Source organism: Pinus tabuliformis, chromosome 9, assembly GCF_031772625.1.
Source record: "Pinus tabuliformis cultivar Carrire ecotype Pingquan chromosome 9, CPIR1, whole genome shotgun sequence".
Lineage (NCBI taxonomy): Eukaryota > Viridiplantae > Streptophyta > Pinopsida > Pinales > Pinaceae > Pinus > Pinus tabuliformis.
In genome coordinates this window covers 468,748,382-468,892,560 of record NC_142307.1, presented here as the reverse complement: position 1 = coordinate 468,892,560, position 144,179 = coordinate 468,748,382, and the positions used below count along the sequence as shown (strand labels likewise).

General features: G+C 37.9%; 1 protein-coding gene across 1 annotated transcript; it reads right to left on the bottom strand.

Annotated features, from left to right (window-relative positions):
• Positions 1-2,559: 2,559 nt before the first annotated feature.
• Positions 2,560-3,555, bottom strand: LOC149149219 (putative receptor protein kinase ZmPK1). The gene has a single exon (XM_089442417.1). The coding sequence runs from the start codon at positions 3,553-3,555 to the stop codon at positions 2,560-2,562; it is 996 nt and encodes a 331-aa protein (XP_089298543.1).
• Between the last annotated feature and the right edge of the window lie 140,624 nt (positions 3,556-144,179).

Genomic DNA, 144,179 nt, shown 5'->3' with positions numbered 1-144,179 from the left:
CAAAGATATACCCTATGGAATTTAGGGTTTGTGAATGGTCTTAAAATCAATTTTAAATGAGTGAACTTGGAACTTTTGCTATAATTGATTTTTTATGAAGAATTAGAAAGCGAAATTTTGATCATATTGAGAAAACATGTTAAGGTACCTTTGGTAAAAATTTCACATGTTGGTTCATTACATTTTCATAGATATGCCCTGTGGAATTTAGAATTTGTGAATTGTCCTAAAATCAAATTCAAGATTTAGTTTGACATTTTCACTATAATTTTTATTTTATTTTATCGTAGGACACTTCAGACCATGAAATTTTTAGAGTTTTGAGGAGACATACTAAAGTGGTTCATATAAAAATTTAAAAATCAGATATAAATAATTGGACATGTCCCATGCTTATAAGTTCACCCTTGAGAAGAGGCCAAAAATCAACATGTTTTAGGAAATTTTTTGTGCAAACAAAGAAATTCGTGTCTCTTGCTAAGTTGGTGCTTAGCAATGGGGTTTGGTGTCTCCAATAGATGTTTTCTATGAATATCTAGAAGGGTAGGTTGGTGCCTACCAATGTTTGTATTAGTGGGGATTGGTGACTCTTGTAGGTTGGCGTCGACAGATAACAATAGGTTGGTTCCTAAAAAGAATTATAAAAAGAAGTTTTGTCTCGAAAGTGTTTCCATGTAAACATTTTGTCCCATGTTATATAGATTATATATCTAATATGTGATTGTTTTCAAATGGTTAATGAATGTTTAAAGAAGTACACTATCCGTTATATTGATTCACCCCCTATCCCCCTCTTGGTATTTAAGCGTGTGCTCAATAATTGGTATCAAAACATGTTTCTTCATAAAGATTTTAACCACTCGAAGGTACATCTCAGAAGAATGCCTTGTTATTCAAGAAAGTTTATCCACAAAAAAAGCTCTAATGGTAAAAACTATGATTTCTAGAGTATAAGAATCTAGACTTATCTAATGGCTCTTAGCTTTGAAATTCGATAGTATTTTCTAACTAGTTATAAAGCTCCAATAACTCCACTAATAGATCAAGCTAAAAAGGAGTCTAGTGAACATAATGCAAAAGCCATGAATTTTATCTTGTGTGGTCTATTACAATCAAATTTTGTCCAGGTGTCGCATCGTGAATTATCAAGAGAAATTTGGGACAAACTTCAAAATATATATGAAGGAAATAACAAGGTTAAAAAGGCAAAGCTCCAAACTTATAGATGTAGTTCGAGAGTTTGAAAATGAAAGAAGAAGAAAATTTTGCAACCTATCTCCTTCATGTAGACAAAATTTTCAATGCCATCAAAGGGCTAGGTGAAAAGGTTGAAGAAGCGATGATTGTGTAAAAGGTGTTAATGTCAATCCCCTTAATTTTTGATTCCAAAGTTTTATCTTTTGAAGAAATGAAGGATCTTGATAAATTGGAAATGAATGAATTGCATGGGATTCTCACAACATATGAAATGAGGACCAGAAAAAGAAGCCATCAAAGCGAGAAGTGTCCTACAAAGCTTCAAAGAAGACGAAAAATATAGAGCATGAATCAAACCAGAGCTCTAACACTAAAAGAGATGTAGAGGAAGCACATTTTGTATGAAAACTCAAAAAAGGATATAGTAAATACAAAGGTAAGTTTCCATTTAAATGCCTTAACTATGTGAAAGTAAGACATTTTGTGGGTAATTTTTGATATTAAAAAGATGAAAGTAGGATGATGAAGAAGACCATAATGTAAAGAAGAAAAGAAAACATCATCAACAAAAAAAGCCACAAAAAGGACAAGCATGAAAAGAAGAAGAACTCTTATAAGAAAAATGCTGAGAATAGGTTAGTGACTCATTTTAAGAGAGCAATGACAACATTTTTTTATAGTGATAGAAAATAAAATTTCGTCATTGCAATAAAAACAAAAACTAATCTCTTGGGACAAAGGAAAATAAAAGATGGATTTTGAAGAAGAGAAAAATGCTAAAATAGACGGGGAGGAATATTTTAAAGAAGAAACCATTGTGTTTTAAGTGAAATAAAGAAATTTAAGAAAAATAATTTGAAACAAAAGTGAAATATGAAGAGGAGGATTGTGATGCAAAAACAATGATGTCAAAAAGCCTTGAATAAATAGAAAAGACTATTACTAGCCTAAAGATTAAGATTCAACTCGAAGAGGAAAAAATAATGGAATAAGTGGTGGAAATCCCACTAAAGGAAAAGGGAGAAAATTGTGAAAATATGGTAGATGAAATTGTTTCCTTAAGAAGACTATTAGCCTAAAGATTAAGATTCAACTGGAAGAGGAAAAAAGAATGGAATAAGTGGTGGGAATCCCACTAAAGGAAAAGGGAGAAAATTGTGAAAATATGGTAGATGAAATTGTTTCCTTAAGAAAAGAACTGGAGAAAACAAATGCTCAGTTGAATAGAAGCTTGAAGTTTGAAGAGACTGCTGAAACTGCTAAAGCAATGTGAGATAGATCGAAGTCAGGATAATTTGTATGTGTAAGATGAAGAAACTTTGTACTGGATGCACCATGCCCAATCAGTTGTTGATTGCGCTGTTAACCTTGGAACCAATCGCCGGAAATTTTCATCTGAAAACCCGGTGGACATGTACAACTGGGCTTTGGAGTGTATATGCACAGACCGTACTTTCCACATAAGCCATGAACTCCGCATTGACCAAAGACCTCCATCCAAACAATGCTCCATGTACCTGTCTCTTCCACCAAAGTGTATAGCCTCAGCTTTCGATCAACGTCCAGAGTTAATCTTCTCTTAAGGACTTCACCATAATCTGACACCTCAATGTTAAACCCATCGTTTGACCTGAAATCACCGGCGCTATTCAACCTCGCTTGGACATATAATGTGATTTGGCTGCCAAAAGGCCCATAGTTGTCCTTCAATCCTGATCTGACGTCGTAAATGAGTCGAAGAATGTTGTAGCTATCAAAGTAGAGACGATAGTAGCCTGGTTTAAACGTGCCCCTTCCCAATCTGGATATTAACTGCATATTATTCCTGAGGGGCTGCAGTGGAAGAAGAGTATCGGTTGGATACTGGAAGCTTTCCCACACATGATCTCCCGAAAAGCCACGTAATACCAGATTTCCCGTTTCTAAAAGGGCAGCCTCCTTTACATTGGAGTTACTGCCGGTGTTGGTGCTCCACACAACTGATCCGTCTGCATCCGACAGAAGGAGGTTTCCATCTTTTCTCAGAAGAAGACGGGAATCTCTTCCGTTTACGGGTTGATCTCTGTTTGCCACCCAGGCAACTGTTCGGTCGAGTGTTTGAGTATACCAGATGGCAAAAACATAAGCATTGTCACCCACTCTGTAAAATCCAGCAGAAAACATTTCATGGGGAGAAACCAAGCAAGTTGTGTTCTGTTGAGGAGTGAGTGAAGAACCGAGCTTCAGCACATCTTTTTTAATGTTGCACTGATTGTTGGAAATGTAAATTCCAGAAACATGGCTGCAGGCGAACAGAAACATCAAACATGTTAGCTGAGCAGAGAAGAAGCGGCAGTGGAATCCCAGCTCTGCTTCCATTGCGGCCAGAGATATTAATCAAATCCGGAAATCCTCTTTGTCCATCCCCACCCAGGAGTAACAGAGTAATGGTGTCCCGTGTCAAGTTGCAGACAAACGTGGCGGGAGAGTTTTGGATTACTTATGGCGCATAAAAAAGAATATGTAGAGCGAGAAGTCATCTATTTTTAACAACGCAGGTGGTTTAGTGTTGACTAAAGATGGGTTTGAAATTTTGAAAGTGAAATTGTGATTTTTTTCAGGTGGTTTATCCTGACTTCGATCTATCTATTACGCTGATACTGCTGAAGAAAAAATCATATAAATAATAAAACCACCATAGAAAATAGCAGTTTTACATACAAACATTGTTGTATTCATTCATACTGGTCAACATTCAATTTATATGAAGTGTAATGGCAAAACCTTAGATTTTAATTTTTTCTGAGTTTATATCAAAATATTGCAAGCACTAACCTACTCCAAGTGGTCTCATGTATGCATGTTGTGTATAAACTTGAGACTTATCTGCAAGCCTGCAAATATTATAAAATAGAGCATATTGCATAATTAGAGATAAAAGAACAAAACAATTCAAACAAAACCTAAAATATGTTGTCACACAAATCAAATTATTAGAAAAAAGACATTGACAATCTAGAAGTAGGGGTTTTAAACCCCATGTTGTTGTGTACAAAAAATCGAAACAAAACATTTGCATTATGCAGATAATTTGATGTAAATGAGCAATGTTGTATTTAAGCTCATAGTTTTGTAAAAATATCTACTCCTTTGATATTTTCTACATGACCACTTCTGGTCTCAAAAAGATAACCTATCATATTTGGGATTAATTAGCTAAATAAGAACCTAATTACCCCATAAAAGTGATAGGGCCACATAAAGCTAATTTTGATATTCAATCATATCATATAATATTAAAGTCACATATAATAGTAGCATGCAATTCACATTTGGGCACATTTCAAGAGGTATTAGAGAAAAATTGGATCTATATGACACAAAAAGATCTTGGTGATGCAAAGGGCATATTTTTCTATTTGAGATTCAGATTGAGGCAATGCTATTTATTAGAAACTAAACTCACAAGCACATCCAATGAGCACTTTCTCGTACTTTTTGAAGATCAAGGAGATGCAGTCACCACAATTTACCAATCAAAAATGGATCAATAACATTGTCCAGTGATGTACACTATTTCTGTACCTTGTCTTCAACAGGGGATAACATTCAGTTGGAGTTTCTAATTAAGGTGACATTTGTTTCTTGGAAAGTACAATTACAAGGCATTAAAATGAATGATCTTATAGCTTAAGAGTGTATTTCATGAAGTAGGATCAAAGTTACAAGTTCTGAATGTTGTTCCTATTTTAGTTCCCAACCCCTACGAGAAAGTAAAAGTCATGAGAACTTTCAATTGCCATAAGAAAACAAGTGTCAATTTTTCTTGTTAAAAGAAGATGTTTAACACACAAATTCTTAGCTTTAGATTTTCATTGAGAGGGGAAATCAATTGAATGCAAGCTATATTTATTTTTAAAAAGAAGGCTTGATTGGGAAAAAATGTTGAAAAGGAACAAGGCAATATTCAAGTTGATTAAAAATCCCTTGGTAATATTTTTTAATGTATGTGATAGATTATGTATTACATACAATACAAAAGATGAATATGCTAAGGAAATAGAGACATGATTGACTCTAGATGAAGTTTCTGAAGAATAGACATCTTCCAGCTATGCAAAATTAGCTACTTGAGCTTCTCTTTATCGTACCTCACACCTGATGAATCTCCATGTGAATAGTATTTACAAGAGGCAAAGAAAATCTCCCAAAATCTCTTCAATGAACTTGTTCCCCATTATGATGGACATCGAGGATTTAAACAAGGCAAATAAGATCTCCAAACGATGAACGATGAACGGTGATTCAAGATCTGCGGTGCCCTGCGGTTCTACGGTGATTCAAGATCTGCGGTTCTACGGTGATTCAAGACCGGTTCTTCGGTGAGATCTGCGGTGATACCAGTGAGATCAAGACCGGTTCTTCAGTGAGATCAAGACCAGTGATACGGTGATTCAAGACCAGTTCTTCGGTGAGATCATATTTACTTTCATACCTTTATTTTTAATCTGCGGTTCTCCGTTTGGATCTGCGGTTCTTCGGTGATCTGCGGTGATACCAATGCCCTATGGTTCTACGGTGATTCAAGACCGGTTCTACGGTGATTCAAGATTTGCGGTGCCCTGCGGTTCTACGGTGATTCAAGATCTGCGGTTCTACGGTGATTCAAGACGTCCACATTAACCCTTATGATCTGCGGTTCTTCGGTGAATTCTTTGTTCAGAATCTAGATCTAGATCTAAATGATCTGCAGTTCTTCGGTGATCTGCGGTTCTTCGGTCAAGATCTAGATCTAATCTTATCTTCTGTCTTATTTGTCTGCGGCTGGGTTCTACAAGCAAGTAAAATATGGCTCCGAGCTTCGCAAAAATAACTGGTGGCTCATCTGCCTCTGGAGGGCAATCTCCTGCCCATATCGTGAGTGAAGCCCCAACTCCCACTATCCAAGTGGTCCAGGACTCACTCGATGAAGCTTTGAAGTTCTCCGAAAGTGCCCTAATTTGCCGGTTCAATGGTTTTTGGCCGCGGCTGATAGCACTTCACAATTGGATCTCGGAGGTATGGAAGCCTATCATTTCTGATGAAATTAATATCTACCCCTGTGCTAGAGGTTTCTTTATAGTAGATTTCGAAAATCCTGAAAGCAGACAATGTATTCTAGATTCCGGCCCTTGGTTTTGGGAAAAATCAGGCCTATTCATGAAGCCATGGAACCCATCATTCGATCCCTCTACAGCAGTGATAACCTCAGCACCAGTTTGGGTGAGATTGCCAAGCCTACCCTTGCATCTCTGGAATCTCTCCTCGCTAAAAGCCATCGGAAATACAATTGGGAAATTTTACTGCAGGTGCCCAGAAACAGAGGAATATGCCAGAACCACCTATGCACGCATCTGTGTGGAAATGGATTTCAGCACCGGATTCCCAGCTGAAATAAACCTAACAAGTAAAGACTATGTGTGGAACCAGAAGCTTGATTATGAAAGTGTCCTCTTCAGATGTCGATCATGCTTTGAGACGGGGCATCTAGCCAAAAATTGCCCAAAAGCCTCTGAGAAAAATTTTGCTAGAAAAAACCACCACAGATCTACATGGTGGGAAGGAGCACAAAAAGAACACTACACTGTCATCAAAGAAGAAGAATATTCTGGAGAAAATGAGTCACAAGAAATCAAGGAAGAAGGAAACAACTCTCAAAACAAGCAAGGAGAAAGCCCGCCCCAACAAATCAACAGTTATGAGGATTTGAATACCGCGGAAAATAAATCTTCATTTAACAGCAAAGCAGATCTCCTAAACCAAACTTCTTCTCCGGCTATTTTCAAAAGAACGAACACAATAGATCGCGAAGCTAAGACACCAATGTCCCAAGAACCAGAAGAGATGAAGGAGATGCAAGACAAAGGAAGTTGGAAGACCGTAGAGAAAAGAAAGAAAGCTACAACACCAATCTCGCCAAGAAAGACGAGGAGCCAGACAAGTAAAAATTAAGAAAATTGTAGGTCCGATAGACCAATTTGGTCTCAGTGGACGTTAACCATCATCATCATCATCATCATCATCATAATGATCCTCCTAGTAAGAATCATGTATTGAGGATTTAAACAAGGCAAAGAAGATCTCCAAACGATGAACCTGTTCCTCTTTATAATGATCCTCCTAGTAAGAATCATGTATTGGTTGAAGGGGACCAAAAATTATTAAGGAATGTCATAAGCAAGTGGAAAAAGAGCTTTTTGCATGAATCTTCTCAATTGGAAATGTCTTTTCCTATACATCCTATTTGGATGGCATACCCAATTACTCAATTCCCAATACCCAATCTCTTGGTTGAGCTAGACTTCAACCATTGTGAACTTGTTGAACATCTTCAATGGAGTATAATCAGTGAGTTCATTCCATCAAATATATTTATCAACACTTATATCAAATTAGGAAAAAGGAAAAAGCATAGGAAGTAATTAATTCTACAAGAAAATACCGTTGGTTGAATGCATGCTAGCAGAATAGTTCTCTGGAGTGATCTTGGTCAAGTCTTGTTCACTTGAAAATGGAAGACTCTACAATCCATGAGCTTGTAAGTATATCCTGTGAGGGTTCGCCTGAGGTGTCACAAGAATGGAGGGAATGAATTGGGATCCTTTCACCCTGCCCTTTCACTGCACGATCGCCCTTGAGTTAGACCAATAATTTGGCCTCTGCCATCCATCCGGAACAAGTGCAGGGAGGAAATTTCTTTGGCAGCCCCTCCTTCGGCCCTGATAAGGCGAATGTGAATGTGAGGCACAACTACACATTTTTGTAGGTTTCCGTCGAGTTAGACCAAAAATTTGGCCTCTGCGATCCATCCAAAACAAGCGCAGGGAGCGAATTTCTTTGGCAGCCCCTCCTTCGGCCCTAATAAGGCGAATGTGAATGTGAAGCCAAATGCACATTTCCATAGGTTTCGATTTTTTCCAAAGGAATACTTTATTGGAGTGAGCGGTGTGGCAATGAACCAAAATAAACTAGCAATTAAATCAGATACTTATCATAATCAATTTCAATGGAAGGACGAGGATGAAAACAAATATATTCCATTGGTTGGGATGAGAAGTCTCAACCCCACAAAGAAAAACCCTTTTCGCCTAATGAGTGGAGGGAAAAATAAAAGGAAACCGAAATGTTAAAGCTCCACCAAATTAATAAATGCGTGAGGGAAAAATAAAATGAAACTCAAATGTTCATGAACAGTTGAGAAGAGGCTTAAAGGATTACAATTTTTTAGTCTCTAGCTCTTGATTTTCCCCTCTCAAATCCTCTTGATTGTTCCCTCTCAAAACCTGACCAAGTCAGGGACTTCCATGTACCACCCAACCATAGATTGGTTTAACCAAAACTTTCTTTCATCCAATCACCCCCGTACTATATTCCAAGAATGAATGTGGGATCTCATGGGATAAACCAATCCATAAACAACCAAGGGAAGCCAGAGGTTAAACCACCTCCACCCTCACCATACTCTGATCTCACCTAAACCAGTCTCGAGATCACAAAACTAAAACAAGCTTGGATGCCTCAAAATTCCTTCACCATCCCTTAAGGAATTTTCATGTGCCCACCCACTTGTTAAGGGATTCTTGGAGAAAACCATCTCCACCCCCAACCCTTGGTATTTTCTTGAGACCACCTCACCCAGATCTAAAACCTTTCGGTAATCTAAAGCTCAACCAAGAAAGAATCCCACCACGCCATGGTTATATAAAAATGGAAAGGCAAGAATAAAACCACTGTCAAAACTTGGAAAAACCCATGCTAATGACAAAAAATGAACCAAATACACACATGCACATACCATTCATTCCAAAACCAGCTAGGAAATCATACATGAAACCTATTACCTGAAAGTATTCCCACTAAAGTTGCTTGATCCAACGTTTCCTTGCTTGATCCTTCCTTTCCTTGTCCTTCTTTTGCTTTCCTTGTAGTTCCTTTGCTTGCTTGTTTTTCTTCTCCTCTTAGTGCTCTTCTCCTCTCTCAAACTAATTCCAAACGAAAACTAACAAAAATCCCCAAACTGATGCTTTGATCTCTTTTTATTATTGATGCCTCTAATTTCTTGATTTTCCTTAATTTCCTTGAATTTCCTCCTCACATGAAACTTGCGAATTTTCACCTCCCTTTTCTCCTATTTTCCTTTATTTTCATAAATAAAGTATTGATAATGAATTTTTTCCTTTTCAAAGCCTTTTCCATTGCCTTTTCCAATTTCCCCTTAGCCATAATACACAACAAGTGATGCCCAGTGGGAAGTTTTTCCCAACATTGAGCTTTGAATAAGTGTCCCATGACCTTGGTCTTATTTTTCCTTTATTAACTTTATTACATGAAATTTTAACCCATGGCTCTTACATTCCCATAACCCATAACTAAAACACCCACAAGCACAATTTTGCTCTTTAATAATTATAGATAGTAGGAATTAATTGAGCATACGCTGCAGTCAAAACAGAATCTGGATTTAGCTTAACAAGTTCCATGATAGGGACTTCTCTTATCCTTCCAACCCTTCTTCTCACCTCAACTAACACACATGGGCTTCCACTTATCAATGGCACATCATGCTGGCCAAAATAGGCTTTCAACATCTCACACACAACCTTGAAAATGCTTGTTGTAGGCATTGCAAAATATTTTTCCAATGCTCCTGTAAGCGTACAAAATATTTTCCCAGTGCTCCTATAGGTTTTGTGAAATATTTTTCCAGCACTTCCAAAACTCTCTCTTTTCATATTCTAGGAAGCCGAACTGACTTGAACTCACTCCCAATTGAATGTACAAGACCTTGAGTTTCTCCTCAACACTACACACAACCTCATATGCCCTCCTTCATGGGTATTTACCATTCTAACTCGCACTTACCAAGTAGAAACAAATCTGCGGGGTTCTGGACAACATACTAACAAAATAGGGTACTCTAGTTTTCTCCATGCACATGCACTCTATGACCATAATAACACAAAAATTACTATAGGTGTGGTTACTCACTCTAACATCAAGGGAATACATAGCTAAACTAACACATCATATTTCAGTCAACAAGGCTTGACTGCATCTGAACAATGGTTCTCTTTTTTTACTCATGGGTTCCACATCACAAAACCGACACACCCACTAATCTCCAGAATACATGGGAACTTTATTCCTCAAGATTTAAGTTAATATTGTTAGAAAATTATATATTACAGAGCAATGATACTCATAAAATATTGCAAAAACACAAACACATAAAATACATAAAACAAGAGAGACACAGATATACGTGGTTCACCTAATTTGGGCTACATCCACGAAGAAATAGCCAGTCCTTCACTTTATATTATCCAACAAAATGAAGAGATACAACCTACAAAAAATCTGTTGTAATTTTGTCTTCTCTCACATAGTCTCCTCTCTCTTTTTCGCTCAAAATACACATATATACACCAAAATACAATTCCCTCATATATAGCAAGGGGTTTCCTTCTAGGGAAAAAACCCTAAATTAAACATAACTCCTACTGTCAAATTATCTTCCTAATGAATGGCTCAGATTGACTATGAAATTACAATATTTTACAAGTTAATTTTACATCTATTTTCAACTTTAGGGGCGCTACCCTTTAACCCTGCCAAGGGGGGGGGGGGGGGGGGGTTGCTCATAAAATTGTCGTCGCCCCCCTGTACCCCCAAGACGAAGATTAAACATGTGACGATTCCACCCCATTAGGAACTAGGGTCCAACATGATGATACCTCTAAATAAAGAAGATAATGAGGCTCCACACCCAACTATCTCCCACTTAGAGACTGATTATAACAACTCCACCGCTGCTTCATTTGTTGGACAATGTTTCCAATTTGGAACTAGTTGTTTCTCATCTTTATCATCATACTTGAAGACCAATCGAAATAGAGAATAATCTCAATTTCTCCCTGGTTACAACTTTTGTTTACATATTTGCAGGATTCTATCTAGTGTGTATCTTTTTGAGCTTCAACTGTCCATCTTCCAACACTAGCCGTACAAAATGGTACTTGAGTTGTATATGTTTAGTCTTGGAATGAAATGTTGAGTTCTTTTAAAGATGAATGGCACAATGGCTCTCACTATATAACCTGCCCATCTCTTGCTTCTTACCCAATTCATCCCTAAACCTTTGCAACCAAATAATTTCTTTACTAGCCTCTGTAGCAGCAACATACTCTACTTCCGTCATTGAAAGTAAAACAACACTTTGCATTTTTGAAACCCAAATGATATTTGTTGCACCTACAACAAACACATGCCCTGTGGTGCTCCTCTTGTTATCCCTATCACCTGCCATATTTTCATCAACATATCCCTGAAGAGAAATGTTCAAACCATAAAAGCATAATGCTTGATTTGTGGTACCTCTCAAATACCTAAGAATTCACTTCATTTCCATCCAATGTTATTTTCCTGGATTGTTCATGTGCCTTCATACAACTCCCATTGCATGTGAAATATCAGGCCTTGTGCAGACCATTGCATACATTAAGCTTCTGACTATTGATGCATATGGAACTTTAGACATATAATTCATCTCTTCTTGAGTCTTGGGACACATCTCCTTACATATTTTTAAATGGCTAGCCAAAGGTGTACTAACTGGTTTTTCATTTTGCATATTAAATCTTTCCAGCACCTTTTTGATGTACTCACTCCGAGACAATGTTAATTTGTGATTTTTCCTATCTCTAGTTATTATCATGCCAAGGATTTGTTTTGTAGCACCCAAATCTTTCATTGCAAATTAATTTTCCAATTTTCCTCTGAGCACATTTATTTCTTGCATGTTAGGACCTTTAACAACCATGTCATCTACATACAATAATAATATAATATAGTTGTCATCATTTTTCCTTTTGAGATAAACACAAAGATCAGAGTGACATCTAGTATAACCTTGTTTAGACATAAACCTGTCAAATTTTAGATACCACTACCTTGGATCCTATTTTAAGCCATACAAACTCTTCTTCAACCTGCACACTAGTTTTTACTTCCCTTTGACCATACCTTTCTTCTGTGCAAACCCCTTCACCATAAGTCTAGATTTATACATTTTTCTACCTCCATATTCTTCCTTCAACCTGTAAACCCATTTATTCTGCAATGTTTTTTTACCTATAATGAACTTGAATAAGTCCCAAGTCTGGTTATGTACAAAGGAGTCCATCTCTTCTTTCATGATGAGGTCCCACTTCTTCCTAGTTTCTACTTGCATTGCTTCTTCATAACATTTCAGTTCACCAATATCAGACAACAATACATAATATAATGTAGGAGAGTATTGTTCAGGGGGTCTACTTATCCTGGTAGATCTTCTAACACTACTTTCAGGTGTTTGAGGTTCTTGTTGTTGTTGTGATTGTTGATCATTATGATTTTCGGGCACCTTTACATTTTCTGAGATCTCATCAAGAACTGTGTATTCTCTGTTTTCTTTTTCATGTTTCTTTTCCTACATCTAATCCTTATACAAGACATTTTCCTCGAATATGACATCTCTACTCCTAATGATTTTTTGATTTTCATAATCATATAAGCGATAACCAAAATCATTAAGACCATCCAATAAAGGTACATTTCTTTGATTTTTCCTCAATCTTTCTTTTATTTTCTTTATTAATGTGGCCAAAGGCTTCACAACCGAAATTATTTAAAAATGAGTAGTTTACCTTTTTCCCTGTCCATGCCTCTGGAATACCACCATCCAAGGAACTTAAAGGCCGTCTATTTATTAAATAAACAATAGCATCTAAAACATCCACCCAAATTTTTAAAGGCAATCATGCATGTAATCTCATGCACCTTGCATGCTCCATGATTGTCCTTTTCATCCTTTCTGACACACCATTTTCCCGTGGTGTTCCTGGAATTGTCTTCTCTCTACAAATTCCATGCTATGAATAATACTTATCAAACTATTTGCTGCAATATTCACCTCCATTGTCTGATGTGAGACACTTCAACTTCTTTCCTATCTCATTCTCCACCAAAGCTTTCCATTTCTTGAAAGTATCAAATACATCAGATTTATTTCGATTACAATAAATCTAGGTTTTTCTGGTTACATCATCAATCAAAGTAACATAATAACGAGATCCACCGAGAGATGATACCTGAGAAAGTCCCCATAAATTTGTATGCACAAGCTCTAATTTTCCTCTCTTATTTTCTTTACAACCTCTAATAAATCTAACTCTCTTCTATTTTCCATAAACACAATTCTCACAGAAATCCAAATCAACATGCTTCAAACTTGGAAATATATTTCTTGAGTGAAGAATTTGCATCCCCTTCTCACTCATGTGCTTGAGCCTATGATGCCACAATGTTGTATCTTCTCTTGTGGAGGTTAAAGCATTAACAAAATTAGAAATCCCATTGCATAAATACAATGTACCAACCTTTTCTCCTTTTGCTATTACCAAGGATCCTTTAGTGACCTTCCAGGTTTTGTCTGTAAAAGCAGTTACACATCATTCACCACCTAACTGCCCTATTGAAATTATATTTTTCTTTAGATCTGGTACATTCCTTAGCTATTTCAATAGACATTGGTTTCCATTCTGTTGTTTTATAAAAGCCTTACCCATTCCAATGATTTTACAGGGTTTATCATCATCCAGACGAACCTGTCCAAAATATTCTTGAACATAATCATGAATATGTTTCCTATCAGGTGTGGCATGGAATGAGGCCCTTGAATCTACCACCTAGGTATCAATAATATTTTCTAATGAAAGAATCAAATCATCTTGCGACACATCACATGTTACATGCGCTTCATGATTGTTCTCTTGTTGTGCGTCTCCTTCTTTTCCCTTCTGAGACTTACATTCTTTCTTCAAGTGTCCTTTCTTCCCGCATTTCCAGCACACTATACCCAATATGGACTTGGATCTACCTTTCCTTAACTTACTATGATATCCTAGGCTCTTTCCTCTTTCCATTTTTCTTCCCCTAGTCTCTGTAGTCAAAGCATTACCTGATGTCTCATTGGAGCTTTTCCATCACATTTCCTCGCTAAGGATGGCATTGACAACATCATCAAACTTTAAAGTACTATATCTAGAGACAAGGTTACTAATGGCCATAACTAAACCATTCCAACTTTCTGGCAATGAGCACAGAGCCCTAACTTCATCATCAAAATTTACCCCTACAAAATTTAATGGATTGGTAACCGTATTAAATTCATTTAAATGATCACCAACATATCCACCTTCTAACATATTCATATTAAATAAGCACTTCATAAGGAATACCTTGTTTGAGGATGAGGGTTTTTCATATAGTTTGGAAAATGTCGTCATTAAATCCTTTGTTATCATTTCCTTTGAAATATTAAAGGCTACCAATGTCGCTAGGCACAACTGTATTGTTCCAAGTGCCTTTTTTTCAAGAAACTCCCATTTTGTGTATGTCATACTTGTTGGCTTGTTTGTTTTTCTGCTCAATTTCAGGTACAGATCTTTCTGATAAAAATAATCTTCCCTCTACATCTTCCACAGCTGGTAGTTTTGGTCGTTAAATTTCTCGACCCTAAGCCTACCATCTTCTGCCGATACTCCCAGTCGAACTAGGAACCCTTCTCTTGTGCAATTTTGTTGGTCAAATAAACCTTCGGCGTTTATACCAGTTGTTAGAAAATTATATATTACAGAGAAATGAAGCACAAAAAATATTGTAGAAACACAAACACAGAAAATGCATAAAATAAGAGAGACATAGATATACATGATTCACACAATTTGGGCTATGTCCACGAGAAATAGCCAATCTTTCCTTTTATATTATCCAACAAAATGAAGAGATACAACCTACAACAGATCTTTTGTAATTTTCTCTTCTCTCTCACACAATCTCCTTTCTTGTTCTCGCTCAGAATACACATATATACAACCACAATACAATTCCCTCATATATAGCGAGGGGTTTCCTTCTAGGGAAGAAAACCTTAAATTAAACATAACTTCTACCGTCACATCATCTGCCTATTGAATGGCTCAGATTGACTACGAAATTACAATATTTTACAAGGAAATTTTGCATCTATTTTTGGCTTTGGGGATGTTGCCCCTAAACCCCCACCGGGGGGGGCTCATAAAATTGTCGCCGCCCCCCCTGGACCCCCCTGAAGGCGATGAAATGGATGACGTTTCTGCCTCGTTAGGAACTGGGGTCCAACGCAGTGATACCTCTGAATAAAGAAGATAATAAGGCTCCATACCCAACAAACACAACAAGAATCAATACACCAAGGGACACCACACCACGATGGAGGCTTCAACGTGTAGGTTCTCAATACAACTCAATGGAAGTAAGAATAAAACTTCAAAGATAAGCCATGCACATGAATCAAACTATGATTCAACACAATCCACAAGTAGACAATTTTTTTTTTCCACGACCCTGGTGTCTGGGATAGAATCTTAAATCTTTGATGCTACCAAACCAAGAATCACAATGAAACTACTTTTCACAGTGGAATATAAACATCAATAAATATACTAGTGCACAAAATATAGACAATGTTTTACAATTTTTAATCGAACTTCGTTATATTAATCAAACTAAATAATAGAATGTTCTAGGGTTCCTGTACCAGGGATAATGGCCCTCATACATCCACTAGTACAATAATACAAAACTGGGGCTTGGTGCTAATCCATGAAAAACTAATCTACCGTCAACAAGATACTATGACCATCTGGTCGTCACATGCTCTCTCAACTACTCTCGGTCATACCCTGTACCTTTCTAGTCCTTCGATTCCCGATATACAACACTGCCTCTATCAACAATCCAAGTCCATATGACTACTGAACCCTGAATATCCAATATGCTCACTAGTTGTGCCTTAGTCCATGAAGGGCACAACAAATCGAGACTCTTACACAACTATCCAGTGTTGCTCCGCAGGTGATCTAGGACTTCAGCCCACTATGGTATTCCCGTGCTGCTCCAATGAAGATGTTATGAAACCAGCTCAAGAAAAGATAGATCAACGCCTTAGAATTCAGCCTCTTCGAGGGGGCAACCTCCTTTACATTACATAAATGAACAATTCTTGGATGATACAAATGACAAAACCTCCTTTCTATATATAGGAGTCTAAGGAGTCACAATATAATCCAGCCGACCTAACAATAATAATATAAAGCCACAAAAATAACAATAGAGGGATTCTATGGGGCACAGAAATAACAATATGGGGGTAATAGGGGCACAACAATATAAATAAGGGGTATAACTACAATAGTAATGGGGTAATCACTAGTATTATAGGGACCCAACATGCCCCTCTCCTTCAAAAAAGTGTTGTCCTCAATGCTTGAGTAGTTCTGGATACTTCTGCATAAAATTCTCATCCTCCCATGTGGAATCTTCAGCGGATAAGTTCTTCCACTTGATAAGATACTCTGAAATTGATCGATTTCGTAGCTGTCGAGTTCTTGTTTCTGTGACTGCTTCCGGTTCCAATATAATTTTTCCTTCCTCGTCAAGTTCTGGCAATATTGTTTGAATTGGGAGCTTGTCACCTATAACCTTCTTTAAACATGAAACATGGAAAACTGGGTGCAATCGAGAAGCTGCAGGAAGCTCCAATTTGTATGCCATAGTACCAATCTTTTGCAACACCTTGTACGGACCATAATACTTTGGTGATAATTTATTATCCTTCTTAGCTTGCTTTAGGGACATTTGCTTATATGGTTGTAGCCGTAGGAATACCCAATCACCTACATCAAAACTTCTTTCACTGCGATGTTGATCTGCCTGTTGTTTCATTCTATTTTGTGCCAACACGAGGTTATCCTTTAAGAGTTGGAGGACTTGTTGTTGATGTTCGATGTGATGTTCCACTGCCTGAACCTTAGAATTTTCTCTTAAATATGATGTGATGGATGGTGGTTGATACCCATAAAGTGCCATAAATGGGGTCATTTTTGTTGTTGTATGGAAGGAAGTGTTATACAACCATTCAGCCAGAGGCAACCATTTGACCCATTGTGTCTGTTTATCAGATACAAAGCAACGAAGATATCCTTCCAAACATTTGTTTACTATCTCAGTTTGCCCATCAGATTGAGGATGATAAGATGAGCTATGAGCTAACTGAGTACCAAGACAAGAAAATAATTCTGTCCAAAAATTTCCAGTGAAAATGGGATCTCTGTCACTTACAATAATCTTTGGGTTTCCATGTAGCTTTTGAACTGTTTCCATAAATGCAGTAGAAACTGTACTGGCTTTAAATGGATGTGATAATGCACAAAAGTGTGCATACTTGGTAAGTCTGTCAACTACCACCATGATGACACTCTTTCCCTCAGACTTGGGTAAACCTGTGATAAAATCCATTGAAACCTCCTCCCAACGTTGGCTTGGAATGGATAAAGGTTGTAATAGACCCGGTGTCTTAATTGTTTCAACTTTATTTTGCTGGCAAACCAAACATTCCGCCACAAACTTTTGAATATCTGATTTAAGGCCATCCCAAAAAAATTCCTTCTTAACCCTGTGGTAAGTTTTTAAAAATCCTGAGTGCCCTCCTAAGGGAGAAGTGTGCAATTCCATAAGAATCTTTTGTTTTAGCTGGGAATTCTTACAGAGGTATAAGCGATCTTTGTACCATAACGAATCATTTTGCCAGCTAAATGTATCAGAAGTACTGGAATCTTGTTGTAGCTTTCGAATAAGTGCCCACACTTCTTCGTCATTCTTCCATTCCTCCCTTGCTTCGTTTATCCAATCTGGTTGGATAATAGAAATGGCACACAACAATGCTTCCACATCCTCATCCTTTCTTGAGAGTGCATCTGCCACCACATTTTGCTTCCCTTTTTTGTAGATGATTTCAAAGTCATAACCCAACATCTTTGTGACCCACTTTTGTTGCTCTTCAGAGGATAATCTTTGTTCTAAAAAGTATTTAAGGCTATCATGATCCGTTTTTACCTTGAAGTGTCTTCCCATTAGGTAGGGTCGCCATTTCTTAAGTGCATGGAGTATTGCCAACATTTCCTTCTCATAAATAGCTTTGCTTAAAAACTTTCCCTTGATTGGACGACTTTCAAAAGCAATGGGTCTTTCATCTTGCATTAGAACAGCACCAATTCCATTTCCTGAAGCATCACATTCCACAATAAAGGTTTTTGTGAAGTCCGGTGTAGCTAAGACCGGTGCTTGGCACATTGCCTCTTTAAGATGTTCAAAGGCCTTTGTTGCTTTCGGAGTCCATGAAAATGAATCTTTCTTCAATAATGTTGTTAGAGGTGCTGCTATTCTCCCATAATTCTTAACAAACTTGCGATAATACCCTGTCAACCCAAGAAATCCTCGCAGATGCTTTATGGATGTGGGGATTTTCCATTCCTTAATGGCTTTAATTTTGCTAGGGTCTACCTTAACTCCTTCATGAGATACAATATGACCCAAATATTCCACCTCCTGGACTCCAAAGAAACATTTGGATCTTTTTGCATATAATTGTTTCTCCTCCAATAGTTGTAGCACCCTGTCAACATGTTCAACATGATCCTTCCAAGACTTGCTGTAGATTAGTATATCATCAAAAAATACTAACACAAATTTTCTAAGGAATGGTTTGAAAATTGAATTCATCAAACCTTGAAATGTTGAAGGTGCATTGGTAAGGCCAAAAGGCATGACCAAAAATTCATAATGACCCTCATGAGTTCTAAATGCCGTTTTCGGAATGTCTTCAATCTTCATTCTGATTTGATGATATCCCGAACGAAGATCCAACTTGGTGAAGTAAATTGATCCATGCAATTCATCCAGTAATTCATCAATAACAGGAATGGGGAACTTATCTTTAATAGTGAGCTTGTTGAGCTCCCTATAATCTGGACACATGCGCCATGATCCATCCTTCTTGTGCACCAATACTACTGGAGCTGAGAAAGAACTTTGACTCGGTTGAATTATACCAGCCTCTAGCATTTCTGCAACCATACGTTCAATTTCACTTTTTTGGACATAGGGATATCTGTACGGCCTGATGTTTGGAGGAACACTTCCTGGAATCAGATGAATAGCATGATCATGATCACGCATAGGTGGGAGACCCTTGGGAGTCTCAAATACCTTGGAATGATTGTCCAGGACTTTTTGGAGATCTGGAGAAATAGATGATTCCAATGTGGAAACATCTAGCGAACATAATTGTGCAATTACACCTCTTTGCTCCTTTTTTAGAAGCTTTGTCATACCATTAGAGCTGATTATCTTTCCTGGTTTCCCTGCAATACCCCTTAATTCAACTTCCTTTCCTTCCGTAGAAAATTTGATGAAAAGTTCTTGAAAATTAAAAGCTATTGTACCCAAGGATTGTAGCCATTGGACTCCTAGTACAACATCAGCACCTCCCATTGGAATGGAAAGCATTGGGCTAGTCAATACATATTCTCCCATGGATAGCTTGATATTATGGCACTTTCCAGAGCAATTTATTGTTCCTCCATTTGCAATCATCACTTGACACTCTGGTGCTGGATATAGGAAGCAATTCAATTCTTTTGCTACCCTACAATGAATAAAATTGTGGGTGCTTCCTGAATCAATCAACACTATTACCTTTTTCTTCTTGATTTGTCCTTCTATCTTGATGGTTTGAGGAGTGGTAATTCCCGCCAATGCATTACAAGATATGGTCGGATTTATTTGTTCTTCATCTAGGCTTTGTTCCTGGAGTATATCTTCTTCTTTTGACCTTTCTTGCTCCTTTTCTTCTTCCTCTTCACAATCTATGTAGAATAATTTCTTCTCAGCACACTTATGACCTTTAGTGTATTTGCTATCACAACTGTAACAAAGCCCTTTTGCTCTTTTTTCTTCCAATTGTTGTGGTGTCAACCTTATAGGTTGTGGAAGACTAGGGGCAACAACACTTCCGTCTTTATAGTTGTGAGTGGTATGCTTCCTGGTTGCCATAATTTTGCTTTCCATTTTTCTTGCTAACCTGAATGCCTTCTCTAATGAATCAGGTTCCCAAAGGCGAACATCATGTTGGATATTATCCTTTAAAGACCCTATGAACACATCAATCCTATGCTCCTCTGGAATATCTTTTACCCTTATGTTCAATTTTTGGAACTCCTCAATGTGCTCCATTACTGAACCCTTTTGTTTGAGACTTATCAATTGGCTAAAAAAAGTGTTGCTTTTTGTATCTTCATAATGTGCTATCAATTCTTCCGTAAAAATTGCCCAAGTGATAAATTTTTTACGAGAGCAAAGCCATTGATACCATACAAACTGATTTGGTTCCAAATATACAGTTGCCATACGTACCTTTTGTGCGTTTTGCACATTATTGAGATCGAAGAATTGCTCCATCTGTAATATCCATGTGGCGGGATCCTTGCCATCAAACTTCCTCATATCGATTTTTGGAATATGGTGATTCTTCGATCCAACATTAGCGTCTATGGAATCATGATTAACATTTCTTTTGTTCTCATCATGAGTTTCCTTTACTACCTTTTCACCATTAGTGACCCTTTCTTGTAGCAACTTCTTCAATTCTTCCATGTCTGTCTTCAAATCTATCTTCAAATCTGCCATGTCTCTCTTCAAATCTGTCTTCGAATCATCCATCTTAGCTTCCATGCCCTTTATCTTAGATTCCACGCCATTTATCTTAGATTCCACGCCACTTATCTTAGCTTCTGTTAGCTTTTGTGAGCGTGACATTTGTTGCACTTGTTCTTGTAATTTTGATATATCATGTAGCATTTCTTCCTCTTCTTCATGAGTCATGCTAGAGCTTTCAGGTTCCTTACTAGGTGTTTGCATTTTCTTTCCTCGGGGCATCAGTTACTGATAATAATGCTTTACTATGCCCTTTGAATTCCGTTAAACCAAGCTTACACAAAAATTTAAAAAAAAACTACACACCTTTTTTCACTTTATAGAACCCTGATATTGAATCTGATGTATCTCTGTAATTTTAGATCATCCAGTTCTGAAATTGCTACCTGTAGTAGCCTTCTACGTCCTCTTTCCAATGCCACAAGTCTGAGCCAAATTGGATTCTCCAAGGAAGAGTTATGTGAAATCTCCCACAGTGACTTGCTTTTAGACTTGTTCAGTAGAGCGAACTTGTACGACGTGCCACGAGTCACTATTTCAACCTTTGAATCTGAAACACACACACAAGAAACTACAGTCCGTCCTCTTTCTGTATCTTCTTACGAAATTTCAATCTGATCCCCAGAGAGAAAGTTATGACGATTTTCCCCAGGTCACCTGTTTTGAATGTAATTCAGGAGTTTGCAAAAAGACCAACTTCCTCAGATCATATCTCCGCAAATATCGCGCGAAAAGCTCTAAAATTTGGACCCAAGGTTCAGCGCGATTTCTTCTCAAATGGGTTTTTTCCTGAGACTTCTGAAACGTCACAGAAAAAAAGTTATAGCAAAAATGCCACGATGACCTGTTTGGAGCAGCGAAACCCTAGAATCCAAAGCTCTGATACCAAATGTTATGAAACCAGCTCAAGAAAAGATAGAAAAGATAGATCAACGCCTTAGAATTCAGCCTCTTCGAGGGGGCAACCTCCTTTACATTACATAAATGAACAATTCTTGGATGATACAAATGACAAAACCTCCTTTCTATATATAGGAGTCTAAGGAGTCACAATATAATCCAGCTGACCTAACAATAATAATATAAAGCCACAAAAATAACAATAAAGGGATTCTATGGGGCACAGAAATAACAATATGGGGGTAATAGGGGCACAACAATATAAATAAGGGGTATAACTTCAATAGTAATGGGGTAATCACTAGTATTATAAGGACCCAACAGAAGACCAACATAGGGCACAAAGGGTTGCCACCTATCACTACAAGATGTCTATCTCCCATAATGAACACGAGCTAGGAGGAATTCCTGTCATCTGTTGTAGATTTCCTTCTCCACACACAAGTCTAGGGCTGCAAAAATTGCTCCTCATTGATTGCACCCATGAGCTCAACAACTTCCACTCTAGCAACCACCTAAGTCCATGAAGATGGTGCACACCAGGCTCCAACTTGGGCATTATCATGTTGTCCTCCAACAGACCATAAATGCCCAATCCACTATCCACACTTGGTCCACTCTCACGCTGCCCTCCAATAGACCACGAGTGACCAATCCTTGTTGTAGCATCTACTCCTGGTTAGGGCATCCAACCACCTAGGAAACCATTCCTCTTCACTGCTAATAGAATTCCAAATTGTCCTCTCCTAGGACATCATACACTAGCATCAAGTCAACCTTAACACATCAATAGAATACACATCTAGCCCTGTGCAGCTTCTACGTCACTCTGCTGCAATATGCTACATGCTCAAGCCTCACTCGCACTGCCTGCACTCACACCTTCCTGCACTATCATTCCTGCACTTGTGTTTCCCACACTCGAGCTTCCTTCACTCGCACTTCCTTTATTGATGTGTAGACTATGAAAGATGCTTCTTGGATGTATTAAATCACTCGCCTCGACCTTATATTTATACAAAATACAAGGGCTCCATCAAATCACATGTGTGGGCTTGAAAACTTGTCACAAGGTCTCTAAAAACCTAGCCGACCTTGACCAAACCCACATATTAACTTCAAAAATTAATATCTTCATTTCTACAACTCAAATTTTAACAATTTTTGTTACGTCTAGTTTGTATCAGCATCCTCTATCATCTCCATCCATCACATGTAGAAACGTCATCATTGTTTTAGCCCAAACATTGATGGGTACGAAACCTTAAGCTTGGGTTTCATGCCCACAAGGCCACTTGTAGAGTTCCTTCCTCCAAACCCTTGATCCTCACAGCTTGAAGTACCTCCCAAGCTATCAAAAATCAACACTCCCTCTTAGCGAGGGAGGTACTTCCAATACTAGAAAGTAACCATCATCATCCGACAACACTAGCCCATCTAGCGTCCATCACTATGGCATACTCGGTAGAATGAAAACAATAATGTCGGTAGTGTCTCTGCCTCATCTTATATGAACCTTAAGATCCCAAATGTCCATAGGGCTACTCCCTCTAAGGTTAGACTCCCTCTGAGCCCACACAATCTGCACTGACTCAGTTCTGCAAGCACTCATCCTCCTAGATCAAATACCACTTGTACAAATCCCTCGAATCTCAGATATGCAACATCACGATCCAATAAGGATTCTAGTTTTAGGTAAAATTGACTCAGGGTTAGAGTCAAGTTTGACCGAGTTAAACAATGGTGATTTTGGGGCATGTGGTATTATGTACCCATGGTATTACATGTAATGGAGCCTATAAAAGGTTGGGAGGACTTCATTGTAATGTAGGACAGGGAGGTGAGTGGTGAAGGCTCACTTGGTCGGGTTGGCCAGGGTTTTGGCCAAGGATAATGAAATTTCATTATGGTGGGTTTCCCCAGAGTTGGGGTTTTTCCCTGGGAAAATATTTTGTGCACTGTGTATGTTTTATTATTGTTGTTGTGTTTATTAATTTCTCTCTCGGTAAATAAGTTAATATCTCCGGTAATTTTTCTTCATTTGGTATCAGAGCCAAATGTTGGCTTCAGAGGGACACTTTTGTTGCCAAGGGTTTTATTGGCCTGGTGAATGAAGGGGATATGATTTGCTGCACTGATGCATTGGATCTAGATCTAGAACGTAATGGTTAGAAGAGCTGGAAAATGTATCCAATCACTAAGAAAAAGGTTAGCATGAACAATGGCAGCGTTCAAATAGGGAGGAAACTGAAGCCTCAATAGTGCATAGTTCAGAAAGAGTGATGAAAGGAGTCGCTACGTGGTAAGAGAGAGGGAAGTTGTTGCTCACACCAAACAACAACTCAGAGTCAAAGAATGAACTGAGTAATCATGCTCATTAGTTAATGAGGGCCAGCGAGAAAAGATCTAGAACTGTTGAAGCTATGGCACAAGCATGGATCTGCATATGGTTCATGGAGGCATATCAGGTTCTTGTGGACGCCCTGGCGGAGAGAAATGCTTTAGAGATCCTTGTCCAGATCTGCAAAATTGTGGAGAAGCAGATGCAATAGGCGCGATAGGAACACGAGTTCGTGAAAGGGATTGAGAGCCTTGTGAGAGATTAGGGATCAGGCTTGATCAAGGAGTGTCGTTCATGAGTCACGTTTGATTCGCAAGCGTAGGCTCTATCAGTTAGCTATCCAATGTTAATCATATTGCAACTTGTATGATAAGAGTGTGGTGTGAGTTATGTAAGTTCTTTATTGTGGACACTGACCATGTGGCTTGGAGCGTGCAACTTGATATCATCAGGCAAGTTGAATTTCCATCATTATGAAGGGAGTTGTCTTGTGAACAACAAATGGGTGAAAAAAAGATTCGCCAATTTCCATTGTTTTCTAAAAGTGATTCACCCAAATTTTGTAGTATAAAATTATGTTATCCTAAAAATCGCCAAAAACTTATAGAGACTATATAAAGTCATTAGAAATTTGGATATCTTTAAAAAAATATCACCAAACATTTTACAGTGTTCATATTAGGGACTCGTAAGATTTGCCAAGGTTTATAAACTTTAAGATAAATTTCCATCCTTAAAATCTTCCCTGAATATGAGTAATCTAGCGGAATTACATATTCTTAAACATTAATATACTAAATACAAAAGCCGAGGAAATCATAAAAATGCTAATTTTGTTCTATGTGAACTGAACTGAACTAGAAAATTCACTCGAACGGTTTATAGAATAAATTAAAGCTTCAATGAATAAATTAACCTGAAAGTTTATTTCGCTTTACCTTTAATATATCAAAATAATTAATTACTTAATTACATGTTGAAAAAATGTGAAAAATGATTGACAAATTTCATGGATGAATACTTCAAATCACTTGCCATTCTTTTCTATCACATAATTCAAAATGATATGATGACAAAAATGGGATACACTTACAATTATTGGTGTTGAAAAAAAAAGTTTTAAAAATAATTTAAATGCTGTATCCCAAAACACGATGTTATAAGATCCTCTTTTTACTTGGAAATTTTAGAAATTGAAAACCAACCAATTAATTTTACGAGTTGTCTTTAGTGAGAATTTTTATGTACAATCAAAGTGCTTTAGGGGTGTTTCAGGGTGTTGAATCCATATCGACACTAAAAAAAACCAGTTTAAATAACACAAATCAAAATTTCATGTCAAAATTTTCCACCAAATTCCGGCACGGGAAAAGCCAAAAATCACACTAAAAACAACTCCCTAATCTTATACTGTAATTAATTTTTTTTTATTTGCCAACAATAACCTTTTACAAACCCATTTGCGAAGACGTTTCAGATACCCATGTTAGAGCCTAACCAAGTCCAAGTGAAACATTTAGGTGGAAAACTGAAACATTAAAGCACAATGGTCTTGGAATTCAAACGCATGCCTATTCTCCTAGCCAAGTTACTGGCGGCCTATTCACCTTGCAACCCTTCGCGCTCCAAAAAAACAATTGTAGGCGACGAATATTTGTTGCACAATCAATCGGGGCCTTGATTTAAAAAAAAAAACCCTCATTCACTCGAGGTTGAAATGGATATGCCTATCGACGATTTATAAATATATTTTTATTAATTATCATATTACAAAATTATAATTATAAATAATTTGTCATTAATTATTATATTATAAAATTATAATTTATAAATGAAATAAAAATATTTTTAACATTTTAAAATTTAAATAACTTTAATTTAATAATTTTATCTCTTTAATGTGTTATCAAATTAACTTCTAAGAACTCTCTGTTGCACATTTAAAAAAAATATTAATTAAAAGTTATAAAAGAAACATTCACTATAATTATGAAGTAGAGTGGTAGAAGTGAAGTTATGTTTATACTTAGCATGTGAGAAAGAAACTTCTAATATAATTATGGAGAGGTGGAAGATAAGTGATTAAAAGCTAATGAATAACTATTTAAATAGGATGATTAATTTAACATTTTATTAATATAGTTTTTATTAATTAAATAGTATTATAATATAAATATATAAATTTATTTTGGGGATGAGATGAGGTTCGTTAGGGTTTTCTAGGTGTTTATGACTACCATGTAGTGGTTTCTGGGTGTGGTTTAAGCGTTTTTTCATATGTTTCTTTGTCGTTTTATGATCTATGTTCTTTCTTGGTGGTCTATTTTTGTTTTTTCACAGTCTTCACACTATTTATCTTGGTCCATTTTTCTCTCTATGGGATTTTGTCATTATCTGGCTCTTGTTCCCTCTCTGGTCTATGGGTGGTTCCATCTTGTGGGTATTTCAGCTGACAACTCATTGATTTGGCCCTAAACATGGAGGTGGGGGAGGGAAGGGCTATATTTCCCATATATTCCTCCACCTTTTTCGGAATCTTAAGTTTCTAGGGCTTAGGGATCCTTGGTTGTGTCTATTCCATTCCACTCAGTGTTGTTCATAGATGTTTGGTAGGTGTGCCGCCATCTATTTCATATCATCCACAAATTCCCTCTTTGTTGGATCCCATATTTCACAATAGGGTTGGGGTTTTATCTTCTATTGGGGTTTCAGGTATATGCTTTTTTCCTCTAGCTTCAGATGCTTTTCAAGGTTTTCATGCTAACCCTTGGTGTTTTGGCTTTTAGTCATCACCATTATCTTCTTTCATTCATCCCATCCTTGTTGGTCTTGGTGTTGGTCCATTTTTCTCAGCCGCCCTTGCCACTTCATCCCAGGGTCAAACACATTGTGAGGGTTTTCCTTTCTAAGGGGTTTTTTAAAGAGTTCAAAACCCTTCCATTCCTCCAAATATTCCCTATGGCGATAATGTTCTAAAAGTTCTGGTTTCTCAAGCTTGGGTGAACATATATCATTTTCTGGGTAAGGAGGCTAGGGTCTCTCGTCAGACGACGTCGATTTGGTTAGAGGAGGGCCTCTCCAAAAAATAAGGTGGCCCTTCTCATGGAAAAAGGAAGAGACATTTTGTCAAGAAAATAGATAATCTTTAGATGGCCTCAGTGCTAGGCTTGGATATGAATTCAATAGGATAAATATTTCAGTCACAAGTCTCTGGTGGTAAGGATTAGCGGCCGTAAATTTAGCCTACCTTTTCTTAATGAAGGGGTGGAATCCTTGGTGTGGGCTTAGAAAAATCATCTGATCACTGTTTGGGCCCTCGCAAAGGGTTAGGTCCATTTGATTTTCTAAGATGAAGCAAATGCTAAGTTAATTGAAGATAAGGTGATTAAGCATGACTCCTCCCTAGCCATTTTAAAGAAATGGACTCCCCATTTTGATGCTAGGTAGGAGAAGACCAATGTGATATTGGTATGGGTCTGTATTCCTGGTCTCCTAGCACATGTGTGGCATGATTTTTTTTTTTGGCTTGTTGGTAATCAATTGGGGTCCTAGTTGGAGCATAACACATATTATATTTCTTCTGGCAATACCTCAATGGCCTGTATTTTGGTTAGTGTGAATATAAGAATGGGGATTACTGGAGTGATGGACCTTGGTGAAGGGATGGATCCAATCCTTCTGGATTATCAGGGCATCCCATTCCAATGCCAACGATGTCATCAACAAGGCCATAGTGCAAAGGAGTGTGTCCCTCCTATGAATAAGAAAGTTCATCAGCCATCGAGTGCTCAAGTTGGGGATGCATTGGGCTTAGCTTCGTATTATATAACATCATCTCCTCTAGTTTCATGTTTTGTTTCGCTCGATGTTGTTTTAAAGTAACACTCATTCTTTCTAGTTTTTGAAGGATCGCGACCCGAGTCTATCCCTCTAGCCCCCCTTCTTCTCGATGATGAAGGTATTGTATTGAGTCCTTACTTTTGTCTTTCAAATTCATGGTATACTGATGTTGTTTCTTTTATTCCTCTTTATATTCTCGACAATTCTTGTCCTCAAAGGATGCTTGTTCTATTGTATCTTCCTTTCTACCTTTGAATCTTCCTTCTCGTTTGGTCCTTGCTTTGTGTCCTTTCACAATCTCCTTGGGTGACCTAACCTCCCCGTCTTCTTCATCCTCATTTGGCTCTTCGAAAAGACCCACTTTTGCTGATGTGATCTATAATTTGTGTTCCCATCTTTTGATTCCCTAGAGGGGTGGTATCTCGTGGGGTTTGGGGTAACTCTCCATTTTGGGTTTCCTTTCTATTACGTGATAGAAATCTAAATTTGAGCTTGTCATTGGTAAACAATAGTCCATTCAAGGGGCCCTTGGATTAAGCACAACCCCAATTGCTTCTCCTTAATGAACATAATTTCTTTTAACTGTAGGGGACTAGCCCATCCCTAAAACACACAAGCTTTGAAAAGTCTTGTGGAAATTTCCTCATCGAATATCATTTTCCTCCAATAGAACCTCAGTAAGGGTGAGTCTATTTCGTCCTGTCTTGAAATTTTATTGAAGGGTTGGTATTTCTCGACTGTGGATGCTTCACAGGCTTGGGGGGTCTTGTCGTGGTTTGGGTTCCACAAAGAGTGTTTGTTGCAAGCCTTTGTAGCTTAGAATTGATCATGGGTTTGGAAATCTTCCCCTTAGTTTTGGGGCAGTCTATTTCTCTTGTTAGTATATATGTTCCTTCACAAAATCGCCTTGAATTCAAGGATGCTAATCTTAATAAATACATCTTCCATTGGAATAATGTGATCATGAGAGGGGATCTTAATTTCTCCGTGGGTCCTGTTGAATCGTGGGGTCATCAAGCCCGTCTTGACTCAAGCGGATTTCTTCAGAAGTCGGCTTGCTCGAAGCCTTCATGTAGATGTTGAGCCTTCAAATATTTCCATGTCATGGAGGAATAGATGATCTAAGGATGGATGGGTTGGAAAGTGTATTAATAGGTTTCTTATAGAAAATTATTTGTTGGAATCTCTTCCTCTGGTTTGTTAGTGGGTTGGTGAGGGTGGCATGTCAGACCACTCTCTTATTTTCCTAGATATTATGGGTTTCCCTGAATAGCTGACCAATCCTTTTAAATTAAACTCTTCCTGGTTAGTTGATGAAGATTTTATCTCTCTCGTCAAGTCAATTGGATCCCATATTCTTCTTTGTTGGAGGTCTCAACTGTTGTTTAGTTTGAATCAAATTTAAAAAGGACTAAACAAATGATGAAGGAGTGGGCAAAGAGGAAAAAGATGTTGGGGGTTCAAGAACTTGAAAAGATTGAAAAGGAGATGGAAGTTATCTCTGCAATGGATGAGGAGTGATTTTCTTCCCCAGATTATATTTCCATTCATCGGTTCCTTGAAATTAGAAGGATAAGTCTTTTAAAATATAGAGAGGAGGAATGGCGGTTGAAAAGTAGATCTATTTGGATCAAGAGTGGGGATGAAAACAAAAAATTTTCAAGGAATTTGCAAATGGGTTGAAAATAATGAGCACCATATGGAGTCTTCAGGATGACCAAGTAATTACTAAAGTTATAGTTGTCAAACTAATGTCCATCCTTTCAATATATATTTCTCTTGAACAATTCACTTTTCTTGGAGACCTGCATAACCTTAAATAAAAAAAATTGAAAGGTGCCATTATAAAAATTGATTTATTAGAAGCTTACGATAGGGTGAATTGGATTTACATAAGGCTTGTACTTCGTCATTCATTCTTTGGTCTTGACTTCATTAACTTGGTTATGTCTTTTATACAATCTGTCACATTTGTTGTATTGATAAATGGTGCTTCCTCTCCCTTTTCCAAAGCTCAGCAAGGTTTGTGACAGTGATATCCATTATATCCTCTTCTATTTATTTTAGTGGTGGAAGGACTGAGTTGTCTAATTAGTGGTGCAAAGAGGAGAGGGTCCTTCAAGGGTTTTCTTATTGCCAAAAATTTGGCTATCACTCATCTGCTTTTCATGGATGATATCTTGATATTCTCCAGTGGGGATGTTCATGACTCTTCAGTGTTAGTTGATATATTATCTCTCTTTGGATGTGCCATAGGAATATCCATAATTGTACAAAAATAATCTATTTCATATCATAACCTTTATAAGTTGGAACACCACCACTTATCCAGTGTCCTCACATATCTTGCGAGGCCGATGGATTTGGGTCTAAAGTATTTGGGCTTTCATCTTATTAAGCCAAATTGTTATGTTAAGGAATATTGGGATTGACTTGTGGCGAAAGCGGATAGTCATCTAAATCATTGGAGCTATAGGTGGCTATCTAGAGCATGTTGTCTAGTGCTTATCAAATCAGTATTGGAAGCTATCCCAATATATTGAGATTATCTAGCCTAGATCCCTAAGTGCAACTTGGAAAATATCAGGAAACTCTTTTCATTTTTTCTTTGGTCCAAAAAGAGTGAAAAAAATATTGTCGTGGGTTAAATGGGAGTTGATTTCCAAGTGTAAATAGTTGGGTGGGTAGCGCCTTAAAAATCTCTTTCTATTCTTCAAAGCTCTTTCCACCAAATGTGGTCAGAGGTTGTTATCCATTGATAGCCTGTGGACTTCTGTGGTTAAAAAAAATTATTGTGCCTTCTTCTATGAAATATTGGCTCAAGAGTCCCATTAAACTTTACTAAACCATGATCCAACATATTCATAATCTGGCGGGTTGTTCTTAACACTTTTGACATCATCGGAAATGGGCTTTCTTGGTGGGTTGGAAGTGGTGATATGATTCTTTTGGGATATGATCCTTAGCTGGATTGTGATTTGAGATATATGTAGAAATTAGGCTGTAGATTTGCAACTGCTCATGAAGTTTTAATCAAAATTAGAAGACACAAATATACACTACTGCTCTACAGACGCTATTTCATAATTTAGAACAAAAATTTCAGACATGCAAGAAGGAAATAACACACATGCAACAAGTATTTTTATCTCGGGAAAGAAATCTTCTAAAATCCGAATTCCTCTTGCATTAATCGAATGAAATAGAGATGTATTAAAATTTCTTTTCTCGACTCAACTCACCTTGCAAGTGCACAACCTATCTCTCTGCTCACTGAAGGCCTTTAACCCAGACTTAGTCAAAATTTACCTTAGCTTGAGCTCCTATTTACTTGTGATGTTCCTTGAGGAATTAGCCTCTATTATTTAGGAAATTCCTCTAATTTAATTGCACAATTCCTTAGGCTGATCTCCGGACTGCATCCAATACCTGTACACTGAAGACTAGTCTACAATTGATGTTACAATTCGTTGGAATCTCGAACTCAGTTGAGTAAATCGAATTTTCTGCATGTAATAACTATTTTGGTTTGATTGATTAGTTAACTAGATGATCGCTGAGTTTGACTAAAGTCCCACTGCTTAACTGACCTTCCACTAGTTCCTCCAACAATTCGAACTAGTTTAACTGAAAAAAACTTCAGATAACTGACCTTGATTGCTACAAATTAGAAATCACACATGCACAATTGAACTCTAACTCCTCCAACTCAAATTTATTGAGTAAAATGGGTGACACAAGCTATGTCACAAAAGTTAACATCATCCAAGTTGTTTGCTGATGTGGAAATTCAAATTTTCTCAATTTAATCAAGGAAAATCAAATTGAGAATTTCTTGTTGCATTTTTCAACACTCCCTCTCAGTAAGAAAGGGATTATCAACCACCCCTATCCTACACTTTTGGAACTCTAACTTCCCTCTTGACAAGGCCTTTGTCAAAATAACAACATCTTGTTCCTTTGTCGAAATGTACTGCAACTACATTATCCGCATCTACACACAGTCCCATAAGTGGTGATACCATATATCTATATTCTTGGATCGATCGTGGAAAACAAGATTTTTAGAGAGCTTGATGCAACTATGATTATCACAGTAGACCATAGTTGGATCCATAATCTAACCAAACAATCCAACACATATCTTTCTCATCTAGATTGCCTCGCATGCTACTTGACTGACAACCATGTATTCTGCTTTTGCCGATTTGAGTGCCACAAATCTTAGCTTCCTGTTGTACCAAGAAACCACTATGGACACAACACTGAAAATTACACTTGATGTACTCTTTAGGTCCGATGGAATCCCCACCCAATATACATATGTGAAGCCACATAGATTCACTCCCTCTGTCCATATGTACCATAGTCCAAACTGTGTAGTTCCTCTGAGGTACTGTAGAACATTCTTAGCTGCCCTCCAAAACAATTTGGTTGGCCTAACCATAGCTTGGCTCAGCTAGTTGACTGCATAGCACATATCTGGTCGTGTGTTCAAAAGATACATTAATGAACCCACCAACTACCGGTAAACAGTAGCATCCACTTCCTCACCTAAAGTGGCATCCTCTTTCCTCCAATTAGTCGCTAGAGGTGTCTCCACGGGGTTGCAATTGTCCATGCGAAACCTTTGAAGTATCTCGTTGGCATACTTTCCCTGAGATACAAATAAATCCCCATCACCTTGTCATACTTCCAATTCGAGGAAGTAGTACATGAGACCCATGTGCTTCATTTTAAACTCTCTTGCAAGGATGTACTTGAAAGATCTAATCAACTTCTCATCACCAGTTAAAATCAAGTCATCAACATATAAGACAATAATAAAAAATTTACCTTCTACCAAGATATGATAAAGGTTTGCTTCTGCTTCACTTTTGGTGAAGTCCAAATCAATGAGATAGCTACCGATCCTAGTGTACCAAGCACGAGGTGCTTGCTTGAGACCGTAAAAATATCACTTGAATTTGCATACATGCGACTCTAGATCAAAAGTATTGAAGCTTTATGGTTTCTTGATATACACCTCCTCCACAATAACTCCATTGAGGAATGTTGTTTTCACATCCATCTAGTGGATCTTCCACCCCATCTATGTATCCAGAGAAAGAATTGACCTAGTGGATGTGTACCTTTCTACAGGAGCAAAGGTATCCTCATAGTCAATCCTCTCAACTTGAGAGTAACCCTTGGCCATAAATATGGGCTTGTACTTTTCTATGCTTCTGTCTGCTACATGCTTTACCTTGAAGATCCATCTCGAACCCACAAATGATTTATCTGCTGATCTTGGGACCACTTCCCAAACACCGTTCTTTACAATGGATTCATATTCCTCCACCATTGCATCAACCCATACAGGTTTCTCTACTGCTTCCTCGAAAGAGGATGGCTCAGTCTCTACAAGCTTAGTCATTAGAACCATGTAGCTAGTGTACCAATTTGGTGACCTTATTTGACTGCGATGATTTGAAGGAGCGCCCACATTCTCCCTTGCATCCTGCACAAGTATCTAAGCTTCCTTGGTCCTTTTCCTGCCTTCTCTTAATGGTTATACTTGAGTGGTTGTCTCCACTCTATACTCCTCAATTTGTGGCTTCTCCATAACTTCTTGAGGCTTCTCCTTTGGAACTAAAATCTCCTCTTCTAGTGGGATCTGAAGCTCCCTCTAAAGAGAGCACCACATGGCTTTATCTTCATCAAATTTTACATCTCTTTGCATAGAATCATTTTGAGGGATGGTAGGTACACATGGTAGTTGTGGGGAGTTTCAATGTAACTCACAAATACCCCCAATTCTACAGTCGGCTCTAGCTTCTTCCTTGATTATTTAGAGACATGATAGTAATCAAAGGCTCCAAAAATCTTGAAGTGCGACACATCTGACTTTCTACCCGAGAAAGCCTACTCTGGTGTAATCATGCCAAGAATCTAATGAGGACTTCGGTTATGCAAATATATTGTTGTGTTACATGCCTCAACCCACAAATTTAGAGGTAGGCCATTGATGAGCCTCATCATTGGGTAGTTATATGGGCCTTAATTCACCTCCTAGCTTAGTCAAACCAACTTTTCTCACAACTTATTACATGTTTTTTATTATATTTTGTTTATGAGATGAGTTAGAGTTGGATATTATGCCTAGTGGACTAATATGCATTGAATGTAGGATTGAAGGAGAAAATCAAGGAATTTTGGCAAATATTAAGGTTAAAACTCAAATGGGACAAGGGAGAGGGATTGTAGGAGGTAAATCATCCTCATTTACTTCTCCCCCATTCAAATATTCCTCCATCCATCACACCAACTCAGAGTGCAAGTAGCCAAGTCATGAGGATTAGAAGGCAGTCGAGCAAGTGAGAGACAAAGAGCTAGTTTATCTCGAGTTTGGGAGCCGAGCCTCCCTAATTTTAAGGAAGTCGTTGGGGACTTCAGTTGTATAAGTAGAGAGGATTAGAGACTCATAAGGATTCGAATTTTTATTGTAAAACTCTAAGCTATTTTCGAGCTCCAAACTTGTGAAAGTTTTAGTGATGTAATTTTTTTATTTTGGTAATAAGAATGAGTTTTGTTTTGAGCCAGCACTGAGTTAACTCAGAGGGCTGAAGCTCTTGGGTTAGGGCCCAACCCTAGAATCCAAGGCTCCTCTTTCTTGTATCTGTATGTTTAGATTAGTCTCATAGCTTCATTGTTAATTTGCCTTTAGATGTGTTTTCATTGCAAGTAGTGTAGATTGGATTGGTTGTTTATTAGTTTTCTTCCATTTGTGCCTTACTTCAGTAGCAGGTTAGTAGGGATAAAAGGAGTACCACAAGGTTGTCAGTGGGTGTCTTGGCCTCATTTCCTCCCTTTGGGATCATGATTTGAGGAAGGGACCTTTATGCAGCCCCAAAAACACAGATTTCTATTTCTTGCATAAGCTTTAGAGTTTACTGTATTTAAGTTAGCATTTGATCAGTTTTGCAAAGTAGGATTTCATTGCCATCTCTTCTATATTCACTCTTGCAGTAGATCTCATCCATGCTTTCATTCCTTTCAACAACTTTCCTCATGCATAATGTAGGCAGTTAGTTCATTAATTCTGTTTTTCTAGCTTATGGGAATGCTTCTTGTTTACATAGCTTTTTGGGAATTATACATGTTTTATGCAGAGCAGGTGCTTCAGGAGTAGACAAAGACTTCATAGCCAAAAACCACCTTCCACTTCATCCACCATAGTCATTCCTTGTTTTCACCATTGCCTTCACTAGTTTTCATCATTTTACATAGAAATTCTTCCAAGCACATTGAGTGAATCCAACCATCCTCTATCTTTGTTGTTGACTTCTGAGTGATCTTATACCTTTCCTCACTTCATTCCACCCATCTACCACCTTCCCTAAGCCTTCCATCACCTCCAACACCTTCCATTTTTCTCTCGGCTATATCCTGTAGGTTTACAGGGAATCCTATAGGTTTCTAGTACATCCTGTAGGTTTTCCTGAAATGGCTTGTTTTGAGGCCAAATTGAGGGAAAACCTCTAGGAAGTCACCAAAAGCCTCCAAAGGGTTGTCCACACCATCCAACCATCTCCTAACCCTTCCATCCATCCTCCAACATCCTTAATTCACCTACCACATCACCAAAAGAGATTAGTTTGCATACTTGATTTTGCATGAAAAGACAAAAAGACAAAAAGACAAAAACCGATTTATTTTAGTCCCTTTACTTGCATATTAGTGATGTTTGGTGCCTCTTACTTCCATGCTTAGATAGTAGCATTGGGTTCATGTTAATTTAGCGTTATTGCAAAGCATTGTTTTTTGGTAGTTAATTAGGAAATGGTGTGATTTAGCATTGAATTTCAACCTTTTCCATTATTGCAGTAGAGTAGCTCTCCCTTAGAGCGGATTTCCCTTCCTTCCATCAAGAAACCAAGCTTCTTCTGACTCCATAGAAGTTTGGCTTGAAAACCCCAGTGGTCTCTCGCCAGCTGAACTGTGACAAAAGGCAGAACCATCACTTTTACTTGTGTATACAACACTGTCACCTCCAAGTTTGTATGAACCCCGAGTTGATAAAGTAAAGCTGGTAGCCCAGGAGTTGCAGCATTCTTGTTGCAATACTGGTGCTCATCACTTTTTGGTGCCATTTCTGGGGAGGTGTCCGAGTAATATGTGATTACTGCTTTCTTTCTTCTATTTCTTGTCTCTAATATTATGCCATTAGTTTATTTCTGCCAAATTAATTTAGTTGCTTCCTTTTTCATTCTAAACTTTCTACTTTCCTTTCAATTTTGCAAGTAGTTTTTCATTCAGTTAGTAGTTTTCATTTAATCAACAATTTCAATTCTTCAAAGTACTTTCCAAGTTTGAAAAAAAACACAAAACCAACCTAGAAACATTTCTTTTCATGCCTCGTAGGAATAGTGATAACTTAGGGAAAGTTTTGCCAACTACTGCCATTGCATCAAACAACCAACCTTCTCTCTTCTTCGGTGGATGTGAATTGGAGGAACCCTTAAGTGAGAAACCTGACATATTTGAAGAACCTACAGGGAAAGAAGAAGAAGAAGAACCCATTCCTACTAAACGAATGGCTGAAAACAGAAATGACAGAAGGAATAGAGAGAGAGTTGAGGGTGCCTTCCCCATCAGGGAAACCAATGGGGAATAATCCCCTCTTCCCTACCTCATTTCCATGGCTTGACCACAGAAGACCCTGACACTTTCCTATTTGAGTTTGTTGTTATATGTCGAACCTATGACTATACAGATGATGAGTAGAAGTTAAAAATATTTCCATCTACCCTCAAGGATGCAACATTGCACTGGTTCATGAGTTTACCTAGGGATAACATCACAACTTGGGCTCCTTTAACAACAAGTATCAAGACTATTGTCGATCAAAGGATACTAAAGAGGAAATTTTTAGGATGACCATAGTTAATGATGAATCCCTAAAGGATTACGAAGAAAGATTCCATCTTAGTTACAAAAGGGCCAGGTGCACACTTAACCCTGAGTCACTAAATCTAGTCCTGCTTAGGGGAGTAAGGGATGATTGTTTGGATACCCTACACTTGTTAGCAGGAGGAGATATCTACCAATTACCCTATGAGGATATCAAGACTGTCTTTAGAAACCATTCTAAGGTAGCTAGGAAAAAGGGTAGGGGTAATAAAGCTATGGTCAATACATCCTCTTCCAACTCATCCATCAAGGGTGAAATTTGAAACATGTTGGAAGATTTCAAGAGTGAGATGTTGCAAACCCTTTCCTTGCAAACAGACACTATGCACATTAAGAGAAAGCAGGAGGAAGCGTAGAGAGCCTTGGCCATTTTTTGTCCTAGATGCACCAGGAGGCATCCTAGGAATGAATGTCCATTGAATTCTATTGAAATTTGCTCAGTCTGTGAAGAAAACCACTCCACAGACAAGTGCCCTTCTTTGCCTGGACTCAAATCTGTATATCAAGGATCTGTAGGGGTCACTAAGCAACTCTGCTACATAAACCAAAGGAGACCTCATGGGACTAGACCATACCAACAGGGCATGCAAGGGTCATCCCATGCATATTATAACCCCAACCAGACCACAACCATACCTTCTTGCGGACCCCCTGCTCATCCTTCTTGGTCTACACCTCCTCCTTGGTCCTTTGCATCTCAATATCACTCCCAGCCAAGCAGTCAGTCATTTCAACCACATGCTCCACCACAACCTCAGTGGAATGCATCGCCCCAGAGGTGGAGGCCCCAATACAACAATGCTCTAGCTTTATTGCCTCCACCACCTACCCAACCACAACTGTTACACTCTTCTCCACCTAAGCAACCCCAGATGCATACCCAACCTAATCCAAACCCGAACAACAGACAGGCTCAACAAGTATACAATAGAGAGACATCATATCTAGCTTATGCTGTGGAAATCCAGGAGATTAACCTGAGATCTGAGAGAGTTCTCTCGGATAACCAACTGCCACCTCCACCTAGGGAGGTTGAGGAAGAAAGAGAGGAAAGAATTCTTAAAGTGAATCTATCCTTTCCTGAGAGATTAACCCAACCATTCCAGCCTACCCGAGAAGAGACTGAACTTATGGGAGGATTAAAAAATCTATGTGTAAAGATTCCACTTCTCCAAGCAATAAAAGATGTTCCTATTTACAATAAGTTGATTAAGGAGAAGTGCTTCAAGCATCCAGGGAGGCAAAGAAGAGATGCCCCTACCATTAATGTCATTGGACAAACGTAATGCTGGGGCAGGTAATCTGTCCAAAGTATTTGGACCCTGGAAGCCCTGTAGTAGATGTGCACATCAATGGCACCATTGTCCCACACACTTTGATTGATCTTGGGGCTGCCATTAATGTGATGACCAAGGACACCATGCTCAAGCTCAACCTCCAAGGTTCATTGAGGAAGACCACAATAGTTCTGCAACTTGCAGATTGCTCCATAGTGACCCCTGAGGGGATTGTGGAGGATGTGATGGTCTCCATTGACTCTTGGGAGTACCCTGTAGATTTCCTAGTTCTCCAGCCTAAGGCTAAGCTTACTAGTTACCCTCTCATCCTTGGGAGACCCTGGTTGGCCACTACCGATGCTTACATTAGCTACAGAGCTGGGAATATGACCATTAAGAATGGGCATATGTCCAAGCAGTTAGTCCTATACCCTCCTACTCATCCATCTCTAGAGCATGATTTACCTTTATGGTTGGAGGAGGAAGAAGATGAAGTTTATTCCACCCAACTTTATACTTTAGAAACAACCATGGGAGGAGGACAACAGGATGAAGATGATTTGATTGAACACCTACTCCAAAGTCCAACTCCCAGTACATTTCCCTTAGAAGATGTAGTAAAGGAAACCTAGAAAAATCATCCAATTGACCTATGCTTGGCCGATTCCAACCCCTTCCACGTCAAAACCATAGAATTTGGCCCTGAGAGAACCTTGAAAATAAATCCATCTATTTCTTCTCTCCAAGAAGAGAATTTATGCAACATGCTAAAGAAACATCTAGATGCCTTCACTTGGAGTTACAAAGAAATGAAGGGAGTACACCCCTTAGTGTGTACTCACGGCATATACATCAAATAATGTTGCAAGCCAGTTTAGCAGCCCCAAAGGAGGATGAATCTAGCTCTTAAAGATATAGCCAAAGAAGAACTGCAAAAACTGCTAGATGCAGGATTCATTTACCCTGTCTTCAACAGTGAGTGGGTCTCTCCTTTGGTGTTAGTTCCAAAGAAAAATGGTAAGTGGAGGATTTGTGTTGATTATAGGGAGTTGAACAAGGCCACAAAGAAGGACTATTTTCCTCTACCTTTCATTGACCAAGTGCTAGATGGCTTGGTAGGGAAAAAGTTTTTCTCTTTCCTAGATGGATTCAACGGGTACAACCAAATCTGAATCAGCTCGGAAGACTAGGATAAAACCACCTTCACTCATCCTTGGGGTACTTTTTCATATAGGGTTCTTCCTTTCGGCCTATGCAATGCTCCTGCCACTTTCCAAAGAGCAGTCCTGAGTATTTTTGCTGAGTTAGTCCATGATGCGGTAGAAATTTATATGGACAATTTTACACCTTATGGTTGTGATTTTCAAGAGGCTCTATCCAACCTAGGCAAAGTACTGCACAAATGCATTGAAATGAACCTATCTCTCAGTCCCAAAAAATGTGAATTCTTGATGACTGCAAGGACCGTGCTAGGTCATTCAATATCTCAACAAGGACTGCAGGTGGACCCAAACAAAATAGCTATCATCCAAAGGGTCCCACCTCCTCAAAAGCAGAGAGATGTCAGAAGTTTCCTAGGGTTAGCTGGATACTATTGAAGGTTCATAAAGGACTTCAACAAGCTGGCCTCTCCTTTATTTGGGTTGCTGGCCAAGGACTCTGAGTTTATATGGTCAAAAAGTTGTCAAGAGGCCTTAGACACCCTAAAGAACAAGTTAACCACTGCACCAATTCTCCGAGGCCCAAATTGGGCCCTTCCTTTTCATATTCATGTTGATGCCTCACACAAAGCCATAGGAGCAACCCTAGGTCAGATAGATGAAAAATTTCCTTATGCTATCTACTTTATCAGTAAGAATCTGTCAAAGGCTGAACTAAATTACATAGTGACTGAAAAGGAACTCTTGGCTGTTGTGCATTCATTGAACAAATTTAGGCATTATATTAGAGGCTATTAAACATTTGTGCATACTAACCATGCTGTAATCAAATATTTAATGAATAAACCAGATGTGAATGCTCGGATTAAAAGATGGTTACTGTTATTACAACAGTTTGATCTAACTATTGTTGATAAGTCTGGTAAGGAAAATGTTGTTGCAGACTTTTTTTCCATATTAAATTTGCCTGCAGGTGAAGAAGGAATGGTTGATGACCAATTACCGGATGAGCACTTATTTGCTATTTCAGTTCTCTCTCCATGGTTTGCTGATATAACAAACTATTTGGTATCTGCACAGTTCCCACCGAACTTGTCCTCCAAAGAGAAAAGCAAGATAGTGAGGAAGAGTACCCCCTTCACTTGGATTGGGGGCAATCTCTTCAAACTTGGCCCAGATCAAATCTTGAGAAGGTGTGTCAGGGAGGAGGAAGTCTTTGACATCCTTCTGACCTATCATGATGGGCCTTGTGGAGGTCACTTTGTAGCAAAGAGGACAACATTCAAAGTGTTACAAGTAGGCTATTATTGGCCCACTCTTCATCAAGATGTGAAAAGATATACTAGTCAGTGTGATTGGTGCCAAAGGATGGGAAGGCCTACTCCAAGAGATGAAATGCCTCTACAGCCTCAGGTGACTTTCGAGCCATTTGACAAGTGGGGCATGGACTTCATTGGACCTATTGACCCTCCTTCCAAACAAAAGCAGTACATCATTGTGTGCACTGACTATCTGACTAAGTGGGCTGAAACCAAGGAAATTAAGGCAACAACAGAAGAGAAGGTAGCTGAGTTCCTAAGGGAGAATGTATTTTACAAATTTGGGTACCCTAGAGAGCTGGTCACAGACCAAGGTAGCCAGTTTACCTCCAACATGATTGAAGACTTGCTCAGCCAGCACAAGATCAAGCATAGAACCTCCACTCCCTATCATCCACAAGCTAATGGACAAGTGGAGGTGACCAATAGAGCGTTGGAGGGCATCTTGACCAAAGTGGTAAGTAGCAACAGGAAGGATTGGGTAGATAGACTAGTTGAGGCCACCTGGGCCTATAATACCACCTAGAAGACCACCACTGGATTCACACCCTATGAGTTGGTCTATGGGAAAAAGGCCCTACTATCCATTGAATTTGAGTATAACACATTAAAGATGGCAGCCCAACTATATCTAGATCTCAGCGGTGCACGAAAAGAGAGATTGCTCTAGTTGAATGGTTTGGATGAGTTTAGAATGAAGGGCCTACATACAGAGGTAATTCAACTTCAGAGGAAGATCTGGCATGATAAGAACATCAAGGAAAAACAATTTCAAGAAGGGGACTTGGCTTTGTTATATGATTCTAGGTATAAAGACTTCAAGGGCAAGTTAAGGACAAGATGGCTAGGACCTTATGTTGTAGAAAGATGCCATGATAATGGTTCAATATAGATCAGAACCATAGATGAAGAGGCCATTCCTTTACTTGTTAATGGACACCGATTGAAAATTTACAAGAGACCATTGTCAAAACAAGAGTTCATTGATGATATCAATAAAACAGTGATGGTACACTAGTAGAAAATGATGAAATTAGTGACTAGGTGACTAAAAAAGTTAGTCACTGCAATTATTTCAAGTGAATTACTACTAAATTTGAGCAATTTTAAGTGACCAAACTAAAAATGACTAATTTAGTCCAGGGATAAAATATATGACTAGATAATAAGTGACCAAACTAAAAGTGACTAACTTAAATGACTAATTTAGTCTAGGACTAAAATATATGACTCGATAATAAGTGATAAAATTAATAATGATTAACTTAAATGACTACTATAGTCCAAGAATAAAAATATTACCAAATAACAAGTACAACAAGTATATGAATTACTCATTTATGTTAGTAATTTTTAATTATGTCACTCCGGAAATGGAAAATTGCAATTTTGATATTGAAGTGTTACATTTCACTACATGGGTCTCTGAATCCATCTACATTGTTAAAATTTAGAGACAAAGGGGTCTATGAATCCATCTACAGTGTTAAAATTATGAATACCCTTTTTTGTCTAAATTTTAGCACTGCAGATGGATTCAAAGACCCCTTTCTGTGAATCCATATGCAGTTTTAAATTTAGAAACAAAGGGGTCTTTGAGTCCATCTACAATGTTAAAATTTAGAGACCCCTTTAAGAGGGTCTCTAAATCCATATGCAATGTTAAGTGCATAAAAATGACTCAAAATGCACACACATTATCTTGAAACACTTCTAACAAATTATCCATTGCGTTGTGAATAAAAGTTGCTATTATATTACTTGTGCTATGAAATGTTTGATTGAAATCATTTACTTATAATAGTTCATGCATCATAATGAAGAGAATTTTCATAAATCATTTGGAGTTAAGATGTAAAGAAACACAATTGCATAATTTTTTTTCTTTCTTCTATGTTATTTTTTCCTATGCTACCACCTTACATTAACGTTTACTTTGAAACATGTGGTGCAATTGCTAGTTTTATATGTTTGATGAATAGAGTGTTTAGAGTTTATATAGACTAATTTGTTATTGCCTTCTTGGGTGATATTCTTATACACTCCAAGACAAAATAGGGGCATGAGTTACATCTGAGGATGGTGCTATAGGTTTTGTAAGAGCAATAATTATATGCCAAGTTGAGCAAGTTCACTTTCTATCAAAGGAAAATCCATGATTTAGTTCACAATTTCTTAGAGGAGGGCATAACAATGGACCCAGGGAAGATGAATTAATCCATCAAAGGTTGGCTATCACCAAACAATATTTCAAAGGTGAGAATGTTTATGGGTTTACCTAGTTACCACATGATATTTATTGAATGTTTCTATAATATTGTACATTCAATTATTTCATTGAAACATAAATGAGTATAGACTGAATGGACTACAAATTTTGAAGATAATTTTCAATAGTTGAAATATTTATTAACCAATGCACCTACTTTAAATAATGCAGACCCAAATGAGGATATTCTAGTGTGCATAAATGCATGTAAAGAAGGACTTGGTGGATCCCTTATGTAAGATAGGAAGGTCATATGAATTGAAGAAAATCAAAGAACATGAAAGAAATTATGCTACCCATGACTTGGAGCTTACGACTATTATCTATGCATTGAAAATGTGAATACATTATCTTATGGGATGAAATTTTGAGTTGAAAATAGACCATAGCGGTTTGAAATACCCACATAGACAAATTAGATGGTTGGAATGCCCTAGTGAATCTGACTTTGACATCAACAACATTAAGGGAAAAGAGAATAAAGAGGTTAATGCACTCAACATTAAGAGGGTGCATGTAATGCATGATGCTATAGCTATTAGCATATATAACATAGACTTAAAAAGAATAATTTTGGAAGATTAGGATCAAACTAACACTATTTACAAATTAAAGAAGGCTTACAACAAGGTAATTCACACCAAAAATTTAAAGACTTCATGCTAGAAGAGGATGGAAACCTCTTGCAAAGGAACACAAGTTTATGTTCCTAATTCTCAAGAATTGGGAAATTTAGTGATAAGAGAAATGTGTGATGCACCATATGTTGGACACTAGGGTACCAGAAAACTATTGTAGCTATAAGAATCCAGTATTTTTGACTTAGTATGAAAAAACATGTGGTTGATTACATAGCCAAATGCATGTAATGTTAGAAGGTAAAGGCTAAACATAGACATCCAACATGATTTCTATATCCATTGTCCATTCCTAAATGCAAATGACAAATTGTTACCATAAATTTCATCACCAAGCTACCAAGGATAACAAGGTGATATGATTCCATCATCGTATACGAAAGGCACACATATTATTTCAATTAAGTTGATTGATAAAGAATCCAATATTGTGGAAATTTATATAAAAAGGAAATTGTGAAGTTATATTTTAAGTTGGGATAACCTAGAAAACAAAGTGATTGTTGGGCTATATATTATAAAAGAGAGTAAGAAAATATGTTAAAGATAAGTACAAATATAAAGGATACATAAGATAGGTAGAAAGTTGCGCAAACAAAGGAAAAATGCATAGATAATTTAGATTGGTTGGGCATGTGTTTTTCAAAGTGAAGGCTAAAAAGAGCTCACTAAAATTGGGAAGCTACCTAGAATCGGTAGCACAATATTGTGGGCCATTTGAAATCATAGATAGGATAAGGTTGGTTATATACATTCTTGCATTACTTGCATCCATGAATATTCATAAAAGTGTTTCATGTATCTTTATTGAAAAAGTATGTGCCTAATCCTAACCTTGTGATTGATTAGACTATGGTCTAGGTGGAGCACAAAGGGGACATTTGGGTGGAGCCAATATGCATCTTAGACTCAAAATTTGAAGTGCTCCTGTACAAAGCCATTATCTTGGTAAAGGTCTAGTGGACCTATTGCAATCCTAAAGATACGACATGGGAGCATGAACATGTTATGTGGGAGGAATACCCATATACTTTGGCATATTTTGAGGAAATATGAATGTACATTTGTGCATAAATGTCTAAAGACTCCATTTTGTATAACTATGATTACTAAATTCCATTTCTTGGATATTTCATTTCCAACTAGTGATTGAGCCCTTAAAGGTAAGTGGGACAGCCTAAAGGATTGTCATGGAGAGAAGGGAGTACTCTTCCTTGGATTATGTAGGTTGAGGGGAGTGAGGGTTGGGCATTTGGAATTTCTATAGGAGTTACTAAATTGTTAAATTATAGAGTGCTAAGATGTAAATTTTTTTATATATATACATGTAAACCTATATGGTGATGTGCACCAAATATAGTGATAAAATGTAGGGGGAGGAAAACGTAACACCCCAGTTTTGATCACTAGATTAGAAATGTATATTTTTAAATATGATGAATGTGTAAATGCCAAGATATATAATATGTAAAAATGCAGCCAAATATCACTAGCATTATTGGATTTCAATGGTTTCATTATGTAAGGTGACCAATGTGCGAAAATCGCAATAGTCAGGAGGAGACATCAAAAAAATTATCCATGTTAAGGGTTGGTGTGGTCTAGGCCTAGTGTGGTCGTCAAGTGATTTTGATGGCTTAGATTTCATAGGTTATGGTTTCTTAGATCACATGTTAGTCCCACAAGTCATGGACACAATATCAAACAAAAAATTATATGTAAACATTTATATTGAAAATAATAATATAAAAATACATCACTGGTTATAAAATGGACAAGAACATATTCATGGAGGACCTATCATTCCATAAAGGAGGGGGATAAAAAAGGGTCCAAGGGTAAATCACACATGCCTAAAATCCCATTTTATTAGCATAAATTAATTGTCATTACCATATAATCCCCATTTGACTTATTAAAACCAATCATTGAATGCATTTTTGAGGTTGGTAGAAGAGTCATATCAATTAGTTATTGAAGCATGGGCTAAGTACACTCATGAGGGGAGTGGTTTTATTGAATGCATGTAAGAGGTGGGTGAGAGAGTCATCTCACCTAGATGTGAGAACATGTGATGAGTAAAATTATCTTTTGAATTTTCCAATCAAAACATGCATAAGAAAAGGAATTTGAGTAGAGGAGATAACTAACTTTCAAAAAGCAAGAGGACAAAAAAACTAGAGTTTTGGTGATAAAAGAGGAGAAAATACAATTTGTGTTGAAAACCAATCTCTAGTGTTGATATTTATGATAATAACTAGCTTTGCATGTTTGTGAGGGGTTCTCATTTAGAAATCACTCAAGTGCTTGTGTAAAGGTTGTTGTAAGTGCTCCACTAGTAGCTAGATTTCCTAAATCCCATAACTAAGAGATTCCTTACCAATCTATGTTGGAGCCCTAGAGGGGATGGAGATTGTCTAAGGGACTATGATACATAGAAATAAATATAATCCTTAGATTGTGAAAAATGACGGGAAGGAGAGCTGGCTAGTAGGAATTATTGTAGGTGTTGCATTAGCCTTAATTTACTAGGTATCAATCTCTTAGTGTTGACTATAGACATCCATAGGAGCATGCTCACCTTTGTGGAATCATAGCCCTAGATTAGGGGTGGCCTATTGTAAAGAGAATTAGTCCAAAAATAACTATGGTTGGATGGAATATTTAACATTTGTAGCTAGTTGTGTAAAACATTTATAAGGATAAATATTCCAATCACTATGTTATTTAATATGTAAATGTTATGCTTCAATGTTATGTTCAATTTATGTTATGTATGTTTAAATGTTGTTGTGCATGATTAATTCATATACATTCTTGAATTTTAAAATCATGGACAGTCACATGAGCCTATATGTTAGACAACATACATTCATTTCTTTCAAAATGGTATTAGAGTTGGATTTATGGTAACATGCCTTAGACTAAGGGTCTAGGTATGTCACTCATCATCTTATTGGTATGTTGTCAAAACCTAGCAAATTTTCAAGTAGAAGAATAAGTGTGATGAGGTTTAATGATATTTATCTCAAACATCCACAAAGAAATGAAAATAAAATACCCAAAGAATAGATAAAGTAAATCATAAATGAATCCCAAAGAAAATTATTGGTTCTTATTCATCTCGCAATGGATTTTTTTATAGTTTTACAAAGAGATCATCAATTGAAGAGTCAATCCTTAAATTTGGCATGCATACAAATTAAAGGCTAGAAGAAACAACAAAATATGCAACTAACTAACAAAATAGCATTTAAGATTTATATAGGGATCCTTCATGGGAGGTGAACTACTGGTGATGATGCTCCTTATCAATCATGGCCTAATGTGTCACATTAGGTCCTCTGAGCTTAGATGGATATTTTCCCCACTTTCTTCTCAATTTAGTGATGGAGCTATGTATGTGAAATTGCTACTAGATAAGTTATCACTAAACTTGCGAGTGCTACTAAAAATGATATGATGAACAAGGTTACAATGATGTGCACTAGCATATGAATCAAACCCTACTCAATGTGTAGATGCAAAAAACTATGCTATGAAAAAAAAATGAAAAATATGTTGTTGTTGTAAGCTACCAAACACTACTAACATCTTAGTGTGCCCATCTAAAAATTCTAATATATAAAGTGAAACAAAGATCTTATCCAAGATGTAAAAACTCATTGTGTCAAATATCTCACTCTTACATCTCAAATATTTAAGCTCTTAGAAGCTTTTGACCTCCAAAATAATCAACATGCATACTTTTGTGACATTTTCCACACCGTTTAAAAAAAAAAATGCCCCGAAAAAACAATGTCGGAAATCTTCCTTCAAATATATCTATCCCTCCCATAATTGAACACATTGCTCAAAATTGGGCCCCTCCCATAATTTAACACATTACTCAAAATATAATTGAATGCATTGCTCAAAATTGGGCCCATACCATAATTGAACACATTACTCAAAATATAATTGAACACATTGCTCAAAATTGGGCCCCTCCCATAATTTAACACATTACTCAAACTTGGGCGCGTTGTTAAACATATTTTAACCATATTTTACCATGATCTAATTCCCACCAGAAAAACAAAGGCGAGAACAATATTTCGGCACAGTGATATCAATCTCCAATCATAAGTACGCAGTGGCTCGCCCATTTTCTGTCACGCAAATAATACGTACGCAGTGGCTCGCCCATTTTCTGTCACACAAATTTGTCGTTGGAAGCATCACGGAAATGTAGGCAGATATCGAGGCAGGTTGTGCGAAATTTTTCACTCCGCTATATTTCGGTAATAGTCACGATTATCTGCTCCGTTTAGGGTTTCAGGTATGAATGTTTCATATAGGGTTTTTTAATTCATTTGTTATGCATATTCATTCGTTATTGATACTTGAATTATTCATTATCAACGCCCTATTATTCACTGTCAACACGGTAGTGATAAGTAAGTTATTCACTATCAACGCTGTAGTGATACGCCAGTTATTAGCAGGATATGGGTACAGGTCACTGAATCGATCTTTCGGATATATAGATCGATTCCCATTCTTCAAATCGATTGAACTTTGACGCTTTAGCTGCTGATTTGTTCTACGTTTTCACAGGAAATGTGACAGTGATTCACCGGCAGTTAGGGTTTCAGGGTTGAATTTGGATAGGTTGAGGGATCGGATGGAGGGTGGTTTCTTCAATAGCTCGCCCCACAAAATATCAGAGGATCTCTTCAATAGCTCGCTCCACAAAAGATGAAACTGGGATGATTCTCTTCACTGCGAGGAATTATCAAGTTGATATCATGAAGAAAGGAACTATAATTATCTTGCGTAATGCGAAGATTGATATGTTTAGGCGTTCAATGAGACTGGGGCAGGATTGAGGCAATCGGGCCTGCAGATTTCGTTGTGAAGGAAGACAATAATCTTTCACTTGTTGAGTATGAGTTGGTTGATGTGCCAGAAGATTAAACTTTTTTAGCTGACCCAGGAGCTCTTCTGGCATTACAGTTATGTAATAACACTTCAGAGTGATATCAGGTGGTATTTTTTAATGTAAGACTCAGTTGAAACATAATTAATTTTCACTATTATTAATTTTGACTATTCCGGCTACAGAGGAGAGGACACGGTTATAGTCAATTACCCGTGGAGATTTACCGACATTCCATATATTAGTGTCACAGATGAATAATTGGAGGTGCGGGGATCGATTTCCATGACGCCAATCTGGTAAGTTTGTAAACTTCAAAGCATTTTCTTTTGGCATTTACGTTGATTTGATTCCTCTGCAGTAGCACAAATTTGGGTGTAATTAGTTTTTAGCAATAAAAATGGATTTTTATCTCCAGAGTTTGTTTAGCTTGTATGTTGCATGCTTCGCTCTCTCTTAATATGTTCCATAATATCCCACCCAAACCAAAACCTATCCAGCACATAGACTGCCAGATTCACATGGTCGGGCCCTCGGGATCAATCTATGGCCTTCTAGGACGTCACAAGCTCGAGCAACACAACGCCTAAGCTGTCAAAATCGCTCTTATCAGTCAGCTGATAGCTGCCAGTGATAATATCCATTCTATTTCTCTTAATTTTGAGTTTGAGATCCATACCAACTAATATTAACAATTAGAATTCTATGAACCACAACGCCTATGCTCTCAAAATCGCTCGTCAGTGAGCTGATAGCTGCCACTGATAATATGCATTCTATTTCTCTTCATTTCGAGTTTGATATCCATACCAACTAATATTAACAATTAGAATTCTATGAACCACAATGCCTAAGATGTCAAAATCGCTCTTATCAGTCAGCTGATAGCTGCCAGTGATAATATCCATTCTATTTCTCTTAATTTCGAGTTTGAGATCCATACCAACTAATATTAACAATTAGAATTCTATGAACCAGTTTTGGTACCTTTAGATTAATATTAATGGCGCTTTATAAAGCCCTTCTCCCCCCTTTCCTAATGCAAGGCGTTTCTTTCCCTTTTAGAGATCCTAATTATTTAAGGAAAAAATATTTATATTTGATATTTATGAAAATGAAGTCAAAATATACATTGTTCAATCTTGTACATATTCAAGTCTTTCTTGTTCTTTGCATTGTCTACCCTAGTCAGAAGACTAAATCCATAATTTTAATTCTTGCAATGTCTTATAGACAATTATTCCATCAAAAAACATCAATCAGACATCTTACTTATCTTGTGAATTTAAAACTCATAGTTCTTACAATGGATCTGAAAAACCTCTACAAAAAACCACCATCTGAAAAGACTACTTAAATACAAAATTCTTTTTGTAGCTAAAACGAGGGTGCCTCCTCTCAATTCACGTTAAGTTAAGAAACCCTCATGCAAGATAAAATATTCTTTAGACAACTTATCTGCCTATGTCTTGAATTCACAATATACATGTGAAAATGAAGTAATTTGAAAAGAGGCTTATATCTCTTGGACAATCTTCATAATTGGGAGCAGACTGAAATTACTAATGTTCCATATCCATAGACCTGAATTTTTTTCAGTCCTCTTTCCTCTGCAATTTTCAACAAAAGCCAAGGGGTACAGAATTCAAGTCGATTGTTTGAACCTTGGCTAGCAGCATACTTCATCTTCAGGTAGTTCATAGAGTCAAAACAACCCCTGCTCCACATATACCAGGGTTTCCTTAACTTGATCTGTTGAAGAAGCCTCAAGGCCTTTCATGGTCAATACATGACATTAATAAGATTCTAGGAGAAATCTATTTGAGAATTACTTCATTATCATCTCAATCCATTCTAACCTTGCTTGCTACCTCTGCAGATGTGATAACCAAATCCTGAAAGATCATCTGATTTCGGGTCCCCCAAATCCCATAAGCAAACAGGCAGGTGAGAGCCTTATATGTTGCTATTGTCTTATCATATAACTAGTCAAAAAGCCAATCAACCAAAGTCATCTTTTCCCATTTATATTTTCCCACTGTGGCTTGAGTAACCTCATTCCAGACTGCTCTAGAAAAATGATAAGTCATAGATAACTGATCCATAATTTTCTCACTACTCTTGTAAAATATACATCTACCTGTCCCTACTTAGTTCCTCTTTTGTTCATTATTCAAGGTGAACAGTTTATTGGCTAGGGCTAACCACAAGAGAATGATGCAAATTAGATCTCGTGAAGAAATCTTGGAGGAGAAGAGTTTAAAAGAAAGAGCCAAAAGAATAAAAATCCTATTCAACCCAACCACACTGGAATAGGTGCAAAAATTATATAAGGGCAGGATTTTCCATAAAAGATAGGAAGTACCTAATCTATTGGAAGGAAGAGGAAAACATAATGAAAGGAGAAATGCATAAGCAATAAATTCGGTGCTAAAAAATCTCAAAGAGGACATTGACATGTATGACCCAAGGTCCACTAGAGAAAGTGGGAGAGGTGGGGAAAGGGGAGGTATTCTCTCAACCATGAGTCATTGGGTGAGAATGATTTGATCCAATCTTCTTCTCATTGAAATATGCAAGGAGGCTACTTGTGCTTGGGGATCATTGAGTTTATTGTGGATTCTTTGGGTTGATCGCATTGGTTCTTGTTAAATCCGTAGCACTCTTGAACATTAAAGTTAGGAGCCATTAATGTTTAAGTCACATTATATGGTGAATATGTGACCAATGAAATACAATATCAATATTTATGTTAGAGGTTAAGTGGTTAAACTACCTAACAAGTAGGGGTGCTATAAATAAGTTAGATATGATGAACGGTGTGTGTGTTGGAGATGTAAGGATGAAACTTTATCATCAAATATTTTATATTTTTTGTCCATCATTGTCTTAATTCTATGTGTGTGCCTTGACCATATGGCCCTAATTTTGGTTGAAGATTATTCCCTTGAGATTTTTTGTTTTGTTTGGATCACTATTTTTTCTGATGATCGTGAGATTTTCTCTGACCTCTAGAAAAACACTCTCAGTTCAAGTACTACTTGTGTCTCTAAACTTCCATGATGGATTAGTGTACTGCTATGTTTGCTGTCATTAATGATTTTCCTTAGCAAATAGATACATTTCTATAATAAATATCCAACTTACAAATGTTTTTGCATGTTTAGATAGATACATGATGGATTTGGCTAAACTGATAAAGAATCTTGGGACTTTAGAAAGGTATGTGGTTTAAGATTTATTTGAGACGATTTAAGAGGATCCATGAAGGAAAAAAGAGAATTTTGGATTTAAAACTACTGCCAAATTTTTGTGATGCTTGTTTTCTTGAAGTAGATCCTGATCAAGAGTGTGATTTGTTATTTTTTTTAAAGAGAGTGTAATTAAAATCTCACATTTGAGAACTTAATGGAAAACATTGAAGCATTTTCAAATAAAATATTACACATTTTTTATTAGTGAAATTTTGTGTCTAGAAGATATTGTCTTCAGTTGTGAGAGTTTGCATTCCACATAACCATTTCAAGAAGATGATCGATATCTTTGATGTTTTCAATTGGGTTATTGTTTCTTAGAAGCTTAAGCTTGAAGGTTTGCAGGATTCCATTTGCTAAGGAAGTGAATTTGAAATTCGATGAAAGCTTGTAAAATTATTTGTGGAAGATGGCATTGTTCACATATTTTGAGAGGAAACAAAAAGAAGAATAAGAAAATAATCTCAGAGGTGATGAAAATAGGTTCAGAAAAATTTGACAATCATGAACTGAAACAATTTTTGTGGGACTTGTAGTTCAATACTACTGTAATCCACTAGGAAATTCTTCTGCAACATTTGGAAATGAAGTGTTGACTTCATGTGTTGTGAATATTGGTGCTAAAGTTGCATATGTTTTGTGTATTGAGGATGGAGTCATTATGCCAGTAATAGGTGTGACTCTCCCATCTGGTGGGGAAGATATATCAAGGTGTCTCCCTGATCGCAATTCTCTGATGATGACCCTCAAGCAGGTCTGGTGTTATTTTTTATGTTGTTGGTGAAATAATCAATGACCCACATTGTCATGTGCCAAAAAAATATAGTGCGGTGTATTTGATAAAACAAGTACCCTCACAAAAGGAAAACCCTTTGTTACTAGTGCTAAAGTTCTATCATATATGCAACTGGGAGAATTTATCAAAATAGTTGCTCCTTGGTGTAATATTTAACGATAGAATCTTAACCTTACCCATGCAACTATGACCTTATTGCAATCTTCTAACTTTGTCTTCCCATTCTAAAACTGGAGGTATTACTAAATTCCCACCAATTATAGCCATGAATCCACAGTCATTGTCAATAGCATTGAAGTGCCAAAAACATGCGATATTTTTCAAGAATTCAATGCCAAATTTAATCCTCACCATTTAAAAAACTAATGCAACAATCCTTATACTTCCTAGAGCATTGAGTTAGGGTTGACTCTATAATTTTAGTGGCTTTCAAATAGAGGTTGGATATAAAATGATTCCTAAGCTAGAAAAAATTGTGCCACTCTTCCACATGCAATAGAGGTTTAGATCTAAAATGATTTATTGTTTTCACTATGGTTCAAACAAGATTTCATTAGATTTCTATGGTGACCTCCACTTCAAACACATTCAACAAAATCAATTCAAACAGAGTTGAGCAGTGAGCATCCATTGACAAGGGTAGTGGCAGACTACGTATATCACTTCCATTTCTTTTGCGAGCCACCTACAACTACGTATATGAAGGGACTTGGGACCAAGAATACTGCTTGATTAACTTCCAAAAAATTTGAAGCTCTTGTCGGAAAATATGTAAGACATTTAATAGATGGGATAGATATTTTGGTTGGTAACTAGAAGATGATGTTTGAGCATGGAGTGTCTACACCTTCATTTGCAGAGGATTATTTAAAGGATATGGAATAACATGCCAGAATAGGAATTTTGGTGGCCTTGATAGAAGACTAGTGGCAATGTTGGCCATTTCTAATCCATTTAAAAGGGAGGTAGTTGTTGTCATAGAAGGTCTAAATAAAATGGGCATACACCCAATCATGGTTACAAGATATAACTAGACAACAACTCAAGTTGTTTTGCAAGAGTTGGGTACTTAATATGTCAAGGCTAAGGTCATTCCTGCTGGAAAAGATGAAACAATTAGTTCTCTTTAGAAGGATGGATTTTATGATATGCAATGGGAAGCCATATATAAATCCTAGGAACTCAATTGGGTGAAAAAGAAGCACTTCTAATTCTCAGTTTCTTGGATGAAAACTTTCGAAAAATTAAAAGTAATCCACCATTGAAATGAAACATGATATGCCACATCAATATCATCTGTCGAATATGTAAAGCTGACAATTTTGTAGTAGTTTGAAGTGCTCTCAAGAAAATTTAATCAGAAGGATTCTACCTGAATCTCACATTCACAATACTTATAAAATATATGGGTGATGGGGGTTGTTCAAAAACACATTGTTGGTTCTGCACCAGATAAAATCCTTTAACTGGAAATCGAGATCATCCAAATAGACATCTTAAATTGGTTCGAGCTCTAGATCGATGAAATGTAGGTCCCCTACCCCTGCCATACACCTTGCCTTAGTAGAACTAGGTGCCCTAGAAGATTGATTTTTTCTCATCATAGGAGAGCCAAAACTAACCACTGGTTGTGCTTTTTCTATCATCAATACTTCTAAGTTAATCAGAAAAGCCTTGCAACCAAATTGGCTGCCTGCACATGATGATCATAGACCTGCAATAGAATCTTGATATCATTCTTCCCTTGCCCAAGGGAAACTTTAGACTTATAGTTCCAAATAGGGCATCAACCAAATATTCTTCTTATCCATTTCAGCAACCAACTCCCTCTTTCATTGGGGAGTCAAACACATAAGGAAGAAGATTCCCAGGTTCATCCATCACAACCTTGATATGGAGGTTGGAATTAGTTTTACTAAGCCTTTATAGGTATGCATCAAATGTGCCAGTCAGAAGGTCTCATCAATTCAGTAGCAGAGACTTTTTCAAGAAGATATCCATGGACATACAATCCATAATGCCAAATCTTAACAAGGCTCATAGAAATGAATCAACACCATTATTTAGAAGATAAAATGGTCTTTAATTCTTTAGTCTTGCTTATTCTACCTTCTCCCTTTGAGACTAATGTCTCTCTGTTATGATCTTAAATCCTCTCATGCTTCCCAAGTAATCCATATACTTTTGAAGAGCACTTATTTTGTTGCAACTCAAGACATTGATCTTAATATTGAATTTCTTTTCTCTGTATATATCTCCATTAACAGATTTATTTTGAAGTTTGTGCTACAATTTTGGAAAAGAGTTAATCTGAAGATTACATTATAAGATTCTTTGGCATTGTTTCATGTACCTCCTATAGGCATATAGATATAGTTGAATAACCACTATTCCTCCTATCTGCACCCTCAAGGGATAAGTGACCACTATTCTATAAAGATATGTTAGGGATTTGTACTCACACATTCTTGCATATTCATGGAGAAATTTCCATCATCAAATCTTCAGTTTTGTGGCATAACAATCATGCAATATATATGCCAAATGGATTTCTTCCAAATAATGTTCATAACTTCTTACCACACTTGTAGAGACGTTTAAAAGTTTTGGTGAATCTAAAATTAAAACAATGCTTTAGAAATGGGTTTTCTTTCTATTTTCCATGGATCTTATCATTCTTATCCATTGTCTCTATAGATTCTAAAGCAACAATTCTTAATCCATCTACTTCTATGGAAGATACATATTAGATATATCTTTGACTGCTTAGGAATCACTGTAAACTCCACAATATTCACCTTGGGAACTTATATCTTGGACAATATGTTTATTTCTTGACAACCAAGAATCTTCCTATAAGCCAATATTATCACATAATAAGGCAACGAAAAAACAAAAATTTTACTTCTGAAGAAGAATCATATCCTATTGAAATTTATGAAGTTTTTGTATCCTTAGGTTCATTAACTTTGTCACAATTGATACAATGAGAGCACAATACAAAGCATCAATGAAAGCTTCCATACCCAAAATTTTCATTGGGATGATGTTAGAGAGCATATATTCCAACCTCCCATGAATCCTAACACAATATAGGAGCATTGTTTCTGAATCCATGAAGATATTTTCTCCACATTCCTTGGTAAACTTGTTGATCTACGACCTTCCCTCAAACATAAAAGACCAACACTAGGTCCCTTCAACTACCATACAATATTCATAAAAAATTGGGTGAAGTTTGAAAACTGACTATTATTAAGGTCACACTGTGGCTAGAACAATTCAACTCCACTTTTTGATTCTAAAAAAATATGTGTGCATTGAGCCATGATTGCATGTGCATGAGAAGCATATCTTTTTTTTTGTTCAATAGAATGCCTCAACTAAGTTTGATATAACACCAATACAATACTATTGTGTGAAGTGAATTCCATAGGTATTTTACACAAATTACAAAGTATATGAACTTTAGATAAGAAATCATTAGTGTTTAGACAGTAAAGAAAGGTATTTTTTCACAGATTACAAAGTATATGAACTTTAGATTGGAAATCATCAGTGTTTAGATAGAAGTTAGAGAAATATTATAGATATATAGTTAAATATTGATCAGAGCTCTTTTATTTCAAAATATATACATAGGTGCATGGGAGGGTAGATCGATGAGGAATCCCCTCCAAGATTTCTTATGGACCATTCTTAACTCCTTTCTCACTCTTGTATTCTCCTATTATGAAGGAGGACCTACGCATGTGTGGCTTTGCCTTTTGGGGTTGGGCCAAGATCTCTGATAGATCACAAATTGAACCCTTTTTCTTTGGTTGTGGCACAAGAATTGATATAGTTTTTCATAATAGTAATGTTCCTACACTGCATGAAATTCATTGGATTTTATTCTTTAGGGGAATCCAAAAGATACATCAATCACTTCCATCCCCAGTCCACAATCACTTCCATAGAGAGCAACAAACTGGTCATGATATCCACTACCAAGAGATATAACAACTTTCTTGCAAAGTTCTCCACTGTATTTGGAATGATTTTTCAATGAAATTTTCTTTCTTAGAAATAAATCACCATCTCCATATCTCTAGGACTTAAAATGTTAGGAATAAATTATGTTTAAATAGCAGGGTAAACAACAACTTGTATTCATTCAATTTGAAAAATTTGCATGCTCTATCCAACAAACTTTAAATCATGCCCTTACAAATTGGAATATGAAAACCCCAAGAAACGTTTTTGGCATATCTGCAAATATCTTAATGTCTTGTGTATTTTTCCTTATTTTAATTGATACAATCGAGATGCTACTAAACTTTGAGGATGGAAAATCCTTATTAAAATCAATCATCAAGAAATTATTATTTCTCTTGAAATATATAGATTCAACATTCTTTTTCGAAAATATGACCAGCCAGTCCTATTCCTTGGCATTCGTAAACTTGTGTGAGGATCGGTTTTAGCAAGTCACTTAAAGTGGAAATTGTTCAACTTAGAGTCTGCAGTAATACATGAAAGAACTCAATAACAATCCTCAACAAGTGATTAATTAATTAATTGTCTAATTCACTATATTCTAGTAACACATACATTTCAAGAACCAACTAAGAGACATGCTCGAATCTTTCTTATTGACTCTTCCTAACTCCTTTCTCACTCACCTACTCCCATCATATGATGGAGCATCTATTGTTTGAAGTGTGCCTTCACCCCTTGTGATTGGGCCAAAATCTCTACTATATCTTCAACCTTCCTCTTAAATAGCTACAATTTTCTCAATAAACCCAACTATTCCATGAATATGAATCAAGTAGAAATCCCCCCTTGTATCTTCCTTTAGGAAAATCCAACTTGAAAAAATATTGCTCCTAAAATAAATTATGTTAAATTCCCTATCATTTGGGTAGTTGTAGCCGCAAATGAAGTATTCCAAATTTACCGGAATATGTGATTTAACATAGTTTTCCAACTCACTGAGGAAGCATTTACCCTCTTCACCCAGACTGGCATAGACAATATAGCTATCTAACCAAACTTTGGTTCAAGATTAGATGGGAACAAATGGAAATAAATATGAACAAGAAAAGGAAAAATGGAATTTTGTACTAATAAGAAACCTAGGAAATACAAACCCCATCAAGTATATGTGTGTAGGGTAGACCATTTTTACTCTTTGTAGAATATTCAAACACTATGACATATGCTATGAGTGAAAAGTCATTGAGATTTAGGGCTGAAGAAATAACCTAAGCATTGGTATCACAAGACTAGGAGTAGAGCTATGTGTTCTTTCCTTGAGGTTACATCCAAGGGATGAATCCAACTTTGTTAATGGATAATGAAGTAATGCTGGAAAATATATGCAATTTTCCAAGACTTTGAATGCTCAAACCATACGGGGAAACCCTTTATCTCTTCTTCCACAATGATATGGACAATATTCTAGGGTTCTGAGCCCTTTCTAAATCTATGAATTTCATTGGACTTAATCGTGTCCTTTTCATTCCTTTTTCTTTTTGGCGAATGAAATATTTTCCTTATGAATGTTTTTGGAATCTAACAATTTACAATTTAACTTTCTTAGGTGAATTTTCTCCATATTAAACTCATTTATTTTGATCTTTGGCATGTGATAACTAAGATTCACTCATTTACATTTGCTCAAGTTTATTTATTTGTAGATAAACAAATTATGTTGCTTAACTTTATTGGATTATGTCCCCTTTATTTCCCTCTTTCCTTGTTCCCATCATGTTAGTTTCCCATTTCATAGTTTTTCCACCATTCATCTCAAGCCATGTTGTCTTCTTCCTTCATTTTTTCCCCTTCTTGGCCAATTGATTTTCATACCATCCCCATCCTTTCTTTCCACAATTTTATCCATCCCACCCTTTCTTTGCATCCTTTCAACTACAAAATTACATAAACAATGAGAGGAACATGACATTGATGAAGTTCCAAAGTGTTATTCAAGTAGCCATGCCCCACTATAAGATATTCAATTACATTGATGGTAAGTAGTGTGGTGTAGCATCCCTACTTTGCTCTGTGTAGATGGATGATATTCCTTTTAATAGAGTTGAAGGAAACAAACTGTTGTGAGCTCCCTAAAATTTAGCATTGCCTATCCCTTTGACAAAATATTTATTGCCTAAATACTAACAAAATCATCCTATAAGCCAGTGTTCTCATGTGAAGAATATACCTTTTGTATGGATGTCTTCAAACTAACTATGTAGAAATTTATAGTTCAGATTTAGCCATTTTGTCCATCTTAAACTCACTTTTCTCATATGTTTTCATCTTTAGCATGTGATTGAAAGTCAAGAAAGTCTTCTTCATATATGTTCAATCTTATTATCTTTTCATATAAATAGATAAATAAATTCCTCATTTTATCATCCCATTTACCTTCTAGACACAGTTGAATTAGTTTATTCTACTAAAGCAATTCATGTGAACTAGTTTCCAAGCATGAATTTCTCTTGTTGTTTCTCCTTAGCAAATTGAGATTGAATAAAAATTTTCCTCGAGAATAAAACAAGTGAAGATTTCTTTCACATGTCACCTCTTCTCAAACTCAATGTCTCTTCTTTATATGAGTTTCTTCTCTTGAGGCTAATTCCTCTACTGCCAATTACAATCAGTCTACGACCTAAGACAACCAAGTCGAACAAGATTATAGACACAACTTGTGAAGAACATAAAACAATATCTGACCCAATTGAGTTAAAGATATTGCACATTGTAGCTAAGTTTAAGAGTAGTGGTAAGTTGTATGCAAAGACACTCTCATTGACACTAATCGATATTTTAAATTTAAATAATAGGTGTAAGATTTCTTGAATAAAGATAATAACTTTCAGAGTAGTCATTTAAGTAACAATCCATAGATAAGGCTCTAGAATCTTGCAGGTTAGTAAAAGACAAATAATTTACTCAATGAAAATTGCAAGAGAGAAATATGAAGCCTAAACTCAGCTTGGACTTTGTACACATCCAACCTAGAACAAATGTATAAAGTCAGGTTGCAATTGAGAGCCTTGATAGATCATGCTCTGTCCTTGTATAGTTAATCCAAAGGAGCAATGTTTCTTTGGTCTCCCCACAATGCAAAAGTTGGATGCTATCATCAAAGAGTTTCTAATTCTCTTGAATATTTGGCAAGTTTCAGCGAGTCAGTAACAAACAAGGTTTGTATACTCACAAATATTGATAATATCTAGAATATGGTAATATCCATAACAGGACAAGTAATATTCACATATAAGTAATATTTATATATAATAATGTTGAATGTACAAGTCATATCATTGGTTCCAAATGAGTGTTGAAATTCGATTGCAAGTTGAATTTCTGATCTTGGTAATTACTTGTGAGAGAATTATTATTCTCTTAACATTCTTTATTCTTTGTCAAACAATTATACTTTAACAATTTTAATTGTAAGAGAGTACTAATTCCTATGGTTTGTAGCAAATATGGATGTGTGTTAGGATCCAAAGATATTGGGGTTGTCTTGGTTTTTTAAATGGATATTTTTTAGGATGTAAATAAATATGAAAGAAGAAATTCAAGTAGGCACATTTGGTCAGATACATTAGAAGGGTGTGTAAATGACATAGTTTTAGAAACAATTCCAAAATTCCATTTGTTTTTCATATTTGATATTTTTGTTGGGTATGTGGAGATAACATGCGAAAAGGATATTATAGGGTACAACTAGTTAAGACTGGACCAATAGTAAACATATGAATATCCCATTAAGTATTACCTAAAAATGATTCAAAGAATCTCACCTTTAGCCTAAGTACATGGCAGAGTAATTTCTGAGGTGTAAAGTTTTATTAGAGGCACTGTTTGTTTTTTTGTTAGAAAAGGGTTTTCTCTTGGTTTTATGTGACTTTCAATTTATCATTTGTATCATGTTGAGAAATGTGAAAGAATAATGTGTGACATTTATTTTGCAGAAATTGATGTTGAATGAAAGGATATAGAGTTTACCCAAGCTACAATTTGCTTTGGTAAAGGCAGTGGAACATCTTAAAAATCTGCCTAAGAATACACCATATACAAAGTTTGAACACAAGTAATATATGGTTTTTTCTTTTACATATATGTTCTTTTTCCTACCTCATTAAGTTTGATTTTTCTATTGTCCTACTTGATTGATACTTTCTCATGACAGGAAGAATTTAAATATGAATTAATATGTTCCTGAAACAAATGAGATTCAAAGTTTATAGATATAAAAGATAAAAAAATGGCAATGCCTTCATTTGATTGTTACTTGACTCTGATGTGGGAAAGTTATAGGAAATGAGATTGAAAAAAGGATAGGGAGACAATGTAGAGAATGTCTTGGATATGATTCATTTGTTGTTGGATATCCTTCAGCCACATGCGCCCTCAACTTTGGAAATGTTTCTAGTAGGGATTCCTATGCTTTTTAATGTTGAGATTCTTTCATCTCATGGTTATTTTGGGAAAATTTTTTTTTTAGGAATGCTAGACAAGACACCGGTGGACAAGTAAACAAATATTTTATAATTGCAATGTCCATTCCATGATATCCCATCTTTATTGTTTGATTGTATTTTGAACGTTTCCTTTGATTTTGTTTTGTTTTTTGACCATGAAATTGAAAATACTTGGTATCATGTCCATTTAAACATCCAAAGCTTGAATATGAGATTAGTATTACATGATATTAATTGAAATCCTTTTAGCTATTTTGTGTTAAGAAAATTTCATGACTATTTGAAAATTTTACTTTCATGTTGTTATTTGAGCACATGTTGTCTATATACTTGACCAAGTTCATGCATTAGAGAATGAAATGTGTTTTGAATAAAACGACAAGGATTAGACATCACACCTCAAATTATTTGTTTTCATAAGTTATCTACAATCTGAGATTTTTAGCATGTAACTTAGTTGGCTTGATTGTATATAAGATTTCTCTAAAGGTTGAATACTAAGTTACTAAGTTGTTCTTTTCTATGCTGATGTTTTAATTTCTTTGTTTATACAGGTCATTTAACCACATAGTGTCCACTATCTGGCACAACTAAAGAAAACTTGTTCGAGTTTCTTTCTTTTATGGAGAAAAATGGCATTGACATTGCTGATGTTGAGGTATATGTCATATAAATATTTTATAGTCTACTTTAGTTTATATTCCAATATTCATCGTATTTCATGTCTTATACTCTACATTGTATCTTCTTTCATTTTCAGGAGAGGAACTCAATATTGATGGTAAAAAGCAAGAATTGAAGAAAGAGGAGAACAAGAACTAGTCTAGTGATACCCTTAGAGTCAATATCTCACATAATACACATAGATAGAGATTGATGGTCAAGTCTTAAAAGTTGGTGAATTCACTTGCAATGTCTTGGAAACACAGTGATAATGTTTTGAAGTGATGAAACAATATTTCATGTATAAATTGTAGTCCAACCAATATTAAGTTGGAAACTCATATTGTAATAATTGACATTTTATATAATATAATTTATGGTTGAAATTATTTATAGTTTCACGTGATATTATTTAGTATTGTAATTAACATATGTAACTTTGTGTTTTCATACTAGATGAATATGCACATTGTATGACTTTTTTTTTAATTTAGTTGCAAAATCATACTAATTCATTTGTGTTGATTAATAATGAGCACATAAAATCAATCTAAAACTACTAAATTAGTAATTGATATTGATTAATGATGAACACAAATAAAATGAATACATGAATAAATTATTCATTTATAATGATTATTAATGAAAGAAAAGGAAATGAGTATAAACTAATAAATTAGTCATTTATATAATGAATATTAAACCACCAAAAAAATATAAATGACTTCTGCAAATGATAAATTTGTGATTACAAATGATGACTAAATTTTTCATTAATACGACTCTTAGTAGCTAATTTACAATATCTTATAACATGACCAAAATTTAGTCATATTTCTTTGATCATTAATTGTTTTCAAATGGTGACTAAAATTTGCATATATATGACTATTAGTAGCTAATTTATAGTATCTTATAACACGACCAAAATTTTGGTCATATTTCTTTGGTTATTAATTGGTTTTCTCAAGTGATCATACAGTAATAGATTTTGTTGTATATTTGGTCATTAATTGTGCCAATTAATGACTAAAGCAATGACTAAATTAATGACCAAATTTATGACTAAATATACTACTAAATGATAAAATTGAGACAACTAATTAATGACTAAGCTAAAAACGACTAAAAGTTGGTTGCGTTATAAGATATTGTAAATTAGCGACTATTGGTCATCGGCTGAAAAATGGTCGTTTATATGCAAATTTTAGTCATTTTTTTAGTAATTAATTAGCCATTTTCTACTAGTGGTAGTGGAGTAAGTTTCATCTCCTACCTCATCAAATCACTCAGAGAACAATACCATACCTATGTCAATAAAATAGCACCCTACATCTTCATTCCATTACCATACCTATGTCCACCTTCATCATCCCTTCATTCACCCTTAAAAAAAAATATGAGTTTCAAAAAAAAAAATTACAGTCTTTGAAAAAGAAGGAAACAAAGAGCAATAGGGAGCATCACCTGAGTATTCCTCATTCTCCACACTCCTAGTCTCCCTGTCCATCCATGTCACCATCCCCAAACTCCAGGTGGATGTTGGTGGCCACCCACCTATCCCACTTGGACCCCCACAACTATCTCTTTCAATTTTTCAGTTTCCTTAATTGTATTACAATTTACTATTTTTAGTAGTTTTTTAGGTCCTGAACTTCCGGAGCTATTTTGAGGCCTTGAACTATGTTTTTGGGAAAATTGGGAGCAACAGGGGTCCATGAAATGATGTTGCTCTTCCAAAAGTTGTAGTTCCCGAATAGATATTTATAACAAGGTATTGTGCGCGTCAAATGGAGATCGTATGCCAAAGTTATGACCTCAGGAAGTTGATGTACCAATTTTCCCAAAATGGGGCCCACAGTTTGGTGTTTCATCTCTAAGGGTTAGGTTTTTGGATGTTTAGTGTTCTTAAATTGTTTCTCAACAATAAATAGGCCGTCGAGCTTCATTGTAACACAGATCAAAGGCATGTAGCCGCCACATCTCTTCTCAGAGATAAGCTACCATCGCCCTAGCTGGTTTATTTCCATTTCTATTTGTAAGCATATTTTAGTATTTTACATTAATGAAATGAAGTATTATTTTTGTTGCATCTCTGTATTTATGGCTATTTCCGTAACTTTTTTTGTTCCTGTTTAAATCTGAATCAGTGGTATCAGAGCAGTCTTCTCTTTCTCTGTTTTTCTTTGCATGTCCGTAATGAGGTCGGGATATAAGGAGTTAGGGCTTGAACTAGTCGAACCTTTACAAGACCAGCCTTGCAAATCCCGACAGCCTCCCATGGCAGATGAAAAGAAAGATGAGGGGGTAGGAGATCCTATCAAAATATTGCTCGAAGAAGCGCTCGAGCGACAAAGGAATGCGAAGATGGAAAACTTTGCCCATATCCTTCAGCGGCTACCCAGGGGTGACGCATCGGCTTCCAATAGCTACTCTGAAAATGCCACACCCTTTAAGGTACAAGTTAACTTTGAAATCCCCATATTCGAGGGTCAGATAGATGCAGATGTTGTAGATAAATGGTTAAATCTGCTAGAAGGGTATTTTTCTGTTCATGATTTTTCTAGCCGGGAAAATATCACTTTTTCACTTCTCAAAGCAGCCCCCCACGTCAAGGAATAGTTGGAAACCTATTGCAAGCAGAAGGATGAAAGTACGGGCTCGCTGTTTTCAGCTACACCCACTTGGAATTCATTCTGGGATACCATTAAGGATTAGTACTACCCTGTCAAAAGCTATGAGGACAAATACATAAAGTGGACCACGCCACGGCAAGGAAGGGACCAAGATGTGCCAGAGTTCACTAATATTTTTCATACCCTTCGCACAAAGTTGGGTATCAAGGATTTTGAGTTGCATTTGGTACTCAAATACTGTGACTGCCTACACAGGTACATACAGGATGAGATGGAGTTCTTGGACATCTCCTCGCTCGGAAAGGCATACCGATATGTTGTGAAGATCGAGCAGAAGTTTAAACAAAAGAAGTGAGACTTTGGATTTGTGAATCCGAAGACCAAAGGACAAAGCCAAGGCCGGGTGACCCAAGACAACCCGTCGAGGCTGCAAGAAAATAACAATGCCACGAAGTCGAGGAAGGACACAGGAAAGTGGTGTGAGTTCCATAAGAGCCCCACTCATAACACAAGTGAGTGTCGGACCAAGCAGTCGCTGGTGGCCGAGTTGAAGGCTTCAGAATCAGATGCATGTTCTGACCCTGAGTCAGAACCCGACAAGGGGAATGACAAAGGGAAGAAAATCATTGATGCAGAGCCCAGTGCCACTGTTGCCACCACCAAGGTCCAGAAGAATGAGCCCAAAGATCCAGAGGAGGGGGAGCGTCTTTTCCACTCATAGATGTGGGTGAAGGGTTCGTCACTGCAATTCATTGTTGACAGTGGCAGCCAAAAGAACCTCATTTCAGCAGAGGTCGTGAAGCGGTTGGGCCTACCGACTACACCACACCCGCAGCCGTACAGTATCGGGTGGCTTCACCAAGGACGAGATCTCCGAGTCCGCCAGTAGTGCTGCCTTCCCTACAACATCAAGCCCTTCACAGATGAGGTATTGTGTGATGTTGCACCTCTTGATGTTTGTGATGTACTATTAGGCCAACCATACTTATGGAGGCGACATGTTGTGTATGATTCAAGGCCTCGCGCTATTATTATTTCTTTGGGTAATTCATTATACAGGATACCAGAGGTAGCCCCACCTACCACCACCTCTTTGATCACTGCTAAGAAATGCAGCAAGCTCATCTCCGATACTAGGAAATTCATTTTTTGTCTGGTTCACTCCTAAACTAAGGGGAAGATTGTCGCCACATCCATGACCCCCGCGAAGGTTTCCTCCACGCAGCAGTAGCAGCGGATGGATACAGTCATGAAAGCAGAGAGGAACATCTTCTCCTCACCCATAGGGACATCATTGCACTATCAAGTCAAGCATTCATTCGATTTGAATCCTATAGCACCTCTACCCAACGGGTTGAAATATCGCCACTCCATTCTAGAAAATGCCAAGTACAAGCAGCGACATGGTTAACATCAAGTACCACACAAGTTTTGAGTGGGTGACAAAGTCTAGTTTCATCTGCAGAAAGAACACCTTACAAGAGCCCATCAGAAGCTCAGACCACTTTGACATGGTCCTTACACCATTACCACCCTCAACCAAGCTTCCCACCATTACTGGACACATCAAAGGTTGCAGAACCGCTAACCAGGGACCAAGTTCAATAGAAGTTTCCTCATCTCATGGAGGAACTCAACTCAATGGGGACCTTTGCTTCCTAAGGGGGGAGGAATTATCTAGGTGGATGTTGGTGGCCACCCACCTATCCCACTTGGGCCCCCACAACTATCTCTTTTAGTTTTCCAGTTTCCTTAATTGTAGCACAATTTATTATTTTTAGCAGTTTTTCAGGTCCTGGACTTCTGAAGCTATTTTGAGGCCCTAAACGACATTTTGTGGTAACTCATTAGCAGAGTTACCACACTTCCCCTAGGAGTACCATGGAGGAAGGAAGACAAAGAAGATAGCCAGGTTGCCAAAATGAAATTCTTTTTAGAAGGCGAGGAACCCATTGAGGACAAAATGGAGTAAGGAGAGAAAGTCTGCCATATCCTTGGAATGAGGTGAGCTACCAACTTATCAAATACATATCATGTGAGGGTAGGTATAGTGTGGTCTATGGCTATCATTTTAGGCTCCTTGAAGAGTTGAGATTTGGAGCAGAAACACCCCCTCACCACAGGCTCAACATACCATACTTCCTGCTACAATCACTGATAGACACAAGCATCAAGGTGCAAGAGGGAAATTCCCAACAGTTAGCTCACCATGGGTTAATTAGAATCCTTATAGAAGATGCCCTCCAAAACCTCAGAATTCCTATACAATGGTCAGTTTTTAGAGACATGCAGGCAGAGGAAGACATCAAAGCTCTCACATATGATGTTAGTCCTATTGTCAGTGGAGAGGAAGAGGAAGAGACTGAAGTAGAGGAAGAAGAAGTAGAGCAGGAAGAAGAAGAAACAGAAGGAGATGAAGATGAGATGGATGAAGAAGAAGATGAAACAGAAGAAAATGAGGAAGATGAAGAAGAAGAGGAGAAAGAGAAGGAGGATGATGAAGAAACAGAGGAGGATGTTAAGGAGGAAACTGATAAAGAAGATGAGGATCTACAAGAGGAAGAAGAAAGGAAAGACATAGGTGAAGAAAGAAATGGGAAAGAGGGGGCAGAAGACAAGGAGGAGTCACCTAGGGTGTCTCCAGAACCCACTGAGAGAGAGGCAACAACTGCCCTCACTGCTCTTAGCACCCCCATCAAGCAAAAAGGCAAAATACAGAGGCAAACCCCCTTATATTTCAGGACAAGGAAAAGCACAAGAATAAGGCAGGGGAAACCCCAAACACCAACCAAAATTCCCATTGTGATTGAAGACTCACCTAAACAAAAGGAGAAAATGCCTTCCCCTAAGTCTCCTATCACCTATGTGAGAAGGCCTATGACTAGATCCACCTCCTCCAAGGGAAAAGCAATCCTACAGGATACACAACAGGATCTATAGGAAGTAGAAGCAGTCCTACAGGATACTCTGCTGAACCTACAAGAGACACAAAAATTGGAAAAGGAGGTAGGCCAACAGCAAGAAACTAAAGAAGAGGACCCAGAGTCAAAAGAACCTAGCCCCCAACCTAACCTTGAATCCTACTATAGGTTTATTGAAGGAGGTAAGGTCATTCCTAAAAATTTTTCCATTCCACTATTCTTCGAGCTTGAGAAGGAGAGAGCCAAAACTCATTGATGGATGTAGATCGCCAAATCCAAGGAGGTGGAAGACATTGGGCACATGGAGGACAAGATCAAGGAGATGGGCAGAGAGCTAACTAGCTTGAGAGACAGAGAGGCCATAATGAAAAATCAACTAGAGACAGAAAATGCATGGTCGAGAGGATAACTACAAGAAAGAGAGAATCAATTGGCATGTATGGCTAGTCTCTCTTTGGAAGCAATCCAATGTAGGATTCTAGCTAAATCCTATGCCCTATACCTCAAGGAATAGTGGCTGCAGTTCTAGATCAAGACCCTAGCACAGAGAGGCACCATGCCATTTCAGGACTATGGACAATTCATTGATCTTTGTTATCATAGCACACTAGAAGATAGGTCCAAGATGTCTGAGTTTTATTTGTGCAACATGGCCTTAATAGACATGAATGTATGGGACCCTAATGCCAAGCTAGGAGATTTACAGTTGATGGCTTTGGCATCATGGATGAAGCATGAAGAATCAAGGGCTGTAGAGATGAAGAAGATATTAGCAAGAGATAAAAATGAATCTCTTATGATTAGAGTTGAACAGTCAGATCCCATGGCCCTCATCAGTACCCATAATTTGATTGCAAATGATCCTCAGCTTGCACCTAGATATCTTGCTACCCAAGAGTAAGCAATTTCACATTTTGAGGACATGTTCAAGCTATTAGGGGATGATAGCATACATGCTTTCCTAAGGAGATGGAACACATTGCCATACATCTTAAAGATAAGAGAGTACCACTCTTCTCAACGATTTAGAGAAGCACTAAATAGGACACCCATGTACAAGAAATCTATGCAAAGGATAAAAGTAAATTGGATTGGCTTGAAACTCAGTCCACCACTACTCTTAGGAATGATAGAAGGAAGGAAGGAAGAAGTAGAAAAGAGGCAGTGGGAGGAGGTATAGAGGAAAGCGGGCTTCTATGAACAAGAAGAGGAAACCACAACAGAGGGATGGGATGTTAGGGAGGCCACTAGAGCTATGAAGGATATGGATATTGATTGAGGTGCTCAGAGGATGAGAAACACTTTTAGTAGGGGGGTGATGATGAGCCTCATCATTGGGTAATTATATGGGCCTTAATTCACCTCCTAGCTTAGTCAAACCAACTCTTCTCACAACTTATTACATGTTTTTGATTATATTTTGTTTATGAGATGATTTAGAGTTGGATATTATGCCTATTGGACTAATTTGCATTGAATGTAGGATTGAAGGAGAAAATCAAGGAATTTTGGCAAATACTAAGGTTAAAACTTGAATGGGACAAGGGAGAGGGATTGTACGAGGTAAATCCTCCTCATTTACTTCTCCCCCATTCGAATATTCCTCAATCCATCACACTAGCTTGGGGTGCAAGCAACCAAGCCATGAGGATTAGAAGGCAACCAAGCAAGTGAGAGACAAAGAGCTAGTTTATCTCAAGTTTGGGAGCCGAGCCTCCCTAATTTCAAGGAATTCATTGGGGAATTTAGTTATATAAGTAGAGAGGCCTAGAGCCTCATTAGGATTCGAACTTTTATTGTAAAACTCTAAGCTATTTTCGAGCTCCAGACCTGTGAAAGTTTTATTAATGTAATTTTTTGTTTTGGTAATAAGAATGAGTTTTGTTTTGAGCCAACACTGAGTTAACTTAGAGGACTGAAGCTCTTGGGTTAGGGCCCAACCCTAGCATCCAAGGCTCCTCTTTCTTGTATCTGTATGTTTAGATTAGTCTCATAACTTCATTGTTAATTTGCCTTTAGATGTGTTTTCATTACAAGTAGTGTAGATTGGATTGGTTGTTTATTAGTTTGCTTCCATTTGTGCCTTACTTCAGTAGCAGGTTAGCAGGGATAAAAGGAGTACCACAATGTTGTCAGTGGGTGTCTTGGCCTCATTTCCTCCCTTTGGGATCATGATTTGAGGAAGGGACCTTTATGTAGCCCCAGAAACATAGATTTCTATTTCTCTCATAAGCTTTGGAGTTTATTGTATATAAGTTAGAATTTGATCAATTTTGCAAAGTAGGATTTCATTTCCATCTCTTCTATCTTCACTCTTGTAGTAGATCTCATCCATGCTTTCATTCCTTTCAGCAACTTTCCTCATGCATAATGTAGGCAGTTAGTTCATTAATTCTTCTTTTCTAGATTATGGGAATGGTTCTTGTTTACATGGATTTTTGGGAATTATATATGTTTTATGTAGAGCAGGTGCTTCATGAGTAGACAAAGACTTCATAGCTAGAAACCACCTTCTACTTCATCCACCATAGCCATTCCTTATTTTCACCATTGCCTTCACTAGTTTTCATCATTTTACATAGAAATTATTCCAGGCACATTGAGCGAATCCAACCATCCTATATCTTTTTTGTTGACTTCTGAGTGATCCTAGACCTTTCCCACTTCATTCCACCCATCTACCACCTTCCCTAAGCCTTCCATCACCTCCAACACCTTTCATTTTTCTCTCGGCTGTATCCTGTAGGTTTACTAGGAATCCTGTAGGTTTCTAGTACATCTTGTATGTTTTCCTGAAATGGCCTGTTTTGAGGTCGAATTGAGGGAAAAACTCTAGGAAGTCAAAAAAATCCTCCCAAGGGTCTTCCACACCATCCAACCATCTCCTAACCCTTCCAACCATCCTCCAACACCTTTAATTCACCTGCCACATCACCAAAAGAAATTAGTTTGCATACTTGATTTTGCATGAAAAGACAAAAAGACAAAAAAAGATTTATTTTAGTCCCTTTACTTGCACATTAGTGATGTTTGATCCTTCTTACTTCCATTCTTAGATAGTAGCATTGGGTTCATGTTAATTTAGCAGTATTGCAAAGCATAGTTTCTTGGCAGTTAATTCGGAAATGGTGTGATTTAGCATTGAATTTTGGTCTTTTCCATTATTGCAGTAGAGTAGCTCTCCCTTAGATTAGATTTCCCTTCCTTCCATCAAGAAACCAAGCTTATTCTGACTCCATACAAGTTTGGCTTGAAAACCCCAGTGGTCTCTCGCTAGTTGAACTGTGACAAAAGGCAAAACCATCACTTTTACTTGTGTATACAACACTATCACCTCCAAGTTTGTACGAACCCCGGGTTGACAAAGTAAAGCTGGTAGCCCAGGAATTGCAACATTCTTGCTGCAATACTGGTGCTCATCAACCTTGATCATGCAACATTGCCTTCATTTCTCCCGCTACGGTAGAGTTATTCCTCTCATGCACCCCATTTTGTTGTGGGTTGCGGGGTGTTGTCAAATCTCGTCGAATGCCTTCTTTTGCAAAATTTTTTTAAATTCATTCGACATGTACTCACCTCCATTATTGCTTCTGAGAGACTTCACCTTCTTTGCTATTTCTTTCTCAACCAATGCCTTGAATTCTACGAACTCGAAGAATGTCTCATCATTCTTCCACATGAAGAAGATCCAACATTCAGTGAGAAGTCATTAATAAAAATGACAAAATATTTATGCCTCTTAGTGGAGGATATCGAGAAAGATCCATAGACATCAAAGTTTATCCTTTCAAGGATTGCATGTGCTTTGTTGTCTCGATCATGGGAGGTGGCTTTTGTGTACTTCGCTAAATTACATCATTTGCATACATCCCGTTGCTCAAGGGATCCTTTGGGGAGGCCTGTGGTTATCTGCTGCATGATCTTCAAGGCACCATGATGCAAATGGCCAAGTCTTATATGTCAAAGTTTACAGACATCATGAACTTGCACCTTCTCTTCCTTTGTGCTCAATGAAACACAATCCTCCACATCTATCTTATATAGGTTCTTCACATGAACCCCGATATGCTTCACTTGTCCCATGGCTATGTGTCTCAATAATTCCTTTCCTTTGCTGAAGATCACATCCTAACCACGGTCTTCCAAAACAACATCAAAGACGAGATTTTTTTTTAGGCTTGGAATGAACATGACATCCTTGAGCCTGAGGGGGGAGCCCAACTCCCTTTGAAAGGTGACTGTACCAATCTTGATCGCGCTATACCTTCCATCATCCCATATCTCGATGCGCATATGAAAATATTTCTCCTCCAGGTCACTAAAAAAATCTCTATTTACTGTCATGTGAAACGATGCACCTGAGTCCAAGTACCACATGTTCCCCATCACTGTGTTGGCCATGCATGAAATGAGGGTAAAGTCAAGCTCAAACTATGAAGCCAATGCTTCACTTGCTGCTCCTCCCAAGGTATTCTTGCTTGCCTTCTTGTGTGAACACGATGTGGCATAGTGCCTGAATTCATGACAATGGAAGAATTTAATTTTTGACAAATCTTTCTTCTTTTCCCCTTCACTGGATTCTAGTTTGGATTGGGATTTATTCCTTTTTCCCTTCTTTTCCTTTCACGACTTCATGCACGCCTATTTTTCTGAATCACATACATTCCTTTATCCTTTTCAGTTTATTGCATTCTAGTTTGCCTTCTGAATAAAACTTATTCCCTTTCCATGATTACATTGCCTTGTTTTCTCGCCATGCTGATCCACACTGCTTGTCCGTGAGTTCTTTCCATTTATAGTCCTACCAAATATTTTTGTACAAACTCGCGTTGACTGATGTGGGATTCCTTAAGGCCCACCTTTCAACAAGTCTTGCCCCATCGACATCAACACCTTATCTGGGATATAGACTAGAGTTCATTTTGAGTACCTAGAGGCTTGCATGCCTTAATGGCAAGTTCTCTCGCTGACGATCATGGGAATACATCAATGTCCCTTGATCTTCAGATCTTGCAAGTGGCTCGACTTCAGCACATCCATTCGCACTTCGCAAGATGTACTTGGGTACCTTGGCACTCATTGACATCAATGGTGAGTTTGCCTCGCATTGGTTAACGACATGCATCAATGGCCGGTAATCCAATGATTTCTTTTCATGCTTGACATCAACACATTCTTTCGCATGATTAGAATTGTACCAAGAAGTTTTGTAGCAGGTGAAGACTATACACCTTTTCACGACTCCCTCAGCAGTTACCGCAACATGAATTATGATCGACGACAGTACCACAGTTCCACTTTTAACGTTTATCTTTTCCATGATTCAGCATCAGCAGTTCAGATTCCTTCATTTCCCAGGATCCAGTTACAACAACATCAGTCACATTTTCTTGATCTAGCAGCAGCATCTACATTTCTATTGCATAGTTCATCATTCTTGGGTAAGTATAGGTATCTTGTTTTCTAATCTTTAATCATGCAATTCCTTATATGCTGACTTGAATATTTTGGAAAATTCCCTCACCATGCTACATTTCCTTTCATGACCAATGCCAACTTGCATGACGACATGTAACCAATTCAGTTGGGGGGAACTATATTTGCTACATATTCACTACCATGATTCCATTTCTTCACCACTATCACTCCATTTTTTTTCTCATTTACCATTCACCAACATTTATTTTCCAACGATACTTTGTTGCACTTTGCTTCATACGCAATATTGGCATGCTTCATTAATATTACAAAAGGGCTTTCTTATGCACATTATGATTTCCAGTGAGTGTTTACATTATTATTGAAGAAAAGAGAACAGAAAACGAAATGAATGTTGTTAACACAAGAACCAACATTCTTTGTATTCATGGTTGTCACACAAGAACCAACAATAAGAAAATGTAAGTTGTTACTCATGTCTTTCACATATCCTGGAAACATTCATTATTAAAAGACATCATCATGTAAAGCCAAAGTTCAAGATGCCAAATGTTCTTAAAGAGACCCATGCATGGTTGCATGAGGACATGCAACAAGTTCAGTTGGGGAGGATGTTGGGACTCAGAAATGTCATATTTTCATCCACCTTTTTCTTCACTATTCCTTACATTTCATCATCCCATTAACCTTTTATCATATCATTTTCATAAATAAATTTGGGTTTCACCTTCTTATTTTCCATTTTATTCATTTTTGTATTACAAGTGAATTTATGATTAAATATTAGAAAATGTACATATTTTTATATATATCTCAAGAATATGTGAGTTTTGTGATGTGTAGGAAATATGTGAAGAATTAATTCCAAGAGACTTCTCAAATATCTCCTCCACCATATTAAAGAGATAATTATTCAAGTCGATTCCTAAGGAGAAGATCATGGAGGATTTGGTTGGCATATCTTATCCAAGATATGTGAGAGATGTGTGGAGGATTCAGAGGGATCACATTTTGTAATAATGGGAAAGTAGTTGAGAGTGCTTGAGAGAATATTGGATATGTAATTATGAGATGGTTATCTTCTTCATGTATATAAGAGAGTGCTCTCTCTTCATTTAAAAAAAAAATAGAGATTAGCTTTAAGAGATAGTTTTGTAATTAGGAGAAGGGGATTCTTAGCTTTGATTCATATTCTTTGTTATGTAATTTGATTCTTGTAATATAATTTGAGATAGCTTTATTGTTGTGAGCTCACATATGTTGTTTGTCATTCAATTCTTCACATGTTGTATTGCTTTTCCCTTATGCAATTTCTTGCTTTTATAGTTAATGTTTCAATGCCTTCCTAGATTAATTTTATTTCAATAATTTAGATTAGACTAGATTGGATTAGTTCCACTTCGGTCCTGCATATATAGTGCATGTGCCTCGTAAGCCTACGAACCTCGAATTGACAAATTAAATAGTTGGGCAACTACTACAACAAAATTGAATGACAATATTTTCACCCAACATATCCAATATCCAATATTCTCTCAAGCACTCTCAACTACTTTCCCATTATTACAAAATATGATCCCTTTGAATCCTCCACACATCTCTCATATATCTTGGATAAGATATGCCAACCAAATCCTCCATGATCTTCTCCTTAGGAATAGACTTGAATAGTTATCTCCTTAATATGGTGGAGGAGATATTTGAGAAGTCTCTTGGAATTAATTCTTCACATATTTCCTACACATCACAAAACTCACATATTCTTGAGATATATATAAAAATATGTATATTTTCTAATATTTAGTCATAAATTCACTTGTAATACAAAAATGAATAAAATGGAAAATAAGAAGGTGAAACCCAAATGTATTTATGAAAATGATATGATAAAAGGTTAATGGGATGATGAAATGTAAGGAATAGTGAAGAAAAAGGTGGATGAAAATATGACATTTCTGAGTCCCAACATCCTTCCCACAATAAAAACTACTACAAAATGATGAGCATATTAAATGACTTCTTAAAATGATTGATCTCAACAAAGTAAATAATGATTGTAACACAAGAACCAATCATTAAAATATGTAAATGCTTTGCAAAAATAAAAAGTTATCCAAAGATGTGCAAAGTTAAAAGGAAGTCCATGATTGAAAGATGGTTGTTACACAAGAACCAAACATCTTGTAAAAGGAAGCTCATCTAAGAATCAAATCAAATAAGTCATTGTAGTAGCTTGCATGAGGACATGCAAGAGCTTCAGTTGGGGAGTATGTTGGGCTCCAAAAATGTCATACAAATATCACTCATTACCATACATTTTTCACCTATGCTTCCATTATATCACTCACTATTCACCACCTTGTCACTCCATTTTCCCTATTATTCACCATTAATGGGTCTCATTTATATTTTCCAAATATTATTTATTTTTAAGCATTTTTGAGAGAAATTCTTGATTAAACATTAGAAAATAATATATTTTACTTTATATATGGAAAGTGGGTTGTTTTTGTGACATGTGTAGGTGCCAAGGAAGCTTCCAAGACACCTTTATGTGGCCTTGAAGGATCAAATTCGAATTTGAAGAGATAAACCTCATGGAGAAGATTATGATCTCATGGAGAAGATCAAGGACAAAAGGGGGTTATGTGTCTAGATGGTTGAGAGATGTATGGAACTAAAAGAGAGATTAGTGGATGATCATTATGAGTTTGTTACTCATCCCATTGTATAAATAGGAGTACAATCTCCTCCATTTGTAATCTTAGATTGTTGAAGTTTTGTAATGTTGAAGTTTTTGTAAATCTTAGAATCTTGAAGTTTTTGTAATGGAGATTTTGGAATAAAGGATCATACTTCAATTTTGCTTCTACATTTGAGTCTCCATTGAAGTGGTGTGCTTGTGGAGTTATGGAGGGCCCCCATGGCCTCACTTGCATGCTTATTTTCTTATTTTAGGTATAATTTATTTTATGTTTTTTGTTTGATTTCAGCTTTCAAGTTTTATTAAATGTTCTAATATTGGAAGGATCTTATTTGAAAGTGTTTTTGTAAAAGAACCATAAGATCTCATACAATGATTAGATCTAGGTTTACTTCATTTCAGCTTTTAAGTTCTTATTAGATGATCTAATTTTTGGAAGAGATCTTGTAGAATATGTTCTTGTAAGAGAATCATAGATCTCAAACAATTGCTAGATCTAGGTTTGATTAGTTATTGAAAGATATCTTAATGAATATGTTCTTGTAAGGGGACTTTAAGATCTTGGACAAATTAGGAATCTTTCTAGATCTATATATTTTAGATAGGCACTTCTAAGTTTACCTTTTCGGGTTGACATTAAATTAAACTCTAATTTGCATCTGCATTTTAGACCAAACACTAGATGATCACTAAGTTTGACTAAAGCCCCACTGCTTAATTGATGTTCCACTAGTTCCTCCAATAGTTGGATCTACTTTAACTAGAAACAACTTGAGATAAATGGCCCTGATTGCTACAAATTAGCAATCACACATGTAGAACTAAAATCTAACTCCTCCAAATCGAATTTACTGAGTAAACTGGGTGACACAAGCCATGTCACATAGGTTAACATCATCCAAGTTGTCTGATGATGTGGAAAATTATTTTTTCTCAATTTAATCAAAGCAAAATCAAATTGAGAATTTCTTGCTACATTTTTAAAAAATATAGGTTATTTCCCCCTCTGATTGAGTGGCTTCATGAAAGTGGTTTCCACATGCCGACACATGTCACCAACTGAAACCTTTCTTCATTATGGCACCAAGGATGGTTTTCAACGGATGATCTAGGTATTGAGGCTTAATATTAGGCTGATTGGAATGATTACATACAATGGCTCAGAGATGGTCATATTCGAACCACTAATAGGCCGAATGAATTGGTTTGGTGTATATCCCCTGGTGGTATATACATGCCAAAATTGGGTCTTGTTTATCTTGTAGATGATAGATTAAACTTAGAAGAGTGTTGGTGGTGGAAAGATGTGTGGAGGGAAAAATGTTGGTCCAAATCAAAAAATTTCAAGTGGTGCTTAGTGACGAACATATTCCCAACTTGGGATGTCCTCCAAAGGTAGTTTATGGTGGGCCCTAGATGGTTCCATCTTTCTCAAAATTGTGGGGAGAATTCACTTCATTTATTAATTGAAAGTCCAATTTTTCAAAAGGTTTTGAAATTGTGTGGAGCAACTCTCAGTCACTCTATCCCCTAGTCTGGTCTCGATTTGGAAGGTGCTTGGAGGTTGCGGATCTCTAATCCCATATGTTTCCCATTTTGTGCCCTTCTCGTAATTATGTGGTGGGGGTTCTGGTTAGCAAGGAACTGCTCAATTTTTTCAGACAAGTCTTCTATTTCATCACACATTATTGATGAAGGACTGGCTATTTTAATCCATTTTCCACAGGGAAATAATGGTTCGACTCTTAGGGTGGATTCTGTTGAAATTGTTTATTATTCGAATCCGTGGGGTTATTTTAATGGAGCATCCTGGGTAATGATTAGTCGTTTGGTGTAGTTTTTATTCTTTATCTCTCTCCATCCCATTTTTCAAAGTTAATATGAGCCCGGGTTTGAGTACAAATAACAGGGTTGAGCTTCTTGCATGCAAAAATATGCCTCTCTTCTCAAAATAAGAAGGGTGTCCGTGTATTCATATCTTTGGTGACTCAAAGCTGACTATCAACTAGATTAGTGGCATTATTTCCTACAAGAACATTTCCCTTTGTCATATTTTAGATGAGTTTATTCGTATTGCTGACTCTTTTGAATCTTTCTCTTGTTCTCACATTTACAGGGAGAGGAACGATGATGCTGGAATCTTATTAAATGATGGCTTGCATATTGTGAAGGATCTTTGGGCCGTAGTGAGTATAACTAAGACTAGTTGGTGAAGTCCTCTCATGGGATACAAAAAATTAGTTTTTGTTTTCTCATGGAAATGGTTTGTATTTCTTAGAAAATGCATGATATTTCTCTATAGCGCACTTCCTACATTGGTTCATGGTTCTACATGTGGTAGAGGATTATGGTTTCTTGGGGCTTGCAGCTTGATCATGTACTTTCGCTATTTTTTAGGCTGAGGTTGGTTTCTGTGCTTTGTTCTAGGTCCCTTGAAATGATACTATTTTGTAATATGTTCTTATTAGATTAGTTTATTTGGGGGAAGTTATTTTTCCCTTCTATGGTCATATTTTTGTTTCTAATTTCAGTTACTTTATCATAATACACTTAGACAATGTATATACAAAATGTAATTCTTTTCATACATATATGAATGAAATTACATGTCTTTTTCCTCGGAGTATATATATATTTGTGTGTGTGTGTGTGTTTCAAGATAGAAATAGTATCTTAATCTCACAATTAACTAGTTAAGAAAGTCTCTCAACCCCACACTAATATAGAAATGTTGTTAATGGAGAATGTCTCTCAACCTAATTAGATAACTACCTAGACAATATTGAGAAAAAACAAAAATTCTTGGAGCCCTCGATTCCACAATGTAATGGTATAAATATAAATGCATTAAATGTTGTCTCAAGATAGGAAATCGTTCTTAAACACACAATCAGTTGGTTGAGAAAATATATCAACCAAATAGGGGTATGTACGGAGACTTAGAGGTACAAGTACATGTATGAAGATATGATGATTGAATGAACCATGTACACAAAGGACATCCTAGTAGAATGGAAATTATGGTGGTTTCTTCCCTATGCATTCCATTGGATGCATGTTCTAAGAAGCTAACTAGTTGGCGAAAATATCTCAAGTCAACTTGATATATCAACCTCCTAAAGATGAGGAATAGAATCCTTATCAAACCATTCATCACACCTAAGAAAAGTAGGAGTTATATTCTCTAATAATCCCCCTTAATGGCTACTTATCGTGATCTCAATTGTTGGAAATAATACTGAGAGGGGGGGGGGGGGTGAATCAGTATTATCAGAACTATAAAACTTTTTCAATGCTCAAAAACATATACGCTACTTTCTTTAAGTGAACCAGCGTGTACACGCAACTGTGTCAAAGGAAAACAGCGTATAACCAGAAATCTTATAATTCAGTCAGTTTATCTTCAGTTAAGTGCATAAGGACATTATTCACCATATTAAGAGTAAACAGATACAGTAGAACAGATCACACAAAAACCACACACATGAACACCATGATATAAGGTGGAAACCCAATGTGGGTGAAAACCACCTGCTGCAAGTCGTCTCTATCTTTCTTTAATATGAAACTTCAGTTTACAATCTTTTTGTACTGGTGCAGCCTTATACCAGTACGCAGGCTACAACCTGCAGAAGGCTACAACCTTCTCTCGTTCTCCAAACTTCCTTGGAAGGGAGCTCCAACCTCCTTTGCTCTTGTACTAGCCAAGATACTAGTACGTAGGTGCTGGCCTACAATCTTCTTTCTTTCAGGTACCACCTTTCATACATTTTCAGACTGGATATTCCTGAAGCACAACATTACAATCTGAAGACCACAATTCATTCAACTTTCACAACAGATCATTGAAACACAAAACATCCAATACCAGCATCATCAATCACTGAACCACTGAAACCCTGTCAAACACCAGTTGCCAGAACACAGAGCAGACTACAGAACTCTGCAATAACAGTCAGACCCAACTGTAACCCAAAAATCAAGCTCCAAAAGATATACGCTACTTCAATGAGAGAAACCCGCGTATACACGCGCTTTTACCGAAGCCAACCCGCGTACATATCTAAAAATAAATTCTCTCAACTTGCAGCTGTACCAGACATCAGTTAGACCCAGAACATAACATTGTGTCAGTATGCAGATCTAGAAATACGCATAATCATCCATATCATAATAGTGCATTTCAAATCATTAGATCCCGATCTATCCTTAGATCTAGTCTTCCATCAACCGAAGTGATCTCTCCTTAGCTTAGATCAAGCAACCCAGAACCTGCATACCAGATCTCTTTCTTTTTCAGATATTCAAGCCTTTTCAAAAAGATGATTTGCCTAATGATCTTCTCCTCCTTATATAGCCTTAGGCCTTGCTCAATACCAAGGGCCAAACCATAGAAATCCAATACCATCAACTTAGAAACTAGGGATCAACACATCTGTCGAGATACTTTGGTCCAAATACATAGGCTCAAGTACCGAGGACTAACTACCATGGACCAAAGGGAAGCTTCCCGACATATACGCCCTTTTCTGTTCATATATCTGCGTGCATACGCGCCTCCGTATATATATAACCTGCGTATACGCGACTTAGTATGCATATAGACTGCGTGTATACGCAACTTGGACTTGATTAACCTGCGTATATGAGATTTCTCTTCATTCTGTAGTCTGAACGGAGATCTGTCATCAAAGAGAGTTGCCATCAAGGACAACACCTGTATCAAAGCGCCACACCTGTGCCAAAATGCCAACAATCTCCCCCTTTGGACTTGATGGCAACCTCAAGATCCTTAGAATCATTCTCCCCCTTTGTCATCAAGGGCAAAGGGCTGTGCTCCCCCTGAGTACATGCTGATACCTCTGCTTGGCTGTGCTGAATCATGCTCCCCCTGACTGTAGGCCAGATCTGCAAAAGATGTTCTTCAACAAGAACCAAGACTTATACACCATAAGGGACCTTCCTATCACCAAAAGACTCAATACATACATCCATACTCCCTACCAAGAGGGGACACATCAGAAACAACCAATTATATTACATCATTCATCCCAGGCATAGTGGGGAAACCAACATAGGCCGTTACATGACCTTGACACCATAAAAGAGATATCACAAAAGAGATACATGACATAGAGACAACAGATCTAGACCAAGACTTATGAAAGTCACCAGCAGCATCTGATAAACATCTTTTAGATCAGCAACCAGGATTTCTTTCTGAGCTCCTTCTCCTGAAACCAACAACCAAAACATCTAAATGCCAACAATGCTTTATGAGACTTTTAAGCTGCTCCCCCTGAACCTGTGCCTGCTGCACCTCCTGAAACTGTGTCTGAAGGATTCTGACATACCCATCTCAGACCTTTTCAAACCAGAGTTTTCCCTCGCTGTTCAGAACTCCATATACGCGATTTATCCTGCACAAACCAGCGTATGTACGCGAATATACTCTCTGCAATAGGTGTACACCATACGCGCGACTTTCCAGCATAAATCGGCGTATATACGCGTATATCCCTTACGTAACTTGCGTATACCAACTTTTCTGTAGAACAGACAAGCTTCAACAGCAGGATGAAGCATCAACTACTCCCAGCTTTTGTCTGAGATATTCAAAAGTTTCCCTGGGCAGTGGTTTTGTGAGAATATCAGCAACTTGTTCCTTAGAAGGAACATACTCCAACTTGACCTTCTGCTCAAGCACTTGTTCCCGGAGAAAATGGTACTTGATTGGTATGTGCTTGGTCTTTGAGTGCATGACTGGATTCTTTGAAATGCTGATTGCACTTGTATTATCACATAAGATAGAGACTGGTGGAGTGCAAGTGATTTGAAAGTCCTGCAAGGTCTGCATCATCCAAAGAAGTTGTGTGCAACAAGAAGCCGCAGCCACATATTCTACTTCAGCTGTAGATAAGGCAATCGAACTCTGTTTCTTGTTGAACCAAGATACTAATCTGGAACCCATGAAGAAAGCACCACCACTTGTGCTTTTCCTATCATCCACACTTCCAGCCCAATCTGCATCTGTGTAAGCATGAAGAGTGAGATCTGTATTTCTAGGATACCATAAGCCATAGTTTTGGGTCCCTTGAAGATACTTGAAGATTCTTTTGACTGCCTGAAGATGAGTTTCCTTTGGGTTGGCTTGAAATCTTCCAACAATTCCTACTGCATGTGTAATATCTGGTCGGGTACCTGTCAAATAGAGCAAACTCCCAATCATGGATCTATAAGTGGGTTGGTAAACTGCTGCTGATTCATCATTTACACTGAGGCTGCATCCTGTAACCATGGGTGTACATACTGGCTTTGACTCTTCCATGCCATACTTCTTCAAGATCTGCTTGAGGTATTTGGTTTGAGACAAGAAGATACCTCCTTCATTTTGTTGAATTTGCAATCCAAGAAAATATGTCAATTCTCCAAGTAGTGACATTTCGAATTCTTTCTGCATAACCGAGGCAAAGTTTTGACTCATAGTCTCTTCATTGCTGCCAAAGATAATATCATCTACATAAACAACAAGAATTAGCAATTTGTTATTTTCAACTTTTATATAGAGATTGCTATCTGCTGATCCTTTTGAAAAGCCTTGTTGGTGAAGATATTTGTCCAACCGATAGTACCAAGCCCTTGGAGCTTGTTTGAGTCCATAGAGAGCCTTTTTCAATCTGCATGCAAGGTTTGGATCATTCCCAAGAATGAAACCATCTGGCTGCTCAATATATACTTCTTCTTCTAAGTCTCCATTCAGAAAGGCTGATTTCACATCCATTTGAAATACCTTGAAGTTTTGAAAGCTTGAGAGAGCAAGGAACATTCAGATAGCCTCAAGTCTTTCCACAGGAGCAAAGGTCTCCTCAAAATCTATTCATTCTTGCTGTGCATACCCTTTACAAACAAGTCTGGCCTTGTTCCTAATTACTTCTCCATTTTCATTCAATTTATTCTTGAAGACCCATTTTGTTCCTATTACATTCTTATCTTTTGGTCTAGGAACTAATTCCCAAGTGTTGTTCTTTTCGATCTGCTCAAGTTCTTCATCCATTGCTTTGACCCAACATTCATATTTGCATGCCTCTTTCACATTTTGTGGTTCAGTGGAGGAGAGTAATGCCAAATAGCTTGAAGCTTCTGCAAGTGTCCTTCTTGTTTGTACTCCTGCTTCTTTCTGCCCCACAATCTGAGATTCCGGATGATTCTTTTGAACATATCTGGATGGAGTCTTCTCTTCTAATCTTGTCTGCTCTTCTGGTTCTTCTTGATGTTCTTCTTCTTCTTGAGGTTCTTCTTCTTCATCATTCCGTCTTTGAGGGTAGCCTTCATCTTCTTCAATGTCTTCATGATGGACTTGCCTAGGAATATATCCCTTCTCATCAACCACTACATCAATGCTGTCAACAATTTTGCCAAGTCTTTTATTGTAGCACTTGTATGCTTTGCTATGTGGAGAGTAACCAAGAAGAATGCCCTCATCTGCTCTTGGTTCAAGTTTGCCAAGTTGCTCATCAGTATTCTTAATATAACATTTGCTCCCAAAGATTTTGAAGTGCTTCACCGAAGGAGTCTCACCACTCCAAAGCTCATGAGGTGTTTGAGTGCTGTTTACTCGGACATTTGTTTTGTTAAGAATAATAACCGCAGCATGTGCAGCTTCACCCCAGAAGGTTGCGGGAGTACCTGATTCATCAAGCATAGCACGAGCCATTTGTTGGATTGTTCTGTTCATTCTTTCCACAACCCCATTTTGCTGAGGAGTTCTAGCTGTAGAGAATTCTCTTCTTATCCCATGTTCTTCACAGAAATCGAAAAATTCGTTTGAGGTAAACTCCCCACCTCTGTCAGATCTGAGGCACTTAATTTTGTGTCCTGATTCATTTTCAACCAAGGCTTTGAAGGATTTGAATTTTTCGAATGCTTCATCTTTGTGCTTCATGAGCCCTAACCAAACAAATCTGGAGAAATCATCAATGAATAATATCAGATATTCTTCTCCTCGAGGTGTCCTCTTCCTAAATGGACCACATACATCTGTATGGACTAGCTCGAGAGGCATGCTAGCTGATCCTTCCTTCTCTGGAAAGTTAGTTCTGGTTTGCTTTCCAAACTGACAAGATTTGCATATGGTATTGTCTGGAATTTTGATATCTGGAAGACCACGAACTGCCTGATATTTGCATGCTTTCCTTATTTGTGAAAAGCTTAGATGCCCCAACCTCCGATGCCATAGCCAATGTTCATCATCCTTGCTTAAGTAGCATTGTTGTCTTTCCTCAAAGATATATAGATTATTTGGAGTCCTTCTTCCTTTGATCACTGTATTACCTGTATCAAGATCGCGAACACAACATCCATTTGATCTAAATATTACCTCAGTTCCTTGATCGCACATCTGACTGACACTCAGAAGATTATGCTTCAATCCATCAACATATAAAACATTTCCTGCTTTGACCTCCTCTTTCAACGGAGCAACACCTTTTCCTTTTATGGCTGCAGAGATATCGTTCCCGAAAGAAACTTTCTTCCCCTTTTCTAATGCGGTATATGACTCAAGCTTTTCTTTGTCCCCTGTCATATGCTTCGAACATCCGCTGTCAATGTACCATAGGCTTTCTTGACCTTCTGCATAAAAGGCTATCCCACATCTTTCTGGTTGTGATTCTTTTATTCTCCATGTTCTAACATTTGAGGTTTGTTCCTTCTGAGTTGTCTTCCGGAACCTGCTCCTGCATTCAGAGTCTTCATGACCAAAGTTATTACAAATAGAGCATTCAACTTCATTTTCAAGAACCGAAAAGTTGTTATAAGTCCTTTTCATGGTTCCAGTCATTCTCCCTTGTTTTTGAGCTTCTCTAGTCATGATCGTTTTGTAGGCAACACATTGAGCTGCTTTGTGACCGAAGTTATGGCAAGAAAAGCATTGGCCATTAAAGAAACTTCTGCGATAATCAGATCTATCATCCAACCGATTGTAGCTTCTATTCATTCTTGGAGCAAATTGGGAAGATTTTACCTGTGGCTGATTGTAGCTTCTGTTTAAGGCAGTTTGTCCCCGAATTTCTTGATGGTCTTTATTTGTTCTTGAGGTAAACTGTCCCTGATTCACCTGATGACTTTTATTTGGCCTTTGCTCGCTTCTCCTTGCTGCATCAAGATAACTTTTAGAGGTAGAGGCTTGAGATGTTTCTCCATTATATCCAAGACCTGTCTTGATCAGAGGAGATCGCTGCACATTGATAATCTCATCCAAGGTTTCAGATCCTTTAACAAACTTAAGATTAATTGCTTTGGTTTTCTCAATCTCCTTTCTAAGACAAACAATCTCACATTCCAATTTTTCAAGATGTTTTTCCTTTTCAGCTAGTTGACATTGTAGAGAATCAATAATAGCACTCTTCTCTTCTAAACAAACTTTGAGATCTTTCATTTCTTCATAAAAGCCATCTACATCTATACAATCCATGTAGTCATCATCTTCAAAGGCCATTAAAAGTTTATATCTATTACCTTGTTCATCTTCATCACTATTTGAAAATCCATCACTATCTTCATGAGTGTAGTAGCTTTTCTTCTTTTCATATTGTTTCTTGTTCCATTTAACAGGTTCCTTTCCCTTGTCATTCTTATCTTTGTGAGGACATTTGGCAGCATAATGACCTACTCTTCCACAAGCAAAGCATTTAAAAGGTAACTTACCTCTGAACCTTCCAGAACCCCTTTGAAGATTTCTGACGAAATTTGATTCCTCTTCTTCATCTTCTGGCAGGTGACTTGCTTCATAATAATCTTCTTTGCCTGAAGCCTTGAAGGCAGCTTCTCTTCTGTCTGATGGACCTCCCTTTCTCATTTCATAAGCGGTTAGAATTCCGTGAAGCTGAGACATAGTAAGAATTTGCAAATTTTCCTTTTCTTCTATGGCAGATACTTTAGATTCAAACTTGGGGGACAAAGATCTTAGAATCTTTTCAACCACAATAGCCTCTTTTATTTCTTCACCCAAGTTTTGCATGCAATTGACAATCTCATCTACCCTAAGGAAGTAGTTAGCCACACTTTCATCATTATACATTCTGAGAGTCTCATACTTAATCCTGAGAGTTTGAAGTTTAGCACGCTTTACCTTATCGTCTCCTTCATAGCTCGTGACCATTTTATCCCATATTTCTTTTGCAGATTTATAGTGCATTACCTTCATGAATTCTGATTGAGAGATGCATCCCAATAGAGTATTGACTGCTTTTGCATTTGTTTCATATTTCTTTTTCTCGGCTGGATCTGTAGGAGTAGCTGAAGGAAAAGTGTAGCCTGTCTCTACGATGTTCCAAACTTCTGTACCAAGAGATTGAAGATATGCAGTAACTCTTACCTTCCAATAATTGAAGTTTGTCCCATCAAAAACCGGTGGCCTGATTGATGCTTCTTTCTCGTAGTTGCTCATGATGATCGATCTACCTTCAAGCGGTCAAGCTTCTCTGAAGGACCTGCTCTGATACCAATTGTTGGAAATAATACTGAGAGGGGGCGGGTGAATCAGTATTATCAGAACTATAAAACTTTTTCAATGCTCAAAAACATATACGCTACTTTCTTTAAGTGAACCAGCGTGTACACGCAACTGTGTCAAAGGAAAACAGCGTATAACCAGAAATCTTATAATTCAGTCAGTTTATCTTCAGTTAAGTGCATAAGGACATTATTCACCATATTAAGAGTAAACAGATGCAGTAGAACAGATCACACAAAAACCCCACACATGAACACCATGATATAAGGTGGAAACCCAATGTGGGTGAAAACCACCTGCTGCAAGTCGTCTCTATCTTTCTTTAATATGAAACTTCAGTTTACAATCTTTTTGTACTGGTGCAGCCTTATACCAGTACGCAGGCTACAACCTGCAGAAGGCTACAACCTTCTCTCGTTCTCCAAACTTCCTTGGAAGGGAGCTCCAACCCCCTTTGCTCTTGTACTAGCCAAGATACTAGTACGTAGGTGCTGGCCTACAATCTTCTTTCTTTCAGGTACCACCTTTCATACATTTTCAGACTGGATATTCCTGAAGCACAACATTACAATCTGAAGACCACAATTCATTCAACTTTCACAACAGATCATTGAAACACAAAACATCCAATACCAGCATCATCAATCACTGAACCACTGAAACCCTGTCAAACACCAGTTGCCAGAACACAGAGCAGACTACAGAACTCTGCAATAACAGTCAGAACCAACTGTAACCCAAAAATCAAGCTCCAAAAGATATACGCTACTTCAATGAGAGAAACCCGCGTACATATCTAAAAATAAATTCTCTCAACTTGCAGCTGTACCAGACATCAGTTAGACCCAGAACATAACATTGCGTCAGTATGCAGATCTAGAAATACGCATAATCATCCATATCATAATAGTGCATTTCAAATCATTAGATCCCGATCTATCCTTAGATCTAGTCTTCCATCAACCGAAGTGATCTCTCCTTAGCTTAGATCAAGCAACCCAGAACCTGCATACCAGATCTCTTTCTTTTTCAGATATTCAAGCCTTTTCAAAAAGATGATTTGCCTAATGATCTTCTCCTCCTTATATAGCCTTAGGCCTTGCTCAATACCAAGGGCCAAACCATAGAAATCCAATACCATCAACTTAGAAACTAGGGATCAACACGTCTGTCGAGATACTTTGGTCCAAATACATAGGCTCAAGTACCGAGGACTAACTACCATGGACCAAAGGGAAGCTTCCCGACATATACGCCCTTTTCTGTTCATATATCTGCGTGCATACGCGCCTCCGTATATATATAACCTGTGTATACGCGACTTAGTATGCATATAGACTGCGTGTATACGCAACTTGGACTTGATTAACATGCGTATATGAGATTTCTCTTCATTCTGTAGTCTGAACGGAGATCTGTCATCAAAGAGAGTTGCCATCAAGGACAACACCTGTATCAAAGCGCCACACCTGTGCCAAAATGCCAACATCAATCAGTTGAGATCTTCACATGATTGACTATGAACTAAAGCACCTCATGATAAACAAAGTCTATTTATGGTCCAACCTTGTGTTTACAAACATTAAACATTATCAAAATGTTTATGTCCATATAAGAGAATAATCATCCACTAGAATGCATGGGTAACCAGCCACTGCAATTTCCATTCTATTAGGATTTCCTTTGTGTACATGGTTCATTCAATCATCATATGTTCATAAAGGTAATTGTATATTTATCTCCCACTACATCACCATCATCATCATCATCCTGTAACCATGCTCTGGGTTTTGTCGACTTACCCTCAAGCATGGCATGCTATGCCTTTTTTTTACTTACCCTCAACCATGCTCTCGATGCTCCTGCATCACACTACCAAGGAACAACAACACTAAACAGGAATCCCTACCCATATGTTCCCTGTCTCTCACAAACTTCATCACGCCAAGTGGTTTATGCCTACCAAAAATCCACACTTACAAAGTGATTTTTAGAATATGACAAACTACAAGAGGGTACACATGCTTCATTAGGCTTACATCATGACTGAATCAGGTACATTCAATGAAAAACTCCACCCATGGAGACAATATGTACATACATTCTAAAGGACCACCCCAAACATGACACTATATACTTGCTACAATGTGTGACTCACATTACAATATGATCATGAGTTTGTTATTATTCCCCCCCATCTCCTCCCCCCCCCCCCCCCCCCCCCCACCCCCAATGTCCGCACAATTTATTTTACCTTCATTTTTCCACCATCATCTAACCTCTAATGCTGCTCCAACCATTATCCTTTATTTTTCTTGTCACATGCTCTCCAAAGATCTCTCTATTTTGTTCAAAACCTCCATGTCCTTCCTGCTATAAATTTGTCATTCCACTCCAAAACGCCTGTCCCCAACCAATACTTCTTTTTTCAAGCAAGAATGATGCAACTCACTTCCACCTTATAAAGTGTCCACGCTCCTTCCTTTATTAGAAGAATTGTCATCATGTACCAACTGGAAACCAATGTACCACTGATACATCAGATTTACAAGAAAATTGTTGTATACCAGGTATTAAGATAAATTTAATCATGAAGACTGATTCACTAACCATCTTATGGATCTACTTCCATCTATGGAGATACATGTGTGGCATCCACTATAATCTCTAGGGATTTAGGTAAGTAGTATGGATACAAGATGTATCCATTTCAGTGTTACATTCTATTTACACATGCCTATCAAGACTTATAGTGCACCACTTGAAAAATAGTTCACGGAGCAAAAAAACTTGTATCTAGAATGACCTTCTAGCTACAACATTCTTACATATTGACTTAGGAATGATCTTACATAACAAACATTGCAACACTACTAACTACATTAGCAAGAGTTAATAACACATGACATACATGACTAGAATACCATGTTCTCTTATGCAGTTGTTTACATCATGGGCATATTCTTCATCTTCATCTTGTTAGAGTTCCAATAAATATTGAAACTTGTAAGATTACATAGCGATCTTATCAGCTACGTTGTCAGTCTTATCCTTATCTATTGAGTCATCAATCATATCTTCTAGCTATCACTAGAAGCCTATATTGTTCCTATAAATTAGGTTCATGTATAGCTCATTTTCTCAAGCAATGAAGTGTGTTTCTCTTCGTTCTTCATCTTGTGATCTCTTGGTAGAAGGATTTTTTAGCTTTGTAGTCTGATCCTTGGATTTTATTGATACTCTTTCATGGTATCAGAGCTTAACTGGGAGCTCCCTTCTCTTTTTTTTTAGATCTATTTTAAATATTTTAAGATCCGTTTTTGGATCTAGATCTATTTGTGGTTTGTTAATTTCCAAGGAAGCATGTAAGTGAAGATAGTTCATTTTATAATCTCACATTTGTGCATACCTTTTCCAGCCACTCAATTACAGTGAAATTCCATATTTTTTCAATTGTTTGTAATCATGGTGTTTCAAGTGGGTGGTGGAAGTGATGTAATTGTTCAAAGTTGAAACGCCAGAGTTATATTGGAGATTGGAGTAGCGCATTTTCAGTGGGTGGTGGAAGTGTTGTAATTATTCAAAGATGAAATGCCAGAGTTATATTGGAGATTGGAGCAGCAAATTTTCAGTGCATTCATATTCATTCAACAATCCAACGTAAGTTATTTTCATTTTTCTTAACTTTTCCCACATTAAAAAAAATAAAGGAGAAAGGCATTTTTATGGTCCACATAAAAAAGGAGAAGGCATGATAAAAAAGGAAGGTGTATTTAAAAAAAGGGAGAAAAGCACCTTGAATAAAAAGGAAAATTGATAGGGTTTTCCCTTTGTTTCTCATTTTAATTTTCCCTCTTTCGAGAAGAAAAATTATAGTTAAAAAATTATTTACAGCTAAAGCTTTTTTCCCGGGTTAAAAGAAGAAGTGGGCACTTTTGTTTTTGGGTTAAAAGGAAAATTGGGAAAAATTTATTGACTCGAGTAAAAAGGAGAATATGGGAAAATATTACTGGCATTTTTCTAGCAAAAATTCTTGGCAATTTTTTCACTTGGTAAAAAGAGATTTGGGCAAACTTTTTTTAGGAATTCTCTTGTAGTAAAATTTGGGTTTCAAAATTATGGAGGAGTTAAGGATAATAAAGTTACTTACTTTGTACAATTATCATACTTGGAAAAATGCAACAATTGCTACAATCTAAGGGGCTATGGCAAACATTAAGTGAAAACCAATCGAATTTTACAAAAGAAGTTGAAATATTTTCCTACAAGAATAAACTAGATGAAGCAATGGGGCTGATTGGGTTGCATGTTTCAAACAACCTATTATTTCATCTTGAAGAATGTTAAACTCCCAAAGAAAGTTGGGAAAAACTAGCTTCAATATTTGGAGGTATCAATGAGTTCCATGCATTAGAATTGGAAACTAAATTATCAGCCCTAGTACCTGATGAGCATGCCTCTATTGAGGAGTATATTTCTCAATTCAGGTCTTTGTTGTCTCAATTAAAATCATGTGGCAAGGATACTTTTCAAGTTCTTGCATCTACCTTCTATGCATCAAGGGATGCCCTTGGTGAAAAATTTCAAATGCCCAACTTTGAGATATTTTGTGATCGTCTCATACGAGAAAAATATAAGCTAAAGAAACTAGATGTTCTCTATGGCTCTTCAAACCAAGCTTTGGTAGTCATAAATCCAAAGTTCTTTCTAAGGTTTCATGTATTTATGGAGTGTGTGAATGTTGTGACTTGGAAAAAAATACCAAGATCCCTTTCCTAAAGGGAAAACCTCAAGGGAAATCCTCAAGGGAGAAAACACCTCTTGTGTTGGTGCATAGTGATCGAATGATATTTTCAACTACTCCTTTTTCAGGGGCCAAATATGCATTAACTTTTATTAATGATTTTTCACGGTACTCTTGGGTGTATTTTCTCGAGTACAAGAGCGAAGTCTTTGCAACCTTTAAGACATTTAAATATCTTGTTGAGAAACAATATTCATGCTCCATTAAAAATATACACACATATAATGGGGGGGAATATGTTAGCAAGGCATTTCAAAATTTTTGCAAAGAACATGGCATTTTTCATCAACATTATGTTCCCTACACCCCTCAACAAAATGGTGTAGCTAAATGGAAGAATAGAACACTTAAGGAGATGGCTAATTGCATGATTCATTCCAAGAACTTGGCACCTACTTTTTGGGATGAAGTAGTTAATTGTGCTAATTACATTCAAAATAGGATGCCTCATAAGGCAGTTCAAAATATGACTCTAATGGAAGCTTGGACACATGAGAAGCCTGATGTATCTTCTTTCAGGGTATTTGGTAGTCCTACTTGGGCATTAATTCCATATGAAAAATGCAAAGCCATGGAAAAGAAAAGTCAACAATTGATATTTGTTGGTTATTGTGAGGACATGAAAGCTTATCGACTCCTTGATCCTAACTCTAAGGAAGTTTTGTTCTGAAGAGATGTTCATTTTGATGAAAATATCAGTACAAGATCCATCTTCTTCCCCTACTACCTCATCTTCAAATGTTGATTATGGTTCTAATCATTATGATGCTTTTATAGATATGGTAGAAGAAGAAAGCTCTACTAAACATCCTCATCCAGAAGAAAATCTTCCATCAACACCAGTAGAACCCATACAGGAGCAACTTGTTATGGATAATTCTTGGAGGAGAAGTCTTTGTAAGAGAAATCATCTTGATAGATTTGTGTATGATGCAATTGATTTCAGTTATCTAGCCTCAAATCAACCACAGTCTGAAGGAATCTCTCTTTTGAGTCATGCCATTTCAAAGGATCCACAACAATTTTCTGATGTTGTTGGAAAACCTGAGTGGGAAGCTGCCATGACAGAAGAGTATTCTTCTTTGATGAAGAATCATACTTGGGATCTTGTTTCTCTTCCAAAGGGATGCAAGTTGGTTTGTTGCAAGTGGGTCTACAAAACCAAATATGAAACAAATGGATCTGTAGACAAACATAAGGCATGTCTTGTGGCTAAGGGATTTTCACAGGTTGAAGGAATTGACTATTCTGAGACTTTCATTTCTATCGCCAAGATGGATTTTATTCGTCTGGTAATTTCTCTTGCAACCTCCCAAAGCTAGTTAGTTTACCAGATGGATGTTAAGAGTGTTTTTCTGCATGGTGATCTACATGAGGAGATTTATATGGAGCAACCCCCTGGTTTTTTGCAGGATCCTTCACTTGTTTATAGGCTTAGGCGATCTTTGTATGGTATCAAACAAGCTCCTAGAGCTTGGTATGAGAAGATGGATAGTGGTCTACTTTCCTCAAGGTTCAATCATTGTCAACCTGATACAACAATCTACACTAAGAGACAAGGCTCTAATTTATTGATTCTATTTCTGTATGTGGATGATCTTATCCTCACATGAAATTCTTCATCTATGATTCAAAATGTTAAAGAAGCATTAATATGACAATTTTCTATTACATATCTTGGTCTTTTACACTACTTTCTTGGCTTGTAGGTTCCTCAATCTTCAAAAGGAATCACCATCTTCCAGCAGAAATATGCTATTGATTTACTCCAACGTTTTGGCATGACTAATTGTAAGGCTTCACCTACTCCTTTTCAATATGGTTTTATTCTTACTGCTAGTTGCACCACTCCCAGGGTGGATCCTACATTATATCACCAACTTGTTGGTAGTCTACTTTATTTGACACACACCCAACCTGACATTTCCTATGCAGATGGGATGGTCTCTAGATTTTTTCAGGATCCTAATCAGAGTCACTGGAAAGTAGAAAAGCATATTCTTAGATATATTCAAGGAACTTCCAATTTTGGCATTCGGCATACTACTAGTCCTCTTGAGCTTGTAGGTTTTACTGATTCTGACGGGGTTGGATCAGTGGATGATATGTAATCTACCTATGGATATGTTTTCTGCCTTGGATTTGTTCCTATTGCTTGGTCTTGCAAGAAATAGAAAACAATTGCATTATCTACGAAAGAATTTTAGTATAGAGTTGCAGTGCTCGCAAGTCAAGAAGATCTTTGGTTGCGACAATTATTGCTTCAGCTTAGCATTCAACAAGATCAACCTACTCTCTTATGGTGTAATAATCAAAGTGCAATACAAATTTCTAGTAATCATGTGGATCATCAATAGACAAAACACATTGAGATTCATATTCACTTCATTTGCCAACTTATTCAAGATGGTGTTCTTAGCCTGGAATATGTACATACTAAAGAACAAATAACAGATAGTTTTACAAAATCCTTGGCATCACCAAGATTTATTTAGTTACAACATATGCTTGGAGTAAAAGAAGTTGTCTTTGGGGGGTCATCTTGAGTCCTCCTTCCTTCATCTCTTCATTTTATTTCCTTCTTTCTTTCTTATGAAATGTTGTACATGGGTACCTAAAAAGGCCTAGTTGTTAGGACCAATTCTTTGTGTTCTTTTTTCTTTATTTTCCTCTTTATGTTTCACTTCTGGGGGGTGTTAGAATTTGAATAAATATTGAAACTTGTAAGTTTACGCAACAATCTTATTAGCTGCGTTGTCAGTCTTATCTTTATCTATTGAGTCATCAGTCTTATCTTCTAGCTATCACTAGAAGCCTATATTGTTCCTATAAATTAGGTTCATGTATAACTCATTTTCTCAAGCAATGAAGTGTGTTTTCTCTTCATTCATCTTGTGATCTCTTGGTAGAAGGATTGTTTAGCCTTACAGTCTGATCCTTGGGTATTTTGATATTCTTTCACATCTTTGTCATCTTTGGTTTAATAAATGTCTTCAAACCCATGCTTTATCTATCATTTATTAGAGTTGTGAATTCTAACAAAAATAACTTCATATTGAAGTCAATAATCTCAATATATCCATTAACCTTAAACTCTAAGACTGACTTATAAATATATTGAGGTTATTTTTACTACCATAGTTGTCTATTAGCAACAATATGTTAAAAAATAAATAAATAAATTACTGAACTCAAGACCAATGACTATATGGTCCTTTCATTATTATTTCGTTCATAGCGTGGCCAGAAAATGTCATCAATCTTCACCATAACAAAGAAGGAAACATCCCCAACAATCACATTTCTATGACAAAAGTACACTCCATGATATAGTTGAATGAGAGGGCATACATCCAGAGCCTCTGATATCAATTCCTTGAGTATTTATGCTCCCCGTCACTTTGACAGATTATGGTCATGTTTTTTTGGGGCCTTTCCACCTTGTTGTAGCATCCAATCAGGAACTGATCCTGGTTAAGCGCTATGCACTCCTTCCCTTCCATATTGTACAGTAGCAACAATAATTCTCTTCCACTACTCTCTCTTCATAAATCAACTTGCACCATGATCTCCCTTGGGCCTAATAGATAGTGGCTCTAATTCTCTCACGGGATGCCGTCCCCCATTGCATCATTGCACTTTCCAACGAGATAGTCTCACTAAACAACGATGGCGGGTATGGTTTTCACTGTGTCGGCCCTGATGACTTCCCACCGGTTCCACTTGGTTAAGGAAAGTGTTAATAGTTATTTTATAATGAACTCATAAGCCCTTTCATTAATCCCATGTATGAATGCAACCCGTGATAGCTCCTATAGCCTTTCCTACTTATCGTTGCCCTGAACGGTAAGCATATATATGCTATAACCATGGTGCTGGCGCTGGCTCTCTATAATGGGGACGCCCAACCGATTTCTTATCAGCCATGAACACCAATGGTCAATAAACATACTTGACTCAAACCCTAACACCACTTAAAATTCCAGCGTGACGTTTTCAAGTGACTTAAATAAAATTTGTTTAAGAAAATTAAATTTAACTAAATTAATTAACCATATAAAAGTTTAGAAGTAATTAAGAGAAGAATGATGATAAAAGAAAATAACTATTAATTAAGAGAAGAATTATGATAAGAGAAAATAACTATTTGAAGAATGATGATAAAATTAATTGACTATTTGGGTTTATTTCTGTAAATTGCATATATGATTTGAGAATTTGATCACACTTTAATTAATCAAATAATATTATTTATATATATATATATATATAGATAGGTAGATAGTGTTGTCTACTGGATACATAATTTTTTAGTTGAGAGAATATCCCAACCACACACCAATTTAGTAAACATCTATATCTATACAACTTCTAAGGAATAGGAACAAACTCCTTCCTTTACATAGAAAGAATCACAACTTGGACAAGTAAGAATTGTATTTTCCAAGTCGCCCCTTTAATGACTACATGTCTTGATCTCAATTTGTAAAGTCTAGTTGTGGTCTTGGTGTTTACAAATATGATAAAAAATAATATGCCAACATCCATATAAAGGAACAACCATCTACCAAAATGCATTAGTACCAACTGCTGCAACCGCTAGTGAACTAGGATGTCCTTCGTGTACATGGTTTAGTCAACCAATATCTCCATACTTGTTCCTGTACCTACAAATCCCCCTCCGTCATCGTCATCATGGGTTTTCTTGAATTACCCATAACCATGCTTTGGATTTTATCGGCTTACCCTACGCCATGCCTAGGGTTTTGTCGGCTGACACTAAACCATGCCTACCAAAATCCTTGTCTACTTCACTCTCACATGTGGTTTCTGGTTTACCACAAACCTGCACTTACATACACTGTCACAAATTGTTTCTGGCTTACCACAATTCTGCACTTCCAAAATGGTTTTAAGATTACCACGAACTTCATGGGGGTACACATGCCTCATAAGGTTTACATTACACACTCCAAATCTTGGAGTTACCATGTACATACTTTAGAAAAACCACTATAAAACATCCTAGACTTGCTTACTAATAAATGTATATGACACTTAATACACCATCATTATGAATCTATTCCACAAACTCACACAAACGTTAACTTAGTTGTCCATCATCCTTTAATCTCTGATGTCCCTTCTTTGATGCCATCTTCATTGTCATTTCTTCATCATACCCTGCAAATTTGTATATTTTTGAAATGACGAATTCCAACACAATAATTAGTCAGACCAATGTCACTTCAATAACATAAAAAAATATCATGACACGACATACTAATACACACAACAATTCTTTTTAAAGTGCAGAATCTAGCGAAACGTTGGCATCAATGGTTTTGCACTAGAGTACGCAGAGTACGCCAGCATCCTGGGGCATGTAACTGTGAAAAAGCTCATTTTCCTTCACTCTTTGCACAAATCGTTTTGGAGAAATAACACCTATCTTCTTATTATGAGAGTTGATCGAGTTGATCTGAGTGAAGAGATTTTCCAAGCATGTCAGGATATTTTCCTCTGCTTATACCGTTGTCTTATTGTGGCCATAATACTCCAACAAATTCTCTCTAAATGGAGGGCAGAAATAGAGAGCCTGAAGAACGTTATTACACTAGAAGGTATTTATGAAATTCTCCAAGCTAAAATACCACTCGCCCTCGGGGAATTGATCGCTTAGGGCCTAGAGAGTCCATTGCTTCAATGCATAGGAATTCTCGGAGAATTTTCCCTGTGGCCGGGAATGTGATGTGTCCAAATTCCTGCCACTCCTGTACGGAGCCACGCTCACATGTCATCCCTATGGCAACGATCACGATATCCCTCATTATATCCAACAAGATCAGACACTTGAATTCCTTCGACATCAAAGGATGGACGACAACAATTCCTTGGAATGCCTTAATTTGTTACTATGTGGCTTTGTCACCGCTGCTTCTGGGAATTTAATGTTGAAAATATAATTTCAACTGCCAAAACCGCTGCAGCAAAACCACCTGAGCATATCGGACCGCCTTTGGTCAGTAAGCTGTTTCCGGACAATCGACTCCGATGCAATTGTCTTCAGCCACGCGTCCTCAGCATATTTTCTTCCGTACAGCTTTATCGGAGCCTAACGTTCAGCATGAAGTGGGCTCCTGAAATCTTTGTCAGCCGTCCGATGGGGTTTTATGTTCTCCGCCGTCCATCATTCCAAGATGCATTCGAGCCTGCATTAAATAACCTTGCGTGGAGTAAAATCAATTTTGGTTGACCACCGATAATAATTTAAATGTATTAATTGTGCCCGTAGAAAGTAGATAAGGTTTTTTAAATTTTAATGTTTTTTTATATACCGGAAGTATGGGCACAAAATGTATTTTTTTATGTTATTTGTTTTTGTGCGTTGACCATTTTTTTTTCACATGTGAATTACAATGAAAAGAACGCACACGTAGTGTGTAGAAAATGAAACAGGGGCAGCGTAGGTTCACAATTTCGTATGGAGAATGAACGCACAACAGTGCGAATAGAGAGAACAGGGGGAGCAGCATAAAAGTTTTTTTTATGTGTTGATTTCCTGTGGTAAGAAAAGAATGCACAACAGTGCAAAAACAAATTCGATGTAAATCATATGTATTGTAATGTTTGGCTTGTGTGCTGGAAATCTTTTGTAATATGCAAAGTGCATAATGTGATTTTTATTTTTACAGCAGTATATGTAAAAGGGTTTTACAGAAGTAAATGTAAAAAGGGATTTTTACACACAGCAGTGTAAAATCTCAAGAGGAGACAGAGTTTTTTTTTTTGTTGGTTGAAATGTATTTTTGTTGAATCCCTCTGAGTGAAAGAGGATGAAGTTTGTATCAGGAATTTTGTTTTAATGAATACAAATCTTTTATGGGTGTGTAATACTCTGTTCTCAGAATTATTTTTAAGCTTCCCTGTGTTAAAGATCCTGGAGAGAGACAGAGCATTGTCTCTGTGTGTGTTCAGTTTGTTTGTTTTTGGGATTTTACCAGAAAAATCCCCAACAGTGGTATCAAAGCAGGTTCAGGCTCTTTGAAGGTGAGGAATAAGCTGAAGAAAGGAGTTCTTTTGCTGCAACAGCTTCTCCAGCAGAGTGAAAACTCAGTTAAGAAAAGATTCAGGTATTCCTCAAAGTTTTTTTTGTGTAGCTGTTGAAGACAGTCAGTGTTTTTAAAAATACACAGTCAAGAATTTAAACCATAGCTAAGAATGCAAGGAATGGTCAGCACAAGCACCAGTATGGGTATGTTTAACACCCAGCTCCCACACTTTAATGGGAAAAACTATGACTATTGGGCAATAACCATGAAAGCCCTGTTTATCTCTCAAGATTTATGGGAATTAGTTGAAGATGGCTTTGAAGAACCAACAGATGAAAATGAGTTTAATAGGTTAACTCAGGCAGGGAGAGATCTGTTGAAGAGAAATAGGAAGAAGGATTCAAAAGCCTTTGTATTTTTGTATCAAGCAGTGGACTAGAGTGTGTTTCCAAGGATAGCAGCAGCCAAGACATCCAAAAAAGCATGGCAAACTCTCAAGATAGCCTATCAAGGCATGGAGAAAGTGAAGACAGCAAAACTACAATTGCTGAGGAAAGATTTTGAGAACCTGTGCATGAAGGAGTCAGACAATATTGACTCATTCTTCACACATGTAATTGGTCTGGTCACACAGATAAGGACTCATGGAGAAACCCTTGAAGAAAGGAGGATTGTGGAGAAACTATTGAGGGTCCTACCCTCAAAGTTTGATGTGATTGTCACCACCATAGAAGAGACAAAGGATCTCTCAAACTTTTCAGTTGATGAGCTACATGCATCACTGATAACACATGAGCAGAGGTTGAGTAGAAATGAAAACTCATCTCTAGAACAAGCTTTCAAGACCCAGATGTCTTTTGGAAGAGGAAGAGGTCAAGGCAAAGGAAACAAGAGAGGAAGAGGCAGAAGTCAAAACAGAGGTGGAAGGAACAGCCCAGCAAATGCTCAAGGAAGAGGCAGCAATCCAAATTAGAACCAAGGCCAAGGCAACAGCCAACAAAGAGGACAACATCATGCTCAAGGACAAAGGTATGAAAAATCCAATGTCCAATGTTATTACTGTAAAAAATATGGGCATTATGCCAGTGAATGTAGGAAGAAGCAGCATGATATGAGTAATAGATTTAGTGCAAATATTACTAGAGAAAATATTAGCCAAGATAATGTGTTGTTAGCTTGTAATATGGCTGAAACAAACAATGAAGACATATGGTTTTTAGACTCAGGTTGTAGCAACCATATGACAAGAAACATAGCCCTCTTTTTTGCTTTAGATCAAAATGTGAAGTCACAAGTCACACTAGGAACTGATAGAAAAATTTCTGTTATGGGAAAAGGAGAGGTAAAAATATTTACAAAGAAGGGTGAGAAGAAAACCATAGCAGATGTCTACTATGTCCCTGGAATGAGATGTAACCTCTTGAGTATTGGACAGCTTGTTCAAAAAGGTTACAATGTTTTCTTTGAAAATGATGTATGCACCATCATGGATATAACACCCAGCAAATGATGCATTGCTAAAGTAAAGATGACAAGGAACATGATGTTCCCTCTTAGAATAAGGGCAGATTTGAAAAACAAAGAAGTAATTGCAGCAGTTACCCAAGAGGCTTTCCAAAGTGTGCCAAAGGATGAAAATTGGTTGTGGCACTTGAGATTTGGACATCTCAACTTTGGAGGTCTTAACTTGTTGAGCAGAAAAGGAATGGTAAGAGGATTACCATTGATAGAGAAACCGGACAGCCTTTGTGAAGGTTGTATCTTGGGGAAACAACATAGAGAAAGTTTTCCATCAGGGAAAAGCATAAGGGCAAAGGCACCCTTAGAAATTATCCACTCAGACTTATGTGGACCAATGCAAACTCCATCACTTGCAGGCAGCCAATATTTTCTAACATTCATTGATGATTTCACCAGAAAGACTTGGGCTTATTTCCTTAAAAACAAAAGTGAAGTGTTTGAAAAATTTAGAAATTTCAAAGCACTTGTGGAAAACCAAAGCGGGCTGCGCATCAAAGTTTTGAGAACTGACAGAGGAGGTGAGTATATCTCCAAGGAGTTTCTACGGTTTTGTAGAGAAAATGGGATTCATAAGCAATTTACAACTAGGTACACCCCACAACAAAATGGAGTTGCTGAAAGGAAGAACATGACCATCATGGATATGGCGAGGAGCATGTTGAAGGAAAAGCATTTGCCAAATGATTATTGGGCTGAAGCTGTAAATTGTGCAGTTTACATTTTGAACAGGTGTCCTACAAAAGCAGTCATGAACAAAGTGCCCGAAAAAGCATGGAGTGGGAGAAAGCAAGGTGTCACCCACTTGAAAGTTTTTGGATGTGTGGCCTATGCACACATTCCAGATCAGCTAAGGAGGAAGTTGGACAAAAAAGGGGAGAAATGTATATTCATTGGATATAGTGAGGAATCCAAAGCTTACAGGTTGTATATCCCATCTACCAAGAAGTTTTTTGTCAGCAGAGATGTTCAATTCATTGAGGAGGAAGCTTGGGATGGAAGCATAGAGAAAACAGTGAATGTTAAAAACTGTTTGTCTCATGATGAAGATGATGATGAGATGGCTGAAATACATCCCCAAACAGCAGCGCCAACACAAGGACAGCAAGGGACACCCTTGAGGATAAATGAAAGTACTTCTCCAAGCACACCAGAAGGTGGAAATTCAAGTGCATCTTCAAGCACTTGCACACCAAATGAAAGAGGTAAGAAGTTTAGAAATCTAAGTGACATTTATGATGAAGGAATGAATTCCTTGTTTGCTTTGTATTGTCATGTTGATGATCCTATTCATTTCGAAGAAGCAATTAAAGATAGGAAATGGATAGAAGCTATGGATGAGGAGACTAATGCCATAAAGAGAAACAAGACATGGGATTTAGTTGAGCTATCAAAAGGTAAAGAAGTCATTGGAGTTAAATGGGTCTACAAGACCAAGAGCAATGCTGAAGGCAAAATAGAAAGACACAAGGCAAGGCTGGTTGTCAAAGGGTACAAGCAGCAGTATGGGAGAGACTATGAGGAGACTTTCGCACCGGTTGCAAGAATGGAAACCGTGAGAGCAGTGCTATCCATAGCAGCTCAAAACAAGTGGAAAGTTTACCAAATGGACGTGAAGTCAGCATTCCTAAATGGAGTGTTAATGGAAGAGGTTTACATTGAAAAACCTCTAGGCTATGAGAAGAAAGGTGAAGAGCACAAAGTGTGCAAATTGAAGAAAGCTCTTTATGGGCTGAAGCAAGCGCCAAGAGCATGGTACAGCAGGATAGATTCATATCTACTGGAAAAAGAATTTGAGAAGTGTGAGGGAGAACCCACTCTCTACATCAAAGAAAAGGATGGTAAAATTCTGATTGTTGTGTTGTATGTTGATGATGTTATTTTCATAGGTAATGATGATCATCTCATTGAGAATTTCAAATCAGTCATGAAATAGGAGTTTGAAATGACTGACATGGGTTTGCTGAGATACTTCTTAGGCATAGAAGTAGATCAAAATGAAAATGGGATTTTTATCTCACAAGCAAGATATGTAAATGAAGTATTGGACAGATTTAACATGCAAGAGTACAAGGCAGCAATCACTCCCACAGTAATGGGATTAAAACTCAGCAGAGAGGACAGCAGTAAGGATTTTGATCCTAGTCTGTACAAGAGCATTGTTGGAAGCCTTATGTATTTAACAGCAACTAGGCCTGATATAATGTTTGCTGTTAGTTTAATTTCCAGATTCATGGAGAGGCCAAAGGAAGCACATTGGCAAGCAGCAAAAAGAATTCTGAGGTATGTCAAAGGTACCAAAATGTTTGGAATTTTATATACTGTCTCAGAATGTTCAGATTTAGTTGGATACACTGATAGTGATTGGGCTGGAAGTGTAGATGATCGGAAAAGCACTTCCGGTTATGTTTTTCACATGGGTTCAGGAGCCATTTCATGGGCTTCTAAGAAGCAGTCCATTGTAGCATTGTCTACAGCAGAGGCTGAATATGTGGCAGCTACAGCAGCAGCATGTCAAGCAGTTTGGATGAGAAGAATGTTAAGGAGCTTAGGCCAAGAGCAGGAAAAAGCAACGGTGATTTTTTGCGACAATAGTTCAGCTATTGCGTTGTCCAAGAATTCTGTGTTTCACAAACGAACGAAACACATTGACACAAGGTTTCATTACATCAGGGAATTGGTGAGCAATGGAGAAATTGTTCTAGAACATTGCAGGACTCAGGAACAGGTTGCAGACATTTTGACAAAGCCATTGGATCAGAAAAGCTTTGAATTTTTGAGGAAGTGTTTGGGTATGATTGAATGCTGAGCAGTTGAAATTAAAGGGGAGTGTTGAAAATATAATTTCAACTGCCAAAACCACTGCAGCGAAACCACCTGAGCATATCGGACCGCCTTTGGTCAGTAAGCTGTTTCCGGACAATCGACTCCGATGCAATTGTCTTCAGCCACGCGTCCTCAGCATATGTTCTTCCGTACAGCTTTATCGGAGCCTAACGTTCAGCATGAAGTGGGCTCCCGAAATCTTTGTCAGCCGTCCGATGGGGTTTTATGTTCTCCGTCGTCCATCATTCCAAGATGCATTCGAGCCTGCATTAAATAACCTTGCGTGGAGTAAAATCAATTTTGGTTGACCGCTGATAATAATTTAAATGTATTAATTGTGCCCGTAGAAAGTAGATAAGGGTTTTTAAATTTTAATGTTTTTTAATATACCGGAAGTATGGGCACAAAATGTATTTTTTTATGTTATTTGTTTTTGTGCGTTGACCATTTTTTTTCACATGTGAATTACAATGAAAAGAACGCACACGTAGTGTGTAGAAGAAAACAGGGGCCGCGTAGGTTCACAATTTCGTATGGAGAATGAACGCACACCAGTGCGAATAGAGAGAATAGGGGGAGCAGCATAAAAGTTTTTTTTATGTGTTGATTTCCTGTGGTAAGAAAAGAATGCAAAGCAGTGCAAAAACAAATTCCATGTAAATCATATGTATTGTAATGTTTGGCTTGTGTGCTGAAACCTTTTGTAATATGCAAAGTGTATAATGTGATTTTTATTTTTACAGCAGTATATGTAAAAGGGTTTTACAGAAGTAAATGTAAAAAGAGATTTTTACACACAGCAGTGTAAAATCTCAGGAGGAGACAGAGTTTTTTTTTGTTGGTTGAAATGTATTTTTGGTGAATCCCTCTGAGTGAAAGAGGATGAAGTTTGTATCAGGAATTTTGTTTTAATGAATACAAATCTTTTATGGGTGTGTAATACTCTGTTCTCAGAATTATTTTTAAGCTTCCCTGTGTTAAAGATCCTGGAGAAAAATAGAGCATTGTCTCTGTGTGTGTTCAGTTTGTTTGTTTTTGGGATTTTACCAGAAAAATCCCCAACATTTAACAGAGCATGAAGGCGTCAATTCATACTCCTCTTCATCCATCATGCTGAACAACACGAATTTCACGTACATTACCAAGCCACCCAAATCATTAATCACGGATACCACCAAAGGTTCCTTGCCTGCACTGGCCTGCACTGTAATCTCATCCCACAACTTCCTTATCTCGTCTCAGTAATCAGCCGCCATGCAGGATTCTCGAATGCTGCTATTAAGGACTATGATCAGTTGAACCATCATCGAATTGAAATTCTAATTACTCCATTTGTTAGTTGCATCACTTTTATGATGGTTCCTGTCATGTTTATTTGCAGATATGTAGACATCCGCATGGCCAGTTGACCGACAACTGTATCATTCTCGTTGGAAAGTGATTTTCATCCAATGTACCGTGGAGACCTGGGCTTGGATCCCAGCATCCACACCAGTTCGCTGGAGACTTGGTCAGCAAGAACCTGCTTGATGGGCTACACGCAGCAGTGGATACTCACTAAATGACGCACCAGTACACTCCCCTTTCGAATCTATAACTACCCCATTCAGATCGACCTTTCATCGACAAATGGATAGACACACGTAACATGCAAGAACCTGCAACGCCAACAATATTGCAGTCCGCAGGTAATATTCCACCGGATACCACCCTCCAAAAGAGCGCAAAGAACCACTAACTCAGGTCTCGAACTGGGAACAATCGATTTAAAATGGTGTGCCTCTGCACACACAACAAACAATGAATTTTCCCTACGTTCAAATCGATTGGACAAACCAAAAATAAATGGACAAACAAACATTGACCAACCTCCCTATTTCCCTAGGCCCAGGCCAATACTGGCTCTCATACCAATTTTAGAAACTGATGAAACATTAATTAATCAAATAATATTATATATAAATATGTGTAGTGTTTTCTCAATATAGTAAGCTATTTTGGACACACAACCACACACCAATATATGAAACATTTAGATTTAAAAAAAATCTTAAGGAATAGGAACAACTTCCTTTAGATAGAAAGAATTACCACTAAGACGAGTAGGAATTATATTTTCCAATTATATATTGATAACAAAAATAAAGTTAAAGTGATTCCGATAAATTCAATTTTTTAAAACTCTAAGTTTATGAAAACCCATGTCTTTTCCAATAACATTTCGTGATCCTAACCCTTGGTATCATAGTGTAGTGAATATTAGAGTTACAGTTGAGCGTGAATGCCATCATAGTCTAATGAATATTAGAGCTGCAGTTGAGCATGAATGGCCTGGTAACGTATGTGTGCAGATGGTTGTAAAGTATGCGTACAGATGGTTGTGCAAGAAAAATTTAACTCGTGGAAAATTAGAAAAAGTTCAGAAATTATAGTGCAGAAGACAGTCACACACTCCAAAAATTAAATGACATGGGTTAGAAGCTTTAATTGTCTTTGTAATATCTTGTGGAGTAGCACTAGGAGAGTCGTAATGTATATATAGGCGTTCTTAGATGGAAAAATATTAATTGCACATGGCTCATTTGAAGTGGACTTCTTGGATTTAGAAAGAGATATGCATGTGAAATGCGTCAAAGTGCAATAAATAGAACGCCAATGCTGACGGTTATTTTTTCTTATTTAAATTTTCTAATGTGTGTGGGAATGAGCAAGGAGCCAACGATATTTCCATGTTTTTCTGTAGTCTATCGAAGCCACCTCACTGCATATGTGAATGTTTTTCACATATACAAATAATGTACAAATTGGAGAAGGAGCTACCAAACGTGCGAATTGATATGTCTAGTAGGCCCTATGGATGATAGTGAATGATAGTAAATGTGGGAATTGATAAATTTTGTAGGCCTTGCACCTGGACGCATTCCCTATTATTATTTTTTGGCATGCTATTAATGGTATTTGAGAAAAGCGATTTAGGAAAAAGTGAAATGAATGGAAAGATGAAAGATGAGGTGCATAAGCCTGCCAACTTAGTAGCATTTGAATGTTATTATTACTCAGAGTTTGTAAAGGAAAACTACAAGCGGGAAAAACAGTGTGGTGAAATGAAGAGATTATGGGACAATGCATAATAGATGGTCATCCTTGGTTCATGGTTCATATTAAAGAGGTTTTGTCAATATATTTGTAATCATTGTGTAAAGTTAGGAAAATGAAAAGGATAAGAAAAGAAAATTTCATTATCTTTGGGACTTTTGATATAGTCAAGATAGCTATGGGCCTTGGTAGATGCCATTAGCTGGTGTTCAAAATTGACAAGGCTACTGAATGATGAATGGATCTATGAAAAAAGCTACATGGATCAAGGGAGAATAAATAGTGTTGTAAAGCTAGGTCAAGGTATGGTTAAAAAAATCTAGAGATGTAGCTAGAGAGTGGTAGTATGGACAAGAAACAAAGATGGAGTCAATTATTTGAGAATAGTTAAGGATTGAGCATGTGATGAGAGCAGTGGTGATGTGTGAAAACCCTAATAGTTCTTGTCCAAAACAATTATATTTCCCCAAGAAGTTGTAAGACTTATTGTTTAGGCATGCATATTTCACAGGAGCAAGGATTGTTGTAAGGCCTTAATATTTTGATCATACATGTATGTAGTGAAATAGTGAATGGAGTCATCAAGTTGTGGAATAGACCTCTTGAATACGTATCAGGGTGGCAGGTGGCAGGTGTCCTTGTATCCTAACTTGAGGGGGAAATGTGAGATGGTTGGTGAATGATTGGGACTAGGTTAATCTCCTCAGGTCAATTTTAAAGGGGGGATTGTTAGGGTGGTGTTCATGGGATAGAATGTATCACCAACAATTAGGGGGTTTCCCCAGTGTGAAGTCTCAATTAGACATCACATCGTTTGGGATAGGAGCCCCATTTGGTATGTGGGCCCGGCTGCCACCGTGAATGTTTCCGCTCTTGGCTGTCAATTGAGAAAGCGTCGGAGTGGGGATAAGAATGAAATTCCCAGACAGTGAAACAAAATCAGCTCAAGATTGACAAGCTGTAGAAAGAGGTGCAAACAAGTCTCAACAACAATAAGAAGTGGTATGCCATGAGAGGGATCAGTGTGCCAAAACCCAATCAAGCATACATGAATAATATCATGCTAGAAGTTAATTGCAAACTAGTTCACAATAGATCACCGACATGGCGAGGAATAAGTAAACAAAGATTCAAAAGCAAAACATACATGAAACAACTATGAGTAATTACATAACATATTGTGTTTATGAAAGCACACATAAAAATACAATGAAAATATCAGACAACCAATACAACCACTATGAGTAAGCATGGGAATCAGTGCTCAACATGATGAAAATTCTATTATTGCTGCAACAACTTCAAGTACATATCATGCAATTGGTCAAAACTGAGCAGTGGAACAGGGGCTGCTCATATTATTGCCTAATGCAAAACCCCAGTCTCACTACAACTCCCTCTACTAGCTGCCAAGAGTTGAGTGCCTCTAGCTCTCAAGCACCAATAAGCTATCTAATCCAAGCCTCAAATCAGGTGCTAAATTCCTTTACAATGAGGCATGAGGGCACATTTATAGAGATGAAGCCACTATTCACCTATTGTGACCCTTGACCTACCCTCATGACTCTTGAACTTCCTTACTCCTCTTTCATTCTTGCTGCCTCATACATACTTAATTGATCTTAGCATAACTGCTGACACCATCATGAGAGCATTTACATATCGATGTGAAGAGAATAGGGAAATTTTGAGAAGTCCTAGGGTTCTTGTCGCCAATATTGCTGTGAAACCAGGGAGACTTGCATGAATTGTTGTACTTCTTGTTATTGTGCCTTGCTTGTGTCCAATCATCTCCTGTTGTTGCATTCTTGATATTTCCAATAGGTTTTAAGAGCCCGAGTGGATCCAGTTTTGATCTCATTGAAAACCCTAGCTCCCTTCATCTAGGTTGAAATTCTTGCTTTTCCTTGTTATCTAGAAGTAAACATATTGCATTAGCCATATCCATATTGACATTCAAATAATAATATTAGAAAGATTAAACAATTGACTAAGAGTGAAACACCAATTTGGACCCCTGTTTAGTCCCTTTCTACGCCACAATGCTATTAATGAATTTGATTTCTGCAAGGTGTCTCTAGGCTCCAAAATGTTGGCAGCAATTCCTGAAAGAACTACCCATATCCTTTTGCTTGAATCAATCTCATCCAATGGTGATTAAGGTGAAGGTTCTCAAGCTTTGTTATCTTCTATCGGGGGATGTAGCACCAAGAGGTATATAGCTTCCTCAGCTTTGGGATTTAATACTCTAGTGCATGAGGTCCACCTCCTTGAATCCCTTTTTGGACAACTATGAGTATTTCTTCATAATGCCACAAATATTCATCCATAATCCAAGCATTATAGTGGTCAAAAGAGATGGCCCCTCATAAGCAAAACTAACGATGTAACTTCCAGTATTTCGAATAAAGGACAAATCTATTAAGAAGATAGTTTTTCCTTACTTTGTTTTCTTGTTACATGACCCCTCTTTAACTTCCTCATCTTTGGACATTTAGAATATTTCTCTTTGTCATAGGTAATTCTATACAAGGGTGATTTTAATTAGCGCACTTCACATTTACTAGTATGTTAACACCTTTATCAATCTTATGAACAATTTCTTTTCGTTATGTGCACAAAGTTGTCTGCTTCGTATTCCAAAATTTTCTGATGAATCCCTTTATTGTTACTGGACGCAGGATTTAATGTGGTGATCGTGGCACCTTTAGAGATATGACTCAAGGAAGATTAAAAAAATCACTACTTGTTGAAGACATCATGAACTTTGAGGGAAATGGAGAACTGTGAGAAACTTTGTGACTTATGAAGGTCGGATAGTTACACTACAATGAATTCAAATCTGTTGGTTGCTTCCTCGAGGCATAAAAATTGTGATAATGCGAACGGGTGGAAATTCGACCTGCAAGGGGTTGCATAGTCACATGTTGGCTAGGTTGCACTTCATGGAGGCTTTCCTGGGGCATTGAAATGCAACCCTGTGACTTTGGTGGAAGAGCGACCTACTGGAGGTCGCCCAGTCGCAATATAAAGAAGGTCCCATCTTTGGATGGTTTGTTGGAACTTAAACTGCAACTAGGCGACTTAGAGAGTTGTGGCTGAGGTAGAGGTTGCATTTGGGAAATGAAATCTGGAGAAGATCACACTCAGAGAAGTCACAAAGTCTCATCATAGGCAAGTCACGTTCTTTGGGAATTTGTATGTGATCCTGTAGTGTGACTTTGAGATCTGGAGAATGGTCACGAGCAAGAGATGCGACCATGGTAAGTCGCATAGTGACCCTCCAAAGTAAGTCACACTTCCCGGTAAATTTGTTAGAGATTGAAATGAGCTCATGTGACCTGTTTAGTCATGAGTATGGTAGGATGATGTTGCAACTTCGATTCAAGCCACAACTTGGAGGTGTGACTAAGACCAAGTCGCATCCATTCACGAAATTGAAATGGTGAATGCATGTGTCCTCTCCTCAATACACCCATCCCTCAGAGTGATCCATTTTCATTCAAACCATATTTAGTATTGAGAAGCCAGTGCTTTGCCTTTCCTTCAATCATAGTAATCATAGGGTCTTTATTCGAACTTGCAGTGCCAGTTAACACATGGATCTAGCGTTATATGCAATGGTCGCTATTTGTTGTGGCACGACAGTCATTGATATAATATTAATCGATTTCCCTTTAACCTAATCAAAACCCTTGCCTCTAAATAAACATGGAACATATCCCTGCATTAGATGCCTTCTCTAGATGTTGAGTGACGTATGACACAACGTACGCCTTCCTTGGGGTGATTGTGCATCGATATTTTATCAATTCCTATTATTCTTTCTCAACATACAGTGCATATTTATTAGCTCCTTGGGAAAAATATGCATGTGTTTGTTGTGTTGCACTATCTCCATCGGGCCCTCAGAGTGTGAATATCGGAGGTCTTCAAGCTTTGCTGGGGTGGTAAAAGAAGAATTTTCTGGTGATTAAACAACTCCCTTCTAGGTGGTGTGCACATCACATATTCCTATTGCTCCATTAGTGCTACCCTGTGATACATGTTAAAAGAGATTTTGCAGTAAATTGTCAATGTAATCCTCGTCATATTTTTCCATGACCTCCTTTGTAGTTATTTTATGCTAAATTATATATAAAATATAGGACCATATCGCCGGAATGAGATACTAGATCCCCTTTGATGTTGTCTTATGCATAGATATCGCAAAACATGGTTTGTTCCTAGTAACAAGATTTCACTCTTTACATAATGTGGGGTTTCAGATCCTATCTTTTGATGCTTATAGCATAGGCAAATAACCATAGAGCCATCAAGATCTTGGTTTGTTGTCAAACTATTGGAATTTAGGAGTGAATGGGACCCTCTTATTGTATGACTTGCAATTGATGGCTATATTGGATTCTTATGTTCAATGCCCTCTAGAGAATTAGTCTCATTACCAAGTATCGATCAACTCACATGGTTGAGTGTTTTCATGCACTATTATGTGTCCAGGGGAGATTTGTTTTAATTCCTGCATGGTCTTGTATCATTCCAACACCACAACCTTCAAAATGTCATTAGGGACATTTCTCATTATTCATCCTGTTTACACACGTGAATAATGGAAGGTGTTAGCATTAATATAAAGAAATATTTCATAAACTAGAGCATTGTGATCTTAATAGAACAATAAAAGGAGATGTGAAATAATTTAGCTAATATTTATTAAAGGCCTGTGGTAACTTCAAAAAATATAAAATAAAATGGTTACACATGCTCTCAGTACAAATGGCCTTCACCACTTTCTCTTTAAAGACTCAATTTGCATACAGAATTTGATAATTAGTGGCTTGTTGGTTGTAGGTGAATTTGACAAGCCATGAGATGCCTAACATGATAATGCAATTGTGGTGCAATTTTGATGAATTATTTATGAACATGCATCTAGAGGGAGTGGATCACTCTAGGGTTACCAGGATGCAAGGGAAAGATAACTTTCTTACAAACCCTCATGTTCATGCTGAGACGTGGAACTAGTCATGAACCTAGGGGAAAATTACTTACAATGATTATGAGCATGATGCCATGCAAGTCCAATGAGAGTGTGTCCCTAGAGGCATGCGAATTAGGTTAAATCAGGAAGGGGACCACTCTTTTTCCAATTTAGGGTTTCTCCGAAACCCTAATATGGTCAACATAAGGGAAGTCGAAATAAATTTTGCTCGCCCACACACAATACCTCTAATGATTGTGATGCAAATTACTGACATATAAGTTTCGAAATCACGGGAGACTCATAACACTTAAATGAATTTACGAACCTTCAAAACCCTACTTGAATCATAAGATCAATATCTGAGACAACACATGGTGTGCAGTTTCAATATGTGAAGCGTGAATGGGAACATCAACAAGGTTTGTTAGGAAGGGTCGTGGGGAGAGTAACTAGTTGATGACCTTATCAAAACCCTAATAGCCTGAGGCGAGTAGAGGAGGAGCAAAAATTTTTGATATGCCCAAAAATTTTGGGTGTTGTTGTAGCGGCTATAACAATTGGCGAACCACTGGTAGAATCGAGTATCTCTGCCAACATCCCTATAATAGTTTGAGTCTAGATAATGATGCAAGGGAATATTGAACAGTCACTATGGGTACCTCTTGCACTACCTTTACCTTTACATATATGCCTTCCCTTTGTGTTTCAACTAGGTCCTGCTAGTCATTAAACAACAAATTAGAATTTCACACATTCCAACAATCAATGATGATGTCGATAACAAGGCAGAGGACTTATTATATTCATAATTTTAAAATAGGTTTCTAGTGTTGCTCCACTTCCAGCAGGCCTAGAAAGTACCCTGACAGAGTCACTTCAAGAAATCACAAACGTTGCTTCGCTACAAGCAAGCTTGGTCAGTACCCTGGCATAGTCGTTGCATTACCTCTCTGCACAGGAAGCCTTTATCAATCCTTTTCCATTTATTTAATTTCATTTTCTTTCATGTGCACATTAGCACTTATTATTGGACATTCATTGCACCAGGGTGGATGATCAAGAGAGGTTATTTCTTGTTTGAAAAAAACTGTAAGATATTCTGATTTAGCTTTCTCCTCATGTCAAGCTTCCACATCTCATCTCCAGTTAATAGGTGAACCATGAAAAAAAGTCATTGAGATATTCAAGACCATGTTGAGTACAAAATTTAGGTTATGGATGTAGGTCATTCAAACTAATTAGGGTTCCCCACAAGAAACTTGTTCGTATCCTCCATGCTAATGAGTTAGAATCATAGGATAGATTTCCAAGATGTGACTTTGATGATCGATTCTAAAATAAGAAACCTCTTGGAGTAACCATCACAACCACACACGATCATTAGGGCTAGAGTTTTAATACTAGGGAAAGGTTACCTAAGAATCTCTTCTAGGGTTTCAACGGGTGTAAAGAGGTCAAAATAATCCCTTTAAGGTTTGTGCATGTGAAAAAATGTGTAAGAAAGCTAATCATAGCATCAAAGGATCGAAGCCTCCAGGTTCGGAAGGCTCATGTAGTGGCATGCAACATAGGGGAAAATGAAAGGCTAAGTCAATGGGCAGTGTCTGTTGTGCCAGAAGACAAATGCATGTGTTGAGAAATGGCAACAAGAAATTCCAGTTTAATTTGTCCTTGAATTAAAATGAGAATTAAAATCGAATTCTATTCTCATAGAAATTTGTAAATAGTTAATTAAGTTTAATTAACTTAATTAGCTTAGGAATTTCGAGTTAGAAGACTTTCTGAAGTCATGTATATGTTCTCCCTAAGTTTTAGGGGTCCAGGATGAGTTTAATTGTGAGTTGTAATTAGATCACTCAGTTTACTAAGTTATGTTCAGTTAAATTAGTTCCAAATTGTTTGTGGAACTAATAGAGAGTTAACAATTAGTTGGTGCACTAGTGCATCCACAAGTGCCACTCTAGTTAACTGAAGATTCCCTCATCAGAAACTCATGCATGTCGATTATGAGAAATACCCAGTTGAGACTAGAGTGCAAGGACAATGTACTATCAGTTGTGTGATTTACTAAGTTGTAAATATCATGCATGCAATCAGAGAAGGAACTATGTTTGGATTGCGCAGTTTTGGAAGAATGAATTCCCTTTAAATATGGGCTATTCATCCAAGGAATTATGCAAGAGATTACGGGCTTGGAGAGCTAATGAATAGGCTAAGGATTTGTCTTGAAATAGCTTGTGAGCTGAGAGAGTTGAGCATATTTGTGCGGAATTGTTCTAGTGAGAGCAAGTTTTGTATCTTCACTCATATTTTTGATATATGCAATATAGATAGCGAGGTTTTGAGTAGTGGGTTTGCCTAGATACATATTATGTTATGTGCCATTGATTTATCTTCTTCTTGTTCATATTATTTTCATCGATCTATTAGCTTCCGTTGGTTGAAAGTAGAAGTAGATTCTTGTCCTGTGCTTTAGTAAATTGCATGAGCTTGTGAATCTATAGGATTTTCTACATGGTACCAGCGTTGAATTTGATATACTAGAGGAGATTTCGAAATTTTGAGTTTTGGGTTACATGTGAAATTCGAATTTGCAATACATACTTCAGATGGAGTTCTACGGTTTGCGGCTTGAGTATGCCTTGGAAGGAAACTCAAATTTTATATCCTAGTGGGACAAAATGGAGGTTGTGCTAGGGGATAATGGCTTGAAGGAATTTGTTGATTAAGAAATTCCTAAGGCAACAACATCGGATGCATAGAATTTGGCCGAATGGAAGAAGTGTGTGGCGAAGGCAAGGCAAATAATACTTGAGGGAGTTTGAGACCACATTGGCTCGAGTCTGCATGGCAAGGAAACTCCGTATGCTATGTGGAAAAAATTGACAGACTTGTATCAAAACAATAGTGACCAAAGGAAATTGGCGCTGAAGGAAAAAATTCAAAAAATCAAAGTGGAGTAAGGTGAGACTATTCTTCACTCAATGTCGTGATGAACTTGGAAGTGTTCTAGGACTCCCAAAGAGTTGGCATAATTATCAAGTCTTTGTCAATGGTCAGGAGAAGCTATGAGATTTGGAATAGATGTGGTCATATTTGATGCAGGAGGAGATCAAGAGGAACACCATGGATGGCTCTTCATCAAAGACTGATGATGAATAGAACTGTGCCTTAGCGATTAAGGCGAAGAAGGGGAAAGGGAAATCTTCCCATTCCAAATCAGATTATTATCATGGAGGTAAGAAGAAATACATGATGAAAGTTAAGTGCTTTCATTTTCAAGAGCTGAGCCATTTTGCTACAAATTTTTCACTCAAGAAGTCCAAGAAGAAGTCGTCAGGAGGAGCGGCGAGTGAGGCTTTGGCCTCTCAATTCGAATTGGACTTTTCCCTCATTGAATACATGGTGTCATCAATGATAGTAAGTGTATGGTAATTAGAAAGTAGAGCTTCATTCCACCTGACTCGCGACAAAGAGTTATTCAGTGATCTGGAGGAGAAAGATCTCCAGACGCATATTGAGATGAGTGACGATGGGAAGTATAGTGTTACTGCATTAGGCACGATTACTTTTCAAAGGGAGCATGGGGCTTCACTCACATTGAAGAATGTTATGTATGTTCCTAGGTTGAAGAAGAACTTGGTATCCATTTCAATGCTTGAGGCTAGAGGCTATGATGTGATCTTCTCGAAAGGAAAAGTGATCCTTCGACACATAGCCACGGGTCAAGTAAAGAAGATAGGGATTCAAGTGAAGAATCTCTATAAGTTGGAGATAGAGGAGTGTGCTGCTTTGAGAAAAAAAGCAGAAAGGGTGTGGAGCCAAGATGTTGCTAAGTTGTGGCATAGGCAATTGGGCCACTTGCGTCATGGGGCTTTGAAGATATTACAGCAGACCTCCACTGGTCTTCCTAAAGGTACACTTGAGCAAGTTGATACATGCAAGGGGTGTACTTTGGGAAAATGCACCAAGTCTTCCTTTCACAATAGAGACAATCAAGCAGAGGCTATTCTAGAGTGAGTCCATTCAAATGTGTGTGGACCATTCTCAATAGCTTCCATGACCAAACACATGTATTATGTTATATTTATTGATGACTTTTCTTGAAAATGTTGGATATTTTTCATGCAGAAAAAGGATCAAACTTTCACAAAATTTTGTGAGTTTAAAGCATTGATGGAGAAAGAGTTGGGCAAGAAGGTTAAAGCTCTACAGAGTGATAATGGTGGTGAGTATGTCTCAAATGAGTTTAAGAACTTCTATGTAGCGGAAGGGATTAAACGAGAGTTGATGACACCACATAACCCTAAGCAGAATGAGGTGGCCGAGAGGAAGAATATAAGCTTAGTAAGGGCAGCAAGGACGAAGTTACATGATTAGGGCATTGCACTACACTTGTGGGCTAAGGCATGCAACACAACGGTTTATGTTCAGAACTGTAGCCTAAATCAGATACTTGAGATAAAGACACTAGAGGAGGCTTATTTTGGTAAGAGGACAAATGTTGGTCACTTCAGGATTTTTGGGTCATCGGTATATTTCCATGTGACCAAAGATGCATGAAAGAAGCTTGATTCGACAATAGAGTTGGGATATTTTTGGGGTACAATGATACACCTCACAACTATCAGGTGTACTTTTCGACCAACAGGATGACAGTGGTTCGCAGGGATGTCAGATTCGATGAGGAAAAGGCCATGCAAGTTTCCCTTGAGAGGGAGCTTGAGCTACATGCAGATGAGGATATTTTAGCTCCTAAGGTTGAGCAGCCTCATATTGATGTGGAGCAGCCACATACAGAGGATCCAAGAGTGGAGACATCCACTCAAGCAGAGTCTTCTAGAGAGGGAAGAAAGCACACCACTTCTCAACGCAGGTAGAGGAGGTCATCTGAGAGGTACACTGGATACATGGCTATTATGGGTGAAAGTGTGGTGATGAAGCCATCTTCCTTTAAGGAAGCAGTGCAACAACCGATTTTGGTTAATGCCATGGTGGAGGAGTATGACTCCATAGTTCGTAACATTGTTTGGGATGTGGTCCCGAGACTAGAGGACAAGTCAGTGGTGAGCTCCCTTTAGCTTTACAAGGTAAAGCAAGCTTCAGATGCTAGTGTGGAGAAGTTTAAGGCTAGATTTGTGGTCCGTGGCTTTTCACAAGTAGAGGGAATTAACTATGATGAGACCTTTTCTCCTGTTGCAAGGTACTTGTTGATCAGATCTATATTGGCACTATCAGCACAGATGGGTTGGAAGATACATTAGATGGATGTGAACACAACCTTCCTTAATGGCATGATTGAGGAAGAGGTGTACATAGAGAAGCCTAAAATTTTTGAGACCTTTCACCGTGAGTCACATGTGTGTCGGCTCAAGAGAACATTGTATGGGTTGAAGCAAGCATCACGTGCTTGGTACACTAGGATCAACAGCTACTTCACCGGGTTGGGCTTCACGAAGAGTGAAGCAGATGTGAAACTATACTACATAGTGGTGGAAGGTAAGTTGTTAATCGTTGTACTTTATGTTGATGATCTCATACTAACAGGTGATGATCAGCTGATCAAATCTTGCAAGGAGGACTTTGCAAGAGAGTTTGTGATCCGAATTTAAACAGGAATGCAACAAATTACAGAGATAACCATAAATACAGATATGCAGCGGAAATAATACTTCATTTCATTAATGTAAAATACTGAAATATGCTTACAAACAGAAATGGAAATAAACCAGCTAGGGCGATGGTAGCTTATCTCTGAGAAGAGATGTGGCGGCTACATGCCTCTGAATTGTGTTACAATGAGGCTCTAAGGCCTATTTATTGTTGAGAAATAATGGAAAACCCTTAATATCCCAAAACCTAACCCTAGAAGATGAAACGCCAAATTGTGGGCCCCGTTTTGGGTAAGTTGGTACATCAACTTCCCGGGGTCGTAACTTTGGCACCCGATCTTCGTTTGACACGTACAATAGTTTGTTAGAAAGATCTATCCGAGCACTACAACTTTGGGAAGAGCAACATCAGTCCACGGACCGATGTTGCTCCCAGATTTCCCAAAAAATGTCATTTAGGGCCTCAAAATGGCTCTGGAAGTTCAGGACCCGAAAAACTGCTAAAAATAGTAAATTGTGCTACAAATAAGGAAACTGAAAAGCTGAAAGAGACAATTGTGGGGGTCCAAGTGGGATAGGTGGGTGGCCACCAACATCCACCTGGATCAGTTTGAGATGAAGGACATGGGGCTCATGAATTAATTTCTTGGCATGGAGGTATGGAAGGGAGATGGGGAGTTGTTTGTGTCTCAGCGCGACTATGCCAACGAGATACTCAGGAGATTATGCATGGAGAGAAGCAAACCCATGGAGACTCCTCTAGCAGGTAACTAGAGGAAGGAGGGTGATACTTCAAGGGAAGTAGTGGACACTACTATTTATAGGTAGCTTGTGGTTTCACTCATGTACTTGGTGAACACATGACCAGATATGTGCTATGCTGTTAACCATCTTAGTCAAGCGATGGTTAGGCTACCAAGTTGTATTGGAAGGTGACAACACATGTATTAAGATACCTGAGGTGCACTACTCAGTATGGATTATGGTACAGATAGACAGAAGGAGTGAAGCTTCAAGGCTTCACCGATGCAGATTGGATAGGTAGTCCATCCAATAGGAAGAGCACATTAGGAGGGATTCTTAGTATTAGGTCAACGACAGTTTCTTGGTACAACAAGAAATAGAGATCGGTTGCACTCAATTCAGAAGAGGCAAAGTACATCGTTGTGAGTCAGGCAGCATGTGAGGCCATATGGATGAGGAAGAACTTGGTTGGTTTGTTTGGTCAGCAGATGGATCCAACTGTGATTTACTGCGATAATTAGAGTTGTATCAAACTCTCTAAAAATATAGTTTTTCATGATAGGTCCAAGCACATCGATATCCAATATCATCATCTTAGAGATTGTGTATTGAGGTGGATTATGTTGTTAGAGTACATTCCCACGAAGGAGCAAGATGCTGACATTTTAACAAAGGAATTGTCAATATGTAAATTTGAGTTTCACAGAGATAGGATTGGGGTAGCTGATAATCCCTTTCTTGTTGAGAGGGAGTGTTGAGAAATGGCAACCAGAAATTCTAGTTTAATTTAGCCTTGAATTAAGCTGATAACTAAAATCGAATTCTATTCTCATAGAAACTTATAAATAGTTAATTGAGTTTAATTAACTTAATTAGCTTAAGAATTTCGAGTTGGAAGTCTTTCTAAAGTCATGTATATGTTCTCCGTAAGTTTTAGGGGTCTAGGATGAGTTTAATTCTGAGTTGTAATTATATCACTCAGTTTACTGAGTTATGTTCACTTAAATTAGTTCCAAACTATTTGTGGAACTAATAGAGAGTTAACAGTCAGTTGGTGCACTAGTGCATCCACAAGTGTCACTCTAGTTAATTGAACATTCCCTCATCAGAAACTTATGCATGTCAATTCTGAGAAAGACCCATTTGACACTAGAGTGTAGGGACAATGTACTTTTAGTTGTGTGGTTTACTGTGTTGTAAATATCATGCATGAAATCACAGAAGGACCTATGTTTGGATTGTGCAATTTTGGAAGTATGAATTCCCTTTAAATATGAGCTATTCATCCTAGGAATTACGCAGGAGATTAGGGGCTTGGAGAGTTGCTGAATAGGCTAAGGATTTGGCTTGAGCTAGCTTGTGAGCTGAGAGAGTTGAGCATACTTGTGCAAAATTATTCTAGTGAGAACAAGCTTTGTATCTTCACTCATTGTTTTTATATATGAAATACAGATAGTGGGGTTTTGAGCAATGGATTTCCCCAAATACATCTTGTGTTATGTGCTATTGATTTATCTTCTTCTTGTTCATATTGTTTTCATCGATCTATTGGTTTCCACTGGTTGAAAGTAGAAGTAGATTCTTGTCCCGTGCTTTAGTAAATTTCATGAACTTGTGAATCTACAGGATTTTCTATAGCATGATGTAATGCAATAGGTAGGACTTATGATGCAATAAAATGTTGTTTTCTGTAAATGTGCAAAAGAGATCGACTAATTGCAGATAAAATAACCATGCAAATATGTTATGCATGTTATGCAACAATGAGAACTGCAAGAATGCAAACACAAGCTAGTGGAAAATCATCATGCATAAAACTAAACTACCTACAGTAAGGAAAACAATTCATAACAAATTTAAACCGTAAAGAAAATCCTAAGAAATACACCCTAATTATCAAACTTGGACATGAAAAATTGAATTAACAAACCCTAGCTAGCCTAAACCTAAAGCCCTAATTTAATCAAAGAGGATATAAGGTCAGGTGAGATCGAACTTCCAGTGCAGCCACTGAAGTAGTTTGTGACCTACAAGAATAAAGATGTCCACGATCAGAACCAGTATGAATAATCGTGCAACAACAACAAAGATTACTTGTGAAACATGCACAAGAGTAAGAAAGTCATGTCTACTTATAGGAAAGCATACTAGAAAAGATTGTTCGAACCACATTGCAATCCTACCCTGGTAAATAGAATCACAAAATTGAAATCTATAATCATCCAGCCATGACATACATCCATTAAAGTAACCCTAAATCCATTGTAAGTGAGGCAAGATACTGCCTGCTAGGAGCGAAATCTACCAGATAAGATCCTTCAAGCCAATTAGAAACCCTATCATGATATTGAGGATGATCAACTTGATGACTTTGAAAACATGGGTTTTCGTGGGGTGTAACTGAGATACCGAAGAGCTCAAGTGCATAAATCCTAATTTTTAGAACCCTATTTTGAAGTTGTCCATTGATTTTGTCGAGGACGTGAGGACCTGACATAACCATTAGCGGGAGCGAAAGTGCCTCACCATCCTGAGAATTCTCTGAACCTTCAAACGACAAGTCATCAAATATTGGAGGCTTCATAAGATTAATAGGTGAATGCATATGATCATCATTAGCTATGATAGGACAACCATCAATGAATATATTGTTGATTTGATCAAATGTCTAAATACTGAAGGATTGGCAGCTCAATAGATCAAATTTTTTAGATTCCACAAATGAGGTGAATGTAACATCCATAGTGAAAATTCCATGTAATAAAAGTTAATAACAATAACCACGGTCGATGGGACACTTATTCCAAGCTGAATGTTGGGCAAGACATCCTAGGGGGTGTTCATTTGGTTGTTTATGGCTAAGGAAATTGGTTAAGGCAGTGGCTAAGGCTTTGGAAAGGAAAAGTGGAATTTTTGACCCATTTATTTATGAAAATAAGGGAAATTAGGAGAAAAAGGAGGTGAAAGGTCACATGTTGCATGTGAGGAGGAAAATGAAGGAAAACAATGGAAAATGAAGAAATTAGAGGCCTCATTCATAAAAAGGCTTCTGAGGATTAGTTGGTAACCTTTTGTTAGTCGAGTTTTGGAGCTCTCTCATTATTCTTTCTCTCTCTCACTCTTAGACACTTTGGAGCACTTTGGAATTGGAGAAAGAAAGGCAAAGAAGACAAGAGGAACCAAAGATCAGGTAGGGAAAGGCAGGATCAAGCAGCTACAACAGGCTTCATTGCAGGTATCAAATTGCATGTGTATTTTCCTTGCTAGATTTGGCATGCATGGGATTGCATGTGGTTCGTTTCTATCATGGCATGAGTTTTTCCAGGTGTGATATTGTTCGTTAGAATAGCCTTTCCATTTCCTTATAACTTTGATGAGATGGGGTTCTCACATTCGGTTAATGTGGAATGGCTAGATTGGATTCGAAGATGAGTGGGGTGGATCTCAAAACTGACAAAAACATGGCCTAGTGGTCCCTGAACTAGACTATGGATCATGGTAAAGCCACTGGTCTAGTAATCCCTAAACCAAACTGTGGGTTGTGGTAAAGCCAGATTGTGTGGCTCGGTGGGCCTAGGAATCCTTTCCATTCGATGGCAGGATATATGGTAAAGCCAAGTGGTGTATTTTCTCTCCATTAGGCCTAGTAGTCCCAGGATGGGATGTATGTAAAGCCTGGAGAATATGTCTCGGTGTAGGGCCTAGTGATCCCTCGATCATACTGTGGATTGAGGTAAAGCCTAAGAGACTAGGAGGCACTCAAATTCCTCATGGTGTAGGCAGAGAACTCCAGTGGCATCCATGCTTGTTGGTGTTTTTTGGTGTGTTCTATGAGTCCCACATTCATGCTTGGAATATGGCATGGGGGTGATTGGTTGAAGAGAGACTTGGCTCAGCCAATCTAGGTGGAACATGGTAATCCCAACTTCGGTTGGTTTATTGCATTCATTAATGAGAAATTCATTCCCTTGATTTTCATGTGTAAATGTACTGATGTATATGTGGATTTTATGGCTGATATGTTTATGATATTTCTATCCCTATTATGTTGGTTATATGTATGTTTTATGACAACAACTATGTATGGCTCTCAGCATGTTTTTACTTGTATATGAATGGATAGTGTGTCTATGACCTAATAGATGATAATGCAGCAAATGACATGAGGGAACAATGGTTCTTAGCAATTCTTAGATAAGTACAAGATCCCTATGTTTAATTCTATTGATTAGACATGTAGATTACATGCTTGTGACATGTTTGACGAAATGCTTGTCATGGATAGTATGGGTATGGTTAAGGTCTTGTTTAACTTTTTTCTTTGGAAACATTGTTTCCCCGTACTTTTACTTATTTTAAGTTATCGCTCCATTTTGGGCAGTGACCTAGGCTATGGGCCTGAAAAAGTGGCTTAAATACCAGGGTCACTGACACAAAACTAGCAATTTTAGTCTCTGGTCACTGGCAGGCAAGCCTGTGAGAGACAATTTGGGTTTCTGGACGCACTCTTGCCCATAGCATGGGAGCGGCTAAGATCTAATATGTCGAGAACATCAGTGGGACATAGGGACAGGATTTATGAGTGGCTGACAAGTCTCTTGAGGATTCTAAAGATGATGTTGGATGACTGTGTGTGATGTTCCCGTTGATTCCACTTCCTTAAGGTCACGTAGGAGGTCAAATCCAATCATAGTAGCCTCTCGTCTCATGTTTACCATGGTTGGCTAGTTACTTGGGGAGATGTGGGAGGAGGGTGTAGTTACAAAGTGGTATTAGAGCATGGTTCAACCCCTCAGACTGGATGGGCGGTGTGTGTTGGTAATGCATGCATGTGTGTCTCTTACACTTGCATTTCATGTTCTTGTTGCATTTTCTTGATTATGGTTGCAGTAAGGTTTCCATGGAGAATTTGATGTTGATTTTATGGAATGCATTTGTCATGAGTATATGACTGGTTACATATTGTTACATGTCGCTTACATGTTGATTTTATGTCACCTACTTACATCCTTGTATGTTAGGTTACATTCTTGAATATTTTGATTACATGTATCAATCTTGTAGGTTGATTATAAGAATTGATCGCTTATGCTCGACTAAATGCATTTATGTGTATGTGTCGTTGTTTTGAAATTGATGATGCATATTGTTGGTTGCATGTGGAAATGTGTATAATGGAGTAATGGTTGTTTTCATGCATGAGTTCATAGCATGCATTGTTGATATGGCCTTGCATTGATGACTGGACCCTAACTAGAGTGATGTTTATGTGTTGATACATTTATTTGTGAATGTATATATGTTGTTATGTTTATGTTATATATGTATCACGCTCATTTGGTGATCTTGCAGACAAGGTATCCTCCTCGAATTATACTAAGGTATGTTTATTTATTGTGATTTGGTTTATCTAACCTATTATTCATTGCAGGAAAGAGATAAAATGGACACCAAGGTGGTAGGCTACATAGAATCTCCTTATGCATCAGATGAGGACCGTGGTGCGAGGATGCCTTCTGATTTGGTAGATACATTGAGGAGCTTGAAGGAAGAGATAAGGATTTATAAGGCAGATAATGACTGGATCATACAGGCACAAGAGAAGCAAGCATAGTTTAATGCAATACTTCTTCAAAGTTTGTTAGACTTGAAGTGACAAGGGCCACTTTAGATCAACCATGGAGAGGAGGATAGAACTAATGGGGCATATGGCAGTAGGTCTCCTGGTAGACACATGTCAGATAGATCTAATACAATGAGAGATGGTAGGTTGTTGGACACTCTGGATAGGAGGGGCGATGAGTACAGGTACTATTCTAGTTCTGGTTCTGATAGACATCATGATTGTCATCGTTGTCATCCTTATAGGAGGAGTGATAAGGGATAATTGTCGGATGAATTCAAGAAAGCACAACCACCTACTTTTGATGGAGATGTGAAGAAGCTAGAAGAAGCATAGGATTGGATACTTGAGATGAAAAAAATATTTGAGTTTCATGAGTACACAGATAACATGAAGGCCAGAATAGCTATCTTCAACTTGAAAGGTAAAGGAAACATCTATTGGGAAGATGTTAAGCAGGTCAGAGACATCAGGACAGATGGCTTGAGTTAGCAGGAGTTAAAAAGGTTTTTCAGGAAGAAGTACTTGTCAAAGAGGTAATACGACAGTAAGGCCAAAGAATTCTATGGGCTAAAGATGGGATCAATGACAGATGAAGAGTACACAACCAAGTTTTTGGAGCTATTGAGGTATGTATTGTATCTTACTGATGAGAAGGTTAAAGTTAAGAGATTTTTTAGTGGTTTTCCATTAGCATTTAGAGATCAGATTGATTATGATGAGCCTCGGTCACTTGAGGAAGTCATTTGGAAATTGAAGCATTGATATGAACAATCAAAGCGTAAGAATGAATCTCAGCATGGATGGAAAGGGAAAGACAAAGGTAGAGGTAAATGATAGCCTAAGCGAACAAGGCCTTAGAATGCAGATGGGAAAGAAATTATGGCACCACAAAAGAATTTTAATGAAGCTAGATAGGGACATGGGTCACAGTGTGAAAATTCAAGAATCCTTGAATCACTACTACAACAAACTGATATTACTTCTCCTACTTGTTAATCCATGCAAGTTATTTACTGTGTTCTACTGTAAATATCAAAGTATATACAACTACAACCTTCACAAATTTAAATAATATGTGGAAACAAGAATTTGAGCAAGAAACAAATAACACACACAAGTGACATGGTTATTTTTGGAACAATGTCCCCAGAAAAACCCAATGCGGGAAAACCGGTGCAACAACTGAGGGTTTGTATTATTATGCAGTAGTTTCTGAATACAATATTTGGATGCCTTACTGGCTATCCAATATAGAGAATCTGACTGATAGAGAGATGAGTGAGATATACCTCACACTATCATTGGAGATCCAGTATTGATCCGACCACTGAATGACTAGCCCCTAGCTACCTTTGCGTAATCACTACACTTCTCTGTGTCACAGCTTTTGGGAATTGCATCACTCCTTTAGGCTTATCGATTTGCCTCTAGAACTTCGAAATTCTACCCTTCCCATCTCACACCAAAAATTCTGGCTTTGGAACTCGATTCTCCAGCGAATTTTGGATCTCCTCTCTAGCTCTGCGCTGCCTCAGCGTGTCCCTACACTGTCAAGCGTGGCTCTGCACTGCCTCTTCTGGATCTCTCTCTTCCTCCTCTGTAATGTATCCCTGGATCAGGAAATATTCCTCTGGAAACTATCCCTGCCCCTCACAGCAATAAATCACCTCGATCACTTCTCCGACAACTATTGCGCTGCTCTCCTCAGAAATCAATCTCTTGATCTCTCACTCGATGTGATTTCCAAATGCCCATCAAGCCTCTCCTTATAATCCTCTCGTTGATTAATCAACTACCCAGATTAGATTCTAATTAATGGCTCAGATCATTTTGGCTTCATCCTCATCTTAGTTTACAAGTTTCACCCACAATTTAATTATTACCCTTTAATTATTTTAATTTCCTAAGTTTAGACTTAGGCCTCCATTAAAAATAACTAATTATTTTAATAAAATTGTCTCCGAGTGGAATTTCCCAAAATTATTTCTGGGTATTTTGGAATACATGTGTCCTAGCGTCCCTGCAAATTTTGAGGCTTAGAGCACATATGATGCTACCATAAATCAACACTCCATCTTAGAGAGGAATGTGCTCTAGTAATGCAACCTGTTGAAGCATCATCCTTTTCTGGTAACATCTCCCTCTGCGCTGCTGATGTCTGACATCATTGCCCACCAATTACTACGCAAATGTTGCATCTGTGTTGCTGCTAGCCTTGCCACTGCCAACACTGCATCTACACTGCAACCCTTGCAAATTTTGCATCTGTGCTTCTGCTGGCCCTCCCATTGCCAACATTGCATATGCATTGCAACTCTCTCCAATTGTTGCTTCTGTTGCAACAACAACATAAATGCATCCAAAATATTGAACCAAGGGTGTTCAACGTGATGCATCTACTACTGGATTTCTGATTACTGCTAGTCTCTTCTTTGTCACTGAAGCCACTGCGCTGCTGCTGACTCTGCTCTGTGCCAACTGCACTACTGCCAACACTAGCTCTGAGTCGCTAAGACTCTGGCACTCCTAGTTACTGCAATTATCACACTGACACTCTTTGCACCAAATGGCCCAGTCCATCCTGCTACTTTTGATATGGGCTCCCGTAGCAAAGTATTTATCGAAGAGGTGGACTCCTCAAGGATCCTACCCATTTGTAATTTTTTCAAACTACAGTACTAGATCGCCCCAATTCTCCCCTGGAGGTATATGGGAAATCATGGCGAAATTCTCTTCCTCGATCTTTGCAGTAGCAACCTACAGATCATGTTTCTCATCCTTGTCCTTCTTTTTGAGAGGACACTACGCAGAGTAGTGACCAAATTCACAACACCGGAAATATTTGATCTTTGAGATATCTTTCTTCTTCTTCCGCTGCTCTCACTGCCCCTTCGATGCAAGGGCTACATTCTCTTCCTCCTCCTTTGGCTTTGTCCCACTATTTCTACTACCATAAAGTTTGCACTTGACTAAGTCTTGCCTCATCTCTTCCAGCTGAAGAGTAGCTCACATCCCTTCACAATCTGTTAATTTTTCTCTGCCTAGGATACTCTCGATAAATACTTGCCATTATTTTGATGAGACTAAATTTAGGGACAACCTTATCATCTCTATAGGTTGAGGTGTTGATCCTACAACTACCAACTAATCTTGGACGTCCTGAAGCTTTGATAGGAATGGATCAATGCATTTCCCTTTCTCTATCCTTGCTGATCTCAACTTCTCCCCCAAGTACATCTTCTGTTGCTTAGAAGATCCTTGATACAATGTAGCCAAGGCATCCCACATCTCCTTGGTTGTCCCTTTTCTAGCAATGTGACATACAACGTGATCCCTCACTCCATCGAGGATCAACCGCTTGGCCTGCACCATATCATCCTTGTACTTCTTGAGTGGATCTACATCACTGGGTACAAATACCACACTATTGACATACATCTTGAGATCATGCTCATCTAGAAGGCATGAGATCCTAGCCTTCTAGATCATATAGTTGGATGATCCATCCAAGTGATTTTGATCTCTCAACCCATTAGTTGTCATCTCTGCTAACAAAATGTCAAATTGCCTACTCTCTCCTCTACGCTATAGCTGGGCTAGCCTACACAATCCCTACTTGAGTTAGTAGATATGCTCCTCTCTATTGTTGCTCAGCAAGTGAGAAAACAAAATCCCAGGCTAGGAATTCTCTCAGGAAGAAATTCCCTCAAATAGTGTTTCCTTCCCTTTTCTGACATTTTTTTGCCCCAACAACTACTGCAAAAAACTACATCTCACCAGAAAACTACTCTGCACTGAAGCTTCTGCTACGCTACTCCCTTTGCCGTTGAAAAATCTTGATTTGGAAATATTACCTCTCTGTCAACTCACTCAGAGAGATATTTTCCTTTAGAATCTTGCCCTCCTGGCCTAGACTGCGCAATCCCTCTGGGGATTCGATCTACTTCCTACGCAACACTTCGATCTCCCTCCACTTTAGCATTGGGCTCTTTCGATATGATCTCTTGCTTCACCTACCCTTTTATACCATGTGAAAATTCGAGAATCTGTGAATCACTACTGCAGCAAACTGATATTACTTCTCCTACCTGTTAATCCATGCACGTTATTTATTGTGTTCTACTATAAATATCAAAGTAAATACAACTATAGCCTTCACAACTTTAAATAATATGCGGAAACAAGAATCTAAGCAAGAAAGAAATAACGCACACAAGTGACACCGTTATTTTTGGATCAATGTCCCCGGAAAAACCCAATGCAGGAAAATCGATGCAACAACTGAGGTTTTGTATTATTATGTAGTATTTTATAAATACAATATTTGGATGCCTTACTGGCTATCCAATATAGAGAATCTGATTGACAATAAGATGAGTGAGATATACCTCACAGTATCATGGGTGATCCAATACTGATCCAACCACTGAATGGCTAGCCCCTAGCTGCCTTTGCATAGTTTCTGTGCAATCACTACGCTACTCTGCATCACAACTTTTGGGAACTACATCACTCCTTCAGGTTGATCTATTTGCCTCTGGAACTTTGAATTTCTGCCCTTTCGGTCTCACACCCTGGCTTTTGGCTCTGGAACTCGATTCTCCGGCAAATTTCAGATCTCCTCTCAGGCTTTGCGCTTCCTAAGTGTGGCCCTGTGCTACCCAGCATGGCTCTATGCTGTCTCTTCTAGATCTCTCTCTGCCTCCTCTGCAATGTATCCTCGGATCAAGAAATCTTCCTTCGTTAACTATCCCTACCCCTCACTGCAAGAAATCACCTCGATCACTTCCTTGACAACTATTGCGCCGCTCTCCTCCAAAATCGATCTCTTGATATCTCACTCGATGTGATTTCCAAATGCCCAACAAGCCTCTTCTTATAATCCTCTCGTTTATCAATCAACGGCCCATATTAGATTCTAATCAATGGCTCAGATCATTTTGGCTTGATCCTCATATTCTTCTAGAAGTTTCACCCCCAGTTTAATTAATACCCTTTAATTATTTTAATTTCCTAAGTTTAGACTTAGGCCTCCATTAAAAATAATTAAATATTTTAGTAAAACTGTCTCCTGGTGGAATTTCCCAAAATGATTTCTGTGTATTATGGAATACATTTTTCCTAGCCTCCCTGCAAATTTTGATGCTTAGAGCACATCTGATGCTACCAAACATCAACACACACAACAACCACTCAAAGGTGAGGGCACTGGTCAGTTGGAGTGTTGGACATGTATTGAAGAACACCGTAGGAGATATTATCCGTAGCATCAGTATGGTATGCCTAAGATATACAATGCATAGGAGGTAAAGACTATTGGGGATGTTGGCCAAAGTATTATGCATATCTATGCAACAGTGGCCAACAGACAGGCAGAACACCAAGCATCTATCATTGAGATGGATGGTAAGCTTTGTGATCAAATTATTTCTATTTTGATTGACACTGTATCTAGTTATAGATGTGTCAGTCCTGACTTTGTGGATGAGTGTGGTTTGAGTAAGGAATTGCATGCATAATCTTGATTAGTGCAGTTAGCTACAGGTACAAAGAAGTGAGTTCATCATTGGGTAAGAGCTTACACATTTGACTTGAATGGTATGTCTACCACAACACATCTAAATGTATTACCATTGGGATCATACAATATTTTCTTGGGCATGGATTGGTTGTATATTCATAGAACCAATGTAGACTGCTATGATAAAGCTATTGAGTGTGTTGATGACAATGGGGAACCAAGACTCTTGCAGAGTAAGAAGAAATCCACATCAGTTAGGATGGTGACAACTATGCAAGCAAAGGATAGCCACAGGAAAGGGTGGATGTTATTCTAGTACACATATCTAGTGATAAGGGTAAGGAGGTTGAGGATGCAGAGGTGTTGAATAGGTTCCCAGTTTTGCAACAGTTTTAGGATGTACTTCTTGAGGACATTACAGAGTTTCCACCTCATAGGGAGGTATACTTTTCTATTGAATTAGTGTAGGGGAAACTCTAGCATCAAAAGCACCTTACAGGATGAGCACACTAGAGTTGGTTGAGTTAAAGTTGCAGTTGAAGGAAATGTTGGACAAGGGATACATTAGGCCAACTGTATCACCTTGGGGTGCACCAGTATTGTTCGTGAAGAAGAAAGATGGTACTCTTAGACTATGTATTGACTATAGTAAGTTAAACAAAGTGACTATCAAGAACATATACCCTTTGCCGAGGATTGATGACTTGTTTAATCAGCTGAAGGGAGCAGCAGTGTTCTTAAAGATTGATTTGAGATCTGGATACCATCAGGTACACATCAAAGAAGAGGACATTTACAAGACTGTGTTTCGGACTTGGTATGGGCATTATGAGTTTGTTGTTGTTCCATTTGGTTTGACTAATGCTCCAGCTACATTTATGTGTTTGATGAATAGTGTGTTGCATCCATATTTGGACAAGTTTTTATTTTGTTCATTGATGATATATTAGTATATTCTAAAAATGAGGAAGAGCATGTCAAGCATTTAGAAGCAGTGTTGAGGTGTTGAGGCAACATCAGTTGTATGCTAATCTCAACAAGTGTAGTTTATTTTAGAGTGAGGTACACTTGGGACATGTTGTCTCCAAGGAGGGCATTATAGTAGATCCCGAGAAGATAACGACCATCATGGGGTGGGTCGATCCTAAGAGTTTGGACGAGGTGAGATCTTTCATGGGTCTGGCAGGATATTATAGGAGGTTCATCAAGAACTTCTCACAAATTTCTTATCCTATCTCATCATTACAGAAGAAATGTAAGTAGTTCAAATGGATAGAGGAGTGTGAGGCTAGCCTTGAGCATCTTAAGAAGTTGTTGACACATGCTCTAGTGCTACAGATTGCAGATATAGAAAAAGCATTTGTGGTATGCATAGATTCTTGCAAGAGAGGGCTTGGTGGAGTCCTTATGCAAGATGGACAGGTGGTATGCTATGGGTCCTAGAAACTAAAGGAGCATGAGAAAAACTACTAACACATGATCTTGAGTTAGAAGCGATCATACATGTGTTGAGGATGTGGAGAAACTATCTTCTTGGAAGGAGGTTTGTAACTTTTTACTTATGAGTGATCATATCGGGTTGATGTATTTGTTTGACCAACCAAATTTGAATGCCAAGCATGTTAGATGGTTGGCCACGATCAGTGATTTTGATTTCGAGATCAAGTACATCAAAGGTAAGGAGAAAAACATGGCATATGCTCTCAGTAGGTAGGTATAGATAAATCACTTGGTAGCTATGAGCTCCTATGGGACAAATCTATAGGATAGGATCTTGCAGGTAGGTCAGCAGGATGTCAGGTATATGGAGATTGTGCACAAGTTGCAACGGGATGATGGTACAAGTACAGGTGATATTATAGGTACAGGTACATGTGCAGGTATAGGTACAAGTAGCTGTAGAGGTATCAGTGGCAGTATAAGTACAGTCATAGGTATAGGTACAAGAACAAGTATAGGTACAGGCATAGGTATAAGTACAAGTACAGGTGGAGGTGCACAGGGTATGGATTATTGTCTTATAGAGGATGGATTGGTCAGATTCCGAGATAGGATATATGTACCAGATAATAGTGAGCTCAAGAAGGTGATCTTGAGGGAGTTTCATGTGAAACATTATTCAGGTCACCTAGGTTATCAGAAGACAATGACAGAGGTGAATAGATTCTACTATTGGCTGAATTTAAAGAGGGATGTAGTAGAGTTTGTGGCGAGGTGTTTCGACTTTCAGCAAGTGAAAGCAGAGTGTAAACATCCAGGTGGACTGCTACAAGTGATCACGATTCCATAGTGGAAATGGGAGGTTATTTCCATGGATTTCATCACAAGGTTGTCGAAGACAATGAAACAACATGATTCTATCATGGTCATTATGAACAATTTGACAAAGGTTGCACATTTCATTCTAGTGAAGTCTACATTCTTAGCTAGCTATGTAGCACAGGTACTCATATGAGATGAAGTCAAATTGCATGGTGTTCCGAAGAAGATTGTGTCGGAAAGGGATGCGAAGTTCACTTCCAAGTTTTGGAAGGAGTTGTTTGCAGGTTTGTGCACAGAGTTGGCCTTCAGCACAACTTATCATCTGTAAAGAGATGGACAGACAAAGAGGGTCAATAGGATATTGGAGGACATATTGAGGATGTATGTGATGCATCAGCAATGGAAGTGGGAAGAGTATCTCCCCTTGGTAGAGTTCACATACAAAAAAGGTTATCAAGAGTCATAGGGGATGATTCCTTTTGAGGCATTGTATGGGCGGAGTTGTAACACTCCTATCAGTTGGAGTGATCCGGTTAACAGGGTATTGATTGGACCAGAGATGTTGGCAGACATAGAACATGAAATGCAAGTGATCAAGAAGAATCTAAAGGTAGCACGGGATATGTAGAAGAGTTATGCAGATAGGAATAGGTTGTTCAAGGAGTTCTAGGTCAGGGAACATGTGTACTTGCGCTTCAAATTGAAGAAGAGCTCCTTGCAAATTGGATCACGTTCGAAGATGGTATCGCAGTTTTGTTGACCCTTCAATATCATTGAGAGGATTGAGCTAGTAGCCTATTGACTTGCTCTACCTACGAAGATGAAATTCCATGATGTTTTCCATGTATATTTTCTTAAGAAATATGTTAAGGATGTTGATCATGTGATTGGCTGGTCTGTATTATAGGTGGAACCAGATGGAGAATTCTAGGAGGAGCGTTAGTGTATATTGCAGAAAAAGGTGCTCATGCTTTGGAACCAAGAAATCGAGCAAGTTAAAGTGTAATGGAAGAACTTTAGGTCCAATGAAGCTACATGGGAGATGGCGGATCATATGCGGGCTATGTATCCTTCCTTGTTTGTCGGTTGAGGCAAAGCAGCTTTGATATGGTGTTTTGGTATATTCTTTGATATGGTGTTTTGGTATATGCTTTGATATGGTGTTTTGGTATATGTTTTGATATGATGTTCTGGTATATGTTTTGGTACATGTTTTGGTATATATTTTGGTGATATTTCTATATGTACATATGTATATGGATGTAAATACCACCATGAGCTATGTTATAAAGCTCCACTAAGTGGTATGGGTGTCATGTCATTATGATTATGTTGTCATGTTAGTATGCTATCATGTGGTTATGTTATCATGATGTTATGATGTCATGTGGGTTGGCACTCAACAAGATGATCATTGTAAATATTGTAATGAGCTATGTTATAAAGCTCTAGTATGCGGTATGTTGTCATGATGTTTTTCTTTTGAGAAGGTCCTTCATTGTAAATACTGCACCGAGATATGTTATAAATATCCATGAGTAGTATGTCTTCTCTTAGCGGGTTGCTGAGGTATATGTGTGATTGAACACCAAGTACGGTGTCCCCCAAGGGTGAGGGTTTTGTAACAACCCTTGTGAAAATTCTATGTAATAGAAGTTAAAAAAAATAACCACGGTTGATGGGACACTTATTCCAAGATGAATGTTGGGTAAGACATCCTAGGGGGTGTTCATTTGGTTGTTTATGGCTAAGGAAATTGGAAAAGGAAATGCCTAAGGAAAAATGGCATTTTTGTCAAATTTATTTATCAAAATAATGGAAATTAGGAGAAAAAGGAGGTGAAAGGTCACAGGTTGCATGTGAGGAGGAAAATGAAGGAAAATAATGGAAAATGTAGAAAATAGAGGCCTCATTCATAAAAAGGCTTCTGAGGATCAGTTGGTAACCTTTTTGATCTGAAAATTGCTTATGTATGATCTCAGTTAATTAATGTAGGTATTACAGACTCATGTGTTGGTGTGCCTATGTTATTTTAAGCAATGGATCGATAAGATTGCGAAATACACAGGCATTGGAAAACAGTAAGAGAAACACAACAAGAAAATGCAAAAACACAACAATTTAATAAGGAGTTCACCCAATCCTCCTGGGCTACGTCTCCTAGTCCAGCTTTCAGTGGTGGCCTTCTTTATTGTGTCTTTAAGCAGAGTTTTTATAATGAGGAGCTCAATTTGAGTCTCCTGTAATAGATGATGCTTAGTAGGGTGGTACTTGGATTCCCCAAGCCACTAGAGTACACAGAATCCCCCTTACCAAGTCTCGACCTCAACTGGTCTTAATGGGATGAGTCCAATTTGGTACTCAGTTCCCAACAGATATCCTCACAGGGATTTCTTGAACCTCTTAAGCCTTCTCGGTTCTGTCTGCTCGATGCTGCCTTAGCTCTACCGGTCAGCTCAAATTCTCTATTCTCTGCTTCTTGCTTCACTCTCTATTATGTCTCCCCTCTGTTCTCTGTCTGTTCGTGGCTTAAAGCCAATTCGTCCTTTGACTGTTCGCTTCCTCTTCTAGCTCTTCAGATTGCCTACCTCTATCCACTAGAATTCCTTGCTTCTATGTCATCGCCACTATGTAACATTTCACAGAGAGGTGGCCACTTGTCTCCTTATGAACTAGGTGGCAACTTTTCCTCGAATGGTCATTATTTTGGTTATTCCATGAAATGATTCATCCGCCAGCTCATCGGTCACATCAGACCCCAAATTTCATATGCCTCAGCCTATTCTTCCGTCAAATCCGGTCCTCCATCAAGTGCAATCTCCGCCGTTGATCTAGGGCCTCCAGATCCTACGGTCATCGCTTTTATTTGACGGGTAAGTTGCTCGACCGTTACCCTACAATGAGAGCGGTTTTCTCTCTCATCCGCCAGACATGCGTCATTCAGTGAATGGCATCACTTGGTCCTCTGCCAAACCCGCTTACCACCCGAAATGCCTCCGATATTCCGCTGGTTTTGAGTGCAGGACCCGCCTTCTAATGGTTTGGGTATTTCCGCATGGTTTTCCCTATTTTTCACATGACCAAGTGCCGAGGCTTTTCCTTCTCTGAGGTTTTTATCCTGTGAAGCGCCTTTGCACTAATCGCGCATCAGAAACAACCTCTGTTTTCTGATATGGACTCCCTATTTGCTAGTTTACGCCACTGTGTGGTCTCCATGGGCCAATGGTTAGCATGCTTTGACCGAGGGTCCTCGTTGTTCCGTGCTAGCTACAACTACCACCATCCAGAGGTCCTTCCTGATAGCTTGTTATTCACAAGATTTTGGAGTCTAACATAGTTTGAAATAGTCATAGAAACTCTATTATTTTCAAGGATCCAATTCGGATCACGACCTTCCCACTGGAAAAACTTTTGGACTACCAAAAGTTGGTTTTCAAGCATCGACTAAGTGAGGATACAACTTTCTCACCTGTCCAATCTCTATCCATTTTGCACTGCTTGGCTTTGAGCCCTTGAGCCCAATTCTGAGGTACTCAACATCTCCCCTGCTCGTCGTTCTCACCTTCCTGTCTAGAACTGTGTCTTCCTACAATTCATTAAGATATTCAGGTAACAGGTCATCAATAGAAGGCAATTGAATCTTCTCTTCGGGATCCTCAATTAGTGAAGGTTCAAACAATCTCAAGCTATCGACATTTATAACTGAGTAGATGTGCATGTAAGTTGGTAGATCAAGGCGAAAAGCATTCTCACCAATTTTCTCAAGTATCTTGAAAGGTCTATACCTGATAGGATTTAGCTTTTTACCTTCACCTTGCATATTATCCTTGCTAATATACAGCCAGACTTGATCACCAACTTGGAAACTATGCTCCATCCGATGCTTGTCATGCCTTGCCTTGTATTTGGCATGGCTCTTTTCCAGCTGTTCCTATACTGCCTGGTGGATCTCTTGGATTTGTTCAATGAACCTAGTTGCTCTGTCCACATCGTTGTGTCCCTCAACTGTTGGTCCTTACCAAAGACAAAATCCAAGGGAAACCTTGGTGTGAAACCAAAACAGGTCTCAAAAGGAGATCTCTGTGTGGAAGAATGTTTGGCTCGGTTGTAAGCATGTTGCACATAACACAAATGTTCATCCCAAAGCTTACGATGCTTGCTGCAATATCCCCTGAGTAACTGGATCACTTTCTTGTTGACTACTTCTGTTTTGCCATCGGTTTGTGGATGGAAAGTTGTGCTTTTCTTTAGTTTGGTGTCCATCAGTTCCCACGGACTTGACCAAAACTTTCCCACAAATCGGGTGTCTCGATAAGATATAATGGAAGTGGGTAATCCAAAATGAACCCATACATATTGAAAGAACAATTTTGCAGTTTGTTTAGCTGTAATCTATTTATTACAAGGTATCAAAATACACATTTTGCTAAACCTATCCACAACAACATGTAGATAATCATGACCTTTCCTAGATTTGGGCAGTCCTCCAACAAAGTCCATGGAAACACTTTCCCAAGGATGAGAAGGAACTGGTAATGGAGTGTACAAGCCTAGTTTTCTATTGCTGGGCTTGCTTTTAGCACACATAGTACACCCTCTTACATATCTAGACACTGTCTCATTCATTTTTGGCCAATTACAAAACCTTTGCAGCTGTGCAACTATTTTAGTTACCCCAAAGTGACCTGATATTAGAGAAGTGTGTGATTCTCGAATTATCTTTACTCTTTCAGTTTGTGGAATGCATAGCTTCCCACAATGATATAAGAGTCGATCCTTAATATGATAATCCAATTCTTCAACTTGTTTTCCTTGACTTAAAGTTGCATATACATCTTTAAAGTCTATATCTTGAGCTTATTGTTCAATGTAGCTCTCATGTAACACAGAATTATGCTTAAGTATAGTAGATGCATTTATAATGGGTCTAGATAACATATCTGCAACTCTATCGTGTATGCCCTTTTTATATCTAATGACTAAATGAAACTGTTGTAGAAAACCCATCCATCTATAGTGTCTTTATTGCTGTAACTTAGTTTGGGAGTGTAGATATTGAAGTGGTTGATGATCAGTATGTATTACTATCTCTTTGCCCATTAAGTAATGTTTCCACTTTTTGACACTCTGTACTAATGCATACAATTCTTTATCATATGTAGGATAGTTAACTACTGCAAAATTAAATGTCTTAGAATGATAACATATGGGTTTACCGTGTTGTATCGACACTGCTCCCATGGCATAGTGACTAGCATCTGTTTGGATCTCAAAGGGTCTTTGAAGATTTGGCAGTGCTAGTACTGGTGCTTTACTAATCTTTTCTTTCAAGGTGTCGAAGGCTTTCTGTTGTTTTCCTCCCCACTAAAACACCTTGTTCAATCCTGTTAAAGCATGTAAGGGAGCTGCAATTAAGGAAAAGTTAGAAATGAACTTTCTTCAATATTGTGCTACTCCTAAGAAGCTCCTAACTTCTGTACCAGATTTGGGTTTAGGCTAGTTTACAATGACTGCCACCTTAGAGGGATCTATCTTCAATTCACCACCCCCTACTATATGTCCCAAATAATTCAAATATGTTTTTCCAAATTCACATTTTGAGAGTTTAACATAAAGTTTTTTTCTTTTCAAAACATCTAGTGTCTACTTAACATGCTTTAAATGTTCTTCCCATGTTTTGCTAAATATCAGAATGTCATCCAAATATACAATAACAAAATCATCAAGAAAAGGTCTGAGTACATCATTCATTATTCTCATGAAAGTAGCAAGAGCATTAGTTAAGACAAAAGGCATAACTAGCCACTCATACAATCCCTGCTTTGTTTTGAAAGCAGTCTTCCATGCATCTTGTTCTGCAACTATGACCTGATGATATCCACTATGCAAGTCTAACTTGGAAAAATAAACAACTTCTTTCAATTGATCTAATAGATCATCTATGCAAGGAAGGGGATAACGATTTTTGATTGTTATCTTATTCATTGCTCAACAATCAATGCACATTCTCCATGAGCCATCTTTCTTTCTCACCAAAACGATTGGAGATCCACATGGTGATGTGCTAGGTTTGATGAACCCCTTCTTGAGCAACTCCTGCACTTGCTTCTTGATTTATGCATTCTCTAAAGCGGACAACCTGTACATTCCAATGTTAGGAAATGGAGCATCTTGCTGCAAATTAATTTCATGCACTATTTCCTTTTTGGGTGGTAGACCTTTAGGTTCTTGAAACAAGATATCACACTTTGAAACAACTTTTTCTAAATCAGCTTGCTGTTTAGCATCACAACCCTCAAATACATTGGTTTTATCAGGTTTATTTTCCTTTACAACCATTAGTAAAAATTGTTTGCATGAATTTATCATTCGTTTCATCTGCCCTGAGTTTATGAGAGTGTAATTATTCTTTAGCTTATGAGCTCTTACAAAGTATTCGATTCCATCTTTAACGAGTAGATACTTGTTCTCAGCTCTATAGAAATAGATTTTCTGTCATACAAGTAAGGACTTCCTAAAACAATTCCACATATATCCAAAGGAATTATGTCTAACTCAACCTCATCTACAAATGTTGACCCAAAAGAAAACTTGAGTTTGCATTGTCTAGTCACTTGTAGTTGTGCTTTATCATTTAACCATCCTAATGGGTATGGTTTCTTGTGATGTGTAGTCAGTAATCCCAACTTCTTTACAATTGCTTCATAAATTAAATTTACTTGTGAGCCACTATCAAACAAAGTATCAATCTTTTGATGTTTGGAAATAACTTGAATATGGAAAAGCTCATGTCTTTTTCTCTCATTTTCTTCATCAATAGTAGATTGCACAGAATTACTAGTAGATGCTTCAAAATTCTTACCTTTTATACCTGTGACTACAATGGTTGTTTCATCTCCTGAGTCCGACCCCAAATCTTTCTGAATAGCTGCAGCAGTCTTCTTCTTCTTGCCCTCGAACTTCTTAGGTCTCAGTTCTGGATGCAGAATCCAATAGTGCTCATCATCATGCCCATCCTTCTTACAGTGAGTGCATGAAGACTTGCTTTTCTGTGCAGTGTTGGCCTTCCTTTATTTCCATTTCTGTTTTCTTTTCTCCTTATTCTTGCTTGCAGTGGGTTGGGATGATCCCGCAACTTCTGGGTTTCCATTCTTTCCTCTAGCTTCTAGATGCGTAGCTTGAACAGATACCTCATCTATACTAGTGGGATTAAACATGAGGATAGTGTGCCTCATGTAGTTGTGTAAACCACTGATGTAATTCAACAAAGTCTCAGGTGAGTCTAATGAGATTCCTAGAATCAAATCTCTCTTCCTAAATTCTTGGTTGTAACCTTGTACACTTTTCCCTTTCAACTGATGAAGAGTTTGCCAGCTCATCATGGCTTGCTTCATGTAGGCCAGTGGATAGAACTGCTTTTTGATTGTAGAAACAAATTCACTCCAGACAGAAAGAGTCTTACCATGTCTCTTCATGTCATCTTGGGTCCTACCTTCTCGCCAAACCAAGGCAGTACCTCCAAGGCGTAGGCTGGCCAGTTGAATCTTGCTCTCATCTGAATCGGTACTCTGCACTCTGCAATAAACATCAATTTGTTTGATCCAATTGTCCAGCTTTTCTGCATTCAACTCTCCATCATATATTGGTAAATCAAATTTAACATCTAGCTTAATCAAAGATGTCTTCTTTTTATGTTCAGGGCTATTAGGAGGTGTGAGAAAGCTTTCTTCTTTCCCCTTGCGTTTTGAGTGGTCATGGAGGAGAGACTCTTCTTATCCTTTATCTTGTTTGGAGCCCGATGAATCTTCATCTTTATGTTTTCTAAAGTCCTTATACATTTCCTCTACCATGGACCTTATGGCCAGGAAACTATCTATAAATTGAGGGTCTAGCCCCATAGAACCTTCCTCCAACATTGTCTTTTGAGGATAGACTCTTCAAATCTCAGGATTAGTTTCGACCAACTCTCCTTCTCCTAATTTGAGCTTTGATCTAGTTAGCATTCAACAGCTAAATCCAGCACAAGCTTGTCTAACCTTAACAACCTATAGCTCTGATACCACTTGATCTGAAAATCACTTATGTATGATCTCAGTTAATTAATGTAGGTATTACAGACTCATGTGCTGGTGTGCCTATGTTATTTTAAGCAACAGATCGATAAGATTGCGAAATACATAGGCATTGGAAAACAGTAAGAGAAACACAACAAGCAAATGAAAAAACACAACAATTTAATAAGGAGTTCACCCAATCCTCCTGGGCTACGTCTCTTGGTCCAGCTTTCAGTGGTGGCCTTTTTTATTGTGTCTTTAAGTAGAGTTTTTACAATGAGGAGCTCAATTTGAGTCTCCTGTAACAGATGATGCTTAGTAGGGTGGTACTTGGATTCCCCAAGCCACTAGAGTACACAGAATCCCCCTTACCAAGTCTTGACCTCAACTGGTCTTAATGGGATGAGTCCAATTTGGTACTCAGTTCCCGACAAATATCCTCACAGGGATTACTTGAACCTCTCAAGCCTTCTCGGTTCTGTCTGCTCGATGCTGCCTTAGCTCTGCCAGTCAGCTCGACTTCTCTGTTCTCTGCTTCTTGCTTCACTCTCTATTCTATCTCCCCTCTGTTCTCTTTCGGTTCGTGGCTTAAAGCCAATCTATCCCTTGACTGTTCGCTTCCTCTTTTGGCTCTTCGAATCACTGGCCTTTGTCCACTGGAATTCCCTGCTTTTGTGTCATTGCCACTGTGTAATGTTTCATAGAGAGGTGGCCACTTGTCTCCTTATGAATTGGGCGCCAGCTTTTCCTCGAATGGTCGTTATTTCAGTTATTCCATGAAATGATTCATCTGCCAGCTCATCGGTCACGTCGGACCCCAAATTTCATATGCCTCAGCCTATTCTTCTGTCAAATCTAGTCCTCCATCGGGTACAATCTTCGCCGTTGATCTGGGGCCTCCAGGTCCTATGGTCATCGCTTTTATCGCATGGGTGAGTTGCTCGACCGTTACCCTATGATGAGAGCAATTTTCTCTCTCATCCACTGGACACGCGTCATTCAGTGAATGGCATCGCTTGGTCCTCTGCCAAACCCGCTTACTGCCCGAAATGCCTCCGATATTCCGCCGGTTTTGAGCGCGGGACCCGCCTTCTGACGGTATGGGTATTTCTGCATGGTTTTCCCTATTTTTCACATGACCAGGTGCCGAGGCTTTTCCTTCTATGATGTTTTTATCTTGTGATGCGTGATTAGCGCTTTGTGCTAATCGTTCATCAAAAACGGCCTCTGTTTTCTGATCTGGACTCCCTATTTGCTAGTTTGCGCCACTGCGCGGTCTCCATGGGCCAACGGTCAGCGCGCTTTGACTGAGGGTCCTTGTTGTTCCATGCTGGCTACAACTGCCACTGTCCAGAGGTCCTTCTTGATAGCTCATTATTCACAAGATTTTGGAGTCTGACATAGTTTGAAACAGTCATAGAAACTCTGATAATTTTCAAGGATCCAATTTGGATCACTTTTGCTAGTCGAGTTTTGGATGTCTCTCATTATTCTCTCTCACTCTTGGACACTTAGAGTTTCTTGGAGCACTTTTGCATTGGAGTAAGGATGTCAAAGAAGGCAAGAGGAAGCAAATATTTAGCCAGGAAATGCAGGATCAAGCAACTACAATAGGCTTCATTGTAGGTATCAACTTGCATATGTATTTTCCTTACTAGATTTGGCATGCATGGGATTGCATGTGGTTATTTTCTATCATGGCATGGCCTTTTCTAGGTGTGACAATGTTCTTCATCATAGCCTTGTCATTTCCTGATAGTTATGATGAGATGGGGTTCTCACATTCGGTTAATGTGGGATGGACGGATTGGATTCAAAGCTGAGTGGGGTGGATCTTCGAAATAACAAACACATGGCCTAGTGGTCCCTTGAACAAGACTGTGGATCATGGTAAATCCACTGGCCTAATAACCCCTGAAATAGACTATGGGTTGCGTAAAGACAGATTGTGTGCCTCGACGAAACTAAGAATCCTTGTCGGTGAATGGCTGGATATACGGTAAAGCCAAGAGGTGGATTTTATCTCCATTGGGCCTAGTAGTCACAGGATGGGATGTACGGTAAATCCTGGAGAATATGTCTCGGTGTAGGGCCTAGTGATCCATGGATTAGACTATGTATCGCGGTAAAGCATAAGAGACTAGGAGGCACTCAAATTCCTCATGGTATAGGTAGAAAACTTCAGTGGCATCCATGCTTCTTGTTGTTTTTTGGTGTGTTCTATGAGTCCCACATTCATGCTTGGAATATGGCACAGGGGTGATTGGATGAAGAGAGACTTGGCTCAACCAATATATGGTCGGGTGGAACGTGGTAGTCCCATTTTCGGTTGGTTTATTGCATTCATTAATGGGAAATTCATTCCCTTGATTTTCATGTGTAAATGACTGATGTATATGTGGATTTTATGGCTAATATGTTTATGATATTTCTGTCCCTATTATGCTGGTTATATGTATGTTTTATGAAAACAACTATATATGGATCTCAGCATGTTTTTACTTGTATATGAATGGATAATGTGTCTATGACCTAATAGATAATGATGCAACAAATGACATGAGGGGTCAATGGTTCTTAGTGATTCTTAGATAAGTTAAATATCCCTATGTTTAATTCTGTTGATTACACCTGTATATTACATGCTTGAGACACGTTTGGTGAAATGCCTCTCATGGCTAGTAGTGGTCTGGCTAAGGTCTTGTTTAACTTATTACTTTGGCATCATTGTTTCCATGTAATTTTATTGATTTTAACCTATCACTCCATTCTGGGCAGTGACCTAGGCTCTGGGCCTGAAAAAGTGGCTTAAATCCCGGGGTCGCTGGTGTTGGAAATACTAAGAGGGGTGGTGAATCAGTATTCCTTAGCAATTAGCACTTTTTAAAACTTTCAGAGAATTAGTTAATCTTCAATCATTATTAATGTTTATGGAGTAAAAATAGTAAACAATAGAACATAGTAGGCACAAGAATTTTAGGTGGAAAACCCCCTCCGAGTCAAAAACCACCAAGCGTTTTTGTAATAAATTATTTAATCTTTAGCCCCAACTAAAATGAAAGAAACAACTTCCTATAATTTTAGAAAATCATTCCTCTCCATCTCCCACTGGATGGATGCCCCAATGCCCTGGTTTCTTTAGTAATCAACTGAATGGATGCCCCAATACTCTAGCGAGCCACAACTCACCCTAGAAACACCCTACCACCCTGAAGTGTTCACAGGCTCCAACCTGTAGGCGACTTCATGCACCTGCCTAACACCTTCCTGCCACCCTATAATGACTAAAATGAGACAAGAGTGTGGATTCCCGTATCGGGGACAACGATCCATGATACAATATGATTTACAATGATTTTGACTGAACACCCAATCAAACTATGACTTGCAACCCAACCATGACATCACCCCAACAAAGACTCCTATACCTCCCAATAATACCTTTTTGACTCTAGGCAGATTGACTCTTTTACAATAATGACTCTTCCAATGATAACACTTTTACAGATGACTCTTTTACAACTTTACAATGATGACTCTTGGCCTTGAAACTTTTACAAATGACTCTTTTACAACTTTACAATGATGACTCTTTTACAACTTTACAATGATGAATCTTGGCCTTGACACTTCTTCACAATATATGGATAGTTGTCATGTCTTCAAAGGATGTCTTGCTGTAATGCTTCCTTTGATTTGATACTTCTTCTCTTGAATTCTTGCTTGAAGTTGTACTTGAATATTCTTTTACTTGAAGTGTTCTTGTCACTTTTGTTGTTGACTTGTTGCAGTAGTAGACAAAGACTCCCACTCTTGATATAGGCCTGGACTCTATGCAAGACTATATCCAAAGCTGACCTAAAGATGTATACAATAAAAATTGATGACAAACCCTAGACTTGTGATGGACCAAGTTCTAAGTACAACAATAGAGACCATTATATCAATTACGACAAGACAAGTGACATGAACTTACAACATCATATAGATTTAGCAGACTTGGTGTAGCATCAAGAATATGTAGCATCAAATGTGTAGTATCAAGAATAGGACATCCGAAATGTGGTATCAAAACTAACTGTGACATATAGAGACATAGAGATATAACCGAGACCTTGTATATACTTATGTTTTCCTGCAAAAACATACGTAAAAGATGATACTCATATTTCAAATGTAAACGCTAATCATATATACCTTGTTGTAGGAGACTTATCCTTGACTGTTGATGTGTGGTCCTTACTGCAGTGATCCTTGAATGCATGTTTTTTCTTGCCTTATCGGAGCTCAAAGTCTGAAATTTCATCTTGTGGTATCCCTCTGATTCCTCTTTCCAACCCCAAAGGTATTATCAAGACTAGATTCTTCAAGAAAGAGTTATTCCCATTCTCACATGATGACCGGATTATAGACTGGTTCAGTAAAGTGAACTTGTACGAAGTTCCATTTGTCACTGTTGCAACCGCCGGCCCTGAAAATACTACTCAACAAAATACAATTCACCCTCTTTCTATGAATATTTACGAAATTTGAATCCAATGCTCAAAGAGAAAGTTATGACGATTTTCCGAACATCACCTGTTTGACATGGAATTCGGGAGCCTGCAAAAACCCTAACTTCGTCATATCATGTTGCCAAAAATATAGTGAACCAAGATCTGAAATTCTATCAAGAAGTTCATCAAGATTGCTACTTAAATGGGTTTTACATTCATATTCTGAAGCTTCACAGAAAAAACATTATAGCAAAAATTCCATGATGACCTATTTGAAGCCACAAAACCCCTACTAGAGGAGGATATGTGGGTCAATATTTATATGAATGTCTTGAGTTGAGAGGGTCCTCAACGAGTGATCGTTCGAGATTTTTTTATTTATTAATTATTGACTATTCAATGGCCACAACCAATTATGAGTGCCATGCCATAACCCCATAGGGTTTTAGCCTACTAACCGGGGTTACTAACTTTAATCACGAATATCTCTCAAACCGTGAAGAATTACTTGTCATGCTATATATCAACGGAAACATCTCGATGAGTATAATCCATATAGAAGATCCTTGACTCAGAATAGAGTAATTTTTCAAGTCAAAATGCCCATGCAAGATTGGGGTAGCCCCTGGTGCTGCTTGGGTTGACATCAATGACAACCACTGATCAACAATCTCCCCCTTTGGCATTGATGGCAACACAAGTACTCCCCCTATGATCATGACACCTCTTCCTACTGCCTTCTCTCCCCCTTTTTCATCAATGGAAAAGGGTAACTCCCCCTGACAAACAACCATCCTGCAGACCTATACACACCTCCACTCCCCCTTTCTACTCGAGTAGATAAGAGAAAGAGTCTAATGAAAACTTGGGAGAATCCCAAGCTTTTGGCGAAGATACTCAAATGTTTCATGAGGTAATGGTTTGGTAAATATGTCAACAATTTGTTCCTTTGTGCTAACATATTCAGGCATGATATTCATTTCGATGACCTGCTCTCTAACGAAATGATATTTCATTGGAATGTGCTTCATTTTGGAAAGAATATCAGGATTCTTGGAGATACTGATGGCGCTGGTGTTATCACAAAGATGGGAATAGGCTCATAAAACTTGACTTGAAGATCTTGCAAAGTTTGTTTCATCCAGAGAACTTGATTACAACAAGCTGTTGTCACGACATAGTCTTCTTCTACTATGGATAATGATATTGAAGACTGCTTTTTACTTAACCATGAAACACGACAACCACCTAGATAGAATGCTGCTCCACTGGTACTCTTACGATCATCAACACTTCCTTCCCAATCTACATCTGTATAAGCTTGGATAACCAGATCATTTCCTTTTGGATACCATAGACCATATTCCGTTGTTCCCTTAAGATACCGAAGAATTCTTTTGATGACAATAATATCAGATTCTTTTGGTGATGCTAGGAATCTTGCTACTTGTTCAACTGCTTGCATCACATTAGGCCAGGAGGCTGTGACATATAGGAGACTACCAATCATGGATCTATACAACCTTTGGTCCACATCCTTTGATGATTCTTCTAAGCTTAACTTGCAACTTGTTATCATGGGGGTAAGGACTAGCTTGCAATCTTCCATCTCGAATTTTTTGAGCATTTCCTTGATGTACTTGGTTTGATATATCAATATTCCTTTATCCTGTTGAGAAATCTAAAGCCCCAAAAAGTATGTCAGCTCGCC

Bases quoted from the DNA above. Each gene is read 5' to 3' on its own strand.
- LOC149149219 (XM_089442417.1), bottom strand. From the start codon at position 3,555: ATGGAAGCAGAGCTGGGATTCCACTGCCGCTTCTTCTCTGCTCAGCTA.